Here is a 111,749-nt window from a genome sequence, read left to right on the forward strand (position 1 = left end):
TTATTTTTCTATAATCTTTCATTCTTATCTCAGTACTTATTATTATTATTATTATTATTATATTAATTTTTTGTTATATTGATATCTTAATTTTTCAAATAAAATTTTTAAATTTTAAATTCAGATTAATCTGATCAACTCAATCATAACACAATCCAAAAATCTCTAGTCCCAATCCAACTCGATTCGAATCCGAAGCTAATCTTAATCTCATATTTTTTATATCAATTCATATCAGAATGATAAATCACATTTATTTTTGACATCCTTATTTATGAGTCACATAAGAAGCTCAAGTGTCCACACCAACCTAATTGATGGCATAACTTCACACTTATTGCAGATGTCTTTCAGTGTGTTTTCTCTTAATAACTATCCTGTCAGACATATCATGTCACCAAAACAATAAGCACCTATATATTTATTATGAGTATTTTGGAGGACAAGGACAGGAACATCTGATTGGAAGCTTTACTTTCTTGATCTTTGATTTAATTAAGGACACCTTGCTTAAAACTTTAAGATTTCATAAGTTGTCACAAGCTTGACCCTTAATAAGGGTTTCATGAGAGGTACCTCTCCTAAATATATGAAATAGGAATAATAATGGGATGAGTTGAAACTCAATCTCATAATAAATGTGTCGACGGGACAGATTTAGATCGGTCTAAATAAATCTAAAGACAGATCCGAGTGGATCATGGATTTAATCGGACCCGTCTCGTATAATATTTTTTGTTTTTTATATTAATTATTAATTGAATAAAAATTAATAATTAATTTTTAATTAAATCAAATTGATATATTTTAATTTGTGATAATATTTTTTTGGTTATAAAATATTATTAAAATAAATGTTGAAAATAAATTTAATATTTAATTAATTTCTATTTTTTTATATTTAAAAAAAAATAAAATATGACGGATCCAACGAGTCTAACTTGGATCCTCCTCGTCGGATTCACAGGACAGGACAGGTGGGCCCAAAGGGAGGAGGAGCGGATCTCAGATTTGGCTAAATCCGTCCTAATCCGAATCCGTTGTCATCCCTAATATGAAGTGAAAGGAAGAAAAATGCAAATTGTCAAGATCTTAATGACCTAAACAATTCAATCCTTGTTCAAGTTCTTGGATGCTATTAGTTAAGATACTTATTATTGACAGTAAAAGATAAAGCTATTATATTGACAATATCTTTAGAGTTGACTAGAGTACCAAAAATAATCATTGAAAGTTAATGACTTTTACCAATATTTTATTACAAGACCAAAAGATTGCAATTGATTGCTAGAAAGTACTCAACTATATAATGTCCACCTATAAATTACATGTAATTTGTCGTTGACTAGAATCTCATTTTAGTGGATTGAAAATTAAATAGTCTACCTTCACTTGGTTTACAACCAATTGTAACCTATATGAAGGTTCAAGACTTGAGCTACGTTAACTACATGACTTGGGAGTATCCTAATATCATGAGGCTTCACAATCATCAAGCCCTAAGCATATCACCCACTATCTAGGCAGTTATAGCTTTATTATAAGATAATATTATATGCCTATAAAAAAAACATAGATTGTAATCATTCAATGTAATATTTATCATACTTTTAGGTCTTTAGCTTCTTGAGTCCACACAACCTGCTCTTTCCAAGCAACGAGCCCACTAAGCTCCTCCCTAAGCTCTAGTGCACCAAATCAATCCAAACCAAGCTCTCAAATCCATAAGTTCATGACTTCAAACCCTAATGTTCCGGTCTAAGAATGAGAGATGGGTCAACTCTTTTGACTGTTGACTTTGGTGATGAGTCAACAACAATTTTCTCCTCAAGTAAGCCAGGAGGTCAGTCGAGAAGTCATTGTTGGACGTTGCAAAAGATTTACAATGTTAAACGCTGAGGAAATGATTGATTCATCTCTCTCAACGTTTATTTCAATTAAGGGCCATCAAAGCATCGGTTACAAATGGATGCTTTTTTCTTATATATTTATGTGTCCAAGAGTAATCGAGAGGTGTGCTAAGAGGCGACCGTGGGCAAAGGAGCAAACGAGAACATCCCTTTAGGATTTGATTTGTGATCTTGCGAAGAACTTTTTGATTTGTGATTGCTTTTCCGACAATAAGCAAGAAAAACTTGTAGAGATTTGGCTCGTCGTCTTGGGAGATCACTGCAGGTGTTTATAGTTTCTTTATAGAATTTGTTTCGTGCTTTACAAACTTGCAACAATCATATGCTGTGAAGTCACCCAAGAAGTTGGATATCGAGAATTCAGCCGAGATGTCCGATGATGGGAATTCAAACGAGAAGTCAGATGTCGAGAAATCAACACTAGAAAGTTGGATGTCGCACGGGAATTCAACTGAGAAGTCAGATTACGAGAATTTAGCTAAGAAGTCGGCTAACGGGGAGTCAGATGTTGAGAAATCAGTATTAGGAAGTCTGATGTCAAGGAGTTGGATGCTAAGAAATCGACACCAGAAAGTTGGATGATGGGAATTCAGCCGAGAGGTCAGATGTCGTTGAAAAGAGTTAATGCTAGGTTAGAAGGAGAGCTAAGGCGTATCTTGGCGTTGCCCCTCAGACGCTCAAGTTAAAGAGTGAGTAATGAATAGAGAATGATGGAAATGAAAGCAGCAATGTTGTAGTTGTGCATTGGATTGCTCATACCTTTTGGTTGAAGAAATTGATAGAAATAAAGAAAATAGAGAATAACTATTTCTGGATGATCTTATTGATGACGTTAAAGACTTATTTATACAAATTATATAACTAATAATGAAAATATTAAATATGACATATAATCATAATAATAATAATTGTAGTAGTGAATATAATAAATTTAGAAATATTATCTTTTGTTGTTAATCTTTAATCATGATGCTAAATATAATAAATCTCGATTGATTGAAATCCATTCGAGATTCTTTTCCATAACTACTTTCTTTGTTGTCATTATCTCTCGACAAACTCAATGGGAGTACTCGAACGTTGAATTGATTGCTAACTTGGTAAAATATTGTCTAGATAATAGCTTGGTGTATATATCAGTAATTTGATCTTCTATAGAGATGTAAGAAACCAAAAGTTATCGAGTTGTCACACATTCGCGAACAAAATGAAAATTAATCTCCACATATTTGGTACGAGCATGAAAGACTGGATTTGCCGCAAGATAAGTTGCTCCTCTATTATCACACCAGATTTTGGGTGTAGCGGGTGGAGAAAAATATAATTCCGAAAGAAGAGATTGTAGCTAAATAATTTCGGATATCGCATTAGTGATAATTTTGTATTCAACTTCAGTGCTAAAGCGAGAGACTGTAGATTACTTCTTTGAGAGCTAAGAAATAATATTTCGTCTAAAAAATATTACAAATCCACTAGTTGAACGTTTGTCTTCAGGAGATTCGCCCCAATTTGCATTACTATATGCATTCAACTCTAATGAGAACTGACGATATAAAAAAGACCATGTAAAATTGTGACTTTAAGATAACAAAGAATTCTCTTAACACCTTCCCAATGATACTATATGGGAGAATGCATAAATTGACAAACATGATTAACTACAAAAGCAATGTCAGATCGTGTAATAGTGACATATTGTAGGACACCAATAATACATCGGTAGATCTGGGGGTTAGCCATTAAAGGAGAGGAAGGAGCATTAAAACCTCCTTTAATAATTAGTGTGGAGATAGGATGCACGCCATCCATTTTAGCTCGTTAATTAGGAAGTTTAGTGATATATTTGCTCTGAGAGAGAAGACAACCTTCAACATATGGAAGAAACTCAATGCCAAGGAAAAAATGAGCCTTATCGAGGTTCCGAATCGGAAACTCTTGATTAAAAAGATGGAGGAAAGAAGAGAGACCTTTGGATCACTTCCAATTATTAAAATATAATCCACGTAAATTATAAAAATATGGTAAACTTTCCATTGCATTTATAGAAAGCTAAGAGTCAATTTTTGATCTAAAAAAACCCTGAATGTGAAGTCAATTAGATATATGATGAAACCATGCATGAGGTGTTTGTCGAAGATCATATAAAGATTTTTGAAATTTACAAACATATATAGAAAGTTGCTGGTGGATGAAACCTGGTGGTTGCTCTATAAAAATAGTTTCTTCAAGTTGATTGTGAAGGAAAACATTGGAAACATCTAATTGTTGTATCAGCCAATGAGAGCTAATAGCTATAGACAATAATAATCTGATAGTTGTAATTTTGACAACCGGATTGAAAGTATCATTGAAGCCAATATTTGGTTGTTGACTAAAGTCTTTTGCAACAAAACGAGCTTTGTAGCATTCAATAGATCCATCTGCTTGATACTTAATTCGATAAACCCATTTAGAGCCCATAATATTCATAAATGGAATACAAGGAACTAAGGTCCATGGTTCATTACGTAGAAGATCATTAAACTCTATAGCCATTGCATCACACCAATTTGGGTCTTTGACTGCTTGTGTAAAGCTAGTCGGTTCAACAAAACTTGAAAAAACAATTAGAGCCTATGGAAGAGGATAACAGGTGGAAATTGGTGGACATCGAGCATAAATCTAACTTAGAGGAAGCCTATGTCGAGGAGTATCATCATCGAAACTACTTGGAGATGAGTGGTTAGATTGATGGGAATCAGGACTAGAGAGTGGAACATTGTTATATGTTGAGTCTGCAAGATTTGGTGGGGATGGAGTTAGCTCAAAATTCCATCTTCTCTTGTACTTTGAGTATGTCTTGTTGGAGCAACCTGTGATAGTTATGGTATACTATTAGGAGCAATCATAAAAGTGCATTGATTATCTGAGGGAGTGTTTAAGGGAACAACTACAAATGCAAAGAGAGATTCATCAAAAGTAACATGTTGAGAAACATATATCCGTCCAGTTGATATATGTAGGCAACGATACCCATGATGTAAATTACTATAACTAAGGAAAACACATTGTTGAGACCGAGTGTTTAACTTATGTTTAGAGTAAGGTCGCAACTAAGGATAACATGCACAACCAAAGATACGGAAGAATGAGTAATTTAGAGAGCGATTATAAAGTCTTTCCAAGGGGCTTTTGTTTTGAAGTAGTGGAGTGGGCAAATGATTGATAAGGTATACTGGGGTTTGGATAGTATTATCTTAAAATTTAAGTGGAATTAAGACATGATTAAGAAGAGCTAAGATAGTTTCAATTATAAGACGATGTTTCCTCTCAGCGGATCCATTTTGTTCAGGAGTGTGGGGACAAAAGACTCAATAAAGGATGCCTGAGGAGGTAAGATAACGATGAAGGGCTTGATACTCTCCTCCCCAATCAGAATGAATAGAGAGTATTTTACGATCAAAATAACACTCAACATGGTTTTAAAAATGATAAAAAAATATCAAAGAGATCAGACTTTCGTTTCATAGGAAAAATCTAAGGGGGTGTTTGGTTTTTTCTTAGGAATAAGAATCGGAATGGAAATCATAGTACTGTGGAATGAGAATGAGTATGAGCATGTATTACTCTTAAAAGTAATGTTTGGTTAGTTGAATATTTTCTATCGGAATAAATCAAAATTTTCTTTTTTACCCTTAAAGGGAAATAAGAGAAAAAATTAGATGTCAGAGAAAAATATAATAAAAGAGAATGATGAGAGAGAAAATATGATGAGAGAGAAAGTGTGATGAGAAAGAATGAAGAGAGGGAAAGTGTGATGAGAGAAAATGAGGAAAGAGAGTGTAATGGAAGAGATCATGATGAGAGAAGATGAGAGAGAAAATATGATGGGAGAGGATGAAGAGAGAGGAAGTTAGGGCTGTGTAAAAAAATCAAGAAACCGAAAATTGGACCGGAACCGGTAGCTTACCGGTTCTGGTTAACCGGTTAACCGGTTTTAAACGGTTTCGGTTAACCGGTTTCCACCGGTTTACCGGTTCCGGTTAACCGGTTTCCACCGGTTTACCGGTTCCGGTCTAAGTTTTTTTTGTCGGTTTAACCAGTAAACCGATAAACCGGTTAACCGGAACCATTTAAAACCGGTTAACCGGTCTAGCTATTTCGAATCAAACTTTAAAATCGTCTTTTATCTTGCAAAAGATGCCAATCAGTGATGGAGTATGTGCTAATGTCTCTGCCATAGTGCTTTTAGTTGCAGATGCTACGTTATTTTCATTAATTTCAACTTTCAAATTTTACAGGTGCTTCTGCTAAAGCTGAGGTTCCAATTATGAGAGGAGTGGCAACCTAAAGACTGTGGAGTCTGTGGACAACAGTTTTAGGACCCATAGATAGTTCGACATCTACATCTGAAAAGCTTTGCCTCCTTTTAATTTGAAGTGATGGAAATTCCTCTCTTTTAGTTTTAGGTAAGTCTGTGGTTTAACAAAGCTACTTCTAAGTTCTATCTCGATTAATAGTAGAAGCTGTTAGAACTCAAACAGTCAAACTCCTCAAATTCCTATCTTGGTCTCTGATTAATTTATCTCTTAATCCAAACGCCATACAATTATCACCTACAGGAATGACGAATGACTATGATAAAAATTTGTTGTCTCAACACTTGAAAGAAATAACACAATGAGAATCACAAACAATGCAGAAAAAGAAGTACCTGGACGTTTGGAAGTGCTGATTCACAAGGTGTTGTTTGAACTGCTCCCATTTGCTAACTTGTACCATTGTGGAACCAATGCAGGCTCACTTCTCTCCATTGATAGTATAGAACATTATCTATAGACAGAAAATACCCTCTTATCTATCGACACTGTATACAACCAACTCACAAATCAAAATAGTTTATGTATTAAACATGCTTTCAAAAGATCATAGAGTACTTGGCCAAGAATGAAATGCAAATCAGCATCATCAGAACTCAGAAGACCAATCTACCAAACCCTTTAAACCCGCACACGACACACAGGACCCCCTCCAAGGAAGCACTTCTCTAGAAAGATCCAGGAGTTTAAAGGCTAAAAAATCCAAGTTTAACGGAAAAATTGCAGCGAAGTCCAAACCCTAAAGGAGAATTCAGATCGATGAGAAGGAAGCGAAAATCTCAGTTCAACACAACAGTTCATCTACTACATAACCATTAACCATCATAACTAAAATTTATCCATTCGAAAATATCTTAAAAATACATCAATAGTTCAACACAATACATGCTACACATCAAACATTGTCTTTTTGAGTTTTTGTCTAACACAAATTCAAGATTTCTAAAGGATTTAAAATTGAACTCTGCACTCTTCAATGATGAACCACATGCAAAGTGGCTTCTAGGTTAGCATTTCAGCAAAGATGTAGCCAATGCTCCAAATATGGATAGCAGGGGTGTACTACTGCAAGTTCAATAGCAAACCAACTTATATATTTGTTGGAAAAGTCAATATTCCAGTTGCACGAAAAGAAATTAATTGTCCAAAACATATATAACCCAGTACCAATATTTAGCTAGTCATATAAATTAAAACCCTTCCTACACAATTTATAATTTATAAAGGAACTCTTGGCTAAAAATTTATGAAGTGTAAACCACAACTCGTTGATTGATTAAAGTAAGCAAACTATCATCTAAACTTGAGCATCACAAATTTAGAATTTTTTAAGTGTTGATAGATACTACAAAACCTTCAATGAATTGACGATAAACAATGATTGACAATAGAATACATAAAATAAGTATTTTTAGATAAAACTTGCCTTTCACTTGATTCGCTCAATCACTTCTCAATTCTGCATAATGATCTTGATAGAGAGAAGCCGCTACAAATTATCGAAGAAAGTACAATCCTTTTCTGATGGGTTCAATTCTACAACCAAAAATATGTGTCAACACATTATTTCATATAAATCAAATATTACAAAAACTAAAATAGTCAAATATAATATTTGCTTCAAATTTTTGTAACTCTAATATATTTTCCTCAATTGTCATTGGAGACCCAGTAGCCCGAAACCAATCTTGAGCACAAATCAACGCTTGCACGATTCTAGGAGTTAAAGAACTCCTAAAAAAATCTAATACCCTACCTCCAGTGCTAAATGTTGATTCTGAGGCTATCGTAGAAATTGGTATTGCAAGCAAATCGTGAGCCATCTCAGAAAGTATAGGAAATCTTGCCTTGTTATTCCTCTACCAAGATAAGATATCAAACCCTTTTGTATATGGATGGTCTGGCTCAGCTAAATACCTTTGCAATTCTGAAGTTGATTCAGTTACAACATTGGCTTTCGATTTCTGATACTGCATTTCCAATCGATATCTGACATTTTCTCTATTCCTTGCATAAACATAAGAATCTATTGCATCTGAAACAGGAACACCTCATCAACTTGAAGAAACAGAAGGTGATGATGAAGTCATAGAAGAATCTCCCGACCCATACAATCTCTTGTAATCATCATACATCTCCTCCATGGCTCGTTTTACACTATCAAATAAGGTTCCACCTATATCCTTCTCATACATATTTGTAAGCATGAAAGAAAGGTATCCTAAATTTCGTCTTGGATCCATAACAACAGTCATAAAAATAACTTTGTTCATCTTTGATACATCCCCCAATACTTGTCAAATTTCTCACCCATAGAATATGCCATTGCACATGTGTTAAGATCAAGACTCTTCTTCAACTCTTTTATCAAACCATCAATTTCACTAATATGAGACACAAAATCATTTAAAGTGACATATTTTCTGGCAGAAACTTCATTAGTGACATGATAAAAACATTCCAAATAATAGTTCTTTGCATTATCCCAATCCTCATTAGAAGGCACATTATGATCATCTGCTTTTAGAGCTACTACCATATCACCATGCTTCTCAGCATAAGATTGAAAAACTCGAATATAATTTAAAGATGAGGAAAGCATGATGTATGTGGAGTTCCATCTAGTTGGAACATCCAAAGCAAGGTGCTTCTTGTACTCAATGTTTTCAAGTAAAACTGTTTCTTTGAATTTTTCAATCCTAGCAGGAGACATTTTAATATACTTTATGGCTGCCCTTATGTTCTCCACTGATTCATCTGTTATTTTTAACCCATCTTTGACAATCAAATTAAGAATATGTGCTAAACATCTAACATGAGACATCTGCCCCCCTAATATGCAATTAGGCTAATTTATAAATTTTCTTTTCAAATACAGAATTGCTGTGTCATTTGAACTTGCATTGTCAACTGTCACAGTGAACACATTATTAATGCTCCAATCTAGCAAACATTTATAAATCAATTCACCAATATCATTGCCTTTATGACTAGAGACAGGACAAAAATTCAAAATTCGCTTATGCATCTTAAAGTCAGTATCAATAAAATGGGTAGTTAGGCACATATAGCATTCCTTTTGTTTTGAAGTCCAAGTATTAGTTGACAAACAAATCCTACCACTTTCATTTTTAATAAATGACTTCAATTTAGCCTTTTCTTCCATATATAACTTATAACAATCCCTAGTAACAGTAGATCAAGATGGAACAGAAAATGAAGGGCAAGCCACACTCATTAAGTATTGAAAACCCTTACCCTCCACAAATCTGAAAGGCAACTCATCTACTATCATCATATAAGAAACAACATTTCTAATTATAGTTTGATCAAATTTCCAAGCCTGTAAATTGGCTTTTACTTTGCCAGACACCTCATCAACTTGTCTTCCAACAAAAGTTAATTGACTTTGTACTACCTTTAAGTCCTTTCTGTTGAGAGGATTGTTTGGACACTTAGGAATATGTTGCCTCAGAGATGTAGTGCCATTTTTGCTTGGATCTGCATAGTAAACGTGACTGCAATGCAAACACTTTGCCCTTTGAATTCCATCATCGTTATCAATATAAGTTTCAAAATGCTCCCAAACGACTGAATGCTTCTTTCGAGAACCAACACCACCTCTAGCTCTTTTTCGTTTGCTTCTGATATCTTCAGTTGATCGCGAGCCAAAGCTACTGTCACTCTCAGTGTTCTTGTTAGATTTTTCAGTTGCCATTGGGTCATTCTGCAATATATCAAGCACAATTAATTCTTCACGTTACTTCTGTTTTGAAGTCCAAGTTTCAGAAAGAGAAAACAACAACTTTTTCAATTCTTCTACTACGGTGAATCAGTGAGACAGTGATAACAGTGCTACCTGTGTGGCTGGGACTGCTTCTACGCGCTCTAACGGAGTTGGTGACGATGACCGGCGGTAGCGTGGTGACCTATGATTTGATACGATTGGAGCTTCTTGCTCCTTCTGCTTGGAAGAAGGTCGAACCATCGTATGTCAGCAACACAGCAGCACGTCCACGCCCACACCGATCAGCACAGTAGCATCAAATGGAGAGTGACATTGTGGCGGAGATTGCTCTTGGACAACGTCGGCGACTCGACGTGTGCTGGTGTGCGGCAATGCCTCCCAGTCGACTAGGGCAGAAATCGTCGAATAGACGGAGACGCGGTCACGAGAGACTAGAGAGGGTCACGGGAGGAGTTTTGAGTTGAGGTAATTAATTTGCATTAAAAAAAACCCAATACCATTTATGATTTACCCAGAAGAGTGAGCTGTGAGTAAGAAATAAATGACTAAATGAGATTACGATTTCAATTTTCAAGTGCGGGCCAGCCAGGAATATAGTATATATTATTGGTGCAATATTCCTTAGGTCAAGGTTGACCTGGTTGACTGAGCTTGAATTGAGTCAAACTCGAGTCTTGATGTTTGGGTTTCAATGTTTGACAATACATGAAGACAAGATATGGAGCTTGCAGGTGCAATTGTTCATATGGTGAGATTGTGAAGGAGAGTCAAGTAGATCAAGGTTGACTAGATACTTGACTGGAAAATCCTGGTGAGTGAAGCCAGGTGAAAGTCCTAACTGGGAGGTTAGGCAGAAGGAAAATCCTAGTGAGTGAAGTTAGGTGAAAGTCCCGGTGAGTGAAGCTAGGCAGAAGGAAAGATCTAGTGAGTGAAGCTAGGCAGAAGGAAAATCCTGGTGAGTGAAGCCAGGTGAAAGACCTAGTGAGTGAAGTTAGGCAGTATGGAAAGTCTTGGTGAGTGAAGCTAGGCAAATGAGAAGTCCTAGTGAGTGAAGCTAGGCAGAAGGAAAATCCTAGTGAGTGAAGCTAGGTGACAGTCCTGGTTAGTGAAGCTAGGCAAATAAGAAGTTCTAGTGAGTGAAGCTAGGCAGAAGGAAAATCCTAGTGAGTGAAGCTAGGTGAAAGTGTTAGCTAGAGCCCTAGAGCCAATCATTAGATGATTGTATTTTGGACTTATTGTATCATATTCTATATAAATAAAGGCATTTGGATTTTGGTTATTATACTTACTTGTATTTGTGCCAAATAAACTAAGTATAATAATGTCCTTGAGTAGATGGTTCTCACCTATATCAATCGGTTAGTTGAACCGATAGTGAGATGATATAGGGAACACTACTCTTAATCATTCCTAGTCGAGTATTAACATTCAGGACAATGTTAATGCAATAAGACTAGCATGTAGGTCAACTCGATGACTTGATCTCACAAGTCATGGATATAGAGATATCAAGTTGACACATGGGTATACATTAGAGAATGTATACTGAATGACCCGCCATGAGAAAGTATCATGGATCGTTATATGAGTGTCATATACTTTCTCATGTGGCTATTAGTATGACTACTAGTCCTTAGACCTGAAGTCACCATAGATCCCTACATAAGGATTTATGTACTTTGATTTCGTCAAACGTCACCCGTAACTGGGTGGACTATAAAGGCGATTACTGGATATATAACAAATTATGCAGAGGGATGTGAGTGATGTAGATGGGATTTATCCCTCCTATATGACGGGAGAGATATCGGTATTCTTGATAGAGTGAGACCACGAAGTGCATGGCCATGCCCAAATGAGTCAATATAGGATATTGAGCTCATTTGATTTAGTGAGTCTACTTGGAGTTCAAGATTTAGATTGGTCAGAGGATGACACGGTCTATGCCTCACATTGATCAATCTAGATGTCTAGGATAGAAGGACACTTGTCATATTTTGTGAGGAGTCACAATTAGTAGTCACAAGGTGATGTCGGATCTCGACATTCTTGTAACTTGGGTAGTAATGATGTGTTGCTAGATACCGCTCATTACTTATGCTCCTAAATGGGTTTAGGGCATTGCCAACGTTACAAGAACCTCTAGGGTCACACACTAAGGACAATTAGATGGAGATTAGGTTCATATGATGAACCAAGAGGATTAGATTCATTTGATGAATCAAATTAGATTAAGAGTAATCCTAATTGGGCTAACTTGAGTTCGACTCAAGTTGATTCATGTGTTCAATGAGTCTAATTTAGATTTTGACTCATTGAATCAATTTAATTAAATGAATTAGATTCATTATATTAAGTTGGCTTGAATCAAATGGTTGGATTCGATCAACCATGGAAGAGATTTGGTCAAGTTTGACTTGACTTGAGAGGAAGATTAAAAGTCAAGTTAGACTTGACTTTATGCCACCTCATTGGTGAGTTGGCATTGATGTGGACCAATGATGTTACTCCACATCATCATGGGTGCCACCTCATGGAAGTTACAAAGTCATTCTCTTTAATGACTTCATATTAATTGCAATTAATGCAATTAATTTGGGAGTTTCACAATGTAGAGTGGCCGGTCACTTTGGTTTGAATGTGAATTCATTTTTCATTCAAGTGTGTATCTTCTTCCTTCTTCCTCTCAAGCTCTCCCTCTCCTCTTCTTGCCGTGGCTGATCAAGGGTGCTAGCACACCTTTGTTTAGTTTCTCTCCACCTAATTAGTTCGTGTGGATACTTCTAGAGTAGTGTCTATTTTGACACTCTCGAGATCCGGCACCGTTTGGACGAGCGGGAACGCGAAGGGCTTCGCTACAAGGGTAAATTTCTAAACATGTAGATCTAAGTGTAGATCTAGATAGTAAACTCGTACTCGTAAGTTTTTTCGTAAATTTTCTTCGTACGGATCCATGGCTAGGGGCTTTCGGGGTTTTCGCGATGCGAAAAAGCGATTTTCGTGGTCCGAAAAACCCAACAGAAAGTCCTGGTGAGTGAAGCCAGGCACATGAAATCTAGATGGATCAAGTTTGATCAGACATCTGGTGTTGGGAAGTCCAAGTAGGTCAAAGGGATTGACCGGATACTTGGCACGGGAAATCCAGGTGGATCAAGGTTGATCGGACACTTGGTGGAGATGAGTCCAAGTGGGTCAAGGATAACCGGACACTTGGCACGAGGAGAAAAGTCCAAGTGGGTCAAAGGGATTGATCGGACACTTGGTAAGGGAGTCTTAGCAGGTCAAGGGTGACCGAATGCTAGGCATGATAAACCAACAAGTCATGGATGACCGAATGTTGGTCTAGGGGGCTTTGGGCTTGATTTTAGGCGAAATCATGAGCTGGATCGATCAGCCGATCGATTGGCTCATGCCCAATCGATCAGCCGATCGATTGGGCGAGTCCCTGCGACAAGCCTCCTCCCAATCGATCAGTGGATCGATTGGGGAGAGGTGTCGCGCGAACAGAAAGCCTCCCAATCGATCAGCCGATCGATTAGGAGCCTCCAATCGATAGGGCGATCGATTGGGAGGTGCGATTTCACACGATAAGCCCTGGATCGATCGACTGATCGATCCAGGCAATTCTCGAGAGCACAGAGGAACTCTGGATCGATCGACCGATCGATCCAAAGCCTCCCCGATCGATTGGGAGCAATCCAATCGATCGGGATCCGACCATTGGCTCTGGATAAAGCCGTTGGCGTGCGATTCCTTCGCCATCGCTCACACTGTTCACTCTCGATCTACACAGCAATCTTAGAGGGTTCTTCTCCAGAGCTCACCGCCAGTTCTTGAAGCTTCTTGGAGCAGCGTTTCCAAGGTCAAGAGGCATCCCAAGCAAGAGGAAGAAGCTAGGTAAGGTTTATTGTACACAATCTTGTAAGATTTACTTGTATTTGCTTCTTCTTCTCTTCTTGTTTGTTGTGTGAGTTTGTAAAGGCTTCTCCGCCTTCGGTAGTTACCATAAAGGAGTGTTTTCATAGTGGAGAGTGCTCGTGTGTGTGGATCCTTGGATTAGTCACCTCATCTTGAGGTGGATACCAAGTAAATCCTTTGTGTTAGTGTTGTGTTTTGTTTCTTGTATTTCCGCTGCATATCATTGAAGAAATAAGCAACGATGAGCACGAGATCGCCCCGAGCTATTCACCCCCCTCTAGCTACATTTTGGTCCCATCAAGTGGTATCAGAGCGAGGTCGCTCTTCACCGGAATCATCGTCGGAAGGGGCAACAAGGCTAGAGGGTGAAGAGGTTGGAGCAAAATTCTACAAGTCGAAGACTTCATCAAAAGGCTCAACTTCAAGATGGAATTCCAAGATGGGCTTGGATTCGATACAAGGGTGTCTCCACCGTTCACAATGACAAGCTTCGATTCTTGGAAATCAAGAATCGAGAATTTTCTTATGATGGAGATAGAGCAATGGTTTGCCCTTATGGAAGGCTTCAAGGCTCCAAGAAATTCAAAGGGAAAAATCCTCAAAAAGAGCAAATGGAGCCAAGAACAAACTCAAAGGTGCGAGGTAAATGACAAGGTAACCAAATTATTGGTTAATTTATTGCCAAGTACTATTCTTTGCAAAATTGGAGAATTTGAAGATGCAAAGGAATTGTGGAGCAAGTTGGCCAAACTTCATGAAGAAGCCTCCACTGTATCAAATCAAGATAAATCCAAAGAGGACAACTCATTGGAGCGAGACCAAGAGCAAGAGGACTCCGAAGTTGAGAGATGCTCAAATTCCGAAGAAGAAGAAGTCCAAAAGCCTTATCTTCAAAGGAATGCAATGAAAAGAGCAAAGAGAGAGCATACTCTTTGTTCCATGTATAAGATGAAGATGATGAAGCCTCCTCCTCTAGGATTGAGGGGGAGCGATTTTCGTTGACACCGGTTCAAGAAGAAAAAGAAGTCTCTACATCCGGGTCAAGAAAATAAGAGAAGAAGCTTCCACCTCCACAAGTCGAGTCAAATCTATTGGAGGAGCATCATTGTCAGAGCAAGAGGAAGTTTCTACCTTCGGATCAAAAGGAGAAGATACCATCCCTACACATGAAGGTATAAATATTTCAAATAAAAATAAACAACATATCATATGTTTTGAATGTAGGGAACATGGACACTACAAGAGCAAGTGCCTTAAACTGGCCAAGAAGAAGGGCCAAGTGGCACCAAAGGGCAAGGAGAAGCCCAAGGAGACCTTTCCCGGAACAAAGAAGAGCAAGGAGCACATTGTGTGTTTTTCTTGCAATAAAAAGGGACATTACTGGAGCCAATGTCCAAAGGGGAAGAAAGCGGTCAAGGCTCAAGGAGGAAGCACAACTCTCGGGGGAGCCTCCAAGGTAAAACGAAAGGTATCATTTGTTGAGCCTATCCCGTTAAATAATGATAAAAAGCATGCTAATTCAAATTTATATCATTTTAATGCTATTTACTATAAGAATAGGAAGCATGATAACATTAAAGAAAAACATATGACTCTCCATGCTAAGACTACCACACCTAGGGTTAGGAATGTAGGTAAAAGTTTAGGCAATAACACTAATGACCATAGTTATACGCCTAAAAATAAAAATGCTCAAGGATTTAATGAAAAATCTAAGGTTGAGGGGTTATGGAGAGAAAATTAAGTCTTAAGATCAAGACTTGATAAATTAGAGAGGACTCTTAGAAAAATCACAAATAATACACAAGCGTCAAAGAGTCAAAACCTAGGTCTAGGAGCACAAAAACCATCCAATGGCTATAGAGGTTTGGGATACAAACCTAAAACAAAAAAGGATGTGCCTTCTTACCATAGAGTTCCATATAGTTATGGAACTAACCCTAAGTTTAGTGGTCAAGTCAAAAATACAAGGGAAGTTATCCCTAGAAGTATTTTTGCAACAACAAACGTGACTAAGACTTCTAAGAAATCTAAGAAAGTCACAAGGGAAGAAATCCCTAGAGTTGACCTAGAAAAGATGACCAAGGACTCTAAGAAGCCTAACAAGGTCACTAGGAAGGTATCTAGGGAAGTTATCACTAGTGAATACCTAGAGCATCTAAGGAGCACCAATAGGTTTTGGGTTCCTAGGAGCATTTTCTCTACCCCTTAGATGGGTTAGAGAGTGTCAACATCGATTAGAAGGGTAGTTAACCCAACTTTGATAAGTTGACACTCGGAGAGCATTTTCAAGGTTATTGTTAACCTTTGAAAATGAAAATGATTTTGATTTACTCTTGAAATGAGTAAAATGTGCCATGATTTGAGAAAATTGATTTTAAATTAAATTGGCATAAGTGAGAGAATCGTAAAGAAATGTCAAGTTGGGATTTTGGCATTTTATTGGGAAGTTAAAGGCAAATCTAAGCCTTATTTTAATTTGTTACTCTTTAAAAGAGTACTTTGTGCCAAAATTTGAGGAATATGCTTAATTTATATTGGCACAATGTAGGAAAAGCAAAAGAAATGTCAAAATTGGGTGTTGACATTTTCTTGGAAAATATTGGGCAATCTAGGTTTAAACTTTAAGTTAGCTAAGGCTTTAGGATACTTAGATAGGTAACCTAGGTATATTTTATTTATGCTAAAATTTGCCATGCTTTGTTTGCCCATCATATGTCATGACATCATATTTATTCTTGCACTCATGCCTTATTATGAAAAATACGAAAATACCATGTCATGTCATACATACATCATGTAGTCATAGGAAATTTTTTTTTGAAAATTATTTATCTTTGATATATACCATAACATATCATGCATTATGTTTAATTCCTTGCAATTAAGGACAAATGACATTTATTAACAAATAACATCCTTGGTGGTTGTTCCTAACTTCAAAATGCCTAGATAGATATGCATGATCCCTATATTATGGCAAAATCAAACTTTACATCTCATAAAAGAACTATAAGATGACTTGTATGTGTTTTAGTGCATATTAGGTACAAGTGAGATGTTAGGATGATGAACAAAACTCAATATATTGATTTAGTGTATTTTTTTGAGTTTTAAGTTCATCAAAACACATAGATATGTGTTTTCCAATCATTGGGAAAGCTAATGTACAAGTCATGTGCATTGAGCCCAAAGAACATTGTTGGATATTGGTTTTGAAAATCATTTTAAAATGCTTTTAGAAAACTTTGATGAAGACTATCTTTTGATAGTAATCATCATTGAATAGTTGAGCACAAACTTGAAGAAAACACTAAAGTGTTTACAAGTTTTTAAGTTTGTGTCAATCTTTGAAAATATGAAGTATTTTATTAGAAAACTATTTTTCCATGATACTATATGCCCTAAATAATGTCTAAAATGATTTTTATGATTTTTGGACTTTTGTAGATTTTTTTAGGGGTTTCTGAAATTGACTGAAATGGAATTTTAGCTTTTTCAGAGCTTCAATCGATCACCCGATCGATTGAAGGGTCTCAATCGATCGGGCGATCGATTGAGAGCAAGCTTCTCACGAACAGAAGCTTCCTGGATCGATCCATCGATCGATCCAGCCTTCCTGAATCGATCAGTGGATCGATTCAAGCATGTTCAATCGATTGGAACCCAACTTCAATCGATTGGGAATGCTGATTTTTGCTGGGAAAGCCTGATTTCAGCATTTTGGACCATGTTTTAGTCTATGTAACAATTCCTTACCCCTCAAAATATATTTTTATACATGTAAGGGGAGTTTTCATGATGAGAACAAGGATGGATTGGTTAATGAAGACTAAGTCGAAGTTTAGGTTGAGGTTTGGTTTCATTATTGAATTTATGAACCTCAAAACTTCTAATTTTAGATTTCCTAAAGGTTTAAGGATTCCAACTCATTGTTGGTGCAATGACAGAAGTTTCGTGCATATCTTTAGGGGGAGTTACTCTTTAAGGACATGAAATATATCTTTCATACACCTTGGAAGGTGGTTAACCTTCTTTCGCGAAAATGCTTAAGGTTGGGCTTTTGAATATAATGGAGAGTGGATATCTTCATTATTCAAGTGGTGTATGCTCACGGATGAGCATTGAGAATAATGAAGGGTATGGGACCTTCGTTATTGTGTTGTGAACAACAAGTGAAGTTGTAAACAACGTTGGGTAACTCTTCAGGGGGAGTGTTTTTGATGTGTGTCAATAGGGGGATAATGTGTGGTTAAGTTAGGCCTTCATTACCTAAGAGGGAGTTTCCCTCTAGAAAAAGAGGAGAATAAAGGAAACCATCATTCTCATATTGGCATGAAGAAAGTTCAAGCTATGAGATTAGCCTAACTTACAAGTGGTATTGTCAAATATCAAAAAGGGAGAAATTGTTGGTGCAATATTTCTTAGGTCAAGGTTGACCTGGTTGACTAAGCTTGAATTGGGTCAAGCTCGAGTCTTGATGTTTAGGTTTCAATGTTTGACAATACATGAAGACAAGACATGGAGATTGCAGGTGCAATTGTTCATGTGGTGAGATTGTGAAGGAGAGTCAAGTAGGTCAAGGTTGATTGGATACTTGACTGGAAAATCCTGGTGAGTGAAGCCAGGTGAAAGTCCTAACTGGGAGGTTAGGCAGAAGGAAAATCCTAGTGAGTGAAGTTAGGTTAAAGTCCCGGTGAGTGAAGCCATGCAGAAGGAAAGATCTAGTGAGTGAAGCTAGGCAGAAGGAAAATCCTGGTGAGTGAAGCCAGGTGAAAGACCTAGTGAGTGAAGTTAGGCAGTATGGAAAGTCTTGGTGAGTGAAGCTAGGCAAATGAGAAGTCCTAGTGAGTGAAGCTAGGCAGAAGGAAAATCCTAGTGAGTGAAGCTAGGTGAAAGTCCTGGTGAGTGAAGCTAGGCAAATAAGAAGTCCTAGTGAGTGAAGCTAGGCAGAAGGAAAATCCTAGTGAGTGAAGCTAGGTGAAAGTCCTAGTGAGTAAAGCCAGGCACAGGAAATCTAGATGGATCAAGTTTGATCAGACATCTGGTGTTGGGAAGTCCAAGTAGGTCAAAGGGATTAACCGGATACTTGGCACGGGAAATCCAGGTGGATTAAGGTTGATCGGACACCTGGTGGAGATGAGCCCAAGTGGGTCAAGGATGACCGGACACTTGGCACGGGAAGAAAAGTCCAAGTGGGTCAAAGGGATTGATCGGACACTTGGTAAGGGAGTTTTAGCAGGTCAAGGGTGACCGGATGCTAGGCATGATGGACCAACAAGTCATGGATGACCGAATGTTGGTCTAGGGGGCTTTGGACTTGATTTTAGGCGAAATCATGAGCTGGATCGATCATTCGATCGATTGGCTCATACCCAATCGATCAGCCGATCAATTGGGCGAGTCCCCACGACAACCCTCCTCCCAATCGATCAGTGGATCGATTGGGGAGAAGTGTCACGCGAACAGAGAGCCTCCCAATCAATCAGCCGATCGATTGAGAGCCTCCAATCGATCGGACGATCGATTGGGAGGTGCGATTTCGTACGATAAGCCCTGGATCGATCGACTGATCGATCCAGGCAATTCCTGAGAGCACAGAGACGCTCTGGATCGATCGGCCGATCGATCCAAAGCTTCCCCGATCGATTGGGAGCAATCCAATTGATCGGGATCCGATCTTTGGCTCTGGATAAAGCCGTTGGCGTGCGATTCCTTCGCCATCGCTCACACTGTTCACTCCCGATCTACACAGCGATCTTAGAGGGTTCTTCTCCAGAGCTCACCGCCAGTTCTTGAAGCTTCTTGGAGCAGCGTTTCCAAGGTCAAGAGGCATCCCAAGCAAGAAGAAGAAGCTAGGTAGGGTTTATTGTACACAATCTTGTAAAATTTACTTGTATTTGCTTCTTCTTCTCTTCTTGTTTGTTGTGTGAGTTTGTAAAGGCTTCTCCGCCTTCGGTAGTTACCGTAAAGGAGTGTTTTCATAGTGGAGAGTGCTCGTGTGTGTGGATCCTTGAATTAGTCACCTCATCTTGAGGTGGATACTAAGTAAGTCCTTTGTATTAGTGTTGCGTTTTGTTTCTTGTATTTCCGCTGCATATCATTGAAGAAACAAGCAACGACGAGCACGAGATCGCGCCGAGCTATTCACCCCCCCTCCCCCTCTAGCTACATTTTGGTCCCAACATATATATTATTATATATCGATTTGTTGCCTTGTTGGGTTTGTGGTCCTTGTGGACACGGTTTAGTTGTGACCAATCGGGCACAGTCAAATGGCTGGGCTGGACATTGGGCCTCAACCCATCGGTTCTCGGTTCGAACCGGTTAATCGACCGGAACCGGTTCAACCGGAACTAGTAAATCGATAAGGATACCGGTCGGTTAACCGGTTCTATATAACCGACGGTAAACCAGAATTAACCAGAACCGATAAATCGATAAACCGGTTAACCGACCGATTGAACATGCCTAGAGGAAGTGTAATGAGAAAAAATAAGGAGAGAGAGTGTGATGGGAAAGATTAAGGAGAGAGAAAGTATGATGAGAGAGAAAATGTGATGAGAGAGAAAGTATGATGAGAAAAAAGAGGAAGCGAGTGTGATGGGAGAGATTGATGAGAGAGAGTATGATGAGAGAAAAAATGTGTTAAGAAAAAAGGGAGAGAGCGTGATAGGAGAGATTAAGGAGAGAGAAAGTGTGATGAGAGAGAACGCGTGATAAGAGAGAAAGTGCGATGAGAAAAAAAGAGAAAAGAGAGTGTGATGAGAGAGATTAAGGGGAGAGAAAATGTGATGAGAAAAAAAGAGGGAAGAGAGTGTGAGGGAAGAGATTGAAGAGAGAGAAAGTATGTGATAAAATAAGGAGAGAGAAAATATGATGAGAGAGAATAAGGATAGAGAAAGTGATATGAAAGAAAAATTAAATAAATATATTTTGATATTTGATATTAAGGAGGAAAATTTTAGTTTTAGGTCAAGAGTATTTTTGGAATAAGGGAATATTTTGATTGTTGAAAATAGAGTTGATCCTGTTCGAGAGTCGAGTCGACGGACGCTGGGGACTTGGCGCTCTCTATTGCCTTTGGATGCCCTCCAAGATGATGTGGGCCTTCAGCGAACCTACAACAAAGCCGAGCCAGGAAGGGGTTCTCGGCGATAACCCTCCGACGCTCAAGTCAGACAATGGTGAGATGAAGCAGAAGCAGAGTAATGAGACTGTAGCTATAGTGAAGAATATTGCATACCTCCGTCGAAGTCTAAGGGTCCTTATATTGGATCTCGGGGAGGCACGTGCACGCTCTTCGAGGCGTGCACGCTTCCTAAAGCATATCTCAAAATGAACGTGTTAGAAAAGTGTATCTGACGCTATACCGCAACCGTCCGAGCATATCTCTGACATGACAGTTGAAACTTCCACTGTACGATCTTCTGTCCGGTCCGGCCGTCGACCATGCTGTCCGTCGGCGGCGCATGTCTCGAGAAGGATATTGCCAGCTATCCATTTTGTCCTCTTTTGTGTCTCTTGTCCGTTACTAGGCCGAGCGCTCGGCCTCCTAGGCGTTCGGGAGTAAAAAACGTACAGGGCCGAGCGAGAAAACCGCTCGGTCATATACTCGAACGGGCATGCAGCCATAGTTGTTCATAACTCAGCCGAGCGGACAGAGCGGCTCGGTGTATCAGCTCTTTTATACGAGAACCCCTAAGCATCGGAAACCCGACCTGCGGTCGAGATGTCTTCGCGTCGGCCCAGGCGCTATCCAAGCCGATCGGCTAGGTGACCCCTCCGATCGGCAAGAACCTTGGGCTGACCATCTTGACTTTGACTTCCACGTGTCGTTGACCACTGTACGACCAGACCTCCTCCTTCACCACCGGATCAAGAGTAATGCCTCATTAAAGAAGGGGGACATGAGAATGAGTCATTACCCAATTATAAGGATTCATTCCCTTATTTGTATTTCCATTTATGTAATCCAAACATTAACAATGACAATCAATGATTGTTATTCCCATTCTCCACTTTTATTCCCCTAAACCCAACGCCCCCTAAGTAAACTTACTAAAATTGTCAATAAAAATAATATAATAAAGAAAGCCTTAATTAGATAGAATAGGAGCAGAACCCCACATATCAAAGTGAATAATTTCTAAAGAAAAACTAGATATGCGAGTAGAAGACACAAAAGGTAATTTATGAAATTTTACTTTCATGCAAGCTTCACATAGATTAGATGAAGAGGCTAAAGAATTGGTAAATCATACTTATTAATGATAATTTGAACAAGAAGTAGAGACAGATGACCAAGACATGTGTGTCAAGAGAATTTATCACTGCGTTCTCCAACAAAAGATTAGTATAGGTGGGTTGAAGATGATAGAGGTCGTCTTTAATGATTCTTTGGAGTAAAATAGTTCCTATTATAGGATCTTTCATGAGACAATGATGAGAATGAAATTTAAAGAACACATTATTATTAAGAGCAAATTAACGCACAGAAAGTAAATTTTTGGTGTAGAAGGAACATGAAGAGTGTTGCACATACAAAAAGTTCGACCACATGAGTGAATGGATGTGTTTCCAAGGTGAGTAATTTGCAAAGTTGAGCCATTATCTATTTGTACCATATCAAGTCCATGATAAGGCGAAGCGTCTGTGAGAATATCATGCTCCAGTGTAACATGATGAGTTGCTCCAGTATTCGGATGTCATCATAGGTTCTCAGGAATCGTTGAAACTATATTAGGAGAGATAGAAAGTGAGAATGATGCAGAATGATACGATTGAGTTGTAGATTTCCAAGAAAGTGGTGGTTGATTTGAAGATGCAGGTTCTTTTTGTGAAATAGTTGGTTGTCCTAATGTTGCATGATCCGGTAGTAAGAACAGGGGACCCCTCCCTGTGAAGTCAACGCCACGTGGAAGCCATAGTGGCAGTTGTCCGTCCGGAGAGGGCAGGGTCCGACCGGACGGCCGGAGAGGGCTGGGTCCGACCGGACGGCCGGCCGGCCGATGGAGTCGCACGCCCGGAGAGGGATGGGTCCGATCGGCTAGCCGACCGGACGATATTCGCCTGATGGTTAAAGGCGCCCTGTCGAAATCAGGGTTTCGGCGCTCAGCAGAAAAGGTCGCTTGGCCGAGCGGACCTCACGCTCGGTCAAAGTCATAAGGTAGCACTGCTAATAGTCCCCATAAAGCACGTGATGGAGGATCGCCCCCAAGTAAACCACCGCATATGTCCGGCCGGATGTTGAGGGAGCTGTCCGCCCGGAAGCCAGATTTGGAGCAAAGGGGAAAAGGACAAGGGACGTCTTTTTCTGACAGCAGGTATGTTTCACGTGCGGGCCATGCTCCAAATCTTGTGACAGGGGATTCCGCTGTCCCATCGAGGACATGCTAAGACTGTAGTAGTATGGGTTAGGGAAGCTCACTGACAAGTCCTTACTGGAGTATGGGCCATGGACACGTGTACACCTCGGTAAGTGTACACTCACTTCTTCGCTGCCCTATATAAAGGCCCTCATTCTTCGCCGGAGGTACGCATTCTACCAGCTTTGGAGCCACCTTCTTTACTACTTGCTTGCCTGACTTGAGCGTCGGAGGGTCGCCGCCGGGAACCCCTGCCCGGCTCGACTTCTGTGCAGGATCACCGGAGCTTCGGAGGCCTGCGTCATCGACTAGGAGAGCGCCACGTGCCCAGTGTCCTTTGGTTCGGCGATTCGGACAGGTCCCACGTGCAAGAGGTAGCCGCCGCCCGGCCCAAGCCAAAAAAGAAATGGACCCCGATGTTCTGCTCCTTCCACCGGACGGATACGCACAACACAAGGGATTGTCGAAGTCTTCCCTTCGTGTCTCATCCCGTACCCCAGAATGCCGGACGACGGTCTCCCTCAGTCGATAGGCGACAGAGAATTCAAGAGGCCGATCGGACGTGAGCCGATAGGCGACAGCAACGAACTCCCGATCGGCACCGTTCCCCAAGGCAGGAGAATCGCCGAGCGTCCAGAGAACGGTCTCGACCGTCCGCTCGGGAAGAGGAAAATAAAAGCAATGCCTCCCGAGGCGAAATCAACATTATTGCTGGCGGGCCGACCGGAGGAGACTCCAACATAGCAAGAAAAGCTAGCGTCCGGCAGCTCCAAATACATGCCGTTGGCTGCAGCCTAGAACGGGCGAACGGACCGGAAGTCAGTTTCGGGCCAGGGGACTTGGAAGGAGTTGAAGTACCCCACGACGATGCTCTGCTCATCAAAGCGGTAATAGCCAATTACACAATTCACCGCGTATTTGTTGACACAGGGAGCTCAGTCAACATCTTGTTCAAGAAGGCGTTCGATCAGCTGCAAATTGATCGAGCCGAGCTGTTACCCATGACAACTCCGCTCTACGGGTTTACGGGTAACGAAGTTCAGCCGGTCGGACAGATCCGGCTGGCTACCTCGCTGGGAGAAGAGCCGCTCAGGAGATTCGTGGTGGTTGACTCTCCCTCGTCCTACAACGTCATTTTGGGACGACCGGCGCTCAGCGAATTCCGAGCGGTCGTCTCAACCTTCCATCAGAAGATCAAGTTCCCCGTGGAGGACAAAGTGGGAGAAGTACGAGGAGATCAGTTAGCAGCTCGGCGATGCTACATCGAGATGGTCCGAGCAGAAGCCAATTCCGCTCGGAAGACGCCCCGGATCGAGGTAAACGCCATCACCGAAAAGTCACCCTCTTTAATTTATGAAGAAAAGGAGGAAGTGCAGATTCACCCATCCCGATCGGAGGCCACAACCTTCATTGCGTCCGATCTGGAGGAGAAACAGAAAGAAGAGCTGATCCAATGTCTCCGAAGAAATCATGATGTCTTCGTCTGGTCGACACATGAGCTGCCCGGAATTTCTCCGAGCATAGCGCAGCACGAGTTACATGTCCGACTGGACGCTCGGTCGGTAAAGCAGAGAAAAAGAGATTTCAGCGCCGAGCAGAACGTCATCATCCGGGCGGAGGTGGAGAAGCTTCTGGAAGCCGGCCATATACGAGAGGTTCATTTCCCAAGCTGGCTGGCGAATGTAGTATTAGTCTCCAAATCGGGCAACAAATGGAGAGTGTGCATAGATTTTCGGGATCTCAACAAAGCTTGCCCGAAAGATTTTTATCCTCTGCCCCGGATAGACCAGCTGGTGGACTCTACGGCCGGCTGCGAATTAATTTGTATGCTCGACGCCTACCAGGGCTATCACCAAGTGCCGCTCGCCCGTGAAGATCAAGAAAAGGTTAGCTTCGTGACGGCCGACGACACTTATTGCTATAATGTGATGCCGTTCGGATTGAAGAATGCGGGAGCCACCTATCAGCGCTTAATGAATAAAGTATTCAGAGAGCAGATCGGGCGGAACCTAGAAGTTTATGTGGACGACATTCTCGTCAAATCCGTCCGAGCGGCAGATCTCTTCAAAGACTTGGAGGAAACCTTCCGAACGCTGTGCAAATATGGAGTCAAGCTAAATCCCCAGAAGTGCCTGTTCGGAGTAAAAGGGGGGCGTTTTCTAGGGTACATAGTGACCGAGCCGGGAATCGAAGCAAATCCCAGCAAGGTGAAAGCCCTACAAGACATGCCGCCCCCAAGAAATACAAGGGAGGTGCAGCGTTTGACCGGTCGGATAACCGCTCTATCCAGATTCATCTCCAAAACCGCCGACCGGAGCCTTCCTTTTTTCAAGATCTTACGCAAAGCTACAAAATTTTACTGGGACGAAGAATGCGACCGGGCATATCTAAATTCGCTCCCGGTATTAGCCAAGCCGACTATTGGTGAGCCACTTTGTATTTATCTATCCTCGACCGAGCAGGCAATCGGCTCAGCATTGGTGAGGGCGAGCGGAGAGGAGCCTGTGTATTTCCTTAGTTACATTTTAAAAGATGCTGAATCTCGCTACACTGGGCTCAAAAAGCTAGCCTTCGCTCTGGTCCTCGCCGCTCGGCGCCTTCGTCCATATTTCCTGGCGCATACCATTATTGTCAAAACCAATAGCCCGCTCGGACGTGTTCTCCTAAATCCAAAGGCATCCGGATGGCTCATCAAATGGACGACAGAGCTAAGTGAATTTGACATCCAATACCAGCCCCGCTCGGCAATGTGACTGAGGTGCAAAAGCTGGAGCCAAAAGCTATGTGGAGAATATATGTGGATGGGTCGTCCACTTAGCTCGGAAGCGGGATCGGAATATTGCTGCTCTCTCCACAAGAAGAAAAGATGCACCTATCCGTTCGGCTGGATTATAAAGCTACCAACAACGAAGCAGAGTATGAGGCCCTCATAGCTGGCTTGCAGGCAGCTTGGCATGTGGGAGCCGGTCGAGTAACACTCCACTCGGACTCGCAGTTGGCCGCTCAGCAACTCTCTAGTACCTTCGAAATCAATAGTGCTCGGCTCAAGCTCTACGCTGAAGCCTTCGAGAAGCTGAAAGCCGATTTTAGAGAAGTTATTGTCCAGAAGATACCCAGAGTAGAAAATCAAGCAGCTGATGAGTTAGCCAAGCTCGCGAGCTCAATAACGTCGGTCGTCATTCAGCAATTAATTGAAAAAGTACTGTTGGTGGCGCACGTCGACCGGATGGAAGGCCTCACATTTCCATGCGACTGGCGGACACCCATCGTAGAGTTCCTCCGCTCGGGAGTCACGCCGTCCGACCGGAACGAAGCCCAGCTGTTAAGAAGGAGGGCCGGTCGGTTCACACTCATCGGCGATCAGCTTTACAAAAAGGCTTTCTCACGCTCGCTGTTGAAATGCGTGAGCACAGAAGACTCAGCTTACATCCTCCAAGAGGTACATCAAGGATCGTGCGGAGGACATCCGGGCGGACGATCGTTGGCCAAGAAGATCCTGCTAGCTGGATACTTCTGGCCGACCTTACAAACAGATGCCGCTCGGACAGTGTCAACGTGCCTTTTATGCCAAAAGTACCATTACTTCAACCACCGACCGGCAGAAGAAATGAAGGCATCCACAGTTTCATGTCCGTTCGATCAATGGGGAATGGATATTGTTGGTCCATTCCCGATGGCGACCGGGCAACGGATATTTTTGCTAGTGGCGGTTGATTATTTTTCCAAGTGGGTGGAGGCCGAGCCGCTAGCCAAGATCACCGAACAGATAGTCAAAAAATTTATCTAGCAACACATCATCTGTCGGTTCGGCATCCCTCGCTGATTGGTCTCAGATAATGGGCGGCAATTCAGAGGGAAGATGCTAGAGGATTGGTGCAAAAGTTACGGCATCGAGCAACACTTCACGTCCGTGACTTATCCCCAAAGCAACGGTCAAGCCGAAGTGGCCAATCGGGAGATTCTTCGTATTCTGCGTGCTCGGCTCGACCATTTGGGAGGAAGTTGGCCGGATGAAGTGCCGGGCGTCTTATGGGCCATCCGAACGACGCCGAAGGAAGGGACGGGTGTCACGCCGTTCCATTTGGTGTACGGTGGCGAGGCGGTCATCCCGGTCGAAGTCGGCGTCGAATCCGCTAGGATCCAACATTACGATGAGGACAATGCCGAGTGGAGGAACATGGAGCTGGATCTGGTCGAAGAAGAAAGAGCCAAGGCGTCCGTCCGGCTGATGGCGTACCGGCAACGGATGAAACAAAGTTACAACCGCCGTGTAATCCCCCGATCATTCCAAGTCGGCGATCTTGTCTGGAAGAAAGTCAAGCCGGTCAGCGACGTCGGCAAACTGGATGCACCGTGGGAGGGCCCCTTCAAAGTTATTGAAAAGCTCCGCTCGGGCGCATTTATTTGGAGGATGAAGCCGGGCGGCAGCTGGATCGACCGTGGAGTGCAAATCATCTCCAGCCTTATCGAGCTGGATGAAAGGTGCACGAATGTAATTCATTTTTGTATATGCTGGTCGCCTATGTACTTGTAATGCAGGAAGCAAAAAGATGAAAACACGTTGAGCATTCTCCGCCGAATGGCTTACTGCGTGAAGACCCCATGTCGTTCGCTCGATATCGAAGGCCCCGGGCCGTTAGGCCGGAGGTATATTGTACGAGCCGCACGCTCGATAACGAAGACCCCTCGCCCCTCTGAAGGGCGTATATAATCAGTTTAAAAGTTAGCCGAAAAAGGCCGTCGAGCTCCGACGTTAAATATCGAGAGACGAGCTGGCGTCTATAAACGTCCGAGCGGAAGACCGTCGAGCTCCGACGTTAAATATCGAGAGACGAGCCGGCGTCTATAAACGTCCGAGCGGAAGACCGTCGAGCTCCGACGTTAAATATCGAGACGAGCGGCGTCTATAAACGTCCGGCGGAAGACCGCCGAGCTCCGATGTTAAATATCGAGACGAGCGGCGTCTATAAACGCCCGAGCGGAAGACCGTCGAGCCCGACGTTAAATATCGAGACGAGCCGCGTCTATAAATGTCCGAAGGAAGACCGCCGAGCTCAGGCGTTAAATATCGAGACGAGCGGCGTCTATAAGCGTCCGGCGGAAGACCGTCGAGCTCCGGCGTTAAATATCGAGACGAGCCGACGTCTATAAACGCTCCGAGCGGAAGACCGTCGAGCTCGGCGTTAAATATCGAGAGAGCAGGCGTCTATAAACGTCCGAGCGGAAGACCGTCGAGCTCCGACGTTAAATATCGAGAGACGAGCCGGCGTCTATAAACGTCCGAGCGGAAGACCGTCGAGCTCCGACGTTAAATATCGAGAGACGAGCCGGCGTCTATAAACGTCCGAGCGGAAGACCGTCGAGCTCCGACGTTAAATATCGAGAGATGAGCCGGCGTCTATAAACATCCGAGCGGAAGACCGTCGAGCTCCGACGTTAAATATCGAGAGACGAGCCGGCGTCTATAAATATTCCGAGCGGGAAAAAAAAAAAGACTGCAAGTGTCCGAGAAGTTCGCCACCAATATCGTTCGACCGACTCTACGTTCCGCTCGGCTCAGGGCCCAAAGGTTCTTGTCGGCTTATAGCGAGCGATCCTTGCTAGCAAAGCGGAATGTTACGCGTCTGGAATATTTGCTCGAGCGGAAGGGCATCGCCCAGTACTTCGCAAAAATGCCTTTCGAATGCCAGAGGTGTGATAATAGGTGAGCGGGCAACACACATATTAATTAGCAAAAGGACAGTGCAAAAAGATGGAGTGCGTGAAAGGAAAGCATTGCATTAAAAATAAAATCTCAGGCCGGGCGGCCTAAGTACAAAAGGGATCATATTTAGCCGAGCGGCCAAATTAAAAAAATTACTCGATATAATTGTAGAGGGTCTTGGGGATGATATCTAGGAGCGCCACCTGGTCGCCGGCCGGAATATTAGTGGACTCCGGAAGAAGGCCCTTCGACTTCAGATAGGTCATAGTGGCAGTCATGGCCAAGTCGAAGGCTGTGTACATCCGCTCGCAGATTTTCTCCGAGAATTCGGGCGATCGGATGTAGCTCTGTCGTAGAGCGGCGACTCGGCTCGGCTCGGCATCCTGATATTCTTTGAAGGCCGCCTGGGAGCCAGTGAGGGCCTCGTTCAGATTCTTAAGCTTTTCTGCGTCGGCCGAGCGGCCCGCCTTCTCCCTGTCGAGCTGCTCTGTCAATTCCTTTATCTTCAGCTCCAGGCCCCGAGCCTCAACGTTCTTCTTCTCTAGATCGGAGATAGCTGTATTCTTCCGAGTGGTGGCCAGGGCTATTTTCGTGTCAAGCGACTTGACTTGTCGCTCGGACTCGGCCAAGGCATGGGCCTGGTCGGCTGTCTTCTTCTGTTCGGCCGCCAGCAGAGTTTGAGCTTTCTTCAGCTCCTTTTGCAGCTCGGAATAGGAAGGGCCCTGAAGGCCGGACGGACCAACTGTGGCCTTCAGTTGCCGTAGCTCTTCATCCACCAGGGCCAAGCGGTTGGAAACCGCAATTTCCTCCACCCATCTCTGGCAAAAGAAAATTATAGTTATTAGCGGCCGATCGGAAATAATGAACACCAAAGTTGGTAGATTACAAACTTACCCCCGTGGCCTACTGCATATGGCTGTTAGCCAAATTTCCGATGGGTATCATCGCAGTGTGGGCCCGAGCATTGGCCCACATCTCAGCTAAGGGCCCTTTCAAGGTGATGGTGTGCTCGGGCGCAAATGGACGGTCGGCTTCTGGAATCAGCTCTTCAGTCGGGAGATGAAGAGTGACCCGAATCGTGCGGCCATGACCAGGGGTCGTCCGACCGGCGGTCGAAAGGGGATCAGAAGCCGGCGTAGAAAACTGGGAATGAATGGTCGAGCGCTGGACAGAATGGCGAGCGGGCGGAAGGGTGCTGATTGGAATAGCCTCCATTGGCGCGGCCGACTCGTCCCATTCAGAAGGTGTCCGGTCGGACGAGATGGTTTCGGTCACTGGCGCCTTGCCTCGAGCGGTTGCAGTGACCCGCTCGGATGGTTGGACCGCGGAGGTCGCCGACCGCAGGGGAGTCTCCACTCGGCGCCTCTTCTATAGAGGCTGCTCCTCCTCCTGAGCGGAACCTTCCTCGGGGGCAGTTGGTTCTCCAGGAGTGGCTCTGCTGGCCACGTTTTGTTGAGAAGCGGGAGCGGTCGACTCAGCCTAAGTCTCGCTCTCTCCTTCGTGGGATCCGACCGGCTGGATACCCAAAGCTTCCATTTCTCTGGCCGCCGCGGCTTCCAGAGCGGCCGCCTTTCTCTTCAAGACACTGGCCATGACTGAATCCATAACGATGTCTGCTGTAAAGAAAGGAAAAGAAATCAGTTAGCAATCAAAGCAAATGCCCAACCAAAGTTCTTACCGAAGCCGGCCGGAAGTCAGCCCGAAGATGTACATCACTCCCTCGTGGAGAAGTTTGTTGATGTCGAGTCGCAGACCGGCCAGTATATTTGCAGCGTGGAGGTAGTCCGGTCGGGTCTTGAACTTCTTCAACTCGGGAGTGGGAGGCAGACTGACCTGCCACTGGGTCGGGAAATTTGCCTGATTGGGCATACGGATGTAGAAAAAAATAATCCTTCCAATGTTTATTGGAAGTAGGAAGTTTGTTGAAAAAGACTAAGCCGGGCCGAGCATTAAACATGAAAGTGCCCGGCTCGGCTTGCTTGGGATAGTAAAAATAAAAGAAGACCTCCGGTCGGAGGGGGATGTTGTGAATCTTAAACAAAACGACGACACCGCAGAGGAGACGGAAGGTATTGGGTACAGGAAAACGAAGACCGGCGGTAAACTGGTCTCGGAAGACACAGAAAGCTCCGCGCGGCGGTCTGTGAGGCCGAGCGGAAGGACCAGCTAAGCGAATTTCGAAATCCTCTAGGATTTCGAAATTGTCGGCCAAAATATCGAAGTCCCGCTGTTCGAATCGGGACTGCATGGTGGTGTACCATGGGCTGAGCGACTGATCTTTGGGATTGGAAGAGCTAGCCATGGGCCGATTGGGAGGAGTCAATTGCAAAAAAGGCAGGAGAAAAACAACAGCGAACGAAAGGAAGTTTCAAGGATCGAAACTGAGAAAGAAATGCGGAGGAAACACCGGAAGGGAGGAAGGAAAGATATAAAACCTTGCTGCGGGGAAAGGGATCGAGGAAAAGGCGCCGGAGAGCGTCGGAGAGCAGAAACAGGATCGCCGGAGCTCCAAAGCGCAGGGGGCAATGGTCGAAATCGCGGAGGGAGAGAAGGAAACGAAGAATTTATAGGGTGAAGGCCGGGCGGCCTCCACCGTTGGATCCAGGTCACGGGAATCAAAGCATGCATCGAGCCGTCCATTTCGAATCGCTTCGATCACATTAAAACACCATGCCACCGCCGCCGTACGCCGATGGCAGTGCTCCACGTGGCATTCAATCATTCGGAGCATTTAATGAAAGCATGCTCAACCTTAATGTCGAAGATTGGCGCAGAGCACGAGGAGATCCAATCAATGCCATTGTTGATTCACTTGAAGGATACCTCTATGGTTGGCCGAGCGGAGGATACCAACACGAAGGAGCCGCTCGTCCAGATGCTTAGTCCAGTCAGTCGGACTATTCGCCTCATTCGACTAGACTTGAGGGGGATGCAAGTGATCAGGTAGTAAGAACAGGGGACCCCGCCCTGTGAAGTCAACGCCACGTGGAAGCCATAGTGGCAGTTGTCCGTCCGGAGAGGGCAGGGTCCGACCGGACGGCCGGAGAGGGTTGGGTCTGACCGGACGGCCGGTCGGCCGATGGAGTCGCATGCCCGGAGAGGGATGGGTCCGATCGGCTAACCGACCGGACGATATTCGCCTGATGGTTAAAGGCGCCCTGTCGAAATCAGGGTTCCGGCGCTCAGCAGAAAAAGTCGCTTGGCCGAGCGGACCTCACGCTCGGTCAAAGCCATAAGGTAGCACTGCTAATAGTCCCCATAAAGCACGTGATGGAGGATCGCCCCCAAGTAAACCACCGCATATGTCCGGCCGGATGTTGAGGGAGCTGTCCGCCCGGAAGCCAGATTTGGAGCAAAGGGGAAAAGGACAAGGGACGTCTTTTTCTGACAGCAGGTATGTTTCGCGTGCGGGCCATGCTCCAAATCTTGTGACAGGGGATTCCGCTGTCCCATCGAGGACATGCTAAGACTGTAGTAGTATGGGTTAGGGAAGCTCACTGACAAGTCCTTACTGGAGTATGGGCCATGGACACGTGTACACCTCGGTAAGTGTACACTCACTTCTTCGCTGCCCTATATAAAGGCCCTCATTCTTCGCCGGAGGTACGCATTCTACCAGCTTTGGAGCCACCTTCTTTACTACTTGCTTGCCTGACTTGAGCGTCGGAGGGTCGCCGCCGGGAACCCCTGCCCGGCTCGACTTCTGTGCAGGATCGCCGGAGCTTCGGAGGCCTGCGTCATCGACTAGGAGAGCGCCACGTGCCCAGCGTCCTTTGGTTCGACGATTCGGACAGGATCACTGCAATACCACTAGCAAAATTTAAGTCAAATTTTTTTGGACATTGAATACTAATATGTCCAACTCTGATACAAATTTAACATATTTTTCGACTATATGACCAATCAAATCTTCTAGAGCAATAAATAGCCCCCAGGGCATAGCGCAGACGGTGGGCATATGGTATCTCTGGCGTAATGGCCAGGGGTTGATTCTCAGGAACTGACGACTTGGGGTTTACCCCGCCATGCGCCTATGGCCTGTGTACCTGCATGAACCTCCCTCCATATCCGTGAGGTCGGCACTAAGGGGCCGCTAAGATAGCGGATATACCTTTTTTTTTTCTAGAGCAATAAATACCAGTATAACTAACAATGTGATAAATTTGATATTGGTCTAAACTTTTTTTTTGGCCACTATGATGTCATTGAGTATTTGACATTGAAAATAAAATAACTCATCTTTGATAGTAATAGACCTTGTTTACTATTATGGCTCGTTGAAAGAATTTTCAGTAGCTAGAAACTTGCTGTCCAGCGACACAAGGGGATCACAACTTCTTGGTTGGGCGGTGGCAGAAACCGTCCAGCAGTTTCTTGAGTTGCTGGGTAGTGATAATTGATGCCTGAGGCCTATATCTCGCTAGAGCAGGGAGGCAGCTGATGGGGCGGCTTACCGATGGAGTTGGACGGCCGGAGAAGGGGCGGCGACAAAACCCCTTATTGTTTGGTGTCGGCGGCAGAGGAAAGAAAGCGACAGAGGGGAAAAAAAGAAAAGAAACGCTGAAAGGAGGAGAGAAAAGGAAAAAGAAACGTGGAAGTGAAAAACAGAAGGAGGAAAAAAAGACAGAGAAAGAAAAAAAAGGAAAAGACAAAGAAAGAAAAAGAAACGTGGAGGAGAAAAAATAAAAGAAAAAAAAATTGAAAGAAGAGAACTAGTAAAAGAGGGATTCAAGGGAAGAAACAAATGTCGAGGAATATGCGGAAAGAAATAGGTATAATAGATCACGACTTTAATACTATGATGAAGTCAAAGATTTATTTATATATATTGTCTAACTAATAATAGAAATATTAAGTATGATATACAATAATAATAATAATAATAATAATCGTAGTAGTAAATATAATAAATTTAGAAATATTATTTTTTGTTGTCAATTTTTGATCATGAAGTCAAATATGATAAATTTCAATTGATTGAAATTAATTCAAGATTATTTTTCATAACTATTTTCTTTGTTGTCATTAGAAGTGAGGTACCTTTTTAGAGAAGGAAGAACCACCTCTTCGTTAATTGAAGCCCCTTTACTTTGATGAATGCGACTCTTAGACTCTAACGGTTGAGACTTTTCAGATGAACTCTAAGGGTGTATTTGGTTCAAATTATGATGTATAAACTTATGTGATTATCAAGTAATCACAAAACTAAAATTATAGGGAATAAACTATAATCTAATATTGTTTGGTTTAATTTAGATAATGTAATAAAAAAACTTATTTGTTTGAAAATTTTAATGGATAACCTAGTTTAATATTTTATTATATTACCATCAGTTATAATAACAAAATCAACCATATATATTATTTTTTTAAAATTTTACATTTTTTTTTACTTTAAGTTTTACTATATTACCGTTGGATGGGTTTGATGGAATCGGGTGGGGTCGAAGCAAGAATAGTATAACAAAATCTCAATCGAATCCAACTCAAACACAATCCAAAATTCTAAACCCGAATCCGGATAACCCGACTAATCTAAATAACTCGATCTACCCGATTAAAAAAGAATTTTTTACTATTTCTCTATAATTTTTTATTTTTATCTCAATATTTCATCATTATTATACTAACATTCTGTTATTAATGTATATAAGACATCTTAATTTTTAAAATTAAATTTTAATTTAATCTAAAAATCTTTAAATCCTAAATTCAGATTAATCCAGATCAACTCTATCCTAACACAAAAGAAAAATCTCCAATCCCAATCCAACCCCAACTCAAATCCTAAGTTAATCAAAATCTGATATTTTTCCGTCCATAAATCAAATTCATTTTGATATCCTTAATTGCACAACTAATGAAAGGTGAAGGAGAGTTACATGAGAAGCTCTAGTGTCCACACCAACCTAATTGATGCCATAACTTCACACTTATTGCATATGTCTTTCAGTGTGTTTTCTCTTAATAACTATCCTGTTAGACATATCATGTCACCTTGACAATAAGCTCCTGTATATTTATTATGAGTGTTTTGGAGGACAAGGAGAGGAGCATCTGATTGGAAGTTTTACTTTCTTGATCTTTGATATAAGGATAACACCTTGCTTAAAACTTTAAGATTTCATAAGTTATCAGAAGCTTGACCCTTAACAAGGATTTCACTGACAATGAGTGGTACCTCTCCTAAAGATATGAAGGGAAAGAAGAAAGTAAATTGTCAAGATCTTGATGACCTAAACAATTCAATCCTTGTTCAAGCTCTTGGATGTTGTTAGGGTATTGATAGTAAAAAATGAAACTGTCATCTTGGCATTCCCTCAAGAGTGATCCTCACTATCTGAAAAGGAGATAAATTGTTGATATGCATAGGAGTGTGAATATGTTTTCGTTCAACCTTAGTGCCCAAAATGTTATTCTAAGAGTTTAGGGCATCTACAATGGGAGGTTTTTAAAGAGGTTTGTGAAATGAAAAAAATTGAAGAAAAAAATTCTAACTATTATGGATGTAAAGTTTAAGAGCAATAGTGAAATTTCAAATATACTATGTCATCTCAAAATTAACAATAAAGGTGGAATTAGTAATTAATGATATATAAACAAATTTAATTAGGTAGGGTCCAAAATTTTTTGATTGTGAAGATAGTGATAGATTTTTTTATTTTTGACATGTGATTAAGGTGATATATTAGAGACCCCAACAAAATTTATATAGAACTCTAATCATGCCCTTGTAAACAAATCCCAAGTGAACACCTTTCAACCACTTCCAATTAATTAGGAAAGTTGACTGGAGTACCAAAAATAATCATTGAAAGTTAATGACTCTTTGACCAATATTCTATTACAAGGGCAAAAGATTGTGCAATTGATTGCTAGAAAGTACTCAACTATATAATGTCCACCTAAAAATTACATGTAATTTGTCGTTGACTAGAATCTCATTTTAGTGGATTGAAAATTAAATAGTCTACCTTCACTTGGTTTACAACCAATTGTAACCTATACGAAGGTTCAAGACTTGAGCTACGTTAACTACATGACTTGGGAGTATCCTAATATCATGAGGCCTCACAATCATCAAGTCCTAAGCATATCACCCACTACGTAGGCAATTATAGCTTTATTATAAGATAATATTATATGCCCATAAAAAAAAAAAACATAGACTATAATCATTCAATGCAATATTTATCATAGCTTTAGGTCTTTAACTTCTTGAGGCCACACAACCTGCTCTTTACAAGCAACGAGCCAACTAAGCTCCTCCCTAAGCTCTAGTGCACCAAATTAATCCAAACCAAGCTCTCAAATCCATAAGTTCACGACTTCAAACCCTAATGTTCTGGTCCGAGAATAAGAGATGGGTCAACTCTTTTGACGGTTGACTTTGATGATGAGTCAGCAACAATTTTCTCCTCAAGTAAGCTGGGAGGTCAGTCGAGAAGTCATGCTGAGAAGTCACCTGAGAAGTCCGACATCGGGAATTTAGCCGAGAAGTTGAATGATGGGAATTCAGCCGAGAAGTCAGATGCTGGAAAGTCGGATGTCGAGAAATCAACACTAGAAAGTTGGATGCTGGGAATTTAGCCGAGAAGTCAGATAGACGAGAATTTAGCCGAGTAGGATAACGGGAATTTAGCTAAGAAGTTGGATGCCAAGGAGTCAGATATTGAGAAGTCGGTACTAGGAAGTTAGATGACGAGAATTTAGCCAAGAAGTCAGATGCTGAGGAGTCAAACGCTGATAAATCAGTACTAAGAAGTTAGATGTTGAGGAGTCAGATGCTAAGAAATCGACACCAAGAAATTGGTGTTGGATATAAGTGATGTGAATGGAGAAGAGGTGGAAGAGGAAATAGACTCCGTTGTGAATGAGAGTTTAGTCTCACATTGGAAGTTTCATAGCATGTTGGTTGGTTTATATTGATTCACATGCATTGAGGATGTGAACAAATGCATGAGGAGAGACTCTTTCTCACGCGTGGATGCATAGAGGTGCAAATCCAAGGTCCGGATTTGCATTGAACCATGTTAACTCGTGTGCGGGCACGACCTGCACGCGTTGAATGCCGATATAAGGAGGTTGTGATCACAAACAGAATACACACAGAGAAAGTAGCAACTCTCCACTAGTGTTCCCTCCTCACCTGTCTACTCGCACGATAGGCTCTTTGTCTCTCTGATCGGATGACTACTTTGCCAGATTATTTTTTCGGACAATTGGATGGCGGGAATTTGGCCGAGAAGTTGGATGTCACTGAAAAGAGTCAACACAAGGTTAGAAGCGGAGCCAAGGCGTGCCTTGTAGTTGTGCATTGGATTGCTCGTACCTTTTGGTTGAAGAAGGTACCTTCTATAGAGAAGGAAGAACCACCTCTTCGTTAATGAAGCCCCTTTACTTTGATGAATGCGACTACCGGTTGAGGCTTTTCAGATGAACTCTAAATTGTTTAGGACCATTGGCTTAAAGAAAATTTTGTCATTTCTTCCGTGAAGTAAAAGATCATAACTCACATTATCAAGCCCGCCTTATGAGTTTTCGTATCTATACTTCAGTAAAAGTAATTACTAAATAAATGGTTCCTATAATATAAATTTTGGTATCATGGAGTTTCTCTGGTCTTAAGAAAGTTTTCTCTAGCTATTCTTAATTATTATTATTAAGGTGATCGAGTGATTTGTTTTATAGCATCTTCTTTAATATGCATGAATCTCTTGATATCCAAGATATTTTTGCTTATACTTGCTCTTCACTATGATTATTCATGTTAAAGGTTTGTTTCCATAATATGCAAGCACCAAAAATAATTGAGAAAACAAATAGACCAGATTACCATTCAATCTAAAGGGGTGTATTCAATGACTTTGAATGACTTTATGGATTTTAAAATGAGGTGTATTCAGACTTTTATAAACTTTATAAAAATTTAATGGTATTCAAATTAATTTTTTTATAGACTTTTAAAAAGTCATGTGGTATTCAAACTTGACTTTTTAAAACTCTATGAAAATGTTTTGGTATCCAAAGTTTCAATAGATTTTCATAATTTTTTTTAGAATTTCTTGGATATAAATTTTAATTAATAAGAGCTCTCCAAACACTTGGTACAACTTTAAAAATAAAATAAAAAGTCTTCTCTTCACTCTTGGGATTTCTATTGACTTCAAATCGCCTTAATTTTTTACAAATAAGTCATTTCTCTTCCTACTCTTTGATTTTGATTATCTCTTTGATCTAAAAGACTCTGTCCTTGTTCAACCTCTCAGCGGCCTGTATCAACCTCTCAGCATGCATTTCATGCGAAACTGAGAGTCCTCTGGGTTAATGTGGGGCAGAGTTGTTACTATAAAATAAAGGTTAAAATCTCGGCAAAGCCGAGGAAAAAAACCCTCCTCGTACTGGTCAACTATAGCTTTCTATTTTCCTTCTCACAGATAGTCGTGAGGCCGACTTTGTGAAGCCAATGGGATGACAAATTCTACCTTTTACTACCATGAATGTACAAAAGGTGCCCCATGAGTTGATATTTACATTTGTTGTTACTGTAATAGGTTATGAAATCAATTCTCAGCATATACGACATGTATCGCAGGACACTTGACCCTATGCAAGGGCCACTGTGTTGGGTGAAATATCTTGTAATTTCTCTCTCTTATAGATCGTATGAGGCCGTCCTGGAGGGGTTACAGGGTGAGGGTTATCACCTTTTTGCTGTAATAATATACAAAAGATGCTCACGAATTATGGTGCAACGGTTAGGCCCTATAAATGATTAACCAGATATTTAAGGTTCGCATCTCAACTTATGACGCACTGTAGAGATTTTTCTCTAGTGGGACGACAAACTTAAGAAAGATGGCTACTTAGATGAGTTTCTATAAGTACTTATCGATTTATCCTGGTGGTCGGTAAAAAATTTTCTTAGGGTCAAGTCAATTACCTACATGATTAATCGATTTTCAGCTTCCGTGTCTCCACATGATGTCCAGATGATTAAAAGATGATAGGTTTACTATAGTGGGACAAGAGATTAATTTATGAAGGACGTATGCTCTTAAGAAAAAAAAATTCCTTTCACCCCTAACTAATTTGACAGTCGATTATAAATTAATCATATAATTTATCTCTATAAATTTGAAGACAAATTATGAAAGACATTTGAGATAAAAATAACCATCTTTTATTACAATGTTTGCAGCTTGGGCCTCCTCTGACATGAAGGCCATCTTAGAAGCAGCATGCAGTATCTGAACTCTCAAATGCTTAATTACTCATGACCTCTTTCTTTGTTCATTGAGGATTTGGTGGAATCATTGGTGGAATTCTTGTATCTCAGTGGTGCATGCACACATGCCATGGTGGTGGAGAGCCCATTGAAGTGTTTTCTTTTTCAGAAATCAAGAAGCTACTCCGAAGGGTGGAGGATTGTTGCAGCCACACCATCCAAACAAACGGACCTCGCACCATTTTATCCAACGTGAACCTGTTAACTGAGGCCACTATGTCGCTCGCTTGTTCTGTAAACCAGATGGAGCTAGCTAGCTGACACGTTCGGCCAGTGCACTTACCTCTTCGAGCAACAACTAAAATCGAACGCTGCTCCATCTTCAAAAAGCAGTGATGAATCTTCACGCGAGATTAAGGGAAACAAAGAACAAAAAAGATCTATGGAATGTGGTGCATTATGAGTGAGGAAACAAGGAGAGGCAAGTCGAAGTGGACGTGCATTAACTTTGCTCCACAAACCACCTACATGGAGCTGCCGTTCCACCTAAGGTCGCTAGTCGTAGGGTGGTCCACGGTCCACCGCCGGAGTAGTTACCAGTGTTTGTCAGCTGTACAGGCAGAGCGAGGAGAGGTGAAAGTGGAAGACAAGTTGTCGGTCCTTTGTTTATCTTGTAGCGAAGTGGATGTGCGACGTCGAAATTAAAGAGAGGCCCACTTTGTTGAGGGTGAGGAGACAGGGTGGGCCCACGCGAGACAGTGAGCAGCGAGCCACATTAAAATAGATGGAAAAGGCCAATCGACCTCGCACGAGTCCTTCTGTCTTTACGGGGAAGTAAACCCTCTCTACGATGTGCAGAATTATTTATATTTTTTTGGGATGAAGGTTCTAGTTTTTTTTATTAAAGTTTTCCCTCTGGAACGGTACTATACCTGGAATGTTATCCTATTAAGTTATTTGGTCGAAATTTAGCACGTCCATTTTTTTCATATGCTTTGGCCACTGTATCAATCAGGGCCGGTCCTAAATTTTAAAAGACCCGATGTAAACAAAAATTCTCCTTTAATTCAAATAAATTTTTTTTATTTAAATCAAAGGATTGTATCGATAGGTAAAGGCGACGATGTGAGGATGCAATAATAGCGACTCTAGACGATGACTGTTAGTGTGGACGAAGAGTTTGATGAAGAATAAAAGTGGATTCCAAAAAATTTAAGTCTAGAGAAATAGAAAAGACTCGTCTAGGTTTTTCTCTTTACTAAAGACATCTTTATAAAAAATTTGTTTATAAGATTTTAAAATTTATAAATGTTTTTTCTAATAAATATATTACAGTTACAGGTAGGGCTTTTACTTTTATATATATATATATATATATATATATATATATATATATATATATATATATAAAAAGGAGTCCTGCTAGAGGTAAGGCTTTGTGCGCTGATCCCACCTTGACAGCTCCTAGGTTAGTTTTAATATCAATGATTAGTAGTTATCCATAATTTATCTTTTTCGTTATGTGTTAATTTAGAGTCGGATTGATGAAAGTACTGCTACGAACAAATTATCGTTTGCTACATTAGTTTTGTATTAAAGTTAAATGAATACTCCATTTAAAGTGACATGATAAAAATATTCTTATATTATAAGATTATTAAGTGGACTAGAAGTTAATATCTAATTTCTATAATGGGTAGATGTTAATATCTAGTTTTTATAATATGTTGTCTAATCACTAAATCATATAGAAATTAGCAATTGACTTATTGTATTTGTTGTAGAAACTAGTTTCTACATTAGTGAGTTTATATTATTTGAGTGATAACCTGGGCTGGCAGTGCCACGTAGTCAAGAAAGTCAAAAATCTAGTCAAGGTGGCATACGAGGTCAACAAGTGATGACTCTCGACTCCCGACTCTCGTCTCTCAACTCTCGACCCACGACTCCCCGACCCCTAGTGACCCTTGGTGTCTGACTCCCAGTGACTCCCGATTCCTAGCGACCCTCGATGGTCGACTCCTAGTTGCTCCCGACTCTAGGTTACATCCGGCTACCAATTACTGACTGTTGACTTTCAACTCACGTTTCAGGCTCCCTCAATCTAAACTAAAACGATCCTAGCTATCAAAATTAGAGCATTGAAGTATTATGTTATTCCTGGAAGATAATGAATCATGCAACCATTATCGCATGAATGGCGGAAAATGTAGCCATTAACTTTGACATAAATAGGGCACAATGGATATTTATTTTGGGGAACGTTGTCACAATAGCGAGAAATAAGAGGGTATAGGGAGAACGTGCTGGAAATATTCGATCATATAAAAGGTAGTCAATTTTCATAAGTAAAAGTACACACGAACATACTTTTAAAATCCTAATTTATAGTAATTTCTCTTTTCTTCATAAAAAAGAACTATCTTGAGCATTGGAGTGACTTCGTCAAAATCTTCCTTAGTTATCATTCTAACTTATTTTCTGATATTTCTTCTTCATAAAAATGGAGTCACATCACTTTCTTAATTAGCAATAATAGTAACGCATTATCAATGAATTAGATATCCCCATTCTCAGACAGAATCAACCTAGTTAAAATAATATTTCAACAAATAAAATAAATGATTAAGACTCAATGATACTTATTATATTTCAAATGAATATTATTTAATTGTGATAATTATACAAAAATTAGTATGTAGTTTCTACAATGTATAGAAACTAATTGTTAGTTTCTACCATATCGATTTTATATCATTTTGATTTTATTTTTAAAGTAATAATCTGATTAAAATAATATTTTAATGAATAAATTGATAGAAATTTTATGATATTTATTATATTTTAAATAAACATGATCGAATATATAGAATTTAATATCTAACTTTTAGAGAAATATATTATAAAAGTTAATCAAAATTTATTATTATTATTATTATTATTATTATTATATCCTCTGAATGAAATCATTGTGGTAAAAAAGATGAAGACGCTCACCCCAGCGTCCCCGTCAATCCGTCCCAAGGTCAACACGAAGAAGGTAAATTACGGATGACTACTAGCCTTTGAAATAGTGACTAGCACATAAGAGAAGTATTTACCTCGGTTTTGTCGAGATTTGAACTTCAGACCTCATTGTGACAACACCTTATGCGCTAGCCACTAGACCCATCCGAGAGAACAAAACTGTATGGGTAAATTTTTTATAGTGACCGACAACATCGTTGAAACGACTCTTTATCAGAAACTTCCGAAAGGATTTTTAGATGAACGATACCATTTAATTGATAAAAGCCTATATAAAGAAGTGTTCAAACCTGACACATTAGTGAAAGAGTACAATATCATAATCAAAATACCCCTGATTTGGTTGTCCTCTGAATGAAATCATGAGATGAGAAGGATGTTTACTTTTTATTTTTAGGAAAAGACCGCTAATATATTTGTTCTGTTAATTTAGGGTAACTTTTAATTTTTGCTTGTTCCGTTGTTTGTTTAGCGACGCCGCCCACCTGGCGGACCAACGCCTGGCCCGCCGCACGTGGCCTACACGTGTGCTTGTCCGTATTGGGTTTTTTTTATCGAGGAAAAGGAATGATGCGGCCGCAGACGATGTCGGCGGTACGGCCGCGACAGGTGCCGGTTGGCCGCCTCGCCTGCGCCGCTGTCGCCGTCGCTTCCGTCACCGGCTGTACCAGGTCGCTGCCTCTGCTCTGATCGCATTAATATAAATTTCAAATATTAAATTAATACTAAGTGCCGACCCAAAGTATTATGACATGATATGATAGGACTCTGGAAGCTGCTGCTCAGCCGAACCGAACCGAACCGAACCAAATAAACCGAAACTAAACCGGAAGTGTCTTCTTTTTTTACTCTACTCGTGCCCTTCTCCTTATTTGTTGCACTACGTTTGCGTCGCCACCATTCAGATGATCTCCGGTCCTCTACGCAGAGGTTGATGTCGCCGCCGGTGGAGCACGATTACATAGGCCGCTCGGAGCGGAAATCCTCTGCCGGTGGGGTCGAGGTAGGGGATCTCAACCACGAGGCGACGGAGCTCAGGTTGGGGCTGCCTGGGTCGTCGGAGTCGCCCCACCGCGAGGAGAAGGTCGGCCTCACCCTGAATTTGCTCCCCAAGGGTTTCGTCTCCGGTTCCAAGAGGGGGTTCTCCGACGCCAACGATGGGGGCGGGAAGTGGGGGTTCGCCGCCGAGGAGGGCGGATCTGGGATGAACTTGGCACAGGGCGGTGGTTTGTTCTCGCAGAAAGGGGAGGTTGCGGCGGCAGCAGAGAGTGCAGTGCAGATTTCGGGGCGAGGGAATGTGGGGGAGGATCTAGCGGTGAAAGTGGCCGGGCAGGAGAGGAAGGTCACAGCGCAGGGCCGTGGCTCCGTCGGGAACGATAGTCCGACTGCTCCTGCAGCCAAGTAAGTGATTTTTAAAAACTCCTAGTGTGCTAGAACTACAACGGTCGAAAAGTCTTCATGTGCTTTGACTTTGGATGCATAGTTTCAATCTTTTATCTTTTATTCGAAATTTGTTGAGGGAGTAATCCATATTACAACCACAGTGCACTGCAACTCACCTCCATGGTGATTTAGGTAACAACCCATTGCCCACGGAAGAAGGAAGAATAATCAAGAGATTTAGATTTTTTGCCAAATTGGAAGATATGGTTGGTGCAAGGGAAGCATGTGTGACATCTAATGTGTTTCATACAAACGCATTCATATGTTTAAGTATAGGTGAAGAATATAAATGAAATCTTACACATTCATGTAGACCTGACCATGGGTCGGGTTCATACCTGACTCAGAACCGGAATTGGTTACCCGTGGCCCAACCCGTAATTGGTCCGTCGGCCCCAAGTGAACTGTGGTATTTATTTATTTTTTTAATTTTGTTTTAGATTTTTTTTCAATGAGGGCCTTTCATTTAATAATACTTTAGTGACATTAATGGTATGATTCAATATAAATTAACTCAGTTGCTATAAATTTTTTAACGCGGGACTATTTTACTTTTCTATTTCAGTCAATTTTTCAAACTATTTGTCTTGAATTTTCTAGTGTGGGACTATTCTACCTTTAACTCGTTAAATTTATTAATCTCATTTAACTCTCTTACTAGGTTATTCATTGGTCTTATTCTATCTTTTTATCCATTCAACATTGAGTTTATAGAGACTATTTGACTTGTATGATATATCCAGTCATAAATTTGTAAAATTATATATATATATATATAAACTACGTAACTTTAATTCCCTTATACCCTTAGTGGATAGACAACAACTTAAATAAATTTGTGTTTTTAAAAATTTTGTTCACATTTTTAAATTTTTAAATATATTATTTTAAATAATAATAATAATTTTGAACTGTAACCGACGATTTCGAGATTTTTTGAACTATCAAACCAGTGGTTTTGAACTGTTGGTTCCGAACAGTGGTCAGGTTTACATTCATGTTTCAAAGTTGAAATTTGATTCCTTCAAAGTTAGGACTTCACAAAGAACAAAATTTCAAATACTTATCTAAAGTGAGATATTTGAGGAAAATGAAGATGCCACATCTTTGATATGGTTTAAAATGTAAACATGAGTTTTTTAGCAGAAATTACAAATTGAATTCACTTTATATATATATATATATATAATATTTATGTAGCTTAGATAAGATCAATTATGGAATTTTTCAGGTCTGGAAAAACGAGGTTGTGAATATCATATGAATTGGAAGCTTTTGGTAATTTGATGGGAGTTGTTATGTGATCATGAAAAATTCAATAACCTTAATGAAGCAAATCATAAATTCAAATAATAGATAGATATATTCTTCTTCTTCGTTTTTTTCTTTCTAAAAAGCAATTTCAAAGTAACTTAATTGATAAGTCACTAAATTTTGTTAAGATAATGTATAAATTGCAAAATAATAGATAGATATATTCTTCTTCTTCGTTTTTTTCTTTCAAAAAAGCAAGTTCAGAGTAAGTTAATCACTAAATTTTGTTAAGATAATATAAATTGCAAATTTAACAAAGAAATTTAAGTTGTCACATCAAATTGATGTTGACTTGTACCGTGAGTTGACACAAATGACAGTATGCCACCCATACAATATTGCTTTGAAAATCAATATACTTTCTATTGAAGAGAGTATAGTTTTTGAGTCCCATAAATTTAATTTCTAAATGGTTCAAAATGTCTCTTCCATTAAATGACATTAATAAGAAAGGATGTAATTCTATGCTGCTGTTCTATGGCTGTGCTGGTCAGACAGTACAAATGAACATAATAGTCATTAATTCATGCTATTCTCTTTTTGTTTCTTTTTAAGCAATTTTCTTTCCTATTTTTTTGGAAAATATGGTGTATTCTTTTGAGATATTAAAATTCTCTTTGTTATTAACATTTTTATTTTATTTTATTTTAATGAGTATCTCGAGTACTTTGATCATATACTGAAGCCTTTACTCAAGCTTGTTGCTGTACCCTAGAACATTTTGTTCTGTCTTTCACTAAATTCTTTTCACTCTTTGCAAAGGAAGATTTTATTATGTCGTTTCTAGTTTAGCATTAAATGCCAATATTTGGATCGTATGCTTAAATATTTGCAAAAGATATGAGATGCATAATTTTTTCCAGAGGCCCACTAACCAATCTATATTCTAGTTAATTGATCATGTATGACATAGATGTGATTAATTATGTAAATGGAAGTTTTAGTTAGCTTCTGTTATGCAGAAAGAAGTCCAAGCGTTAACAATGTACATGTTCATGGCAGGGCACAGGTGGTTGGTTGGCCACCGATCCGTAGTTACCGGAAGAGTACAATGACTATAAATCCAACTAAGATTAAAGATGTTGCTGATGGAATACAGGAGCTAGGGTGTTATGTGAAGGTTAGCATGGATGGAGCCCCTTATCTCAGGAAAGTTGATCTGAAAATATACAAAAACTATAGGGAACTTTCATCAGCACTTGAGAAAATGTTCAGTGGCTTCACAATTAGTGAGTTTTGGCTATTCCTTATTATTTGAAATAGATATTAACTAATAATGTTATTTAATCCACTTTATTTGCAACATTTCTCATCCTTGCTTTTGTATTTAATCTTGTAATAACAAATATTGAAGCCTTAACTCACTTTTCCCATGAAAAACCAATACAATCATTCATGAATTCTGCCTGTCTAGCCAAATGATTTCTTTTCCCCGCTTTTTTCCTTACATCCTTTATCAGGAGAGTATATTGGAAGGAATCTAGACATTTCTCGCATCAAATTCGTTTTGTTGAAAGTTAGTGTAGAGGGAATGATATTACAGTGTTTTCAACCTTCTAATTCCTCTTCAATTCCATCTCAGTTGTTTCTAATAATGTTGTAGGTTTAGAAGGAGTTTACTTCTTTTGCCATTCAATGTTTTTCAGGTCAGTGTGGTTCTTGTGGAATACCCGGCAAAGAGGGATTATCTGAGAATCATTTGATGGTTCTTCTGAATGGTTCTGGGTATGCCATTACTTATGAAGACAAGGATGGAGACTGGATGCTTGTGGGTGATGTTCCATGGGAGTAAGCACCATATCTGCTTATTCATAGTGTTATCAATTTTAGTCAAAAGGAAGGCCACCTGTGGCATGTTGGACTCTATACGTTAACACGCCATGTATTTTCCTTTTCACTAATTCTCTTGTTTCTGTCTGGAAGAATGAAAGCAAACTTGGTCATGAATTGTCAGTTGTATTGGAAAATTGTTTACTTCCATTCACTTTCTTCTGTATGGAAGATATTCAGATGTCCCAGAACAAGCTTTATGTTGAAAGTGTCCTCATTTTGCTTCTAATTAAGTCCATGTATCTTGAATTTCAGGATGTTCACAAACTCATGCAGGAAGCTGAGGATCATGAAAGGTTCAGATGCTATTGGAGTCGGTTAGTACATAATCTTTCCTTGTCATTTCATTTTCTAGATTTTTGATCGGATGTTCAATGTGCTTCATCCTTACATGTGAATTTGTGAAGGTAACTTTTCATTAAGCTGCTTACTTTTGCTTGTATATTCTGTTTTACGAAATCTTAGACTAACAAAACCATGCTTCTCTCTAGCTCCAAGGGCGATGGAGAAATGCAAGAACCTGAACTAGACACATTATCATGTCGCCAAGAATGAACGCGATAATCAGATAGCTGTAAGTGTAGTTGTGAATAGAAGTTGAAAGGGTGTTAGTCATCAATTGTTTCATATATGTTATACTTTGTGGCTTGCTGTTCTGAATAGACTGTGAAAGCGTGATACTAGGTTCTGATGCTCAAGTCAGGATCCAAGTTCGGTTAGACTATGCTCACTTGAATTTCTGGATATCTCCTTTGTAATTGTAATATAAAGGTTTGGATTGCTGTTTGCAACTTATTAAGAGCTATTTACTGTTTTAAATTCACTCTAGGATTCCACTCTGACATCTGAATCAACCGTTTGATTGATGCCACTGCTTTGAATGGGGAAAATGGAATGGTTCTTTTAATCCTGTTATAATGGGGAAGAAAAAAAAATAGTGGAGATGTTGGTGGAGGATTTTTGTGATTGTGTTCCTCCCTAAGGATCAGGCTTTTCACATTGAAATAATTGATGCTCCACTAGCTAAGTTCTCAATAGTGTCTCTGATTTGGTGGACATCTAAAGCTTTGATAAACATGGAAGTAATAGGAAGCACGAATTTAGTATTTTCATTTGCTTTTATTTGCAACTTTGTATGCTTTCAATTAAGGGCAAAAGTTATAAGAGTACCCTATCTTTTGGAATCATAGAAGGGGCTCTCTTTTTTATTTTATTTTTTAATTAAAAGGGTATCTCACCCATCAACTATAGGTCTTAAGTAGATGTTAGAGTAGGGTGAATAGTCTTACAATAAAAATTTAACACTTTCTCTTGTTATTGAGCTTAGTAAGGACAAATACATGTTAATTAAAATAAAATAATATAAAGATAAAAATAAGAGGTAGAATATTTACTTGGTTATAATCGGAGTAGTTGTTAATACAAAGCAAATGAAAGTTTATTAAAATTATCCTTCATTATAGGCGGAGTAGTTTTTTACATAAAGTGATGCACGAACACTTAAAAATAGAAATGAAAATCAAGTACAAAGTGTGTTGTTAAAACTTTGAGCATTAGAGTTCTATTTATAGCTCACTATTTAAAGTTAGCCATTGGCTGACGTGGCACCTTCTGGGCACCTGGACTTGATCCGAGCGCCTGAACTTGGTCGATTCGATCCACTCCGTAATGACTTCTTTCCAAAGGTTATCAGCTTCCCGGGAGCTTGGATCCAGTTTGGGTGTCTGGACTCACTCCAGGTGCTTGGAGTCAGTTGGCGTGGATTTCATGCAGATCCTCTTCGGCAACGACTTGCTAACTTGGTCGAAAGATCCTAAGCACTTGGACCTAGTCCGGGCACCTGGAGTCTGAGTACTTAGACCTGGTCCGAGCACCCGAAGTCCGAGCGCCTGGACCTAGTCAACTCAGAAGTTGACTCGTTCGATCGCTTGGGTGATTCTCCAGTCGTATAGAGTTGAGCTCACTGCAAACCAACTTCGACATTCTCCTCGAGTCAGTCTTCCAATTTATAATTTATAAGGAACTGATAACATAATCTTCTGTGTGGCACCACACACAATGTTATCTACAATATAAATTAAATGGACAACTAATTGACATATATATAAATATAAAATATAGACATTTGACCAAAGTGATTCTCATTTCAAAACATTTCAAAACAGATGTTCATACAAAAGCTAGGCTTATAGTATATATCCCAACACACATCTCGAATGAGGTTTTAGTTACTGCCTTACTAAATACTCTATTGAGTAGGTAAACTGTAGTTTTGAATGCTTCACCTCATAAGGACTCTGGTAGAGAAGTGAAAGTCATCATACTTCTTACCATGTCTTTTATGGTTCGATTACGACGCTCAACTATACCATTCTAACTGGGTGTACCAGGCATGATATACTGAGACACAATTTCACACTCAGCAAGGTAATTCGTAAAAGGTCCTAGATGTTGTTCACCTGATCCATCATATCGATCGTAATATTCATCTCCACGGTCAGATCAGACAACTTTAATTTTCTTACCTAGTTGAAGTTCAACTTCGGCTTTGAAAATTTTGATACCAAGTATTGTGATTTTAACTCCAAAATTGTGAAAATTTTAATACATTATCACAACTAGGTAAGAAAGGAAGTATTGTGAAAACTAGGTAAATTGTATTTTAAATGCACAATTTGCCTCCAAGTATTGTGATTTTAAATGCACAACTAGGTAACAAAGGAAGTATTGTGAAAATTTTATTTTATTTCACAATTTACCTAGTTGAAGTTCACAATTTTCAAAGGATAATATCGACCCAAAGGACTGTGATTTCTCATGAATAAGATACAGATAGTCAAATCTGGAATAGTCATCTATGAAGTTAATAAAATATGTGTGTCCATTCCAAGATGCCTTAGGGAATAGTCCACAAATATCCTTATGTATTAACTCCAAAACATCATATAAATGAGTTTTTTTATGAGATATCAAGTACAACATAATGTGTCTTCCTTTGGGTCGACACATTATTTGTTTATACTCTCTATTATAATTCAAACTTTAATTGACCACACAATGTGCCTTCCTTTGGGCCGACCTATTGTGCGCATAATATGATACTTTATATGAGTTATATTTTGGTTCATAGCTTACAACAACCTTAATCGCCACATAATATGTTTCCTTTGTGCCAACATATTTTGTGCATGATTTGAACAAAATAAAATTTTGTTCTATAGTTGTAAACTATCTTATGCATATATCTAACATAAAAGTAACATTTCTTTAGGCCGATTACTTTTAGCATAGATATACGTCTACCAACACAAAATGTACTAAACATACCTAAGGTACCTTCCTTTGAGCCGACACATTAGTTCAACTTAGTAGCACGTTGTGTAGATAGACCCAAGAAAATACTAGGAACTTAATTCAAATAGAAATTACTTAATCAGCTTTAACAACATAAAATTATGCCTATTGATCGATTGATACCTTATGATAATCGATTGATGTGTTCCAATCGATTATCCCAATCAATTTGAAAGACTACTATATACAACTACATAATTATATATAGAACCCTTCCTGAAAAAGCTTACACTTTTTTTAAGTTTTATAAATTAAATAATATTATTTAATACTATTTAATCCCTTAATTATCCCTGTATAAAAAAATATTTAAAAAAAAACATTATTTCACGAAACAGTGTTTCAAAGAATATATATATATATATTCTTTTTAAGCACTATTTCATGAAACAGTGTGTTTTTGTTTTTTTTTCTTCTTTTACTATTTTAATGAAACAGTATTATTATTTTCTTTCTTTTACTGTTTCAACGAAACAACATATTTTTTTCTCGAAACACTATGTTTCAACGAAACCATTTGTTTCCCATTGAAACAGTCTGTGTTTCATACATAAGATCAATTAAAAAAAAAATTTAATCGAAAATAATAATAATAAAAATAATAATAATAATTTCAATCAATTAAAATAATTCTAATCGATTGATAATTATCGTAGTCGTGATTTTAAAGTTGGAAAATTATTTAAGAAAAATTCTTAATCAAATTCTATCGATTCTGTTCGATGTTTTATGTTTGATAATCGATTGATCGATCAAATCAATCCATTAAACCATTGTTATATGGAAGATAAGCCTTTCCTAGATTTTCTATACAAAAAATTTCGACGATCAAATAATTGTATTATATTAGAAAAACTTAATCTAACATACAAACAATAAATCGACGAAAAATTTAAATTTTATTGCCAATGAAAACGACGAAACAGAAACTTAGCTCTGATACCAATTGATGGTTCTCGTAAAAACCTAACCGCATGAATTCTAGACAATCAAAATAAGAATTCGTATAGGATAAATAAGAACATATAAGCATGAGTCTTCGTTTCATCGAGAACATCGCATAAGAAAGTAAATAATACATAAACATAATGACAAAGAACCTGATTGAAGAGTCATATCTTTGTCCTTTAGTGTCGTCAAAAAGATCTCGTGGAAGAAGAAACAGCGGAAGGAAAAGGTAGGTCTTCCGGAGGAGTTAGGATTGACGGCGCCGAATTCTCTTCATTAATGGAGAACGAAGAAACGTCTCAAGATTACTCTAATCCTCTGGGGACCAACCCATTATATAGTAGATGCGGGACTATAGATTCTATGCATATGAGATCCACATCCAATTACTCGAAACTCACTAGACATAAGTTAAATCACTTTAAATGGTTCGGATCGTATTTACGTGTACAATTTATAAATAAGTCCATCTAATAAGGATAATTATATCCAACATACTCTTGATAAAAAATCAAAAAGAGATGCCCCTTTTATGATTCCATAAAAATGAGGTGCCCTTGTATTTTTGTTCTTCATTTAATAAACAATTCATTGGATTTGTTTGTAGTTTGTTACTATCTAGTTGTAGCAAAAATGATTATGCTCATCATATGTGTCTCTCACAGTCCAAATCTAGATTATGTGAATGGAGTTAAATCATGAGGTCAATTTATAATCGATCGTCAAATTGATAGGAGATGAGATGATATTTTTTCCTGAAAACATGCACTCATCAATAATGAACCCCTTGTCTTATTGTAATAAGTTTATTATCCTGGACATTTCGTGGAGACTTCGTTACTCTCTAGTGCACTGACACTCTCTAGTGCTATACTGGGGAACTTACATGTTTATTTATAATAATGCTATCACCTTCAAGTTTGGCACCGTAACAAAAAGTAGATGGTGGCAATGAGATTACTAACTTATACAATACGAACCAACAAATAATTTTGAAGGCTCAGATTTGAACTAAGAGCTCAGGTGAAGCATGACCAACTGAAGAGTACCTCATTTTTAGCAGATCATAATTTTTGATAATTTCTATTATTATGACATTTAGAGTATTTTTGGTATATTAAGTATCTATGGGTTATAAATTATCTATATCAACGTTCTATTTTAATAATTTTTTTCTATTAAAAATTCTATTATGAATTTTTTTACTAGAATTTCTTTCCTTTCCTAAATAGAAATTGAGATTTATATATTACTTAGAAATTCTTTCCTAGATAGAAATTGAGATCTATATATTACTAATCTATTCGGAATAATAGACTAGTTGTATTATATGTACTATGTAACCCATTTCAATTAAAATAATTAATATACAATAGATTTTAACTCATTTATTAAATGGGTGAAGTTCAGATTAGAATTAAACGTGCCCTAAATCAATAAAACATGACTACTTATGGTATAATCGCCACCTCTAAATAAATGCATTTAATATACTCATAATATAAGTCACTATCTTATCATCATCTTGTATAATAGTTTTGTTGCCCCCATTACCACTTCAATCCTAAAAGCCACACCTAGTTGTCTCCACCGTTATATCATAGCAGTTAGGGGAATAAATCAATAGAAATAAATATTTTAAAAATCGACCTCTAAGTGTGCTTGGAATTTAGCTAATAAGTGAACCAAAGGGAAAACCATTGACTAATCTCTTCCTATGATACTCACCGAGCACAACAATCCATCGTCCACTACCTCTTTGGCCGTCTCTGTTGAATAAGTGTGAATGGAGAAGATGTGGAAAAGAAGAAGTTCCATTGTGAATGAGACTTTAGTCTCACATTGGAAGTTTCAAGGTAAGTTTGTTGGTTTATATTGATTCACATGCATTGAGGATGTGAACAAATGCATGGGGAGAGGCTCTCTCTCATGCGTGGGTACGCAGGGGGGGGTGCAAATCCAGAGCCCGGATTGCATTGAACCAAGTTGACTCGTGCGCGACCTGCGCACACGAATGCCGGACCGGTCGGGGCAAAAATTTGCCCAAGCAGAACAACCAACATTTTGCCACGTTGAACTTTTTGTTGCTGTAAAACGAATACATTAATTCGAGATTAATGCAGAATAAAACCGGCCGAATAATAATGAGTGAAACAGTGGCCGTTTCGCTGTTCGGCTAATAATGACCATTAAGGTCATTAACACTGCCGTTGATCTGAGCTCCTATATAAGGAGGCTGTGATCACAGGTAGAAAAGAAGAGAGAGCAAAGATCCTCCTCCTCGTTCCCCTCTGTCGTGCAACTCTTGCTCGGCAGAGCGCCAGCGATAGTGATCGGGTGCCACTCAGTTCGCCGTGACCACCAGTGCTTGCTGGAGTCCACGGTCAGATCGTTGTATCCTGAGAAACAGACCTTCCGAATAGACCTCGAAGCACAGCCGGAGGTGGGGGCGAATCTGTTTCAAGGAAACTGCGAACTCACAGGCCTCGATCAATCCACCTGACCCGCTGTTCGGCTGAGCTGCCGACCTGACCTTCTGTTCGCACTGAGCTGCCGACCTGACCTGCTGTTCGCGCCGACCCGCCGAGCTGAGCTGCCGACCCGTCGAGCTGGTCTGCCGACCCGCCGAGCTGGTCTGCCGACCCGCTGAGCTGAGCTGCCGACCCGCCGAGCTGGTCTGCCGACCCGAGCTGCTGACCTGACTTGCTACTCGGACGATTTGCTCAAAATCAACCCCTGCTGACAGCTTGAGATTATCAGCTCAGGTCATCTCAATTGTAAGTTGAATTTGAATTCGATATAATTTTAAATTTAGCTAAATATCCTATATATCTCCGGCTACATATTGTTTGTGTCCAACAGTCTGTCCACCACCATGCTTTGGCCTCATCACCTTCTTCCTTCTCGTCTTGGCACGACCCTACTATCAGGATGCCTCATCATATGGCAGAAAGTTGCGAATCCACCTTAGTCGCCCACTTCACAGGCTGCACGAATAATCATAAGGCATATCATTTACCACAAATTACAAGGAAAAAAAAATCTTAGACCTCGGCATTTTTCTTTTCCCCTGTTGTACCATAATGGACGAAACACGACGCAAACTTGTAGGAACAAATCATAATGTAAGTTTCAATGGAATGCCTTAGTACCGACTAAGTTAAACAATGGCATTTTCTGTGTGCAAGTTAGACCAGAGGTACCTGGAACGAAGGTGTAGATTTACACTTAGGCATCCCTATCTTTCATAAGCAAGCTCCAGCATCACATGCAAATTTGACTTGCCTTCAAGCTCGGAGATATGAACAAATCAGGCGTGAAAGCAAATATAACTTTAAAAATCTTTCTAATCGACCTCGACTCTTCTCCCCATGAAGATACAAATATATATCATTCATAGCAAAGGACATCTTACAAATGTGGAGGCAGGAGAAAATACAATGTAAGAAAGGCATCACTACCAAAAACGTCAAAAAAAAAAAAAAAAAACTCCATATGTTTCACAAGCCATCAATTTTTGCTACCAGTAGGTTTAGTTGGCTTTGTTTTGGCCATACTAACAAGATCACTGAAAAGATTATTGTCGAGCTTCGATGGTTTGTTTGATTGGTGCACATATGAGGGGGAGGATGTAGGCATCTGGTAGGAAGAAGTCATGCTTGAAAAAGAGTTATTATCTTGCACAGAGAGCCCATACATTCTCTGTGAGAGCTCATTTGCTCCGGAATAAGATCTAGATGGATTATAGTACTGAGAATCAAATTGCTGGCCAAGTCCATATCCTGTTGGGTGAAAGCCTTGCGTTGTGTGTTGAACCATACCTACATAACCTCCAAACATTTGTTGTGGATAAATAGGCATCACCTGGCTGTTCTGCATTGGAGAATACATGCCTGGAAACTGACTGCTTGGTCCAAATTGCGGTTGTAAACCACCTGGAAGCTGGGTACCTGATGTATGCTGTGGATGCATTCCCCCCTGCTGACTTCCTGGAATAGACTGTGGCGGCATGGTGCCCAGCTGTCCACCTGGCATGGGTTGAGGTATGGCTCCAAGTTGCCCAGCGTGGAGTGGTTGATGCTGCAAAGCAGCTATTTCATTCTGTAATGGTTGTGCTTCCCATGGTGGCGGGGGTAAAGCCCCATCTTGCTCACTTGCGCCTGTAGTAGAATGAAAGAAAAATCACCCAAGCAAATAAGTGTAGGCAAAGATCTCTGAGGAAAATGTCTTATAAGACCTATATAAACAGAATCATAGAATCAGTTCTCTTTCTTACTCAGAAACATTGAATCATTTCACTTTCTTAATTGTAATAATGTCTACGATGATGATAAAGAAACCCTTTTTTCTGAACACCTGAAGTTGCCAAGGATACCTGTTCCTAGCATTAAGCAAGATCTAAGAATCCTCGTTCATTTGATAGCTTGCTTAAGCCATGCACGCATGGGTGTCGAGTCATACATTTACTTCATGCCACAGACTAGTATGGCAATATGGTACATAAGCATTGACAAACACATTCATTGAGAGACAAATAACAAAAAGACCGACATAAAGTGAGATGTGCAACCCCTGGAAATAAAAATTCATACATTTTCATATGTAGCTACATGTGCATGCATGTATGCCCTATATGCATGCATCATACATAAATACAATTGTATTGTTATGATAAGAAGACGTAAAGAGAATGCAAGTCATATTCAAGAGACACAAAAAAGTTCACACTTTCATATGTAGCTACATGTGCATGCATGTATGCCCTATATGCATGCATCATACATAAATACAATTGTATTGTTATGATAAGAAGACGTAAAGAGACTGCAAGTCATATTCAAGAGACACAAACTACTCGTAGTTTACTCATCAAACAATAAATACAGAAAGCAAAGACCTTTGGCTAACAAGATAGACAAACACTATAGAAAAGCAAATGCATTTTCTGGTTTCAGCAATTTATCCTTATTTTATAAGGAATAGATCTCCAACATCTAACAAAATGAATGATTAAAAAAATCAAATTATTGAAAACAATGCTAATGAGAAACAAAAGACAGGAATGAAGAAGGATTAAGTAATGATCATACCATAGCCCATTGGTTGCTGTTGTGGGTTGTGTGCCGGAACAAGTTGACCATTCCATGCATTTGTTGCCTGGTTTAGCTGTACTCCATTGTCATGACTGTGCTCAAATTGGGATGCTGCTAAGTTTGGAATGCTTCCATTACCAAAGGGCACAGAATGTGATTGTGATGTTTGCAGCTGAAGGTTGGAAACACCAGGATATCTCTGTTGTGGTGAAAATGCAGAATTTGAATCAAATATGTTTGCAGGAGATGTGCTACTGTTATAGTTAGTTGGAGGAAACATGTCTGCAAGAGCTAAGATGTTCTGATCTGAAGCAGAATTTCTAGCTGGTTGGGTGACAGGAACTAGAGCTAGCAGATCATCCGTTGCAGGTTTGTTAAAGTCATCGCCGCTAAGAAGGTCCATATTTGGATCTATTTTAACCGAAGAAGATTTTGAACTATCAGATTGAGGTGGTGATGGCGGCAATAATTTCTGTACAGGCGGTTGATTATTTGCACTTGTGGTTGTAATTGACAACCTATTTCTGAATATCAAAGACCAAATAAAAATAAATAGGTGCAGCAATTTTTTGGAGTATTGTAGACGAAAGCTGAAGTATACAAGGTTTCTGTGAAAACTACTCAAATCTTTCATCAGCAAGTCTGTTAATTATAATGAATTAAATTGATTAAGCTTTTTTGTATCAAAAATTGAAAATTTGTATAAAACATGGCATGGCTATTTGGTTTAGCAACTACCATGAACACCGCATATATAGTAAATTGTAAAAAGACAAAATTTACTACCTTTGCTCTGAATCTTTGCTAGATGAAGAATCATTAACATTTACAAATGCCTGGAGAGGTTTTTGCTGCTTCTCAACAGGAACTGCAATTCCAGCAGCTATAGCATCATGCTTTGCTAGTACTTTCTGTAAATTATCATTCAAAGCAAGTCCTTGGCTTAGTAGCTCCTCATCTCTGTGGTAAAACAAGAAATGCTTTATGCATTAAAAACCTCATTCTTGACAAATGAAGAGAAAAAACAACTTATGAAATATCAAAATATTAATTAAATGTCACATCTGACAGGAAATGCAAGTTTCAGATAAATAGGCCATTAATAAACATAAGAGAGTTGAACAGATAAAGCAGGCAAAGGAAAGACGAATTATACAAGAAATTCAATTAATGTTACTTGAATGTGCAAAATTTTCACCATTGCTTTTGCACAAGGAGATTAGCTACTAAGGAACATCACTAATCTGTTTCTTCCAAAGGTCATAAAGGAGAAAAGCAGACTTACGATGTTGTGTTAACAAGATGGACGACTCTCTGTCGGTAAGTACGACATTGGCTGACAAGGTCAATAATTACCTCTTGTTTAAGCCCCTACAATAAAAAGCCACTCTGCTTGAGGATTTTCAACATTGAATCCAAACTTTGTGACGAAAGTTTAGCATAAATGAATTGGTAAAAGTAAAAAAACATTGTTATTGACTTTAACGTGAGACATGATCTTCCAGTTCCAAAGAGTGCAACTCAGACAATCTACATACAAAATTCCCTTCAAATGTTAAATCAGTTTAATAAATAAAAACAAAATTCTCACATATGACTGCTAAGATTCCAAGATAGCTGTTAAAATCTTACAATTCTACAACCTAAAAAAAATGATCCCAATGATCCAAATCTCAGGTAGGACATAAATTGAGTTTGCATATGGCAAATCCAAGAGTCAATCCTATGTCTAGTTAGAATCTCAAGCATGACAACCATGACGTAATGGAAAAAAGGAATATACATTCACATAAATCTTTTAAAGTTTCGCCATTTGCAAAAGTAGACCTTATTTTGGAAACATCATCTAAGTAAACCTTGAACCCTTTCTGAATAAAGATCTCTTTCTTATTTGCCATTGTTGTCAATCTTATAGAAAGTTACTACTTACTATTTCTAAATGCAGTACTTAACAGTTAGACTATATCGTATACGTAAACCACTACATGAATTTTTCAAATATGTTAAATGACATTAGACTATGTGACAATAATCTAGATATTGGAAATTAATACATATATTAATGGTCCTATATATGATTTTCAAAAATGATTTCTTTTAAGAAAACCAAGTATTAGATAAATCTCATCTTTGATACCTGGACTCTACATTTACCCTGTGTACTCGTGTAGGATACTTGGCACTTGAACACCGATACTCCAATTAGACAACAATTGATAATTCTATTGCTCATGTGAAAAATTTTAGAAATAGCCATGTCAAACCCATGCTGAATACTTGTACACGAGTCCCAGTAACATAGAATCTCATCAATCATATTCAAGATAACCTTCACTAATGTATGCTAAGGTTTGAAATCTCATTCGGAGTCAAGGAATCAGTTCCCAACCAAACAAGATAGTGTTGTTTCGACTGACACATTGTGCTAGAGGCATCGAGGAGGAATAGGAGAAGATGAAGAAGATGAAGAAGAGGAGGAAAGAGGAGGGATAATATTTACTTGTGAAAATACTTAGCCGATCACTTTGTCCTGCCATTTCAGAGTTGTTTCATCGTTTACACTTGCATTGTTCATCATTCATGGCTTATGGCTAGAGAACAAAGGCTAGGGCTTGGGCATTGTTGGTTCAAATCAAAGGACGAGCTTACAATGAACATGAGATTATGACGAAGATGAACTCACACTTAATAGAGAAAAGGATGAACTCATGAACGAAGGATGAGACGTATGATGTCATGGATGAAGGATAATTTCATGGATGATGTCACGGAAAAAGGATATGCCTGTGTATTAGAGATTTTGCAACTTGAGTGCCACTAAGTAGGTGGAACGAAAAATTTCCACGAAGGATATGCTTGCATATCGGAGATTTTACACCTTCTCTTGTGTCCATTGACAGGTAGAAAGTTTTTTTTGCCTGTGCCAACTGATAGAATAGAAATTTGAAACTATAGTGTGTCCATATATTATAGCAGTTGATAAGCGTGTTGAGAGAAGAAAGTTAAAACTTGAATTGCGCAAAGAAATTTTATAAACTAAAGGTTTTAGCTAAGTAGAACTCTTGATGAGCATGTAACGAGAAGAAAGTTAAAGCTTGAATTGTGTTAAAAAAAATTATAAACTAGCGGATTTAGTTAGTAGATCAGATATTGACAAATAATCATTAATAGGATCAAAGTGAGCAATTGACATGGAGAGGAGCTTCCAGAGTTGAATAATCGTTGTGTTTCTCTTAGAGTATAAGAAAATATTTTAAAGAGTATCGTAGCCTTACCATATTGAAAAGGTTGAACATTGAGCTATTAGGAGATCTGTGCACAAAAACTAATGTAGCATAGATGAGAATGCTAAGATTGATGCAAGAGACTAGAAGATTAATACAAAAAATATCATCAAGAGAAATTGGTGTAGCTCCTACAAATAATAATATTAGAGAAAATAAGTTGAAAGAAAAACACACATTCAAGATGTACAATAGATTCTGTAGTAAAATGAGTTGAATCAATTAGATAGGAAGGTGTAAGGGGAAGAGGAAGACAAAAAACATTCTAATCTAATAATAAAAAATGCTTTAATTGATTTGAATATAACTAGCGATGCAGTTCGACATTAACTTAATGCAGCAATAAGATCCATGAGTGAACAATAATGCAAGCAAACATGGTTTGATGACAACAATTATGATAGTTATGTTTAATTAGGATGTAATGGTAATAAAATCCACTATCAAATCACTTCCTATGACTAGGTTGGATCAACCTTGCTCCCACATTGTACAACTATGCCAAAATTAGAAGTAATATTTGAATGGGTAAAAGAAAGAACCAAGTCTCAACTCTTACCTCTTTGTTTCTAGGATCTAAAGCATTTAACATCTCAGCAAGAACATCTACGATACCACCAGCATTCTGAATTTCAGTGAGGCTGTAAAATTAAATGGAATCATCAGTACATGCGAGACAAAATGCTAATCTTGTATAGCATGGAACACTATGGATATAAAATTTTGAATAAATGAAACTATAACCTGGCAAGCTCAGGGAACCTACCTTGATTTCTCTAAATCGTTTAAACACTACTGTCTATAATTACCCTAAACCATACACTTGCATTACTGACTATTCTCCAAGGCACCAAATGATATGGGTGAAATCAATGACTTCTGCCATAACTTAATCCCACGGCTCAACCTAAAGGGAAGAAAGGAGTAGGATAACTCAATTTTGCAGCTCATTCATGCTGGAGCCATCACCAAAGATTACCATCAAGAAATAAGGAATTACCAGTGGGTAAAGAGAGAAAATGGAAAATTTACCAATAAGAAAGCCATGATATCAGCGCATTTAGATATACTATGCCACAACTAGTCCTTGACAGCCTTATCCTTATAATCCTTATCTAACACCACCCTCTCTGTTCTTATTTTAAATTACTGCTTTATACCAAGTTTTAAACCTATATTACATATTTCTTCTCTTGATTTTACTCCAACCCATATTGTTTCGTGGGATCTTAATATTTACTATCATCCTAATCATTGCAGCTATCAATTATTGTCGTTTCCCCAAAACTATCCTATATTCTGAATTGCTAACCCAATCCTACAATCATGAACTAACTGCTTCTTACCATCATTGACTCACAACACTGAGAATCTTTTGCTAGTCTGCATTACATCCAAGTGATGAAGATGGATCATATTTGGAAACCTCCTAACCCCCCATCCTTGAACATATGTACATGGATGAAGACCCCTCATGTTTCATACAAGCGATGACCTAGCCTCATAACAAATATGGTTAAGATCCATATCATGGTTTTGCATTCATAATGTTAGCTGTCAATGCCTGATGCAAACCTCAACCTTTCTTATCCCAACTTGGTACTTCCATTAATAGTTTTCAAATTTCCATACTAGCAGACATACCCAATGAAATCTAAATTTTATGGTACTGGAAAATACAGGAAAGGAATGGGTTGAAAAAAAAATATGCAAACTAATGGGGCTGTCATCAATATCCAAAATTTTAAACAAGTTCAGTGGAACAATGAATGAACTGATAAAGAGTGCAGCGGTATAACTGAGAATTCATGCGACAGGCCAAGCCATCCCAAAAGGCATACTTTCTTATTACTTAGATGTTTTGATGCCCCACCTTATTAGAATAGCCCATTCATACACAACTAGAACAGAGTACTATTAAGAAAGGTAAATCATTGAAGTGAAAAACAAAACTAAAGTCATTAACAAGAAATATATATATACTACAAGTGTACACTGAAGAAAAATATGAAAAAATAATAAAGTACCTCAAAGCAGGAAATTCAGATGCAACTGAAGACTCAGGTGGTTCAGTTTGATAACCAGGGGTTCGCATTGATGGAGGATAAGTTTGCAGAGGTTGTGTCTGTAGAGGAGTAAAGATAGGTGGAGATGTATCCGTTCTTGGAGGGAAAACAGCTCCAGCTCTCTGATTAAAACAGAAGAAATTAAAGATAAGAAAAAACACTGGCAAAACATGATCACTGTTTACAAAACTTCACTCAGTTCACATCTTTAGACCTTTTGATAAATTTAACAGTGGTATTAATAAGACACTATGTTTAGAACAAAACTTGTGCAAAGTGGCCCTTTACACATTTAAAGGTCTATGATTCTATTATTGGATCTAGCTCTGTTTTGATCTCAAGCATTATCAACTAAAAAATCAAGATTTAATGAACCAAAGCAAAGACTGGGTAGGTATGCTTCAGATGGATTTGTGTTCCTATTTTAAGGAAGTTTAAAAACTACAAAAACATACCAACAGTTCCTGATAGGCAGCAAAATATTGTGGATATCTTGCCCGAGGACCACCGAAAGCTTCTTGCCATGTATCTATTAATATGAGTATCTTTTCCTTAACATGGAAATCGGACTGCTGTGTGAAAAAGAGTGAGGAAACATGATTCACTGTTGAATCAGCTAAGAATACCAAAGGATGTCTGAATGGAAAAAACGAGAACCTTCTTTTTGAAAATCTTGACCATCTCATGCAATATATCTTTCTCAGCAACATGCATGTGCACTATGTCCCCACAATTTTTAACAATTGTTTCTAAAAGCTGGAAAAGAAAAACAAATTAGTTGGAAGTTGGATAAGATAAACAAAGATACAAAAGACTCATATTTTTTTCTTAGCGATCGCTCCTTGCAATAAATTGTTTATTATTTATAGGTAAAGAAACAATCTCTAAGAAAAACAATAGTACAAACAACAAGACCACAGTGCTAACTATTTTGATCGCCTACACGTATTGTACCATTGAACTTTATGAACAGCAAGTAGAACAAATATTTTGTATGAAAAGTTGAATGTCTAGAGGACATTGAAAGGTTAAAGTTATGCTTCATGAGGAAAGAAAATGTAGAGGGAAACAAAGTGGTAGAAAATTTCTCTAATCACGGTTCCATTTGGTGGAATGGAGGGCCAAAGGAAAGCACTAGGGAAATGTTTACCCAGTTTGCCCTAAATATGCTTGTGCCTGATTTGGTTGAAATGTCATTGTTCACAACAATAGCTCAAATCTGACCTAAAAAATTCAAATTTTATATCTTTTAATTTATTAATTTTGTAACACATAAATTTTGAAAATATAAGATTTTCTCCCTCTTTCCTTCTCTCTAAGAGTCGTAAGGGAACTCTACTTCCTTCATTTCTTTAAGGGAAATATTTGCTATCTTTTCCCTATGAATTTTTTTTACTAGCCTATTTCTTCCAAGCTGATTTGTCAGAAAGCTAGGCCTGAAATATAGAAAAGAAAATAAAACTCAAGGCAGTGGAATAATAAAACTAACTGAGGCTTTTCAAATTACATGATGTTTTTAATTACCAAAACCATCACTTTTGTCATCAAGAAAGAGAGTAGTATTCAGATCATTTTTTTTTTAAAAAAAAAAGGTGTAGTGTTGAACATATGACCTTTCAAAAAATTAACAGCCTACAAGAATCATCGCAAGGCAGACACTTAAGAAAAAAAAATCCATGTTAGTTTGAATATGGATTTTGAATCATATGTTAAAATATACCTATGGTGAGTATCACTCCACATTTCAATTTGTAGAATAGATTAAATAATCTCTACAGCCTAAAGCAATTATCACAAGGCAGAAACTTAAGAAGAAAAAAAGACCATGTTAGTTTGAATATGGCTTTTGAATCATATGTACAAAGCTACCTATGGTGAGTGCCTCTCCACATTTCAATTTATGCAATGAATTAATCATAAAGATGTCTGCAATATAGATCAGATTGAATAATGTAAATAAAAAATCACAAAGAGAAATATAGAAATAACTGGTTATTGCATGTAAACTAAGTGAAGTTAGATCATCCTTGTCAAAAGAAGAAATATTACAGAACAAGACGTGTGACAGTGACAAGGTTCTGGTTAGAGTAATGCACACAAATAAGGAAAGAACCTACCAGATTTACCAACTCACAAATATGGCTGCATCACCAATAAGAAGTAGCTCCAGTAAATATCATAATAACTGAAACCAAACTTATAGATGCACTTACCGTTAGTGTAAGAAGTTGGACCTTGGAATTTTTATGTGCAATACGTTTCTTGAGTATCTTTACAATATCTTTAACTTGTCTGCAAACCAAACAAAAATGAATTAAATCATTACTAAGCAAATTTTGCAGTGTGAGATATGAAGTATACACTTGGCGTGACCATAATTAAACGGTTAGAGGCAAATGTAAATACAGAATTATGCTAGGGTGTGGCCCATCAATGTCAATTCAAGGATTGGTCACTGAACTTAGCCTTATTTTTTCATTGCAAAGTTGGATTCTTAAACTCTAATCACTTGGGCCACAGAGAAGCAAACTGCAATTGATGATAGGGGATCCAGCTACTTCAGTTATGGAATACAGGATTCCCATGGGACATCACATAACCAAACAAGTGATTTTCATATGTTAAACTGTTCAGCCTCTGACAATCATACATGGGAATCTCTTATTAAATTTAGACATTTAACGTTATTGCATTTGCTTCAACAAGGCACTGCTGCCTGGTCAGGTTAATGATGAAATTATAAGGGCTTCCTTTCTATCTACAATTTGATTTATTATTGTATTTCTACACCTACACTAGAATAAATGGTATTTATATTTAGCTCTCTAATACCCCTCCTCAAACTACACAAAAATATTATGAAAGCATGTTATAGATACATCCAATTCTATGATCCCCTTAAAGATTTAGAAATTAAATTTTCTAATTACTCATTGAACTGACAAATGAGATGACAATTTCATTGATCTCGCCTTCTCTATAATGAAGTGACAATTAATTTCCAAGTATTTTGTCCTCTCATGGAACAATAATTAGAGACTATAAGCATGATAATCTAAATATCTAATTATCATAGTACAAGTTTACTGCCTCTAAGGGAGTACGCCTTAACTGGATCATCAGTCATTTGATCTAGATAAGATCACATGTTGTTAGTGCAATGGTCCTATACCTGGTCTCTGCACTATGCACTAGATGTGGCTATGACAATCTACTACTTCCACATCTAAGAAATTAGGTTTCCCCCTGGAAGAACGCAATGGCATAATGTAGATTATCTATTTGTGGAAGAACTTGTTCAATTAACATCGATGTACTCCAGGGACGTTACTATATCTAATCCAATAGGTTCAACTGACCTCACTGGGCTTTAAGAATAATACTAAAAATAAATAATAGTTAAATATATTATTGCATAATAAATATTAGTTATAGGCTTATAGGTATGATATTTATAAAAGTTATCTTAATCTTTTAGACATTATTATGTCAGGCCTCATCTAGATGGGATGGGGGTGCTACGCATTGGTTGTTGTACTCAAGCTTGACTGAGCATCAAGCACCTCTCAATCATGTCAGAGTATAGGACAAAATTCCAAACCTTAATCTTATTTAGGGATGTATAGTGATTTATGATAGAGTAGTGTAGCATGGTGTGTCCATTTGCATATCACATCATTATGATTTACTTCTTTACTTTTATTAGTTGTGCTTAATTGCTTATATTAATTAGTGTCTTCTCACTCACCTTTTGCTATCATACATAAACCATTGTTATTTTCCTACCAGCTATTTCTTAATTGGGATCCTTTTGCCCATGCCTCCAGATTGACCTAAGATGAGGGATAGAGATGTTGAACCGAATCATTAGTTGCTTTCCTGAAATGCATTCTGTTACTAACTTTCATGGAAATTTACTCCCTCCAGCCTTTGGAGATTTATTAATTTGTTTTACCATATGTTTTCAGCTATATATGTTTTTAAATTTTATCGATATTCACAATCATTGTTTTTCAGTTTCATTGTTTTACTATAAATTTGCTTCTATTATGCCGCTAGTATTTCATGGATGTTCTTTTAGTATTTTCTTTTCAGTTTTATTATGTAATTTTAGATAAATTATAATTTCTTTAACTACATATTTTAGTTATCCAGTCATTATATTGTGTTCATTTATACAAGTTATTGTGGGCTCTATGTTGGCAGTTAGTTACAGGTTGTATATGTTGCATGTGTTCTGTAACACTATTGCCACAGGCACAACAACTGATGTATGTGCCCATGAAATTGTTGTGTTAATAAGTAGATTCCATTCAACCCAGAGAAAATGAAGACTTGTGTCATGATAATAGGAACTCGGTAAGATTTCATAGACCAACAAGGTTGAATTATAGACCAGATGCACTTAGATATGAACTTTAATAAGGGTATGGCATATCCGGCATGCTAGATAGATAAAGGCATAATGCATTTTACCAACATAATGATAATTTGAAATTTGGAGCTTTAATCCCCACCCCACCCCAAAAGGACCTTCCAGGGATTGCACTTTTTGTTCAGTTTGTCAACTGATTCTATTTAGCAAGGTATTTAAATGTCACAAATTGATAAATAATGTCCCATAAGAGTCTCACCCATAAATTGATCTGTTTCACATGCTGACAAAAACAAGGAAAGGAAACTGAAATCTTCTGTAAACAAAGAGATCGTTCCAATTTGCAATAAATCAAAAGAGAGAACCTTCTTTCTTTCACATACGTTGAATTTGAAACTCTAGCAATTTGGACAAATAGGTTAAGTCTTTTCATTTGTAACAGTGCCTTCATAACCCGGTCGAGTTCATAAGTCTCACCAATAATACCAGAAATTTAAACTCGTTCAACCACACTACTGAAATTACTGAATACTAACATATTCAGCAGGTAAACCTCTTGCAATTTTTATATTTAAATTAGGAATAAAGATTAAGAAAGTTAGGATATGAAACTATGTAAGTTTAAGCTATTAAGTTATTCTAGGTTAGTGTCCGCTAAACATTCACAATAATGCAAAAATACAAACTCCTCGGTTTTGATTTATTGTACATTTCTCTATAGGAAAGATCAAGTGATAGATGATCAGTGTCTATGGTAAAATGAAACATCTAAAGGTACAAAAATTAAGGCAACATTCAACGATCAATTATCGAAACAACTAAATCAAAGCATTTTGTATTAGATACTTTATAAGAATAAGATGGTTCCAGTTTATTAGTGTCATCCAAAGCATCGCATTTTTTTGTTGTTGTTATTGTTGCTGCTGCTGCAGTTCCTACCTGACCTACTGGATGAAAATTCGAGGCCGATAAATCATATATTTTTTAATTAAACGGTTAACTAAAATATTTCGGTCTCGTCGCATAAAAAACATCTACGAAAATCGAAAATTTCGAGGGAAAAAAATGCAAACGACAAAAGAAAGAAATAACAACCAAAATCAATTTTGACCCCTGAAGAATAACTCACTGCAGAAGAAACGGGAGCTCCGACTGAGAAGAAAGAGATAAAGCAGCAAAAGGAGAGAGGAAGCAGCAGCCACTGCAGACTCGCATACCCGGGGTCGTGATTGAGGACATCGCAGATCTCAAGGTTCATCGACCAATCCGGACCGATGAGCATGTCACTCGTGGCTCGATCCACCAGCGCGCCGGCCATCGCCGCAGCTCCTCCAAGACCCAAACGATTGGCCGGACCTAAGCAAGAAGGATGAGGGGCGGAAGCGATTCAACGCGAGAGGCGGACGGGGATCGAGATGACGAAGAAGGGGCGTGCGCGAGCAGCTCGGATTCGCTTTCCCTTATCTAAGGCAAGAGTCGGCGGTGTCTCTTTATTTTGCCGTTCTTTAAAATATCTCCCCAAACGGAAAGCAGACAAATTTAACAAGAAATAAAAGACAATATTTTTTTTTAAAAAAAAAGCATTCTGTTTGTCCGCCCGCGATGGAATGTCTTCATGTGTTGACTTTTGTAGGCTGGATTGGCTGTTTCTTCCAAGTCCTCAGACAGGAAAATCGAATATTTTTTTAAGGAGAAAAATTAGGAAAGCTATTTTTAAAATAAAATTATTAAAAAATAACACCCTTTTATTTTTATCAACAATATCTTGTTTTATATTTTCTGTCAAATTTTCTCGTATGAATGAATATGTTTATCTATAAAAAATGAGTATAGGAATTTTAATTAAAGTATATAATTTTTAAAAACTCTAAAATTATAAAAGTTTGATTTATATAATGTTAGATTATCCAAACTGAGTAAAATGAAAATTTTTTGAGTGAACTAATAATTATTTTTCTTATTCAAGTTTTAGTGATCTGAAGATTATTTGAGGTTGGGTTTGCAGGTATAAATATAGCATCATTAATAAAAATTCATAAACTCTGTTAGTCCCATTAATTAATTTTAAGATGATTAATTCAGTTCAATAGAATTTTTTCATCGGCTATCAAGATAAATCAAAAATCGTTCACAACGGGCATCCAAGAAATCCAATATCCTTTGATTGTACGTCTCATTTGGAGAAAAAATTTCTACAAATATGTCATAGCTGAGGATCGAACCGCGGATGCTTGAGTGATAACCATATATCCTGCCACTGCATCATAGTCTAGGAGCAATATAAGCACCATTAAGAACATCTCCAATCCATCACCAAAATACCAAATTTGGTGTAAAATTAGCACCAAATGGAGCCCAGACCCCCTGGTCCAAAAAAAGTGGACCGGGGGATGAACCACTTGCAATTGCAGTCGGATCGTGATCGCGATCCGATTGTAATTACTTGTGATCCCTTCATGGATTTACTATCCCTCCAAGTTATAGTTTGTGTCGGGACGGATGGTCAGAAGTCACCTAGAGGCTGCCCCGCAGGGCGCTAGGCTACCTAACCACTTGGTCACCGCTAGTGGCCTTCGGCCACCTGTCCCGATCCAAACTATAATTTGGGGGACGGTGAACCTAAGGAGGGATCACAACCAATTGCAGTCAGATCACGGCCAATCCACCCTTTTGTAGACTAGAGGATCTGCCCCCACCAAAATGCTCCAATCCATACACCAAATATGGTATGTGTAGGATCGAGACGCGCTAGAAGGGGGATGAATAACACTCGTGGCTTTCACGTTCGTTTTAAAATAGTAGAGTAAAATGCAGCGGAATCTGAACAAGTAAAGAAAACAATGACACAAGTTGATTTTACTTGGTTCGGAGCCTATAACGACTCCTACTCCAAGGCTCACACTCGTTGAATGTTTACTTTGGATAATTCACTATCAATCCGGAATATTACAGAAATGAATACAATAGTTTATAATTAAAGTACTACAATTGAAAATTATACTGACAACTACGGTATTGAAATTGAGAACTTCTGATCGTCGGAGTAGTGTTACGACTTCGTTGGATAGTCTTTGGAGCAGCGCGTAAGAGGGTAGACTAGAATTCAAGTTGTTCTGGATGTACTGCTCGAAGAGGACAATTATAAGCTATTGGAGGCGCCTTCAACCTCCTTGAAGGCGCCTCCAGCTCGGATCTTATCCCCGACTCCTCGGTGTCAATAAGTTCCTCAACTTGCACTGTTTATCCATCTGAAGGCGCCTTCAAGGCATAAAAGGCGCCTTCAAGGCATAAAAAGGTGCCTTCCATCCTAGCTCTAAAGCGCCTTCAGGCACACGGAAGGCGCCTCTCCGTGTGAGACTTCAGCCAAGGTGCTCAAGGCGCCTCCAACATCCCTGAAGGCACCTTGAGCACTGTTCATTCGAGCTTATTTTGTGCTTTTTACTCCCTGCAAGTCATGTTAGTCCAAAATACAAAACATATCCTGCAAGACAAAGTTAGTACAATAAATAAATTATTCGATAGTCTCTGGACTATCCGGTTCTGACTTTCGAATTTCTTAGAAATCTTAGGTCAAACATACGTCTACTGTTCCCTCAACGGGGAACGTACCCTCACCTACTCCTCTCAGGAGAAAGTACCTTTTGTCAGGTCGGTACCCCAGACCGAATGAACTTTTGCTCAGCGTTCTAGATGCCAGGACTTCATGTTGAACGCCCGATCCCAACCTGGTCTAGTCTTTCACCTGGTGTCTGTAACCCCTAGGATTTTTACCTAGATTCCTCGACTCTAGGATTTCGCCCAAGGTCCTCGACCGGCCAAAACTTCTCCCAGTCTCCCGGATCAGGATTTCGTTGTCTAACCGCAGCTAGGACTTTCTATAACTTAGGGTTACCACCCCCTAGGACCTAGGGTTACCTCCCCTTAAGGTTTTCCACCTACCTAGATTCCACTAGGACTTTTACCTAAGAGTACTTAGGACTTCCCTACAAGTTCAGTCACACTTGTTAGATAACAAAACATCTTAACTTTTGAATCTTTTGTCATAATTAAAACTCAGGTTTGATTGTCTGGTACTCGTTGCACTAACAATCTCTCTCTTTTTGATTGTGACAACCTGATTCAAAAGTTAAGTAAAACATATAATAAAAAAATACAATATATAGCAAAAGTTAAGAGATAGAAAAAAATTAACTTGTTAGCTCTCTCTTAATCCCCTAACTTTCTCTCCCCCTTAACTTTTGAGTATTCTCTCCCCGTGACATATATCAAAAATAATTTAAGGAGGAAAATAAAACTTAATTTCAAAACAAAATATTTTAGTTTTTCAAATACTTTAAAACAAACTCTGCTTTTGAGATAGTAGAATTTTGCTTTGAAAAACTTTTGACAAGGGAGAGATAAAAATAATTTTAAATAGACTATGTTTTGAAAGTAAAAAGTCTTGGAGAAGAACTTGACTTTTGAAAATACTTCATTTTTGAAAGATATCTTTTTAAAGATTTATTATATACTTAAAGAATTTTATTTTTTCCTTAAAAACTTAGCTAAATTCTTAGATTTGAAAAACACTTTGTCATGTATAAGTACTTGGCTTTCGAAAAAAAATTCTTATATAAACTTAATTAAGTACTTAGCTTAAAATTTTTTTGATAAAACTTAGTTTGAATACTTAATTAACTTTAAAAAGATTTATAAAAACTTAGTTAAGTACTTAATTTCTTGTAAACCTTAGTTAAGTAAAAGATTCAAAAATTTATTTCAACTTTTTGAAAAGTTTTCATAAAAACTTAGTATTTTTTTTCAAAAACTTATTTTTCCAAAAAAAAACTATTTAAACTTGCCTTAAAAAAATATTTAAGGTTATTTTTTAAAAATAGTTAAACTTTCAAAAATAGTTAAACTAAAGAAAAACTTAACTTCCTTTTGAAAATACTTTGACATTTAAAAATAAAAATATTTAACTTAACTCTCCCCACAATTAATGCCCCCCCCCCCCAAATTTAGGTAACTTATTTAAGTTTGAGAATCCTAGAGTCCGAGCAAAAAAAAAAAAATTAAGAACATATTTAAAATAATAATTTAATTTTCTAATTTTCTATTTCTCCCTTTCTAAGTTGTCAAACATGTTAAGCTTATGTGGTAAAAGTGATTCGCTTGCCCCTAGCGCCCCCGTCAACCCGTCCCTAGGCCAACACGGAGGAGGTAAATCACGGGTGACTACTAGCCATTAGTGCAAATGGCCAAAACATGGGAGAGGTTATGCTCGGTCACGCCGAGTTTCGACCCCAAGACCTCATGTGGCAACACCCCATGTCTTAATCATTGCACCGCCCCGAGGGGACCAAACATGTTAAGTTTATGAGGTTATGTGAGATGGAGTTAATATTAATTTTAAGTATCTCTGAATTTTTTAATTTTTAGAATATTTAAATTTAAATTTTAAAAAAATATGTAAGTTTGAATTTAAAAATATTGAACTTTGAATTTATTTAAATTTGACTTCTTGAAAATAATTAATTATAATTTAAAAATTAATTAACATTTAAAAATAATTAAGATTTTAAAATTTTAAAATTAATTAACATTTGATAAATTTGAATTTATTATTAATTAATATTTAAAAAAATTAATTAAGATTTTGAAATTTCAAATTTATTTATTATTAATTAATATTTAAAAAATTAATTAAGATTTTGAAATTTCAAATTTATTTATTATTAATTAATATTTAAAAAATTAATTAAGATTTTGAAATTTGAATTTAATATTTTAAAAATATTTAAATTGTGTTTGATTAATTTTCTTTGATTAAGTTAGGTTTAAGCTTTTAATTAACTAATTTTAAACCTAAATCCATCTCACCCTTTTTCTAAATTGTCAATTAGGGAACCTTATTTATTTTGTGAGATGATTAATTATATCTTCAAGTTTCATTAAAATCTAAGGATTGATGTACGCATGAGTTAGACTAAGTTTTAACAGTTAGTCAATTAAACTTCATTTTAATAATTGACTTTCAGGTTATGGTGAGTCACTAGATCTTCTTAGATATTGGAACAACAGCCATTTCTAGACAAAGTCTTTTAAAGAAATTAAATATTTAATTTTCTTTCTGAGAATGTTGGGTCTAACTAAAGAAGTGTCAATCAAGCCTAAGTCCTTATCTATCCTAATCTAAGCATGTGTAAGGAGTAGTAAATCAAATATCAAACAAGCCTATTTAATAATGAAAATAGTCTTTTTATTGGCTCCCCCTTGGATCATGGCCTCGATAAGGTCTATCAAGGTAATGAATTTTATCTTTGGGGATCCAATATTTATCAAGTCCGACTTGATTAACCAAGTTAGTCTTGGGGACTCATGCTTGGAGTAGTTTTCTATTTGGTCGATTTACTAAGGATAAGTAAGATTTAAATTTACGTTTTGCCTTATACCCGAGTCCAAATCAATTATATACATATGTTTGATTTCCAAGGATCAAATCAAGATTCTTGGAACCTAATTTTAACCGTTCCAATGAGTCCCTAAGTTCCTTGACTTGACTTTTCAAATTGAAATTTTCTTCCTCAAGTTTTTGGACTTGAGTTGAAGTTCCAACTTGAACAGATTTGGTCAAGAAGCTTGGGTTAGTCACTTCTTTAAGGGCTATTACCTTCTTTTGGAGTGACTTGATCTGGATATTGAATTTAGCCAACTTCATTAATAAATATGAAACTAAATTCTGTAGATCATCTACTTGAGCACTAGTAACTAGAGAACTTACAACATTATTTGGCCATTCGGAAACGAATATGGATCTATGGCTTCTTTCATACTCGATTTTTGATTCAGCTCCGATTTTAAACTCAGACTCAGTTTCAACAACGTAAGCTTGTACCGGTAGAGCAAGAAAGCTTGATTGATTGTGTTCTTCGTCAGAATCTTTCGAGGATTCGGATCATGTTGCTTTCCATGCCTTCCTTGTCCTTTGCTTCTTTAGCAATTTTTGAATTCGGCTGACTAGTTTGGAGGTAATCTCCTTGTTGTCTTCTAAGTCGGGTCGAAATTTGAGCTTTGATTTCTTAGTCTTACTTGTGTCTACAACCAAAGCAATACCTTTCTCGACCGAGCATGCATTAGTCTGTTCGTGTAACTCAAAATTAGAAAATAATTCATCTAATCTAATAATTGAAAGATCCTTGGATACTTTGTAATCATCTACCATCGATGCCCACAAGATGTTTCTTGGAAAAGCATTAAGCGTGTACCTGATGACGTTGCGATTCTCCACTTTTTGCCCGATTGCATGGAGGTCGTTCAAAAGATCTTGGATTCGAGCGTGTAGTTGACTTATTGATTCTCCATTCTATTTTTTGATGTTATATAATTTATTTAACAACAAATCTTTTTTACATACCTGAGCATCGGAGGTTCCTTCGTGAAGTTTGATCAGCTTTTGCTAGAGAACTTTTGCACTACTAAATAGTCCAATTCGATTTAACTCCTCTTTGTTCAAACCACATTGTAGGGTCTGAGTGGCCTTTACGTCCGTCTCAATCTTCCTTTTTGTTGGTTCATCCCATTTGTGGCAGGCGAGTGGTTCTCCGTTTTCAGTGGGGGTTGTGAATCTAGTTTGGATTATGATCCACATCTCCACCTGCATCTTGAGGTGGTACTCCATTTGACCCTTCCAGTATCTGAAATCCTCGTCAGAGAATAGTGGTGGTCGTGTAATGTTATAGCATTTTTGGTGGGTCATTTAGAAAAAGACTCTTGCAAAGACAAAAATGATGAAACTTGTTCCAAGACTTAGTCTTGGATTAGTAGTGCGGTAGGAAAATAAGATAATAAATCGGCTCGAATGGTGTTGCACCAATTTTGAGAAAAAATTCGACAAATTGATAAATTTGTCAGGAGAGGTTATTAAATCAATCCTAATTTATAGGAAAAATTTGAAAATAGAAAAAAGGCGTAAGAATTTATTTTAAAAGAAAACGGATGAAAAGGTGATGAAAAAATGATCGAATGGTAGTTGTACCGATTTAGAGCAACTCCGCTCTGATACCAATTGTAGGATCAAGATATACTAAGGGGGGTGAATAATACTCGTGACTTTCACGTTCATTTTAAAACAGTCGAGTAAAATGTAGCATAATTAGAACAAGTAAAGAAAACAACAACACAAGTTGATTTTACTTGGTTCAGAGGTTGTGACGACTCCTACTTCAAGGCCTACACTTATTGAGTGTTTACTTTGGGCAATTCACTATCAATCTGGAATATTACAGAAATGAGTATAATAGTTTTATAATTAAAGTACTAAAATTGAAAACTATACTGATAACTACGGTGTTGAAATTGAGAGCTTCTGATCGTCGAAGTAGCGTTACGACTTCGTTGGATAGTCTTTGGAGCAGCGCGTAAGAGGGTAGACTAGAATTCGAGTTGTCCTAGATGCACTACTCGAAGAGGACAATTATAAGCTGTTGAAGACGCTTTCAACCTCCTTGAAGGTGCCTCCAGCTCGGATCTTATCCCCAACTTCTCGGGGTCGATAAATTCCGCAGCCTGCACTGTTTATCCATCTGAAGGCACCTTCAAGGCATGAAAAGCTCCTTCCATCCTAGCTCCAAGGCGCCTTCAGGCACACGGAAGGCGCCTCCCCGCCTCTCCGCGTGAGCCTTCAGCCAAGGTGCTCGAGGCGCTTCCAACCTCCTTAGAGGCACCTTGAGCACTGTTTATTCTTGCTTATTTTGTGTTTTTCACTCCTTGCAAGTCATGTTAGTCCAAAATACAAAATATATCCTGCAAGACCAAGTTAGCACAATAAATAAATTATTCAATAGTCTCCGAACTGTCCGATTTTGACTTTCAGATTTCTCGAAAATTCTAGGTTGAACCTACGTCTAATGTTCCCTCAATGGGAAACGTGTCCTCACCTACTCCTCTCAGGGGAAATTACCTTTTGCTAGGCCGGTCCTCCAGACCGAATGAACTTTTGCTTAGCATTCGAAATGTCAGGACTTCATGTTAAACGCCCGATCCTAACCCGTCCAGTCCTCCACCGGGTGTCCATGATTCCTAGAATTTTCACCTAGAATCCTCGACTCTAAGATTTCGCCTAAGGTCCTCGACCACCCAAGACTTCTCTCAGTCCTCTGGACCAGGATTTCATTACCTAATCGTAATTAGGACTTTCCATAACCTAGGATTACCATCTCTAGGTTACACTAAATATGATGTTATGAGTTGGAGATGATCTAAACCATTTGGACTATGGTGTGATACTAAGAAGTGGAGGAGCATCCAAATCTCATTTGGATTATAAAAAAATCCTCTTAGAATATAATAATACTTAAATAATTTGATTTTTATAGTCCCTTTCAAATATTTAATTTCTATTTAGCTTCAACTTTTATAAGTTTTTTTTTTCTCTGACTTTATTTTACACACCATTGTAAAAGAATTACTATATAACATGTTACCATCTAGATTTATTTTAATGGGCTTTTATAAAAGTAATGAATTACTACGCCATGAAGTATGATAAAATTATTTAAAGTAGATTAAATCCTTTAATTAGTATTAAACTTTAATATTTGTTTTTTTTTTCATTGTGTTCTTTACTCTAACACTAATAAATATGCAATTTATTTTTAAGCTAATATTTTTTATTAGTTATACTAAAAAAATAAATAAAATCTCCATTCTCAAATTTACTACTATTCACTTGAGGACATTTGGACTTCTAGAAAAAACATGATCATGCTTTAATATACTTGTTGGAGATCCAAATGATCTTAAACTCTTTAATTGTCGTATATAATTGTATATATGTGAGTTGAGATTATTTGTAAATCTAGAACTAGAAGAGACAAAAGTTTAAACGACACGTGATCAAAACCTTGTCATTTAAAGTTGGGTTTTAAGTTGTGTAAAAGCTCAGACCAACTAAACTCCTGAAAGACGACCTAAAATCTAAACTATTTAAAATCACACATACACCATATTACGTCAAAATGATAATATTGTGTTAATTAGAAGTCGTTCTGTATCAAATAGTGCAATCCAAATTGCTGATTTTGTTACTTCTAAAAATCCAGATGACCTCAAATTGAATACACATTTTAATATTACTAAAACCTGACTAGTCATACAATTTCTCAATTCTAGTAAAGCGGAAAGGAATTAAGTATACCTAGCAGAGACGTTTTTTTGCGTCTTCTCCTGGACCGTTCAGGTCGAAGGTCAACAACCAGGACGAAAGCTACCAATGTGCCCTCTTAAAGGGGGAGTTTCATGTGCCATGCCTTGTCGTGACCTTGTCAGAGGCTCTTTCTCCCTGTTGTCCCTTTGCCAAGAGCACTTTAGACAAATACACTTTTTTTCAAGCATTCTGAGATGTCATGTCCAAGAACAGAACATAAGAAGGAAACCAAGAGCAGTGATTCAAATAAGTATACTGCTATCAAACAATAAAAAGTCAACAGTTATAAAAGACTGACTCAATCTAACTCATATATTCTGTTCAAAGAAGTCTTACATATACAACTCCCATACAAAGGTCCCTGGCAGCTATTCTTAACCCTCAGATTAGTGTTCGTTTTCAAATTTAAAAGGATAATGAAAATCCGCCCAGTGGTGGTATCTAAGGGGAGACAGAAATTGAGTCGACATTATATTCAACTAGCATTCATGAACAAAGCACATAAATCAGTTGTCTACTGATTAAGAATGGCTAGGTCTTCAAAACAAAGATGAAGAAAATGAAATGCAATAATAAATCAATATAGCTATCTCAATGGATATCTATCTACATCTTAAACCTCTTGTTTTTTTTAGAAAAAAAGCCTTTTGTAATTACGATCCTGAATGCTTCTATCTGCAAACCTTCATAAGATACGAGGATGGGCTCAAGGTCATCTCTGAACTCCCTGTTTTTAGAGTTTCTGGTTTCTTGACTGGCGTGCCACATCCGCTGAAATCAAGAACTCGAGCTTCGGTCTGGAGAATAACTCAATGTTAGCAACAAATTAACATTTAATCAAAAACAAAACAAGTGTGCTCCTTGTTGTCCCTAAAGTGGCAGACATGCTGGGGGCAAATGACTAATATCCTATGATTAAGGGGAGAAAAACAAAAACACTATATTTTTTATTGTTCATACTAGCTATCATGTGATATATGATACACAAATTCTGAATTAAAAAAATTAAATCTAGATATTTCTGCTAAGCTAACAAGCGTCAATTGAAATTTAATGACAGGAAACATCAACAAAAAAATGTGATATTTGATTATTAACATAGGTGAGATGCTTCTGATTTATCTGGTGCCAAGTCAGATTATAAAGTAAGCCAGTTTATATCTTGCCCAGTGACAACATTTGATTTTGAATGATGAGGGATGCGTATTAACAATAGAACCTTCTCTTTGAGATGCTTGATGTTAAGTATACTTCATGTTGATGAAATTAGTTACAATCTGGAATGCCCATATTTGACATAGCACGTGCAGCATGTTATTTGTGAATATAGTCTGGCAGTGCATTTTCTTGAACTCAAATATTCACTATGAAAACAATTAAAATCTGTATCTAAAGCCAAAGTTGATAGTCAAAGGTAACAAATACCACGATAGTCGATGGCATCTGAAAAATTTTCAGCTCTTTGCCACAGTCCGCACTTTCTTCTGATAATTTCTTGTCCTCCAGTGTTACAGGGCTCCCACTTCTCAGCAACTCCTGGGCCTCTGCAACTACCTCAGCAGTGTGCGCGTTGAACTGCTTCAACAGCCCAATGGCATCATAACTTCGATCTCCCGGGCTCATAAAATATCCTAAATCCTAAAATTAGGAGATAAGAAATTTGTTACATTTGCTTTTGAAAAAAATTATAATTAATACAAAGACAAAAAGTCCATTTTAGTCATACAAGTTTATATCTTATAAGGTCAAGAAGAGGGCAACAAAACTAGATCTTCAATTTTCCTATGGAAAAAAAATACAATTAATAACAAACTATAGAGAAAAGCAGGATTTACATATGTTTTTTTATTGACTTAGAAAACATCTATAGAGTCCCTATACAACAATAGGGGTGGATTTTGGAAGACAAAGAAATATCATGTGACAAAGGGTTTTTAAAACATTACTAGTGTTAAAACTACTAAGAAAATACAACTGATTTTCCTCTAGCTATAGGTTGATACCAAGAGTCTGCCTTTAGTCAAATCTACTTTAGTACCAGCTGAACTAACAAATCAAAATCAAGACAACCAACTTAGTGTATGTTGTTTTTATATGAAATTCAAATCTTGAATTGTGGAGAGGAAAAAAGAAACTAAAGACTTAAATTAAATTAAGTAAAACAAAACTGAATATATGTGTAATTGAAGAAAAGAACCACTAGAATGGTTAAGATGAATGGATATAAAATTCCTACCAACAATTAAAAAGTTCTAAATGTCTTAAATCTACCATTTAATAAGAGGATATGGGCAAAGATATTGTAATAAGATAAAGAATTAGTTAGCAAAATGAAATATACTTCTAAAATCTCATGTGACTAAAGTGCGCCTCTAGGGATGGCAACCGGGCGGGTTCGAGCCGGGTTTGGCCAATCCCAGAACCCTCCCCTCCAGAAAAAAATGAACCCGAACCCGGACCCATCCCGTCTACTTTTTCAACCCGCCCACCCCGAACCCGCTCAAAACCCGACGGGTTGGATCTGCCAACCCGCTAAGCTTTAATATATGTATATATTATACGGGGCCCAACCCATTGCCATCCCTATGCGCCTCTTAACCAAGAGGAAAACTTTATAAGAATGTGATATGACTTGTCAGACTTTATGAATTGCAATGCTAACACTGCAGAAGCAATACGTCAAGTAATTTATATCATGAGATAACCAATTTAATTACCCTAAATTCAAGGTTTAAAATTTCAACCCGTGCTGAGGTTTCGGTCTTGAAGCGGAACGATACGATTTCGATACTATATCGTGCCGTGCTGATATAGTTTCGATATTTTTTAAATAAAAAATATATTAATTAAAAACTAAAATATTTAACATAAATATTTTAAAAATAAACAATATAAAAAATAATCTTTAAAAAAAGGAAAAGATATGAAAATAGATAAATAAATAAACAAAAAACTTATTATAATTTTTAAATTAAAATAAATAAAATATAAATTAATTAGATAATTTTATTAGGGATTAATAAAGTCTCTTTAGATTATCTCCATCATAGCTAGGAGTTGATTAATAATGAACCTAAGTTTAATTAAAAAAAAAATCTGAAATCCGACACCACTCGCGAGCCCGCACGACTTCGGCGTTGTCGAGGGGTTGCGCAACCAGCCATGGCCACGGGGATTACTTGACTCCTTCGGCGCGACCGCAGGGTCGCACGATGCCTCTGCGGCGGTAGCGGAAGGGTTATGTGACCCCTCCGTTGCTGTTGCAGGATCGAGCGATCCCTCCGCTGTGACCACGGGGTAGCGCAACACGTCGCACCTATCGCGGGTCTGGTGCCGGGGTCGTGCCGATGTCGATTGCCGAGCGGAACGAGATGTTTCGCCCGTTTCGACCGTCTCGGCACGACACTTTAAACCATGCCTAAATTAGATGATATAAATGAATTACCAACAACAACCAAGCCTTATTTATCCACATAGGTGGGGTTGACTATATGAATCCTTCTACGCCATTGAGCTCTATCTCCTACTATATCATCATCTATATTTAAATAAATTTTATTTTATTTTATTGTTACTAACCAAGCTTTTTTGGTCAACGTCTTCCTCGTTTGATGTGGATATTTGTCATAGTTTCACATCACCTAACTGGAGCATTTATTGGTCATGTAAGTAGATATTTATATCATCTTAAACGTATCTCTGGGAGTTTTCCCTCCATAGATGTCACCTGACTTTCTCTCTAATGCTCTCATTTCTTATCTTGTTCATCCTCATATGTCCACAAATCCACCTTAATATTCTCATCTCTGTAATTCTTATCTTCTTCTTATGTACTCGAGTCATAGCTCAATATTCAGCTCAATATAACATAGCAGGTCATATCTTTAATTAGTTCAATATATACTACGCTAACACCTCTCTTTTTTAAAGTTCTCTATATAATTTCTATTGGAAGTCTATTATAAGCTTTTTCTAGGTCAACAAATACCATGTATAGATCTTGTTTTTGTTCCTGATATTTTTTAATTAATTGTCTGAGAAGATGTATAACTTCTATTGTCGACCTTGCAGATATAAATTCAAATTGATTTTTGATCACCGTAGTCTCCTTCCGTAATCTTTTTCTATTACTCTTTCCCAAAGTTTCATGGGATGATTCATTAGTTTAATATCCCTATAGTTTGCACAATTTTGTACGTCTCTTTTGTTCTTATATAAAGGAACTAGAGTACTTATCCTCCATTGATCAAATATTTTTTTCGTTTTCAATATTAAGTTAAATAACTTTGTAATCCATTCAATACCTTATTTCTCTAGGCACTTTCATACCTCTATCAGAATATCATCTAGTCCAACTATTTTTCCATTTTGCATCCTATTTGAACTTCTTCTACTTCTGAAGTTTGAATTCTACGATAAAAATTTAAATTTCTATATTCATTTGATCTATTTAAATTACATAAGTTAAGTTGGTCACTGCTCTTTTATTTCCTCATCATTTACCGGTACTTTATTACATTCATTTTTAATACATCTTATTTAGACAAGATCTCTTATCTTCTTCCCTCTCGCTTTAGCTATTCTGTAAATGTCTCTTTCCTTTCTTTTATATCCAATTTTCAATATAAGTATTCAAAAGTTTCATTCTTAGCTTCATTTACTACTTAGTTTCTTCTTGGCTATTGTATATTTTTTAAAATTTTCTTTGTTCTCACAAGTATATAATATCTTATAGGTTGTTCATTGTTTTTCACTTTCTCCTATATTTTCTTATTGGTTGTTCTTTACTTGGTGGTGCACGCTTATTTGACTCACTGAGTACACTATTGATTACTATTTTCAAGTTTGATACCATTTTATCCCATGTCATATTTAAGTCACCGTATATTTCTCATAATACTTGTATTCCTATCCTCTCCTTAAATATATTTTGTTTCCTATCCTTTAACTTCTACACTTAATTCTATGAGTAGTATATATTTTCCTTCTATTGATACTATATTTGAGATGTATATCTAACACTATTAACTTATGTTGGGTAGTTAAGTTTTCTCTAGAGATGACCTTACAATCTTAACAAATCTTTTTATCTTTCTTCCTAACTATAAGAAAGTCAATTTACGATTTATTATTCCTACTTTTGAACGTGACCAAGTGTTCGTTTCATAAAATCCAATTAAGTTTTCCCTTCTTCATTTTTTATTTTTAAGCCATAACCCCATGCACCTATCATATTCCTTATTTCACTCTCGCATGCTCATTTAAATCTCCTCCTATTAAAATCATTTCATTTGGTGGAATGTTTGGTTATGCCTCATCTAGATCATAGCAAAACCTAGATTTGGCTTCTTTATCTAATCCTACTTAAGGTTCATATATGCTAATTACATTAATAGTTTTTTTTGTCACTACTATCTTGATAGCTATAATCTTATTCCCTTTCTAACTACTCCAACAACTTCATCCTTTAACGGACTATCTATAATAATACCTACTTCATTTCTTGTTTTACTCATTCCTATATACCATAACTTAAAATCCGAGTTCTCTATCATTTTTGTCTTCTTTCCTACTCCATTATTTTACCGTGAGAGCTCTTATATTCCATATTCTAAATCTCAGACCATTAGTTTTCCTATAATATTTGTCCTTATCCAACTTATGGTGTAAGAACTATTGTATATTTAACACTACACCCAAGTTCTCATGGAGATATAGCAATCCTAGCTAATATGTTCCAGTCGGATCCTACAACACAAACTCTTGTATATTTAACACTACACCCGAGTTCTCATGGAGATATAGCAGTCCTTACTGAGACTAGCTAGCAACCGAACACAACCCTCACCCTTTCTCATCTAGGCTTGGGACCAGCCACGGCGGACTTTTATTTTTAATATATGATAACTATATATTATTTACATAATATTTAATAAATATATCTATATATTATTTATATTATTATTATTATAACAATTATAAAATATAATAACACTTTTACAAATTATAACCCACATGTTCATATAACATATAATTAATTATATCATCGCTACAAGTTTATATTATTGTTACAAATTTATAACTTTATTCTCTCTTCTCTCTCACGACGTCATCGCAATAGCTACTATCACAATTTGGCCAATGACCATCGGCAAGAACTTCCCCAGATACTGACATTCTCTCCTGTAACCACATCTCTCACCCACCTAGATAATAGACTTATGCGTGTTGAAAATAAGAAGTCAAAAAATCGTCGTTGCTCATCGTTGCTATTGCCTCTCACTGATCAACATTTGCCATCGCTTTCCAGTAAGTTTTCAAGCATTTTATAGCCCCAATCCTCTTTCTCATGATTGCCAAATGAAGTCAATTCAATTCCTTTTGTTGTGCTATGTACCGACATTAGGCATGCAAGAAATTAACAAATTCCCACTTGATAAACAAAAGGAACCCTATTGACCTATGTTGTTGTTGGGACGAATGTGTTTGGTGGGATATAGGTGTTGCTCCAATAACAGTAAAAAAAAAACCATTTGTATTGAGCAACAAGGGTTGGCAACTAAATTCTTAGTTGAAGGAGTTGAATCTATTAGCATAGGAGGTGTAAGGGCTATAGGGAGACTAAACAAAGCATTAACCAATATATTTAATTGATTTGAGTACTACTTATGAAATTTTTTATATAGCTCTTAGACTATAATTGGGACAAGCACAAAACATATAGGATAAAGAAGATAAGGGCAGAGCTAATTTAGCACAAAAGTTATTGTAAGGAACAAAATATTTTTTATCTTCAAGTAGTCAAGATGAATTCACTTAGTAGATAGTATATTTTCTTACAATATAATCCAAGTATGCCTGCACAAAGAGTCGCAAAGTGGAGAAACAAAAGTGAGACAAGTAAATCAATAAGATGCTTTACTTCTAACCTCAAATGTAAGGTCACTGCTAATTACATGCCCTGGAAGGAGAGAATTCATAAACCAAGGTGACTTCCATGCTGAAGGAGATTCAATCCCTCTTTTGATGCCAGGAGTATCACCAAAGCTGTAAGGACAAAGTATTGATATTTCAAAGAGCATAAACAGAATATATTGTTTCACCACAACATGCAAGCATTCTGATGTTCAATTTTCTAAGTCTAATCATACTTCTTTAGTGACAATTTTACATTTTGTTTGTTGTTTTTGAAAAAAAAATTAGTTCATCTAAACCTAAAAAACTAGGCTGCCTTTTATTGAATAAACCCCCTCATCATATAGAGTATGGTGTACCACAAACACAATATTAGACTAAAAATCACTAATATAAACCTATTCTAACACACCCCTCAACTGCAACATGATGTTGTTAATGCTCTACTGCATAGCTTTAGAAAGTTAAGAGTGTAAAAAAAAACTAGTAAAATATTAAAAAGTTGATCTTTAATTGCTCTACAAGGAATAACAGTTATATTTGAAAGAACTACATCCACATGAAAAGAAACCATCTACTGTACTATGCATGTTTGATGCATTCATAGACAATACTACTTGTAATATAAGTTGTTGCTTTATTATGCATTTTCATAGACAAAATTAATCTACATGTTTTCTTTAATATAAATTGTTCCTCCTTATCAGCACTATACAAAAAGGCAATAAAGTTGCTTATGAATTTTCTTACATATTTAAGTGTGTGATATCATCAATTGTTGAACTGCATTTTCCAACCACTAAAGGAGAAGGCCTTGTTGATTGAACAGAATATTTTGCTATTTCTGGGGCTGAATCAAGGTTCTTATGGGTTTCCACAACACAAGGAGAAAGCACAATAGGGAAATCTGCCAATTGAGCACAAGGTTCTATTTGACCATTATTTGGCGCATCTGTAGAATTACTGATAGTTTTAACTTTCAATGACTTTGCACTTGTAATAGACAATTCCCTGGACGGTCCTGGATCCTTTGAGTTGCATGCAACAAGTGCTCGAGATAGCTGTCACAACAAAAACATTCAAAGGATTATTTCTCAGTCAGGTTGGAAACTAAAACAGGAAAAAAAGGTTTAATGTCTAAACCACAGGAGAAACAGGCTCACTCTGTTTTCAGTTAAAAATACAAAACATTGATGATATTTATCGATTGATTGGCAAACCCAACTCAGATATTTTTGATGCACCGATATGAATGGGCCAAGAAAATTTAGAGCATTGTCATGTTTAAATAATCTAGTGAATTTGTCCCAACATTGTCCCATGCGTCATGAACATTGTTCCTCGTGCGCCTTATTTTCCAAGTGCTCACTAAATAAAACTTGACTTTTAATCAAATCAAATGGATTGTAGTTATACTAAATAGAGTAGCAAAATTGGCACCTATACTCACCATTCTTTATACAAAGAAGAGGTCAATTTGCATGGATAAAGGGATATGATTAGACCCAATGCTCTCTGATATCCACTAAAATTTAATTGGTTATGACATCTATTGGGCACCAAGACTGCATTTCAGTGCACATGATTATTTCTGAACTAACTTAATGACTTAGTGGGCACCTTTACAAAAAAAATGATATTGGGAGGTGTGTGGTAAGAAGTCATCTTACTAGATTTCAAGTAATTTTGCAAATATCAGTTTCAAATTCAACTATCATGAATAATCACATTTTTGGTTAATAAGTATTAAGGCCATATCTGAGTTTGAAACCTTTGGAAATTTAACTCATGAACATGTTCCCCTAAGTAGGCTACCATGCACATTAAAGAAATTTAAATAGATAGAAATCATCTTGAATTTAACTGAGGAGATGTTATGGTAGAACGCTCAATCTACTTTTAAATACTTAATGAAGCAGATAAGGAAAGCAAAGTGCAAAGTAAACAATAAAAAAAAGGCACAAGACAAGAACTTAAAACTCCAGAGATAGAAGAATTTAGACCAGAATTTTGTTGAAAACAATTTATAACAGTTGATTAGTTGCATAATTTAACAGGTTTTTTTTTTAATAACTATCACCCTCTTTTTACTTTATTTTCAATACTAGTCACAGGCCAAAAGGGTTACTGGTCTTATAGTGGATATACTTGTTGGTAAATTATCTCAGTACCACTTCATTTTTTTTTTTTAAATTCATTTCATGTCTTTTCCCAACTCAATTATTATTGGTTGGACGTTTGAAATCACTCTTATAGTAACTCATCTTACTTAGAGTAATATAGAAAGGATAAGAATCATACATATATTAGCAATTTGGTACACTTTCTAAACAGAGCCTGAATACTTTATTTTTATTTTTCCAAATGAACCATAAATCCTCCTAATTGAAAATATGGATTCCAAAATGCAAATATAAATAAATTGATCTAATTACACTTCATGCACCGAACGATTGATGCTTCCCTCAATAACTATCACCCTCTTTTTACTTTGTTTTCAATACTAGTCACTGACCAAAAGGGTTACTGATCTTATAGTCGATATACTAAAAGGTAGTGAAGTATCTCCACACAATTAAAGAAATTGTCAATACATAAAACGCACAACAAAATTCATATGGTACATGAACTCACTATCCTTCTTGAAGCACCAGAATTCAATTTGGTTGTAGCACTTAAAGTTGTTGGAGAGGATGTCCCTTTACCAGTACAATCTGTTGCATGCTCAGCAAAATGCATTATGTTTTCTTTGTCATCATCCAAAGAAGGTACATTCTGCTGATTATCAGAAGGACAATTAAAGGCCACCTCAGCACAATTGGGAGAAGTCTTGTCAAGAATAACTTCATTGTTCATATTAATCTCAGAACATTTGTCATCATAATCCAAAGGAAATGAACGTGAGGTACTAACCATATGTTTGCCAGGTTTCTTGTCAGCTCTCTGTTCCACTAGAGGTGACAATAATTCACGTTGCCGCTTCTTCATAATAGATGGTGTAGACATGAAACTTTTGGCAGCATTTTTGAGAAGGGCATCAGTTGAGTCGTCATGAGAAGGTGAATCCCAAAAGTTATATGATGTAGAACAGTTCATAGGGGACATCATTAATTGACGAATTCCAAGAGGACTATATTCTTGCTGAAAATTTCCAGAGGATATGAGATCACAGCTGAAGAATGGAATCTCTGAGCTTGGTAAGCACGGAGGTTCATAAAACAAAGCTCCAGACTCTGTCATATCTACTGACAACATATCTACAGACTGCACATTTTTGTCCACATCTCTGGGTGTTAACTTTAGATCAGGAGTAACAGAAACCATATCTTTGGAATGTGTTTGCTTTGCAATGCCAATCTCCTGCCCCTTACCTTCCAGCAGAGTAACCTTAGGCTGACTGCTATCAGTGTGGCACATCGAAGAGCAACTGGGATAAGCAACACCATCGTATGAACATGTAACGACTTCCTGATCTTGAGCTCCAAAAGTGACTTCTCTGGTTTCAAGAGTATAACATCCATATAGATTTTCATGGACAGTGGTTTGGTAAGGAGGTGCTAGGGCCACCAAATTGTTGTTGCAATGGGAAATTCCAAGCATGCCACATGAGCTTCCAGGATATACTTGATTCGAAAGCATAGTCAAATTTTTATAAGATTCAAAAATTAAAGAATTACCGGAATTCACAGCAGAGGAGTCTGAATTTAAAAAATCTGGAACACCAAGGTCAATTGGAATTTCCTCTATATTTCCTTGACTAACACCTGAACCATAAAGGCAGTTGTCAAAGCAACCAATCTCACATATGTTAACATTACTCTGCTTCTCATGATGATCTAACAAATTTGGCCATACAGAGAATTCATTTGTGTTGTTTCGCATACAAAGGTTATTGTATTCTGACATTTCTTCTAAGTCCAATGATTTCTGGGAAACTTCTACTGAAGAATTATTTGATAATTTGTATGCTCTCATATCTTCAGCATTTGTTTCTGGTATATTTTCAGGTATTAAGCTTGGAGATGTAGAAACTTCATATTGTACTTCAGGAACAACACATGCATATTCATTAATGCACATGGCAAAATGGGAGTCCTGAAACTCTTCTCTAGTAATGTTTCTATTATTTTTCTTGTCATCATCAATTGGTACTTTATTGACAAGTTCATCAGATTGAGAGCAGCACAAATTGGCAGATGATGTTTGGCTACGTTCTAATGAATCCTCATCTTCTAACCTTTCTTTTCTATCACTCTCATTGCATGTCTGTCCATCAACTAACAGAGAATTTTCAGCATCAGGAATCCCTTTAAACTGAGAAAGCAATCCTGATGCAAGATATGAACTTATTTTCTTCTTTACTGAACTATTCCAGTGATTCTTTATTGCATTGTCCGTCCTGATGGTGCAGATGCAATAAAACATTATAAAAAAATACAGCTGGTTTATCAAGAAAGTGATATAGTTTACTTGATGAACTAAAGGTTCAAATGAGCATATGTTAATGAATGAAAGAAATGCATTATCATAGTATGATATCCAGGCTAGCATCGTATATAAATATTACACCATTATAAGGTTAACAAAGCCTGAAGTAGAACTAATTTTGTGTTTTTTTTTCCTTCCAGGACTAGGCTGTACATTGAGAAATAAGATAATGAACAAAGCTGCCTTAAGAGGCCAACCCAGCTAAAATAATAGCAGACATATATTCAATTACTCCTTAAAATGTAGCTATAGTAGTTAGACAAACAGCATCAAATGGGCAAACATAACCTTTAAGACCAACTCAAAACGACCAGAAACAAACAAGGAGGAAAAACTAAAGAGTTTATTCTCACCTGCCTGGTAAGTACTTTGTTAACTCTGCCCATTTATTTCCATGTATTTGATGAGCAATAATCAGTGATATTTCCTCTTTTTGAGTCCATGGTTCCCTATTAATGGAAGGATTAAGATGATTATGCCACCTGCAATTAATTCCATAAAATGTTAGTTTCATCATGAGTTCTGCAATATAGAATCAAACTGACAATGTTAAAAGAACAATAAGCACAAAATCTCAACAAAATTCTAGGATATCTTTATCTTCCGCACGTACTTATCTTTCAAAAGGACGAAAATAGTTGCTAAAGGATCACGCATGAACATAAATTTAAAAATAAATAGAAAATATTACATGATGTAGAAAAGGGAATTGGAACGAAGGTTTTAATTATTCTGAGATTTAGACTGTGATCAAATCTAATCATTCTATTTATTTTACTTTTAGAAGTTAGACTCAGAGCAGGTGTATTTGTTTGTTAATATGATCAATGCTGCTAGAAAGAGTTCTTCATGATTCTCTCAATGCTAGAAACTTATGTTCCTCACTGAAAGGCATCATATTGATTTCCAAACCCTCACTACAGGGTCAAGCTCTTCGGATAGGTAGAAAATGATCCATAATACAATAAATAAATGGGTTAAATAACTTAAATCAATCAAGAGCAAATCTATTATCTAATATTAGTTTACCTTGTTAATAGAATTAAAACTGTCCGAGTGTTAATGAGCAAGTGTTGATCATAAACTGCCTCCAACCTTGACTCTAAGTTTCTTATATAGGCTTTACAAATCCATAATATAAATCAATTCTATATTATATAGACAAAATACGTCAGGTCTATCTCTAAAAGTAATAGAAAGTAGAACATTAAATACAAACACAGTGCAGATCTGAAAATGATATAAATGTTTGAACTGGTCTAAAGTCTAAACCTTTCAATGGGTTCCCTTTCACATCATCAAACTCATAATATACAGACAATATCAACAAAAGCAACTGCCTTCAAGTTCAAGAAACAAACAGAAGAATTCAACCTTGGCATGCTCGAGTCCAATTGAATTTAGGCAGATAAAGTATATGGCTAGTACTAGAAACAGAGCCATAATTTTTTGTCTTTACTGAGCAATGATCACCCCGCTACCATTAACTACAGGTGGAAGGTGAGTTGATATGGTTGTGCCTTTTAAGATAACTGAAGGGTTCAATCATCAGTTTATCAGACAACCTAAGGACCAAAAGAAAAAGAAAATTTTAGAGTTTTAATAATATTCTGAACAAAAAATTGTTGTAGAAAATGAGATAATCTCAATTCTCCAGAGAAAACAAGATCCAGTATGGTAATAGAATTTTATTTATAAAACTGAAAAATGTTCGTTGAGCAAGCATTTATCTTTCACATTTCAAAACAACTTTTCGAAATCAGTCTGACTATTTCCCTAAAAGCATTACCTACAAAATTTTGTAAAGGTGAGAGACTTTATTCCTACATCGTGTCACAAGATCTCCAAACTAGTTGTAATTTCTTAAATAGAAAATAGGTTATATACCTGATAATCAAATCAAGATAAGGTTGCTCTAAGTACTTTACCTTTCCCTGCATTGCTTTCCAATTCGTCCAGGTAATGCTTGTGCAATTGCTGACCATTTCTTGGGTCCGAGCTTATTTACCATTTCAATTATAATTTCATCTTCCTATGATAGTGAAAAAATAAGAATATATTAACCTATTTAAGCCTTGAGAAAATTTCAACGAAGAAGCAAACTTTGTCATGCTGATCAACAAAATGTTCTCACCTCCTTTGACCATGGTCCTTTCACAAGATCTGGATTCAAAACTTTTTGCCACCTATGTAGGCATTGGACATCAGTCCGGTCTGGAAAGCATTCAGCTGCAGGTCAAGAGAAACAAAGAAAATATGTGCCTAAGTCTAAGAAAGGATACATAACAAGAACCAAATGAAAATTGAAAACTACTACTAGACAAAGAGACATTAAAATTTTATTAAATCAAATATTAATTGGATAATAAAATAAAGAAAAGAAACTGAGGGCACAAGAAATTTTAAATATATAAGAAGCATAAAGTGAAGTCCGAAAATTTTGAAACTGAAGTGAATAGATTATGAACATCACAACAATAGCATCTTAAAAATCTGTGTTTTAAGCATTTGAAACACGGTAACTATGATTGGTATCATTGAAATAATATGTGAAAATAATGTGTAAAAGGCGCGATCATGAAAATGTAATTTGCAAACATTGACGAAGATAGCATTAATCGAATAAAGAGAGGCAAATTCCCAAAGGACGCATAAGTTTTTGAATGCTCAAAAGGCGCACCTCATTCCCATTTTACCTCTCCGTCATAAGTTGGCTCTTCTCTTTCCTCTCTTCTCTTGCATGTAAACATTTCTCTTTCCTCTCTTCTATTTTTTTTTTAATGTTGATTTTTAAACACCATCACCTCTGTGGTGCTGTTTTTTAAAAAACCAGCACCACAAAAACAATAAATAATGACATATTTAGACTCCGAAGCATTGCAGAAACCCATAGGAGTTAGAATGGATCAATCGGAGCTCTCTAGGTCCGTTAATGAGTTTTGACCGAGACACATTGATGGACCTAGGGGATTTAGATTTCTGAAAAGTTGACATGTAATAGAAGAGGGTAGTTCAGTAAAGGTATTTATAGTGTCCATGTCTGGTTCTAACATCTCTACGATAAGTTATTTCTATGTGTCAATTGCCTTAAAGTCATAAACTTTGAAAACCTTCGGATCACTACTGTTAATGATTTCAAGTTGATATCTCTAGACACAAATAGATTTCGGAGCACTTCGGAAATCTATAGCACTTGGAATGGGTTCGATCTCTAGGTCCATTAATGAGTTTTGGCCTAGAGAGCTCTGATCAAACCCATTCCAAGTGCTACAGGTTTTTGAAATGTCCCGGAGTCTATATGTGCTAGAGATATCATCTTGAAGCCATTGACAGCTGTGATCAAAAGGTTTTCAAAGTATGACTTTAAGGAAATTGACACATACACATAACTTATCGTAGGATGTCAAAATCGAACGTACAACAACAACAATCAAGCTTTATCCCACTAGATGGGGTCAATTATATGAATCCTTCTATGCCACTAGGCTCTATCCCCTACTATATCATCATTTATATTTAAATAAATTTTATCTTATCTTATTGTTACTAACCAAGTTTTTTTTTTGGTCTTCCTCTTCCTCATTTGATATGCACATTTGTCATAATTTCACATCTAACAGGAGTATATTTATAGGTCGTCTAAGTACATAGTCGTAAATCTTAAACGTGTCTCATGGAGTTTTCCCTCAATAAGTGCAACCCCGACTTTCTCTCTAATATTTTCATTTCTTATCCTTTCCATCCTTGTATGTCCGCACATCCACCTTATCATCCTCATCGTTGCAACTTTTATTTTTTGTTCATGTGCTCGAGTCATAACCAACATTCAACTTCATATAACACAGCAAGTCTAACCGTCATTTTGTAAAATTTTCTTTCAAGTCTTAGAGGTACTTTAAAATCACAAAGAGCACCTGCTCTCCTCAATTTCAACCATCCTATTTGTAATCTATGTAAGACATCTCTTTCAATCCCTCCATCCTTTTACAAAAATGATCTTAAATACTTAAAATTCTCATACAACTCGTCAGCTCCTATCTTAACAATTGCCTCATTACGTCTAATATTGTTAAACTTAAATTTCATATATTTTGTCTTTACCCTACTACGTCTAAAACATTTCACTTCTAGCGTTTCCCACCAAGATTCAAATTTAGCATTTACTCCGTCATGTGTCTTATCTACCAAAACAATATCATCTGCAAATAACATGCACTGTGTCTCATCACTATGCTTAGGCTTGGAAAAAAGGTTTAAAATTTCAATCGTATTGAAGTTTTGTAATTTCAGTATTGTATCATGCCATGTCAATACGATTTCAGTATTATTTTAAATATAAATATATCGATTAAAAATATTTTTATTAATATTTGATTGTTATAGACGCTTACTATTAGGTTATATTTGAAATGTTGAATGTTAAGTTCAAATTTTGATATTATCTCGTGAAACATGTGATGCTTGTTGATGAAAAGTCAATTTAGGGTTAAATGAAGTCCATCAAGTAGACATGATAGGATCAAGTAGCTTTAAAGTGAACTTAATTTGGAATTATTTTGATCAGTTTAAAATTAAACCAAATTTTTATATATTGAACAATTTAATTCATAATAGTATATTTTATAAGGTTAGAAATTATATTATATTATATTATTTATTTTTCCTAACAATTTGTTCTCCATATTAAAGAGTTTTTTTTTCTTTGTTTACCTTATGGACAGATGAAGGAGGAAAAAAAAATTAACCATCTTTTAAAAGGTTTTTTTCTCTACTTATCTCGTGGACAAATGAAGGAGGGAAAAAATTAACCATCTTTAAAGAGATTAAGAAGTTTTTTTCTCTCTATTTACCCTCATGGACAGACGGAGAAAAAAATAATAATGAAGGAAAAAGTTTAATGGATAGAGGGGAAAAAATAAGAGAGGGGAAGAAATGGGGAAAGGAATTGAAATTAAGTGTGTTCAAAAAATAATGAAAATGGGAAAAAAAAAACCTCTCGGAGGTCGCTACGAGGTGACATAGGCCTCACAGCTCTAACCCCATGTTGATGCCACTGTCAGTCGGAAAGAGTAAATTCCGCCCATGCTGACTAACACAGTTTGGTATTTTATACCATGCTTAGAAGTTCAGTCCACTTTGATACCAATTATAACGACTTTGTTGGTTCAAAAAGAGGCATAAAATACTAAGTTAAGTCAATAGAAGTTCACTCATCAAACTTATAAAATTGTCTTATTAGCCCATGACTCACTAAATTGGTGTGTCAAAATGACCATCAATTGAGTCTTTATGTCCTCGTCAATAACCAAAGTCCAAATCATTGTCCAAAAATCACCTCTAGTTGGTTCCATGTGCTACCTAATGACTACTATGTCATCACCCAAGCAACCCAGAGTTCTTTGATATATGATAATATTAGTTCACTAATATATGCTGATAAACCAACTTAATTAATCAATAGCTCCCCTAAACTAGGGAGTCATATAGGGGTGGAGCTTCAGTGTGGCACTGTATTGGATCGCTTTAAAAAAAAAAACTTCTGTGGTTTACGCTCTCAAATAGACCTTTGTTGGTTATACGGGCCATTAGCTATTAAGCGTAATTGATTATTCGACTAGAATAGAAGATATCAACCTCTTCTTTTTCTTCAAGAACAAAAAAAAAAAAGATACCTTTTTTTATTTTACACGAAACTAGATTGTCTAGGTAAACCTCTAAAATTAGCATTTTCCCAAGGCAAATTGTTAAGAACAGTTATACAAACACAATGCTGAAAAACCAAAACTACCACTTTGCAAGCCGCGACGTCAATGCAAGGCAGCGGCCAACTCCAGTTCACAAATCACAACGAGGCCACATTCATAATCAAGAATTAGCCATTAAGTCCAACTCAAAAGCAAATTTCAAAAGAATAAAGAGGTCAGCATTGCCAATTTTTTGCGGAACAAGGGGAAACAAGTTTAAAGAATTAGGGTTACTTTTGATTGAGCTTCCTTGCTTGCTGCAGAGGGCGGAAGAAGTAGGCACGTAGTTTGCTGCAGAGTGCGGAGGCTGGAAGGCATGTGCAGAGGCCGAAGGGCAGAGCGAGGGATAGGATGTGTGCAAATATGAAGTTTAATTAAGGCAGTGTAATCATTGATTTGTTTTTGTCTGGGCTGTATATTAAGTTTCAAATTCTGAAACTGGAATTTAGGAAACCAAATGATCAGAAATCAATTTTATTTCTGAAATTGCCCTTTTGGTTCTGAATTATGGAACTTAATCCAAAAAGTTTATATCTATTATTGCTAAGGAGATTTGAGCTCGAGTTTTGTAAGTTGGTCGTGGAGAATTATGTATATAGTTTTTTTGTCCAGGCCCAGCTGCCCACACTGGGTTGTGCTGGCTCTGTCCTTGGTGTCATAGTATTCACTATTTAGGATAACTTCCTCATCAAGATCCAAACTCCAAATCATGGTCTAAATTCATACCTAATGGATGGTGGCCTAATGATATTTCCATCACCATACATACATTCTCTCCAAGCACATCATATGTTTAAAATTAGATATGTTTTTATGTGAAAAGGTCACAACCTTCATATGGGAACTTTAGCTTTGATAGGTTTAGCCACAAGCCTAAGAAAGCTAAAGCCTAATTTAATAAAAGCTCATTTAAATATGTAAATCCCCTTTTAAAAGTCCACAACTATCCATGTGGGATTAGTGAAATTGTCCAAATCGCAATCATATTACGATGAATCATACTTCATAAGTCAAAGTATTGGTCAATTATAATTAATGCATTCAAAACTTGTGTAGCATAAATGAAAGGACTAAGATGAATGTGTTTAATTACTATAATGACTAAATAAAAAATGCTACAAATTGGGAGAAATTATATGTATCTCTAATAGACAATAGAGTATACAACATGGAAAAAAAATTAATATGGTATAGAGATGTTCTAAACATGGCCAATAAATGATATAGTGAGATCAAGTTGAGGCAATTAGATTGAAGATGTGAAAAATAGAAAGAAAAACAAAACTCTATTAGATGTAAATAAACATGATTTAAAAGATTTAATTACTACTAAGAATATAGCCCTAAATCGAATAGTGGAATAGGACCAATGTAACTTATACTACAAGGTCAAGCCTCATAACTTGTTGAAATCTTCTTGAAAATAAATTTGCATTGAGCACTTTGAATTTCTTTTGTATCGGTTAACAATTTCTCTAGAATCTTGAAAATGATCGAGACACAAGCATATAATGCGGTATATAATACGAGATATTGACAATACTCCACTAACAAATAAGTTTATATGAGAATAAAAAACATAATTTATTCTAACACCAACCATTGTCTATTATAGTAATAGCATACCTATCTTTTTCCAATTTTTGCCATTAAAATTCTCAACTGCTTTACTCAATATATCGTCCTGCATGCAAAAGAAACATTCAGAAAAAAGAACAAGCAAACAGACATTACATATATCACTATGATGCCAAAGGACAAGAGAAAACCATTTTATCAAAAATAAATCACAAGAATTTTTGTCACTATTAAACAAGTGGCATGCAATCATAGCATCAGCAGTTCAGATTGCTGATGTGTTTAATCATCATCAGTAGTCAACATGATATAGAAAATAAAAGAAAGATTAAAGTAATGAATAAGTATACCATTTCTCAAATGTTAGCAGTTCCTAAACATCTAAGAGGTTGCAAGGGCAAAGAATAAGTATGGACATTGAATTTTTAGAAATCATCCAGAAAGCAAAGATGAAGAGTATGACAACAAAGTCAAATGAGCACTATTGAAAGTCATTGAAATTTGGAGGCTCTCACAATCACTTATAAGTTGTAATCTTCAGAATCACACTAGCAACAATCGGAAAATGCATTTAAGATGATTTATAATAATATATAGGTAGGATATTGAATGATGGTTGAATGTATCATTAGAGATAAGGACCCAATAAAAACTCTCTCTTAAGAGAAGAGATAATGATGTTAGACAATAGACATGCTGACATGATATCTATAAAGGATGATAAATCAAAAAAATCCATTATAACATTTAGTTCAGAAACACAAATAAGTCGACAACCTAGCTAAAAATTTCAAGGAAAGTACCAGATATATGCAAATTGCAGCAAATGTGCAATATTTTAGAAAAAAAAAAATCAAGTAGAATATTTGTAAGACAAATAAACAATAATATTTAAAAATGTAACAAATAAGAAATTGTGCTATTTAACCATCAAAATCTTACCTCCTCAGGTGTCCACTGTCCTTTGGTTGATCGACGTGTTGGACCAGTAGTCCTCCTAAAATAATTTTGTAAAAAGATAATCAGGTATTTTTCATTTTGTAATTCAAAAGGAGGCTTTTCAACATTGATAGAATCAGGAATTAGCAATTCAAAAAGTAAGCATTTCAACAATGATAGAATCAGAAGTTAACTAAAGAGGAACTCCAAATGAAAAGGAGGTTCTTGCAAATGCAATGAGGACAAAGAAATATGCAAAAGCCGGACAGGCAGTCAATACATACCCATTCAAGGATCTTTGCTTCTGGATTTCATAGCCATTCACATCATGAACAGCGCTGGATGAAGACACTTCATCAGTATGAACTCTTTTTCCTTTATCACTCACCATTCTCACTTACTAAAGTCTCAACACTAGTTATCCAATCCAAATTTGGTAGCTGTGATTCTGGATTAACTTCCAAATCATCGGAAAGAGATTCCCCAAGCACGGGAAAAATCATAGGTAGTAGAAGCAAGGGAAGAAAAACATCAACACGCTGCACAAACCAACGATTCTGCTCAGGGAAAATGACAATGTGAATTAGTATCCAAGTGCAGAACATAACATGCAAAGGAGAACTCCTACAAATTCAAGAATGGAGAAAGAAAAGCTTACCAATTTAATCAGAATATTTTTAAAAAAACCAAGAAAAGCCCAAATTAGAGACTTGACTACCTAAATTGCAAGTTGATAAGCTGAGCTAACAAAATCATATTAAAAAAAACACGAAATGGCAACAAAATTCTAATTCATCCAACTTAATCCGAGTCAACGCATCCTTCCAAACCCCCAAAAACAGACCCCCAAGAACCGATCCGTAAAAATCACTCAGAAAAAGAAACATCAAACGTAAATTGCGTCAACTCCACCAAGAACTCCCGGTTTCAGAGCCTCATCCGCCTAAAGAACGAACAGAAACCCTAATGGTGAACGCGTGGAAACCATCCAGACGAAACGAAAAGTAAGACGAGAAGTGACACCTTGCAGAGGGAGCAGAAGAACAATGAAACCGATCACTTTGCTTCAGAATCTTCAGATCTGCGCTAGCCTCCTCCCCTTCTCATCGCAAAAGCGAATGAGGCTGAGAGATTTGCCTTTAATCGTCGACATCGCAAAAGAAGATCACTGTGATCGATTTCGAACCCTACATTTGTACTCTTTCAAGGTCAAGATCCTTCTTCCACAATTCAAGATGGCATCTCCGCGGTCCGATATAAAGGCCCATGCGGCCCGCTTGGCAAATTTGAATCCCAACGGTTGCCCACCGGCGTAGCCGGTCAATCGGTGGATAACAAACGAATACTATTTGAAAGAAAACAAGTCAAAATATCATCTTTTAAGTCGAATTTTCTAATTTTTTAAACATGTGTAGTTAATATTTTATGTTATATTATTTTGATATCTTACTATTCATGCTATTTTTTTTTCATGTTGCATATTCTCTAAGTTGTTTGTATTTGAATTTTGATTTTTAACACATCATCTACTGTTTATTTCCCTTAATATTAATAATTAAAGTAAAAATATTTTTAATAATTAGAATAGAATCTTTTATATTTAAATTTTCATATATTCATTTAGTAATCTTGTTGCCAAGCTCCAACAAATAAGATACCATTTGAAGTTAACAATGGCAAGGCGAATGTTGGAAGCTAGACGGATGAGAAGACAATGGGGTCTATTGAGAGATGAACATGTTTGAGCGGATGACTCCTTCGCCATGATGAAGGAAAAGAGTCACATAAACGGATCGACTTATTCAAGTATTTCGACTAGAATCATATGCTAAGAGCATCTTCACTTCCACAGAGCCTGACAAAGAACTGGGTAAACTCAAATAATACTGATGTATCAATAGGGATTGCTTTGCAATTGATCGGGCAGAATGAAACAACATAGCTCGATTTCGAGTATGAAGCATAGTTTCTCCCGACATAAAAGAGAATGATATAGGACAGTTCAGTAGAAAAATAAGTACAGTGCATGATTCTTTTGCAAACTCTAATGGCTACATGCCGCAATCAGGATAAACAGAGACAGGAGAACTGATAAATAGTTCAACTTTTGTTCACATTCCGTGAGACCAGAGGGTACAGTTAAAGGCTTGATGAATGATCAGTGCGAATGAAGGTCTTGGAGTAGATTGGAATCACAAATTTCATCATCGCGATAGAATGGATCTTTGAAAGCTTCAACAACTTCTCTAGCAACCAATCAATTAACTCTCAAATGCTCACATGAAGTCGTCTTCGAGTTCTTCCAAGGATTTATTAGCAGATGCAATCTGCTTGTTGGATGTCATCTTCTCGGAGACCATTAGACTCTTGTAGCTCCTTACCTCAGCTTGTTTCTCCTTCTCAAGCCTCTCCAATTCTTCCCTCTTTTTCTGCAAGACCATTGAAAGGAAACTTTAACGGAAAAAATTTCCGTGCCAAATAGGTGATACAGAAATCATTGAAAAAATGGAGAGAAAAACTACATCCGATCAGCCTGTTAAAGTTTTAAGGAATTTGAAACATTTTCAGTAATGCTTATGCAGGATAAAAAAAGATATAGGTAAGAAAATTTGCGGCAAAACTTGAGCTAACTATAGAAAGATAGCTAACACTAATGTTTTGAAAACCAGACAAGATCGAACTGACAAAGCTGACATATCAATGGTTCAACCAGTGGAACCGGTTGAACTTAGAAACATTCTTCAGTCATGCTTATGCAGGATAAGAAACTTTGTAGCAATAATTGAGCTGCCTCATGTATATAGAGAAACCAAGCCAAGATCAATGTTTTGGAAACCAGACCAGAGATTGAACCAGTAAAGTTGATGGGTTGATGGTTCAACTAGCCAAACCAGTTGACCCAAAGATAATAAATTTTTATAATATAAAATATTAAAATTATATAAAATTTATGTAGCATTATCTTTGAATTGTATAAATTACACCTAAAATTTATTATTAACAAAGTGAAAAAGAAATTGAATACATATACCGTATTCCCAGTAGAAAGTTATTTTTTCAAAAAAATCTTAAATAGTATAATGGCATTTATTCCAAAAACACCGAACCATTGGAGCTAACTACCAATATCATAGAAATTTAACTTATTCCGAAATTTATCCTAGGTTTACCTTTTTACCAGTTTCTTAGCTGTACAATTTTTTTATGGTAAACCGGAATAGATGTTCATCCGGTTAAGAGTTAACATATTGAACTGGCTGGTCCGTGCTCGGGTTTAAGAACACTGACCACGACTTGATAACAATGTCTTTGTCCTTAATTATCAATTTCTGAGAGTACATGTATCATTAAAATGAAAAAAGGAACTCACTTTGTCCCTTGACTGGGCCTTCCTTTCTGCTCTTTCTGCTGCATTGACAGATTCTCTCTCAGCTGCAAACATAGAAAGTTAATTTTCATCTTCAACAAAATACCAGTAAGAAATTCCAAATGGCAAACATAATCACAAAGACAGACAATCATATAACAAGAGAAATTGTAGAAAAATTAAGTATAAGAGTAAAAGCATAAGACCAGAGACAATAGGAAGACAATACCAAATTATCTTTTCTGTTAAAGATGTAAAAAATTGCATTGCCCTCAACGAACATGTGATATATTTTATTTTACCACAAAGGATTTTCATAGTATTCTCCAGTGCAAGCTTTAGGGCACAAGTAGGAATTTATGGGGAAAAAAAAGTAACGATGACATGAAATTTAGCCTGTTCACATACATCTTCTCATCATGGTAAAGCAAAAGAGGACATGAAAAAGAGCTCTAACAACATAGGAGAAATATACTAAGGGTCTAAGAGCATCTTTTTATGGCATAGCATTACCCTAATTAGCATGTAATTTATTAACTTTTAAAAGACAACAGTTGCTCCAAGTCGGAGCAAAGAAAGGCTCCAGCCAAACATTTTCCACTACACATCGAGCTTGGAGTTGTCACTTTTTGGCAAGCATAACCACAACATAAAACAATCAAAACGTACTTTGTCCTTGATTAGAGGCCCACATGATTGCCACAAATAAAAAATATATACAACCTAAAACTTGGATGAAAGCATGTCGTACATTTATTAGAGGTGAGGGAAGGCAAGAGGCCCACCCAAATCTCATTAAAGGGGAATATTTAGAGATTTACATATGTTAGAAGTGATTGACTAACCACTTATTCCAAAAGCTCTAGCTTTTAGGAAGGGGACTAGATTATACATATATATTTTTAATAATCCCTTTTCATGCACTTGATTGGCCAAACCCAACACATGAATCAATGAAATAATTATTTTAAAACGGATTTGAACTTTAGACATCTCTAATACCATGAGTTGATTGTCTAACCCTTACCCAATTTTTTGCGTTGTTGGAAAAGAGACCAATTTATATATTTCTGATTTTTTAATAATATACATATATGTATGGCAAAGAAAACTAAAAGCAATGTGCATGTAATGCTCTCTTATAAATCACAAACTAGATCATATAAATCACAAATATGCCCATTGTTTTCATATATCCACAAGCATTGAAGAAACTGCAAATTGTTACCTTTCAAATCTGGCGTCCTTTCCACCTTGGTCTTGTTCAACCTATTGACAATCTCATTCATGCGTTTTTCTACCCTCACCGTCTTAACCTGCCAGAAAAAACACGGTCAAAGAGACTTCAACAGGGTGATTGTGCATGAGTGAGAGAGAGAGAGAGAGAGAGTGAGAGAGAGAGGAGTTGAAGTAAATAATTGAAACAAAATCTAAAAAGATAGAGGTGCACCTGAACATCAAGTAACAAAATTAAAAGAACCTAAAAGGATATTGGAAAGTCCAGAATTAAGTTTAAGAAACTTATTTCATAAGATCAGTGTTTTAGAGTGCTTGCCACCTTTAACTAGCTCAGGCACTATGCGCTGGCCCAAGCAAACTAAGATGCTTAATTCAAGAAATAATTTAAAACATATATGCACCTCAGCAAACCAGAGAAATGAGTAATATTATTACTTATCACAAATTTCCGGAAATTAATATTCAATACTACAAGCAATCAAATACATCTCAAAGCTTGAATGAACTGACTAAAGCTAGAACACCTATATACAAAGTAATGAAATGATATGTACAAACAATAAATCAACAAAAATATATTTAACCAATGTGAATAGTATTAAAAAATGCCTAGGCAAGCACTACATTAGATAATATCCCGGATCTCTATAACACTGTATAAATCCAATAGACTTGCATTAAATCTCATTTCATTTCAATTTATAGAAAACTCATTAAGGTCATATGCTGTGACCACAGTGGAAGATTACATCACAAACTAGCACATCCCATGGAATAAAAGTAAGCAGAATAAATACCAGCTAGGAAAATGTAACTTTTATGCTGATCATTTCAGATGAAACTTTGTAAATGAAGAACACTGAATTTTCAGCAAGTCAACATATGTATATATTGAAAAAGATGCAGTGATCAAGTGACTAATATATATATTTACCATCTTAGGATTGTGAAAACCAACTTGACCAACATCCATGGAAGGGGTTTTCTTCAAATTATACCATGGAGTATAAACAACATCGACATTATTCATCTTATTGCCTGCAGAAAAATACACAGGATTACATAACAAAATCTACCAGGACTTGCTGCATGTGTAAGATAATGAATACTAGATACGGATAAAAAGGGTAGGGAAATTAAAATATTGAACAAACACAACATATTTTTATGTAATTGAACATAAAAAAAAGGAAAGCAAATGTTCTCTTTTTTACGTTTATTTTTTCATTTACCTTGGATTGAATTAGCTTTAACAAGCTGGATACAGTCTTCCAACAAACCTTCACTTATATCATCAATAGTTTGGGCCTTGTTCAATCTTAAATAAACATGTGCAGAAGACATTTTGTCCACGTGAAACCTGCACTCATAACAACCATCATTAAGCATGGCATATTCTTGCAGAAACCTTAATTCCTTGGAAAGACAGTCAAAATGAACAATTCTATCCTAGCACTATAAAATACAGTGCAAGACTACAATGCCTTTGTCATCCTTCAAAGAATCATCTAATTCAATTCTGCATTTTGATAATGCCACAAATTCTTTTAAATTATATCACTGGAAATAATTGATCCTATAAAGTTATTTCCTGAAATGAATTACCATGCAGACAAAGGATCAAATGAATAATAGCAATTAAACAACAAGAGGCTGGACAAAAAATGACCACGGACATGACCTTACAATGTCTACGAATCAGCAAAAAAGAATCGATTTTGAGGAAGACAACATATAGATAAACACAGAATCATTAACTACGAGGTAAAATAACCATCTTTACGGGGAAAAAAAAGTAATTACCATATATCTTCGGGGAACCCGTACTTGATGAGCTCCTCGTTCTCGTGCTTGTCCAATCCCATGAAGATGGTGTAGTCGCCCACATCCGGCCGGGCCTTGAAGTAGAAAACCATCTTTACCTCTAGCTCCCGATCGTCTTTACCTGCCAAAAAGAAAAAGAGAGATTTGAAACACGGTGCGAGGCCTAGGGTTTCCGGGAGCCGAGGGACAGAGATTTATAACCTCCGGGGCCGTGTAGGCGAATCGAATTCGACCGAGGGTGGACCAGGGCAACGCAATCAGTCAGGGATAGGGTTTCGTGGAGTCTCGGGGATGAGGAGGAATTGGGGGGAATTTGTTCTTCCCTATCGATAAGATTCAACACAACACGGCGCGACTCGACCGAATATAAAATGGGCAAGAATCGAAGATATGGAGACCGGAAGGATGTTTTCTATTAATTTATAAAAATTATTTTGGCAGGCGAAAGGAAGCTCCCGGTTACAGTCACGCCATTGGGTGGTTGGCGGGTCCCGGGGCAGTTGAGAGCATACGTGGATCCAACATCATCAAGCTAATCTCTCTCCCTCTATTTCTTTTTCTTATTTAATATTTTCAATTAATAATTAACCATGTTATTTTAGCGGGATTAATACGATGAATCCTTGTGCTTTTCTTAAATACTAGTGTGATCGTGCACACGCGTTGCGTGTGTAATATAATAATATATAAATTATTTGGATATTTGAAAATCTGAATTGTTTGGATATTCTAGTATCATCCTTATAAACCAAGAATTAATTATTTGGGTAAGATTCGTCAGACCCATATAATAGTAATGAATCTTATAACCTATAAAAAAATATTTATTTTAATATTATACTTGTCTTAGTAAAAAAAAGAAAAGTATATTTTTTAACATCGTCACTTAAAATATTTATAAAACAATCAGAGAAAATTAATCGATGAGAAAAATTCATAATAATATGTCACAGCCGAATCTTGAACTCTACATCACATGTTTCGCTTGTGGAATTACTAATAAACCTTGGAATTATTTTTAGTGTAAATAGAAAAAAGGACATTAACGTAAATACATTTTAGGCTTCACCATAGTTAGTAAATGGGGGAGATTTTTAATAAAATAGTAAGATGTATATAAGCCATTTCGGTATATATCCCGAGTATATTCTTTGTAAGAAGAGAAAGATGGTCAGAGGTCAGTTATTAAAATTAATCGGATGAAGGTTAAATATTTATATTATTTTAAAAAAGCCTCAAAGATTGTCCGTCTTATCAATGTATAATAAAAAAAAAATGAAAAATGTGTTTCACCGACCCCACCTACCTACTTGCAGATTAAAAAAAATTAATTAATTAAAAAAGAATGTGAAAAAGCAGATAGTACGGAGGATATTTTTTAAAAAAAACAAAATAATTTGTTAACCAATTTGATTCTTAACTTCATTCTTATAATTTTTGAATACTTTTAAGGCTTCATCTTTACATTTTAATTCTTATAATTTGTTGCCTTTTTGAATACACATGACAATATCTAGTGCAACCATTAGTGAAAGTAACAAAATATTTTTGCCTCCTCTAGTTTGCACAAATTTTATATCACATATGTCACTGTAAATTAACTCTAGAGGGTCGTACTTCTTTCCACTAAATGGAAAGATATATTTTAGCTTCCACACATATTTCACATTTATATATTGGATCAACATTAAATATTGACAATACATTTAAATTCACAAGTTGTTGTAAAGTGTTATAATTTATATGTCCAAGTCTAACATGCTATAAATTATAACACTCGACTAAATAAGTAGAATTTATAATGTTATTGTCATTGAAGTCACGATGTACAACCTTTACATTCATTTTGAATATATCATTTTCTATGTACCCTCTACTTATGAATTGACCATTTTTTATCAAAACATATTTATTTGAATCAAATACTAGCCTGAAATCAGCTTTGACAAGAGCCGACCCTGACATTAAATTCTTTCGGATGTCGAGAATATGAAGCACATCAATTAGTGTCACTTCTTTGCTTGACGTCATCTTCAGTACTACCTTCCCAATACCAATAATGTTGGAAGTTATATTATTTCCCATGATTAGTTTCTCCCATTAATAGGAGTATAAGTTGAAAACTAAGCCTTGTCGGAGCAAATGTGCCATGTAGCAGCAATATCGACTCACCATTGCCTTGGGTTGTCCACTAAGTTGACTTCAAATACAATGATAGTCAGGTCTAATTTTGACATGTCTATTGGCACTGACTTATCTTCGGTAATGTGCACTTGAGTGGCTTTCTTTGAAAGTCAATAGTCTTTGTCCTTATGATTCGATTTGCCACAGTTGTGGTATATTCCTTGGAACTTATTGGCCCTCCCTTGGCTTTTCCCTTTGTCGGGATACTTTCTCTTCTTGTCAGTGTTTGGTTCTATCAAATTTACCTTTGTAAATATAGGCATTTTTGTTGATTTTAATTGCTTGCGATTATTATCTTCAATCTGCAATCTTACAATCAGATCCTCAAGTCTCATCTCCTTTCGTTTGTGCTTTAGATAATTTTTGAATCTCCTCCACAATGGTGGAAGTTTCTCAATTATTGTGGCAACTTGAAAGGACTCATTCATTGTCACTCCTTCAGCATGTAGATTATGTAGGATCAACTGCAATTCTTGGACTTGAGTCATCACGATTTTGGAATCAACCATTTTGAAGTCTAAGAATTTGTCAACAATGAATTTCTTTAGTCCGACATCTTCTAAGAATAGGAGCCGTCAATGATGAATCCATTAAGATTGCATAAAAATTCATTTTAAAATTGTTAGATCTAGTGGTGCAATCTGAGCATGGAAAGAATGATGGTATAATACCGTTTTGGTGAAGTTGAGGCTAGAGTTGGATTATATCTCTTTAAGATGAATTTGTCTACAAACGGTGCTCACAGAACAAACAATCATCTCCTAAAATATAACAACTTTATCTTGCGATAGCAACACTACCAATCACAAGACCTTTAAATCGACGAAGCTACTCAAACTCTCCAAATATAAGTATGGATTGCAATGTTACTTTGCTTTTAAATGGAATGAATCAAATGAAAATATGAGGGATCTTGTTTATATTAAATGAAGGGGTAGAAGAATCTCTTGTAAGTACCCTATGGTAGTTTGATGTGGTCAACTAAGTTAAGTTAGATCCTGTATATTTGATCCTTGTGTCTAAGTGTGCAGGAGCTTAGAAATACAAAAAGTCGAGCAGAAGGCATAGCTAGCGAAAAGGATAGCACGGAAAAAGGAGTCGATGGGCTTGGTGCATCCGAGAGACGAGATGTTACGAAAGAGTACACCAGTAGATGAGAAGGACATGAGAGGGATGAGAAGTCATGGAGGAAGGTTGCTCGAGGAGAAGGGCGGAGTTGGGTTCCGGTGAGCTCAATTTCGAGTAGCTGGAGCATCACCCAAGAAGAGATCAGCATATAGGAGTTATTCTACCTTATGGAAGGCGCCTTCCATGGCTTCGAAAGCACCTTAGATGAACAGTGTGAAGGCACCTTCCAGCCTATGGAAGGCGCCTTCGCTAGCCGTTAGTCGAGGATAAAGTTTTATCATCGGTCGATAAACTTTATTCGATGGAAGGCGCCTTGAACCTCTTTAAAGGTGCCTTTAAGCTGCGGATAACATTTCCCAGGGGCTATAACAAGACCCTTGGACCTAGGAAATCAACAACAACTCTTGTATTCATTTCCTAGTAATTTCTAAGCATTTAACGAGTGTAAGAGGCTTCTCCGCCTATACGAAGGAGAATTTTTTTAGTGCTTTCTTTTACCTTGGATTAACAACCACCTACTTTGTAATCAAGTAATTTCTTAGCCTCTTTTATTTTATTAAGTTGTTCAATTTTGCTTAATTTAATTGTGCTACTAATTCATTTTGCTTAATTTAATTGTGCTACTAATTCGAGTTGAAAGATTGAGAAGGGTTTAGCTTTATTTTTAATAGGAAATTCACCCCCCCTCTTCCTACACCAACATGTGATATACTTCAGAAGGATTAGCCGCTGACTGAAGTACAAAGACGATGGCTGGACCCAGCATCTATCCACCTAAGTTTGAGAGGGAGTTCACGATATGGAAGAAGCGAATGGAGGTATTTTTTAAAACTAATTTTGAATTATTATCAATAATCAAATATGATTTTATAGCCCCTAAAGACCAACAAGGAGTTGAAAAGGAGAAATACCAGTGGACCAATAAAGAACACAAAAGAATAAGCTAACTTCGTAGCAAACATACGAGTCGAGTTCCACTTGTTGAGCGTACTTCCACCCAAGGAAGTCTGTCGAATCAGAACCTACGAATCAAGCAAAAGATCTTTGGGAGAAGTTCCTAGAGCTACAAAGATCACGAGACGGGACCTGCTTCAGAATCAAATCAACAACTTCCGGATGGAAGAAAGTGAATCTGTTGCTTATCTACATGGAAGAATCAAGGAGCTAATTACCAGATTAACAAATCTCGGAGAAACGGTAACTAATCGGGATGCACAAAAGTATGCTTTAAATGCATTCTCGGGAACACCAGAATGGCATCAATAGTAGATTCCTACTATATCTCCAAGGAACTGAAAGTAAGTACACTAGAAAACCTTTTTTTCTTCTTTTGAATTACACGAGTCTCGATGTGTAGGACAAAGAAAGGAACCAAGTCAAAACCTAGCACTACAAGTGTAACGACTCGGCCCTTTGGCCTCTTGGGCGGCCCTTGCGGCGACCAACTAGCGGCCCTTATGTCGTCGGCCCATTTGGCGACCTCTAATGTCATCGACCGACGACCTTTTGGCGGTGTCGTTACTCACTAGGACTTTCCACCCCTGGCCAGTGAATTTTTGCCTCCCCCAGGATTCGAACTCTAGACCTCCAGGCTTAAGTACTAGAGTTTATGAATCCTGGTAGCTCACTTGGGGCAGTGAATTTTTGCCTCCCCCATGATTCGAACTCTAGACCTCCAGGCTTAAGTACTAGAGTTTATGAATCCTGGTAGCCAAGTGAGCGCCACTCACTTGGCTACCAGGATTCATAAACTCTAGTACTTAAGCCTGGAGGTCTAGAGTTCGAATCATGGGGGAGGCAAAAATCCACTGGCCAGGGGTGGAAAGTCCTAGTGAGTAATGACATGACCGACGGTCGACAGTCGATGACCCGAGGGTCGCCAAATGGGCCGCAAAATGGGTCGCGCCGTTACAACAAGCCCAAAAGAGCGGACTAGATTCAGACTCATTGATTGACAAAGATGAAGCGACCTTCATGGTAAGAAAATTCTCTAAGTTTTTTAAATCTAATAAATTTAAAAAGTTACCGGCCAAGAAATTTATTCTGGGAAAACGGAAGATAAGGTGCTACAATTGTCAAGAAGAAGGGCATATCAAGGATGACTATCTGAAACTAAAGAAGAAGGAGAAATAAAGGGCCAAGCAAATCAATCACAAAAATCTGAAGGTAACATGGGACGAGTCATCATCGGAGTCCGAACTAGAGGAGTATACCGGACTAGTAATCATGGCGAACCACCAAGAAGAAAATATAGATGAAGGGGAAGCTACATCTGAGGAAAGCAGCAGTGAAGGGGGAGCATCCAACTTTGAATATGATATGGTAAGTGAGGTATGCCATCTACCCCCTGATCAACTTTACTCAAGAATAACTTTAATGACTAGATCTTTATGTAAACTAAAATCTAAAAATAATAATTTTAAGAAGGAAAATGTGGATTTAAAAAGAAAATTAGTTAATGCATGTCCACTAGAATTATTTGATAAACTCAAAAATGAGAATAATAAATTAAAATAACAAATAGAATCCTTGAAAAATGACTATATATGTCCAACTACGAAAGATGTACAAAACTTAAATTTTAGAAATTACAAATGACTAAACTGGTATATCAGGAACCATAGGGGTCAAATTAGAAAAATCCCTAAAAATTATGTTCTACCAAAATTTCTGATTAATCTAGTAGAAAATAATTTATATTGGATTTCCAAATCATGCCTAGTATAATTTAAAGTTAATTTTATGCATACTTTAAATTTTAATAAATTTTATCTTCCACAGTGTTAAACAAATTATTTAAATGCCTACTTTTTGTATTTTGAGTTAAAATTTTTTTCTATGCTGATGATTTAATCTACAAACATAAATTTTTTTAAATTTTCTTTTCTGTTAAAATAGTTTCTATGATTGTTCTTACGAAAATAGTATTTTGAAAATTAAAAATACTTTGTAGACTTATTTTTAAAATTTTTTATCTTTTTGTGATAAAATGAATGTTTTCTATTGTAACAAAAAATTTTAACTTTTTAAAATTTTATCTGAATTATTACGAATTATTTTCTAAAAAGTTAATTTTTAATATTAAAAATTAAGAAAAATAGATATTCAAGAGCTTTAATTTTTCTAGCATTCAACAATCCGCTTTTCATATCCAAACAATTTTAGAAGAATTTTCAGAGTTAAAAAATAATTTTAAGATTTATCTTCGTAAAATTAGTTCTTCTAATAAAATAAATCAATTATATTCATTAAACTAATTTTTTTATATGAAAATTTTTCTATAGATATAGATCACTCTGTTTAAATTTGAAAAAACAATTTAGGATTTTTTAAAATAGATAACTAATTTCTAAATTATTTTTGTCAAAATAGAAGATTAATTAATAAAAAATAGAATATTTTAAAAAATTATTTCTAAAAATTATTAGCTTACTGATAATTCTTGTTATATACCCTTAGAAAAATAATTCTAATTTTTAACAGTTCATTTTATTTTTTCCAAATTTTTTTTGATGTAATTAAATGGGGAGAAATAAGTACAAGTTAAGTGGGAGTAGTAAAGACTGTTGGAGCAATCCCAATGGTCCGTGTAACTATGTGTTTTAGTGTTTGGACAAAGGGTTTAAGTTAGGTTCACCCTTGTATTTGATATGCGTATTTGAGTTGTGCAGGTTTGCAGGATACACATATGATTCAGGTTGATGATTTCGGGTCTGGTGAAGGATGGAGCATCTGAGGGACCATGGACAAGGTAGCAAGGACAAGGGTTGAGGGAAGTGACTTCGAGACATACGCAAAGGATGACATTGGGACGAGCCGCGGGCTTGGATGCATCTGAGGGACGAGAGCCAAAGGAAGTAGGCTTGAAGGTAAGAGGTCAAGGCTGCAATGAAGAGTCAAGTGAGTCGTAAGGGTGAGGGTCCGAGTGCTAAGAGACTGTACTTGAGGTACTAGTTGATTGATGTAAATGGCAGTCGATTGGTACTTTTACCAGTGGACTGGTATCAAGTCGTTGGATTGTAACGGTCGAATCTCCACAGAGGGCAGTCGACTGACACTTTCACCAGTCGACTGGTAGGCGGGATTTTCCAACCTGTGGCCTATATAACCAAGTCTTGGAAGTTTGGTTAAGGTTGATGAAATAGAGGTGGTTAACCACTATTAATAGTCTACCTTGAAAAAAGGTCTACCTTGAAGCTGTGATTGGTGTGTGTTGTATTGATCAAGGTTGTGCGAGGTTTACTCCACTGAGAAGGAGTTCGTGCTAGCCGGAGTTCCAGGGCTTGATCCACCAAAGGATCACAGAGATCGTCCACCTTATGAATAGCCGTGGAGTAGAAGCAAGTTATCTCCGAACCACGTTACATCGACGTGTATTGGTTTACATTCCTCTTCTTGTCTTTAGTTTAGATTTTTTATTCGTATTTGTTTTTGTATTATTCCGCTGCGCAACCAACAAATACGTAGGAAGCGAATGATTGGGGGCACGCCTATTCATTCCCCCCTGTAGCCAGCATACATGAGATACCCAACAAAGACATGTTTATTTTTGAACGAATTTTACAACTTGCTTAATTCATTGCATTGCAATATCTTATTCTAATTGCAATTTGTTTAAATAATCATGTTATTATTTGTTTCTTCTTTAATCCTAACTTTAATTTGGGTTGATGCACATCAAAAAGGGGAGATTGTAAGTACCCCATAGTAGTTTTGATGTGGTCAACCAAGTTAAGTTATACCTTGTGTATTTGATCCTTATGTCTAAGTGTGTTGGAGATTAGGAACACAAGAATTCAAGCAGAAGAAATAGTTAGTGAGAAGGATGACACAGAAAAAGGAGCCGACGAACTCGGTGCATCCGAGGGACGAGATACTGTGGAAAAACACACCGGTGGACGAGAAGGATGTGCGCGGCGCCCGAGGGACGAGAAATCAGGGAGTAAGCCTTTTCAAGGAGAAGGACGAAGTTGAGTTCAGGTGAGCTCAACTTCGAGTAGTCAGAGCATCACCCAAGAAGAGATCAGTGTATGAGAGCTGATCTGCCTTCTACCTTATAGAAGGTGCCTTCCATGGTTTGGAAGGCACCTTCGATGAATAGTGTGAAGACGTCTTCCATAGGCGTTAGCCGAGGATAAAATTTTATCCTTGGCGGATAAACTCTATTCGATGGAAGATGCCTTGGACCTTTTTCAAGGCGCCTTCAAGCTGCGAATAACATTTCCCAGGGGTTATAAAAAGACCCCTGGACCTAGGAAATCAACAACTCTTGTATTTATTTCCTACCACATTTCTGAGCATTTAACTAGTGTAAGAGGCTTCTCCGTCTACACAAAGGAGATTTTTTAGTACTTTCTTTTGCCTTTAATTAACAACTATCTAGGTTGTAACCAAGTAGTTTCTTAGCCTCTTTTATTTTATTAAGTTGTTCAATTCTTCTTAATTTAATTGTGCTACTAATTCGAGTTGAAGGATCGAGAAGGGTTTAACTTTATTTTTGATAGGCAATTCACCCCCTCTTGCCGACTCCGCTGTACCAACACTTCTTTGTTCAATTAGATCTCATCCATTCAACTTGAATTATGTTATGGCTATAAACAAGACGAACCAAGCTCGAGCTAGCTAGGCTCAAGCTCGGCTTGACACGATTTATACCGGCTCGACTCGGGCTCAAGCTCACTCGAGCCTGTAGAGTTAAACTCGAGCTTAAGCTCGATATTTAATTATGGGCTCGGGCTTGAGCTTGAGCTCGAATTCTTTTATTATATTTTAATAAATAAATTAATAAATTATATATTATAAAAATATATAAAATATATATTATTACTAGCTTGTTTGGCTTGACGAACCATCGAGCCAGTAATAATTAAGCTCGATCTTAGCTCGATCTTAGCTCGAGTTTTGATCGAGCGGCTCATGAGCAGCTTGGCTCATTTGCACCCCTAAATTGGATGATCACATCCCTTCCCAAGGAACACAATGTCTCTTCATTTGGATGTCTTCTATTAGAAATCAATGGTTGAGATTGAGCCATCCAAAGAGACACTTATATCTTCTCATTTGGATGAATCTAATTTCTTCATCTTAATCTAACGATCCAGATTAAATCATGTCACCAATCCATGTGATTTCTCATTCACACACTAATTGATTCGAACTCAATTTTCCAACCAAGGTAACATCCGTCAA

At 37.3% G+C, this 111,749-nt stretch overlaps 4 protein-coding genes across 13 annotated transcripts; 1 reads left to right on the forward strand and 3 right to left on the reverse strand.

The window, feature by feature from the left end:
* Positions 1-43,119: 43,119 nt before the first annotated feature.
* Positions 43,120-47,671, forward strand: LOC122040869 (auxin-responsive protein IAA21-like). The gene is made up of 5 exons (XM_042600334.1): positions 43,120-43,662; positions 46,021-46,247; positions 46,665-46,806; positions 47,104-47,165; positions 47,340-47,671. The coding sequence occupies exons 1-5, from the start codon at positions 43,196-43,198 to the stop codon at positions 47,375-47,377; spliced, it is 936 nt and encodes a 311-aa protein (XP_042456268.1). The 5' UTR covers positions 43,120-43,195; the 3' UTR covers positions 47,378-47,671.
* A 6,840-nt stretch (positions 47,672-54,511) lies between these two features.
* On the reverse strand, positions 54,512-67,483 carry LOC122040870 (TOM1-like protein 9). Of its 4 annotated transcripts, none has more exons than XM_042600338.1 (10): positions 67,186-67,483; positions 63,807-63,885; positions 62,251-62,349; positions 62,049-62,162; positions 61,555-61,715; positions 60,087-60,168; positions 57,529-57,614; positions 57,030-57,203; positions 56,241-56,767; positions 54,512-55,310 (listed from the first exon to the last, which is right to left on the reverse strand). In XM_042600338.1, the coding sequence occupies exons 1-10, from the start codon at positions 67,284-67,286 to the stop codon at positions 54,661-54,663; spliced, it is 2,073 nt and encodes a 690-aa protein (XP_042456272.1). In that variant the 5' UTR covers positions 67,287-67,483; the 3' UTR covers positions 54,512-54,660. The 4 variants fall into 4 exon arrangements, with proteins under 4 accessions (XP_042456272.1, XP_042456271.1, XP_042456270.1 ...); XM_042600337.1 differs by having other exon boundaries at positions 62,049-62,165; XM_042600336.1 differs by having other exon boundaries at positions 67,098-67,231.
* An 8,473-nt stretch (positions 67,484-75,956) lies between these two features.
* LOC122040872 (transcription factor MYB3R-1-like) lies at positions 75,957-97,044 on the reverse strand. 7 transcript variants are annotated; one of them, XM_042600345.1, is made up of 14 exons: positions 96,842-97,044; positions 96,103-96,375; positions 95,822-95,876; positions 94,928-94,985; positions 89,692-89,786; positions 89,486-89,589; positions 87,911-88,039; positions 85,983-87,468; positions 85,704-85,847; positions 83,820-84,130; positions 83,084-83,201; positions 77,580-77,792; positions 76,838-76,951; positions 75,957-76,343 (listed from the first exon to the last, which is right to left on the reverse strand). In XM_042600345.1, exons 2-14 carry the CDS (start codon positions 96,207-96,209, stop codon positions 76,335-76,337), a joined length of 2,943 nt encoding a protein of 980 aa, XP_042456279.1. In that variant the 5' UTR covers positions 96,210-96,375; positions 96,842-97,044; the 3' UTR covers positions 75,957-76,334. The 7 variants fall into 7 exon arrangements, with proteins under 7 accessions (XP_042456279.1, XP_042456275.1, XP_042456280.1 ...); XM_042600341.1 differs by having other exon boundaries at positions 85,704-87,468; XM_042600346.1 differs by having other exon boundaries at positions 76,298-76,951; positions 85,704-85,844.
* Positions 97,045-97,676: 632 nt separating this feature from the next.
* On the reverse strand, positions 97,677-102,622 carry LOC122040873 (coiled-coil domain-containing protein 25-like). Its single transcript, XM_042600347.1, has 7 exons — positions 102,450-102,622; positions 102,228-102,369; positions 101,657-101,784; positions 101,359-101,462; positions 100,414-100,501; positions 99,189-99,250; positions 97,677-98,247 (listed from the first exon to the last, which is right to left on the reverse strand). The coding sequence occupies exons 2-7, from the start codon at positions 102,338-102,340 to the stop codon at positions 98,095-98,097; spliced, it is 648 nt and encodes a 215-aa protein (XP_042456281.1). The 5' UTR covers positions 102,341-102,369; positions 102,450-102,622; the 3' UTR covers positions 97,677-98,094.
* Between the last annotated feature and the right edge of the window lie 9,127 nt (positions 102,623-111,749).

Source organism: Zingiber officinale, chromosome 2A (genome assembly GCF_018446385.1).
Source record: "Zingiber officinale cultivar Zhangliang chromosome 2A, Zo_v1.1, whole genome shotgun sequence".
NCBI classification, from domain to species: Eukaryota; Viridiplantae; Streptophyta; class Magnoliopsida; order Zingiberales; family Zingiberaceae; genus Zingiber; species Zingiber officinale.

What these genes read in the sequence shown, in the direction of transcription:
- LOC122040873 (XM_042600347.1), bottom strand. Translation starts at nt 102,340, where the DNA reads ATGGTTTTCTACTTCAAGGCCCGGCCGGATGTGGGCGACTACACCATC. An exon ending in GTTTTCACAATCCTAAGATG is followed by an intron (nt 100,502 to 101,358) that starts GTAAATATATAT and finishes TTTTTCTGGCAG; the next exon opens with GTTAAGACGGTGAGGGTAGA. An exon ending in AGGCCCAGTCAAGGGACAAA is followed by an intron (nt 98,248 to 99,188) that starts GTGAGTTCCTTT and finishes ATGGTCTTGCAG; the next exon opens with AAAAAGAGGGAAGAATTGGA.
- LOC122040872 (XM_042600340.1), bottom strand. Translation starts at nt 96,209, where the DNA reads ATGGTGAGTGATAAAGGAAAAAGAGTTCATACTGATGAAGTGTCTTCA. An exon ending in GATATCACACACTTAAATAT is followed by an intron (nt 83,202 to 83,819) that starts GTAAGAAAATTC and finishes TTGTCCTTACAG; the next exon opens with CTTTGGTGATACTCCTGGCA. An exon ending in GCAGTGACCTTACATTTGAG is followed by an intron (nt 77,793 to 83,083) that starts GTTAGAAGTAAA and finishes TCCTAATTTTAG; the next exon opens with GATTTAGGATATTTTATGAG.
- LOC122040869 (XM_042600334.1), top strand. Translation starts at nt 43,196, where the DNA reads ATGTCGCCGCCGGTGGAGCACGATTACATAGGCCGCTCGGAGCGGAAA. An exon ending in CCGACTGCTCCTGCAGCCAA is followed by an intron (nt 43,663 to 46,020) that starts GTAAGTGATTTT and finishes TGTTCATGGCAG; the next exon opens with GGCACAGGTGGTTGGTTGGC. An exon ending in GTGGGTGATGTTCCATGGGA is followed by an intron (nt 46,807 to 47,103) that starts GTAAGCACCATA and finishes CTTGAATTTCAG; the next exon opens with GATGTTCACAAACTCATGCA.
- LOC122040870 (XM_042600335.1), bottom strand. Translation starts at nt 67,207, where the DNA reads ATGTCCTCAATCACGACCCCGGGTATGCGAGTCTGCAGTGGCTGCTGC. An exon ending in CATCTTGTTAACACAACATC is followed by an intron (nt 57,204 to 57,528) that starts GTAAGTCTGCTT and finishes GTTTTACCACAG; the next exon opens with AGATGAGGAGCTACTAAGCC. An exon ending in AGCAAAGATTCAGAGCAAAG is followed by an intron (nt 56,768 to 57,029) that starts GTAGTAAATTTT and finishes TTTGATATTCAG; the next exon opens with AAATAGGTTGTCAATTACAA.